This window comes from Vicia villosa, unplaced genomic scaffold (assembly GCF_029867415.1).
Source record: "Vicia villosa cultivar HV-30 ecotype Madison, WI unplaced genomic scaffold, Vvil1.0 ctg.002310F_1_1, whole genome shotgun sequence".
Classification (NCBI taxonomy): Eukaryota; Viridiplantae; Streptophyta; class Magnoliopsida; order Fabales; family Fabaceae; genus Vicia; species Vicia villosa.
The window spans coordinates 176273-320451 of record NW_026705890.1 but is presented as its reverse complement, the minus strand read 5'-3'; the positions used below and the strand labels follow the sequence as shown (position 1 = coordinate 320451).

The 144179-nt window shown below is 35.5% G+C and overlaps 4 protein-coding genes across 9 annotated transcripts; 2 read left to right on the top strand and 2 right to left on the bottom strand.

Moving 5' to 3' along the window:
- Positions 1-44880: 44880 nt before the first annotated feature.
- On the bottom strand, positions 44881-58361 carry LOC131638401 (uncharacterized). Its single transcript, XM_058908962.1, has 2 exons — positions 49325-58361; positions 44881-45373 (listed from the first exon to the last, which is right to left on the bottom strand). The coding sequence occupies exon 1, from the start codon at positions 58354-58356 to the stop codon at positions 54883-54885; it is 3474 nt and encodes a 1157-aa protein (XP_058764945.1). The 5' UTR covers positions 58357-58361; the 3' UTR covers positions 44881-45373; positions 49325-54882.
- Positions 58362-58685: 324 nt separating this feature from the next.
- LOC131638400 (uncharacterized) lies at positions 58686-99572 on the bottom strand. 6 transcript variants are annotated; one of them, XR_009294663.1, is made up of 4 exons: positions 99187-99571; positions 98361-98417; positions 71183-77172; positions 62725-70773 (listed from the first exon to the last, which is right to left on the bottom strand). XR_009294663.1 is itself a non-coding variant. In XM_058908961.1 (3 exons), the coding sequence occupies exon 3, from the start codon at positions 62723-62725 to the stop codon at positions 58706-58708; it is 4020 nt and encodes a 1339-aa protein (XP_058764944.1). In that variant the 5' UTR covers positions 62726-70773; positions 98361-98417; positions 99187-99572; the 3' UTR covers positions 58686-58705. The 6 variants fall into 6 exon arrangements, 2 of the variants coding, with proteins under 2 accessions (XP_058764944.1, XP_058764942.1); XR_009294665.1 differs by lacking the exons at positions 62725-70773; positions 71183-77172 and adding exons at positions 77179-78246; positions 78391-84473 and having other exon boundaries at positions 99187-99570; XM_058908961.1 differs by lacking the exon at positions 71183-77172 and having other exon boundaries at positions 58686-70773; positions 99187-99572.
- LOC131638402 (probable flavin-containing monooxygenase 1) lies at positions 94911-98242 on the top strand. The gene is made up of 5 exons (XM_058908963.1): positions 94911-95603; positions 95834-96074; positions 97014-97192; positions 97288-97637; positions 97744-98242. The coding sequence occupies exons 1-5, from the start codon at positions 95145-95147 to the stop codon at positions 98081-98083; spliced, it is 1569 nt and encodes a 522-aa protein (XP_058764946.1). The 5' UTR covers positions 94911-95144; the 3' UTR covers positions 98084-98242.
- A 4177-nt stretch (positions 99573-103749) lies between the features above and the next one.
- LOC131638403 (protein INAPERTURATE POLLEN1-like) lies at positions 103750-104667 on the top strand. The gene has a single exon (XM_058908964.1). The coding sequence runs from the start codon at positions 103778-103780 to the stop codon at positions 104618-104620; it is 843 nt and encodes a 280-aa protein (XP_058764947.1). The 5' UTR covers positions 103750-103777; the 3' UTR covers positions 104621-104667.
- The last annotated feature ends 39512 nt before the right edge of the window (positions 104668-144179 follow it).

Genomic DNA, 144179 nt, shown 5'->3' with positions numbered 1-144179 from the left:
TTCAAGCTAGGAGTTGACTTTTCTGAACCAGAGGATGATTCAACATCTTTAGATAATTTTAAAACTTTTTCCTTTAGTTCAGAATTTTCTACTTCAAGCTTCTTAGTTTCAGATTCAAATAGCTTTTTCAGCTTTTTGTATTTGATACTAAGCTGAGCCTTGAGTTCTAGAATTTCAGTTAGACTGGAAACTAACTCTTCTCTAGATAGTTCAGAAAATACCTCTTCAGAATCTGATTCTGATGTAGATTCTGATCCATCATCAACAGTGGCCATGAGCGCAATGTTTGCCTGCTCATTTTCAGAGTCTGATTCTGATTTTGATGAATCTGAATCATCCCAAGTTGCCATAAGACCTTTCTTTTTTTGGAACTTATTCTTGGGCTTTTCCCTCTGAAGCTTTGGACACTCACTCTTGTAGTGACCTGGCTCCTTGCATTTAAAGCACGTGACCTTCTTTTTATCAGATCTTCTGATTCCAGAAGATTCTCCTCTTTCAGGCTTCTTGGAACTTCTAAAATTCTTGAACTTCCTTTGTTTGCTCTACCTCGAGCCTTGCTTTTACTGCTTCTACTGACTTTGCCTTTTGTAGCTTCTAACGTTCCTTTTGTCAGTCAGCGTAGCCTGTCATCTTGTACTTGCTTCTGATCTGATGTTTGTAGATACAATGTTTGAATAATCAGAGTTAAACAGCTTGGTGCAGAGCATCTTCTTGTCTTCTGACTTTGAAGTACTTTAGCGTGATACCATAAGAACTCCAGTGCTTCTGCTTCTGATCTCATGTTCTTCTGATGCTTCATAGACCATGTTCTGATTCTACTTGACCATCTTCTGATGTCTTGCGAGAGCATGTTCTGATGTTGCATTCTTGAACCTTCTGAGTCAGTGCTTCTAGCGCTGAATTGTGCATACTCTTAATATATTTCCTGAAATGGAAAAAGCATAGGATTAGAGTACCACATTGTCTTATACAAAATTCATATATAATGTTATCATCAAAACTAAGAATATTGATCAGAACAAATCTTGTTCTAACACACATGTCCCAACCACTTGTTCCACTTTCTTGTTACTAGTAAAACAAGCCAAGGCATAGAGAGAGAAGAATAGAAACATTGAAGAGAAAAGAAGAAGCAAAACTGAAATTGAAATAAAGGAAGAAAGAAATAAGAAGAAGGAAACCATAGAAAAGTCATCATCAGTATCATCATCTCCTTTATCAAACTTGTCCAAGTTTCATCATCTTCATCTTCAAGAGGTGGGTTCTACTTAGATGCTTACTAGATGAAAAGCTAGGGTTTGTATGTTGGTGGGATTATGAACATAGAACTAGTAAGTATTCCATGATTTTGTGATGAACACCATGGTTGTGTTATTATTGAGTCCATGATGATAATATGGTGGTTGTTATTGATACTTGAAATCATGCTTGTTAACTTCATTTATTCATGTGGTAAATATTTGCCTTGATTGTGTTGTCGTGATGTGGTAAATTAGTGTAAGTGTAGTGAAACAAGAACATGGAAAAAGATTTGAGAAAACCAATGACTGGGTTGAAATTTTAGAGAAGGTATGGCTTTTGTACAAGTGAGAATCGATTGGCCTGGAGCCATCAATCGATTGGTTCTTCCAATTTTTAGAAATATTGTAATGGAATAACTTGGTCAATATATTTCTACTACCAAGCAATCAATTGGTTTTACTTAGATTTTGGAAATGACAGCATGACAATCAGACCACGCCAATCTATTGGTCCTTTTTAAATTTTGTAAACACCTTAAAAATCAAAATGTGCACCTAGTGCAAGTTGACCCCAAGACTTTCCCCTCACGGAACAAGTACCTTACCACTAAGCCATATTATTTTGTTAAATACTCTTGCAATGTTAGATTAATAACATATCATGCTTTATTTCATATTTACTCATTTGGAATATGGAGGTATGAAAGCTATACCGCAATAGCCCGAAAACGATTAAACTTCTTAATCGACCGAATTGCATGAGATTGAATAGTTTTAACCTATAATCTTGATTAGGTTAAAACGATTGTAGAATTATTTTCTTAACTCCATTTTGAACGTGGTCCGAAGCGTTAGGAATGTAGCTTAAAATGCTATGATATAGAGAGGTGTAGATGAGCATTCCACTAATTTTTTCCTTTGAGTCCGATTAACCCCACCATAGAATGATCCGACGAACGCTTGCCTTTTTGGAGTTAAAGTGGAATAGGTTATGATGAGGCTAGTTGTGTAATATTTTTGTCTAGGAATTGGTTACTCATTGTGTTACCATGTGTGTTCTTGCATATGTATGCTATCATATGTTTTCCGTGTATGACATATTATATGATATTATGTATTCCATGATTTAATTAAATATGTTGATTGTGAATTAACATGATTAAAATCTTATGAAAATAAGTGAGGAAAACCTATGAGTATACATAGGTGAAAAAATTAGGAAAATAACTTAGGTTATGAAACTAACTTAGGTAGTATGCCTTGGACATAATGATACCTCAGTGTGTATCATAATCAGGTAATCGTTGGATTATGAATCAATAGGCTTTGTATGGAACATGTGCAAACAATATGAGACCATGTTATGAGAACTGGTAGTGTGACTACCTAGTGTATTAGTGAAAGATATCACCTAGTGATTGATGAGAGCAATCATGATGTTTGATATACTAATCACGTATTCAGATGGTTAACCTTGTTTGTGCACATACCAATCGAGATACTTATGTAAAGTAAAGATTGGGGATGTGGCACCTTGATTCGAGCCTCAAATGGGTTTGAGCCCAAACGGTGAAAGATACTCAAAGTGGGTTCGAGTCCCATACGAGTTACAGTTTCTGAAGTGGGTTCGAGTCCTATGGGAAACACGATATCCACACAAAAGTCGAATCATACGAGCATGCATGAACTGAGCCTTGCCCTAGACGTAGGTCCGGTTGGTACTAATGTTTCGTGAATCCAAATAGTGATTTATAGAGTTATGTGCACTCAAGTGACATGTTTCCATACAAAGCAAATATCCTGTAGATTCTTTAGTCTTTGTTACATCGTGTGAGTGATACACAAGTAAAGAAATATAAATACTTGAGTTAGAATTGATTAGAATCCCTATAGAACTGAGTGAACTCATAGCATAGGGAAATTCATCGAGATTGTTATCTCATCCCACTATTATTGTTGTTTACAAGTTTCAATGCAGATTAAGGGTCCAAGCAAGTCTTTGAGGATGTTTTGAAGGTTTAGATTATCATGATCTTCCCCTGTGGATTCTATACAATGAAGATATTGTATATAGATCTTAGATTTTATTTATTTAGGCACTATTGAATGACATGTGCCATATGTTGTATTTTACTTCTTATGAACATGTATATAATGATGTCGTTAGGTACTTATGTTGTATCAGTACCCAATAAATATTGTGTATAATATATATTCTAGGTGTACCAAATATGATTCTTTGTAGGTTAATCCATATTTCAACTTGGTAAAATTCCAACTTTTGTAACTTGATTGCCTAATAAAAAATTGTCTTGTATATATTGAGAATGTTTCCATAGCCAACACTTCTTATTCATTATAGTCTAAATGTAGTTTTGGTTACCCTTTAAAAAGATAAAAGTAACTATAGTGATATAGAATTATCTTTGATATATTTTATTTATTAAAATTAAAATTATTTGTTATAATGAGTTCTACTTAAAATTATAATTTTTAATTTTTAATATATATAACATGGTGGAGATGCCTAGGCATGTAAGCGGATCAGAAAAAATCAATTAAATCGGTAATTCAAATCAAACTAAATTGGAAAAAAACTAATTATATTAGGTTTGTTTCAAAATTGAACCAAATCGATGAAAACAGAGGTGGTTCGGTTCTTGGTTTTAATTTTTAAAAATCGCTAAACCAATGAACATAGCCGATGACTATATTTACCCGTATAATCTTTTATCAAACTCATTTTTTTGAATCAAATTACTTATATATTAATTCAAAAAAACAGTTCTTACAAAGCGACCATACGGTCCAGCTAATCAAAACACGACTATAACATCAAAGTGGCCATATGAGCTCTAAGCCTAGGTTTAGTCCAACCTCTATACACAATCATGTCAAGAATACTTAAAAGAACATTATTAGAATCGACCACTTTTCCAAAGCTAACAGCATTCCTATATTGCCATATCCCATATACAGCTTCAACTATAGCCAACTTCAACATACTTGCTCCTGTTGATTTGCCTCTGCATTTTTGGATCATCCATTGAACCTCTGTTGTCCAATTCTGAGGGGTTCTATCAATACCCAACCACTTCAATACACGCTGCCATATCATTTTAGTTTTATTGCACTCAAAAAAGAGATGATGTTGAGTCTCTTCCTGCAGACAAAAACAACAATGAACATAATCAACAAACCCAAATCTGTGTAATCTACTTCTAGTTGCCATTTTCTCATGACAGGTTAACCACAATGTGAGGAAAGCTCTAGGCCTTGCATTATTGCCACAGAAAATCCTGAACCAAGGCACTTGGATCTCAGTAGCCCTCAATTGTTTGTATATCTGTCTAGTATTGAACTGCCCCATAGTAGACCAACTTGGCATATTTACAATTGCTTGTCTCTGCCTCAGAATAGCCTTAAAAATCCAAGAGTATTGACCTCTATCCTCAAGCTGTATAATATCTTTGTCCTTCAGATAATAGCAATTCATCCATTTCACCCACAAGTTATCCTTTTTTTTACTAAGGTTCCATAATAGTCTCAGCATAGCCAAGTTATTCCAGATCTGCATGTCTATGATGTTAAGGCCTCCAAACTTCGTGGGTTTACAAACATCTTTCCATGCAACAGGGCTTTTTTTACTAATCACAGCATTACCTGTCCACACAAAGGATCTACAGATGGCATCTATATGCTGAATGACATTTTTAGGGAGAGGTAAGCATTGAAGCCAGTAATTTGCAGTAGAAAAACACACACTTTTCACTAGCTGAACTTTCCCAGCATAGCTTAACAGCCTACTACTCCAGTGTGTAATTCTGGCTGTAATCTTATCAATTAAGGGACAAAATTGATGTATTTCTAACCTTTTACTTGACATAGGAATGCCCAGGTACTTAAAGGGTAGAGTGCCCTCTTGGAAGGTAGTCAAATCTTTAATTCTGAGACAAGTATCAGCATCAGCACCTCCAAGATAGACTTTGCATTTCCTTGGATTAATCACCAGACCTGTTGAAGAAGAGAACTCCTGAATCACTTGCAACAGCATCCTGACAGAATTTGTATCAGCCCTAGCAAACATAAGAACATCATCAGCAAATGTTATATTGGTAAGTTGCAGCTCCTTACATTTGTGATGGTGTTTAAATTCAGGATGTCTTTGCATTTTATGGAGGAGTCTGTGTAAGTACTCCATCATAAAGACAAAGAGCAAAGGGGATAGGGGGTCCCCTTGCCTTATCCCACGTTTAGCTTGTATGTGACTTGTATAGACACCATTTACATTAAACCTGTATGAGACAGATTTCACTGTGAGCATGATCCAGTGTATAAACTAATTAGGCAGACCTAGCTCCTTCATTATCATCTCTAGAGCACCCCAATCTGCCATATCATAGGCCTTTTGTAGGTCTAGCTGTAGCATACATCTAGGAACTCCCCCCTTAGTAGTGTAACCTCTCAATAGCTCATAGGTAAGGAGGATGTGATTGTGTATTTGTTGTCCAGGTACAAAAGCTGCCTGATTGTGATTGATGATGGATCCAATCACTTTTGCCAACCTACTAGTGAGAATCCTTGAGATTAGCTTGTACAGAGTTGTACAACCTGCTATGGGTCTGTAGTCCCTTATAGTCCTTGCTTCAGCACTTTTTGGTATCAATGTCACTATAGTACAATTCACTGCCTTGTACAAATCACATTTTTCAAAAAACCCCTCACAGCTTTCATCACATCATGTTTGATAGTCTGCCAGCTAGCTTTGAAAAACTTTGCCCCAAACCCATCAATCCCTGGCGCTTTTAGGTCACCTATACCCTTCAAAGCCAAAGTCACCTCTTCCTCACTAACAGGACATATTAAACTCTGCCTTTGATCAAAAGTGAGTTGTGGGTCTTCTCTCATAGCATTAATATCCACCTGTTTGATTTCTCTAGCCGCTTATCAAACTCATTATTAAGCTTAAATTTTGTATAGGTCTAACTTTTCTCCATCTTTATTTACGCTTTCTTTCTTTCACCAAAAGGTGCAACAAGCACCAACTCCAAACATAGAAATTAGAATCTATAAGTCACAAAATCATGCTCTTGCCAAACTCCTGATCTTGTCGGGTGCCACCATTATTGCTCTTGCTACTGCTGTTCTGATATGACGTGGTATCTTTTTTCGTGTTCTAATTCTCTTAGTTAGTTTTCATTTTTTTTATACTTTTATTTTTATTTCTTCTTCAACGAAGTTTCTTCTAATTTTGTTACAAAATTGTTTTGATATGTATTTGAGATGTGTAACATGTTAATTTATGCGTATTGAAACTCTTCGTTATGTTATTGTTGTATTTTTTTATTATTTAAGTTTTTAAATTCTTTCCCAACCTTAATTCTGATTGTGTATTTGATAGTTAATTTATTTCATGAAGCAATGGAAACCACTTCAGTACTTTGTATGAGTTAAGAACAACTTGTAAGCATGAAATAGATTGTATGAAATGTATTAGTTGAAAATATAATAACATAAAATACATCAAAAAATAGGATAGCGAAGAATACATAGATGAGTATAATATTTAAAAAAAACTTTGTAAATCGATCAACCAAATCGAAACAAACCGACTCAAACCGGTTTGTTTTAGTTTGATTCCGTTTTTTAAAATCTCTAAAAAATGAACAAAATCAAACCGATGAAGATATCATCGATTCAGACATATTTTTGATCAAAAACTGGTCCAAACCGAGCTAATTACACCCAAATATTTTATTAATTTTTTACACGTACAAAAATAAAATAGATTGTATCTTAAAATGATATTTTATTTATAAAATTGCCACCAAATTTTTTATTTACATCCGTTTTTAATATATTAGAGGTAAATTTTAAAATTATATTGTTTTTTGCACTAATGAACTAGAGTAAAATGCATTTCTTGTCTGAGACTAAAAATATTTCTTATTTTTTTATAGTAACTATGATATAGAAAAATGTATATTTAGACATGAACCATATATTAAAATTTGTAGATAGGATTTATATATTAAAGTTTGTAGATAGGATTGATTTTTAGTTTAGAGAATCTAGAACGTTTTTTGAAATAATTGTCTCGTGGACATGTGTCAAGAGATCTTTTACATATATTTTTTTCATTTCACAGTCTTTTTATGTCGACCAGTTTTAATCTAGCAAGCCTCCCATTCTATGGTTCTTTTACATACTTTTGTGTTGGGTAATCTAGGTATAGATATTATTAATCTTTGACCCAATCTGAAACACATATAAAGTAGAAAATTGTTCAATAATATTAGTGAGAATATCATAAAAGATTTTGTCTATCGTTAAAATTCTGGATTCAAGTAAATTAGATATCCAAAATATATACTAAGGTATTTTTTATTTTCTTTTGTTTTTTCACCATCGATTTAGTCCTGTTCAGAGTCAATTCTAATATTTAGTGGTTTCAGTCAATTCTAAATCACAATTGCGAGAGATCGAACTCTAATTCTCTATAACAAATCCAGCATCAATCACCCGTGACCTTCATTTAAGATCAAAATCGGATCCTTGTTTTTACCATTTAGCAACTCCATAATGACCTCGTGATTTCCAGGCTAACCGTTACTCTCTGTGTTATTGCAATAATTGGAAAAAGAAACAAGTAGGGTCTTTTAATAGTTGAGCAGCCCATGCTTTCATTTTTTATAATCATGTGGAACACGGGGGGTTGGATGCAATTACCAAACTCATGCAACACCTATCTCTCTCACGTATATTATAGTTGCATGTTTTTGTCAGGACATATGTGAGACACATACAATTATTAATTTTACGTACTAAACTATATTTTATACGTATGAAAAATCTGTTTGAGGGATCAGGATATCTTCAACACCTTTTATTTTATATAATTAATATTTTAGATGTATAATTGAGCTATTTCAAAGTATATGCAATCAAACTCTTTTTCTTTCTTTGGGTTAATATATTTTTAAGTATTATTATTTTTAAACTAAACGACAATTTATAGGTATGAAAAATCTGTTTGAGGGATCATCAAATCAAATCTTTGTCACTTTTTATTATATTTAATTAATATTTTAGATGTATAATTGCGCTGTTTCAAATTTTAAAATAACAATAATTATTTTTTTAATTATATCATTTGATTATTTATATTAATCAAGTGGTCGATAAATCTCAAAAAAAGATTCACTTAATTATAAATTTAAAATATGACAAAAATTAAGCATAAAATATTTGTTGATAAAAGTATTATAATACATAATAATAATAATAATAATAATAATAATAATAATAATAATAATAATAATAATAATAATAATAATAATAATCATAATAATAATAATACTTTAATTAATAAAAATAATACTCCCATTTTTTTTGTTTATACAATACTTTGATTTAAACAAACCAATCATCTACACTAGTTAAATTTAAAACGAAAAATAACCATTTAAAATGTTTTTAAAATGACTTGACTATCATCTCAGATAACTATAAACTCAGTTAGATTACATGAATAAGAGTTGGTGGTCTTTGATTAAATTATATAATTGATAATTGACTTGAATAAAATTGCATAAGTATTAAGTCTGGTTGAATCGAATGATCCAATTTTTAAAATGTTTTAAAATTATCATAACATTTAAAAAATATCAAAATATCATAGTCTAATTCGACTTTTACATATTTATTAAACATTTTTTAACAGAGATGAAGATCGGAATAATAAGATTTATAATTTTTTATTATTTTATAACTTTAAAGTTTTAAAATTTATTTTCTATTTTGAAATTTTGTTAGATTTCTTAAAATTAATTATAAATGACATTGTTTTAATTTTTTTTAAAGAAAAAACACGAATCTCCCTATTTTACAAAAATTTATGATTCATTGATTTTTTCTTTTAACCGATTTGTGTTAATTTCTACTGATTTGAACTTGGTTACAATAATAATTGATGATAGATCAAACAGTCATTTCATACAAGTTATCTTTTGTATCCTGGCAGTTTGACCGATTCTATGAATCTACCCATATTAGTTTCTATCCATAATAATTTAAACGACAATAACATTTGTGTGTAGCTTAGTGATGAAGGCTTGAATCATGTGTTTCTTTCAAAATCTTAGATTCGAATTTTGTTATGTATAAATTGCTTATAAAATAAATAAAAAAATCACAATAACATTATTACTACTTCATTTTCAAATTAGAATAACAATATGATATACATTCCCTACCCTAAATATCTTCTTGGGAAACCACCGCACCAAACATACTCCCCCACTAGTAATGTTGAAACCGGGACAACTCTCATGCACTCCTTATAATAATTTAAATTTTATAATTTAAAGAGATTGTGATTCTTATCCTATCAAATATTTTAAAAGCTCCATGCTTCATGATTTATAGTGTCCAGATACTTATTTCAGACATGCAGATATGATAACATTTTCTAAAATTTCAGATATTTTATAGCTTATATGTGTTAAAAACAAAATTTATAAAATTATTGTTTTGTTCACAAATGATTGTTTCGATTTCTTTTTTTCGGATCAAGAGAACAACAAGCGTTACCATTAAAAAAACCATTCTTACTATCTACGAGGCAACCTCCTATTACACAATCAACTTACACAAGTTAGAATTCTACTATAGTAGAAATGTGGATCAATTTATGAAGGCTCGGATAGTTAGTATTGTGGGGCTTGAGATAATTCAAAGTACAAATAAATGATATTGGTTGAATATAAATTTTTTTAAGAAGTCTTGCATTGCCCAACACAATAAAATAAAACAAGAATGAGTTTAATATATATATATTTATATAAGGGTTAAATATACAAACCCCCTTTAAAGTTAGCGAGATTTGATTTTAGTCCTTAGTAAAGTTTTTTTTTATCACCCCCTAACTTGGGTAGATTCCATGTGAAAACACCCCCAGCTACCACTTGTTCAGTCAGATTTTATTTAATTAAATGAAAATGTATATGTGAAATTAGGAATTGTAATATGTGGCATGGATTGTAAAAATGAGATGACACGTTGGCAACATAGGTTAAATTCATTCATTTTTATCCCCTTGTAAAAATTAGGGTTAGTTTTTCAGAATCCATTGTTAGTAAGGAACGAAGTGGACGACGGCAGCTGTTGCAAGTGGACGACGTCTCTGTGTAAGGGATGACGGCGCAACGAAGGCAACGACGGCAACGATGTCTGAGGTAAGTGAAAATTAAGTTCTTCTTCTTTTTCGTGAATGACTTCATCTTCTTCATCACCGCCATCTTCTTCGCTTTTCTTCTATTAGGGTTTTTTTGATTTGAATGTTTAAACGTGGGATATGCAACACTTTAACATGACTTTTCACCATGGGGGTGAGTTTATTAGGTTAAACAATGATGAGATAATTTATAGAGGGGGTTGATTCAACTGTGTCTGGGTTACACATAGAAAATTGGACAATGGACAATGTTGAGAAGTTAGTGAATACGTGGGGGTACAAGAAAGGGAGCTATAGGGTACGGAAAAGATTTTGGAAATACAAGAGGGTTTTTTTTCGATTAGAAATGATGATTGCTGCTATAATTTTGCTTCATATTTTTGTGCAATAGGTATTGATGGAGACTTATTACTGTTTAAGAAGCCAATTACAGGTCCAGGTTCAGTTGACCAACCAATTACAATAACAGAGCCTGCAAAAACATCAAGTGCTCATGACTCTAACTTGGGAGTGTCCAGTAGGTCTTTGAAGAAATGGAAGAACAGATCAGGAATTGATTAAGTAGTGCTCATGTGTTTTATTTTGTGTAATTGTCAGAAACTTCTTGTTTTGTGTTTTTGTAACTTATTTGTGGCAACCTCTTATTTTGTGAAGACCTATAACATGTAATGGCATCTCTATGTAATGGTATCTTATGTCTTTCACTTGATTATGTTGGAACAGACCTATAACATGTAGTGGAATGGTATCTTATGTAACAGACCTATAATATTTAGTGAAATGTTATCTTTGTTTCCTCCATTTGATGTTGTTTGAACTTATATAGCTGCATAATCCAATAATTTCAGTTGAATATGAAGAAATTTAAATAATAGACTTTCTATTGAACCAAAACAAGAAATACTTTCCATTCAAAATGATCAAGCAAGATACACTTTCTCTTAATCTAAATTACACAAACCGATTCAAGTACAAACAAGATACACCTAAATTACACAAACTGATTCAAGTACACACAAGATACAATTCCTTAACCTAAATTACATATACTTATAAATTAGTGAAAAAAACATCCAAGATATAGCAAGTGCAACCATCATGTTATAACTCCTCTTCTTCTCCATTACAAGTTTTTTCTTCAATCTCATTGTCTTCTCATAACTTGTGTGTACTCCCCAATTATCATTAACGATCTCCTTCAAAATTTCCTTCAGAACATCTTTCGTCATTTTAGAGCATCTGCATTGAATCAACTCAGTCCTCTTGAATTCACCCAGCTCATCATCCCACAAGAACATACCACATCCATTATGCATAAATTGTTATCACATAAATTTGAATAAAACAAATGAAGAAATAACTACAAAAAATAAGTTGATACAAACACTTACCAAGGAGTTTCTGCATTTCCAGAATTTTTGTTTAGGGTTATCAATGGTGTTTGATACCCACATCTTCATTGCCTCGTTACAACCACAAGTGGGCAGAAATCGTCCAATTGAGTTTCCAAAAGATGATGATTTGCTATCCATGATGATGATTTGCATTTATGTGTTAAAACTAGGCGACAAAAAGGGTAGGTAGCGAAGGGGGACGATGAGGTACGGGCGAAGGAAAGGGAAAGGGAAAGAGGAACCCTAAAAATGGAGGCTTTAACGTGATGAGGTTATGTCTCAACAAGGATCCACGTTGGAAATGCCATGGTGTTCAAATTTGGAACAAATATTCCACATTGGAAAATAAGGGAGAATCTTGGAGGAATCTGGATGCACAAATGGCAAATAGGGTGTCTGATGAAGGAATCTACATAAGTTAAGGGGGGATCAAAAAACAATTACAGGGGATAAAACCTAATCTCGCTATATTTAACCCTTTATATAATAGATCTAAACATAAATGGTTATTTATTCTCAAAGAATATGTTTGAAAAATAAAACATTTAAACATTAAAATAATATTCTTGCTCAATCAATGATCACACGTAAATAAGTAAAAAATGTCATCTCTATTCTTAACTTCAATACAGATAAGTTTAAATAATTCCTTTCAATTTCAAATAAACTCAACTAATTTTCTTACTTTCAACTCTTTTCGCTCAACTTATTTTTTCTTGTATCACAACAATTATTTAACTACACAATTATTTCCTACCATGCTGAGACAAAGATTTTAATCTTTCCCTCTTCGGATAGAAGAAATTTAAATAGAGGCAGTTGTTGTACGCCAAATTTTGATCCTGAGATCCCACCTCATTTTGCATTAAGCATCAAAAGTGTCATCATCATCACCATCATTATCATCATTGTCATTAGTCATTCATGCATCATTTACTAACCAAAACTATACAAAAAGATTGTGTTTGCTTGTTGCTTGTTTCCTAAAGTAGGTGACTAATCAAAAGGCTCAAGCAAATTAGGGTTTTGAGACTCACAAAGGAACTCAAGCATTCTCATATTCTCAAGTAATTTTCCTCATCAATATTCAAGCCCAAGTATGGTTCAATTCAAGATCAACAACTTTCAAATTCATCTGGTACACAATTAGGGGTTTTGACCTAATTCTCTAGGAAGTTGGCTTTTGGTCAAAGCATGGTTCCATGGATCTAATCATGATTCAAGGATCTCCAATTCCCCATTATAATTCACCTATAACATTCATTTGGTTGGAAGAGCTTGATTCCATTGATGCTTAGAAGAAATCAATTCATCTAGAAAAAATCAACTATTCAAGAACACCTTTGACTTTTGAGGAATTTGGTCAAACATGGACTTTTGAAGATTGAAATCATGAATGTATGATTATTGAAGTCATTTTATCAATAAAAATCAAGAAAATCAAGAAAATCAATCAAGAATCAAAAGGTCAACAATTAGAGTTTTGACTTTTGCATGAAGAAATACATGTTTTTTACTCAACTTTCAAAGGCCATAACCTCTTCATTACCTGGCCAAATTTTTTGCTCCAAAGCTCATTTTGAAGAAAAAGTCAAGATCTACAACTTTTTCAATATGAACAACATTTCAAAGATGATTTTTTCTTAAGTTATGAAGCTTTAAAGTTGACTACTTTTTTAACACTTAGAAAAATTCTTGAAAAGGCATATTTTTCCCTTGAAAGTAACCATCTTTGAGGCCACTTTTCATCAAGAGTCCTTGAGAATTTGAGAAAACACCAAACATTAAACTTTTAGAGGATGGTTAGGGATTTCCAAAAAGCACTAGACTCTTCCATAGCATTTTTGAGCTAGGAGATTCGAAGGGATGAAGATGGTGGTCCATTCTTGAATTACAAGTCCATTTCCATGAAGAAACAAGTTGCAAACTCATTCAAATCTGCAAGATCTTTGGGTTACATGTCCAATTACTTATAAATCTCCCTTTAATCAGAAGATTACACAAACTTTTGAGCCATTGTTCAAGTGTTTTGACCAATATCCATTGAATCATATCATTTCAAGACTAAAGCCACCATTGCCATTTTAGGAAATAAGCTTTAATCACACAAAGTTAGTCTTGAGCCTCTACAATGTTTGCTCTGCACTAAAAGCATTCCAAAACCAACAAGCAACCGCCTAATCTGCAGAAGAGCCACCCTAAGTCATTTATGTGTCAAACAACCTTTCAAACACCTTCCATACAAGTCATAGAAGTTATAGCAACATTCACATTGCATCTGTAACAACTTGATCATCATCCTCCATTTTCACTTTTTCCATTTGCAAGTGGATTCGAGTAGAGAAATCCAGAGCAAAACAAGGTGAAGTGAGCATTCAAATAGCTTCACCAAGGTCCAAGGAACCTGTCCAAATTATCCATTTACTCTGGGAAGTCCATTAAAACACACTTCAATCTCCACTGGCAGATGTAACTTTTTAAAACTTGAACTCTATCATTTAGGTATCATTTTCAGTAAAACTCGATTCTATCTTGTTTAGAATCATGTGAGGGTCAAAATCCTTCTGCTTGTGTTTATTTATACTTTGTATATACAATTTAATTTTGTTTGGAAAAATTAGGGTTCATATAGTTTTCTGAGAATGGGCTACACTTCAGATAAATTAATGAATGATACATGGTTAGAATCGTGATTAAATTCTAAGCAACTTTCATGTTTACACCTTCTAAAATGATTGAGTTTTGAGCATGATGCATTTATAAAAAATCATGAGCTAGAGGTTGAAGATGAAGATCAATCTGGCTTTAGAACATGTTTTTTATTATACATTATTATGTGTATTTGGTTAATAGTTAAAGCGCGTTGGCTCAATGGTTAAGTTTTGAGCTGCTAATCATAGTGGTGTGGGTTCAAGACCTACCAAGTGCATTTTTATCACTATTTTTATTGTTTTTCCTTACAACTTTGATTAATAATTTAACCAATCAAATCAACTCATTTTTGTCTAATTTTTTGTACACACCTTGTTTATGTGACATATTTTTAGGCCATATCTTAAAATCCCAAAAAATATTTTTATTTGATCATGTTTTAATCAATTCAAAAATGATACCTTTTAAGCTTCTTTGAAGGTCTTCAATTTAAATCTTTTCAAATGATCTTCACTAAGTAACTTGTTGATACTTTTGTGAATTAATTAGAATTAGGGTAAGCTTACCTTTGAAGAGATTAACATGCTCCATTAGTTAATTAACCTAGGGTTTTGTTTTAATTAACTTTTAAATGATTAGGTTTGGGTGTACATGACTAAAACCCTAAAACCCTAATCTTTGATCTTTTTAATCTTTAGATCTTTTAATCAATACCATGTTGATATTAACTTGTTGCTATAATGTCTCCTTGTTTATACACTTGTACATATACTTGTTGGTTTACATCTTTGTACATTTATACTTTGGTTATTTTATTATACTTGTATATATATACATTTTTGAACTAACTCCACATGCATGAGATATTTATCAATCCATCATCACATCATATTCATACATATATGAAATGATTTTAAGGTATGTCCTCCCTTTTATGCATAACTTTTACACTTGAGTTTATACGTTGATATTTTGTTTATCTTAAACTCACCCTTGATTGTATTCATGATACACATGTTATATCACACACACCACTTGAGATATTCACCATGAATGATTGCTTAAGATGTTGCCTAAAAATCCAAAGGAATATGAATGGTATTGACTAAAATTGTCAAGGTACCCACTCTCTTTTCCAAATCTTTTTACTTTGTGCTTAATATTGTTAAAGCTTAGCACTTTATCCCTGTTTTAAAAATGGTTTTGTATTGTTAAATCTCAACCTTTTTAAACTCAACCTTTGGTTTTGTATTGTTAAATCTCAACCAACCTCTTTTAAAATCAACCCTTGCCTTGTATTTTTAAAACTTGGCTCTTTTTATTAAAATTGTTAAGTATTGTTAATGCTTAACATTCTAAGAACCCATTGTGTATTGTTAAGGCTCTACACCCTAAAATATTTTTCCACTTGGCTCCTTATTTTCGTTTTAAGGGGAACTACAAAAGCTCTGATTTCCCTATTGTTAAAGGGGTATGTAGGCCTAAGATGCGATTTCTTACTGAGCACACTTTTAAAATCTTCTTTTCTCATCCACCCACTCTATTTAAACACAAAAACAGTTTATAATAATAACAATAATGATATATATATATATATATATATATATATATATATATATATATATATATTTCAAAGAGGTTCCTATGGAGTACCGTAGATGTTATGGGTGCTAATACCTTCCTCTTGCATAACCAACCCCCGAACTAAAGGTCTCTGATAAGTTTATTAGTTTTGATTTTAAAAATTTTGGTGTGTTTTATTTCGCTCTTTTTCCCATTTTCTTTGGAAACAATAAAACGCAGTGGCGACTCTACTAAATATGTGTTAGCTAAGTCAATTAATGGCTTAGTTTCTATTTTTCACCACTACATGTGTGTGTAGCAAAAACCTGTTGTATAACTGTATTTTTTGGTGTTATTCGTCATCCTTCAATATCATGGTATTGGTTTATTTATACCCATTCATGAGTCCTTAACTAGTCGAGCCAAGTCTCCCTAGATTATAGTAACCATTCTTAAGCATGGGCGTTTGGTTATATGAATTTCAGGAGGTGTGGTTAACTACCATGACTTCCTAAGTAACCTATATTGACCAAATATACGCTCTTTACTCGATCGGAGATTACAAACAAAAAAATTGGAGACTCAGGCGATACATATGGCCAAGGGGGGACTTAGTTGAGTCCCTCAAGCAAGACTTAGTTAAGTCCCTCAAGTGAGAGTTAGTTGAGTCCTTCTGAAAAGAGTTAGTTGAGTTTCTCAAGATAGATTTAGTTGAGTCCCTCAGATGATACTTAGTTGAGTCCCTTAGGAAACTTTATAAGTCTCAGTGTGATGCGTGTCAGTCAAAGCCTCTAAGTGTCTACTAGAGGGAAAGCGTGTGTGGCATTTAATGTTAACAATGATGATTTACCCTAGGGACACCCAATTGGCCTTTTTCCATTTGGACGTAATAAAATGCGTGAAACCTTCACATATGATTTGAGACCTAAAGACCTCTAATAACCCCTTATTTCCCTCCCTATTTAAGAAGACGAGAAATAGATTTTTCCTTCTTCATAAACTTTCTTGTCTAAGGTTCACAAATCATTTCTCCTACCGTGGATACTCTTTCCCTCTTCACGAGCTCGATTTCATGTTCTATGCATGTACTTCTCCCTTTTTCCCTTTTAATTATGGCGATTATAAGGGATTTATAAGAGGATAGCAACCTGGTTAAACCTTTTACTCGTGATAAGCGTATATCCTAGTGGAACTATTGTTATAGAAATGCTAGTTGTCTTAATGAGACTATTGATTGTAGATTACTTGAACTAGGCATGTTAGAAAGTTGCGAGAGTTCTCTTAATTTTGAGAGCGATAGCAATGGTGGTAGTGATAGTGACTCCGCTTTTCCTTCTATTTTCCTAAATATGTGAGGGAAGTTGGCTTCGCCTACACCGTTGATGACGACATAGCCTCCCTTCGTTAGCATCTTACTTTTTCTTCTTTTGATGATGAAAAATAGGTTGTTATAGAGGCGTGATGTCATGAGGAGGGGGCACATATGGCCTCTTCTAGTGCCTCTTCTACTTCCTCCTTTTACATTATTTTCCTACCATCTATGAGATTGTGGTTCACCTTCATTCTTTTTTCCTTTGCTACAAAGTTTCCTATGGCGCTCAATGTGGCTCTATGCCAGATCACGCATAATGGTTGAAATCTGATCATAGCCTTCGAGATCATATGTTAACGGTTAGGGATTGACCTAATCATCATAATATTCTTCTCCTTTTATTGTAATAAGGCTCATGTGTCTTAGGGTTGGGTAACTCTGGCCGACTTTCTTGGGAGAGCTTTATTTTAATCTCACCTCAACCACATTAAAGGTTGAAGGGAGAAGTTTGTGCAAATAAGGGGGAAAGATATCTCCTTGTTAATCACTATTGGGGCGAATGGTGTCCCAAGGCTTCCCCTCACCTAAACTGAGAACCTCGCGAAGATCAACATGTACGACTATGATTGCATTACTGATTATGAGGCAAAAAATGGTGTGTATTTTTTATAGTTTAAGGTTATGGAATCTCCCCTCCTAAAATGATGTCATCCTTTATTATAGTTGAGATAAATTTTACTAATGTTTTCCCTTTATTTCATAAAAAATTTCTAAAATATCGATGAAGAGATGTGGGAGCGTCTCGCCAAACAGAAAGCTCAACGTGCAGGCCCAAAGAACCCATGGAATCTCTTTAAAGGCGTCATCCATAGAGGTTTAAGCATCGACCTAAGGGCAAGCTCTCAACAAGGCCTCCAACCTCGAAGGTCCAAAGGTGGAAGTTTCAATCCTCCTTTAAGAGCAAGGCGGCTCAAGTGACTGCTATGGGCGACCCAACATCTCCTTTGAAAAAGTCCACACCAACTAACAACTAATTATGGTGTGATGACACCTTTGATTCCACTAAGTTCACGGGCGCTCGCCTCTATTTTTCTAAAGATTTTCCAATAGACTACAAGGAAATCTCCGACCATCCTTCCCCGATGTGGTCCAACCTTAAGAAGTTCAATCTATTAAGGGTTATCCAAATGGAGCAAATTGATAGGAAGGAGCACACCAAGGCAGATAAGGACTAGAAAGCAAAGCTCTCCAAGTACAAAGGAGATTTGACTAAAAGGAAAACTCTAATTGAGACTTTGCAAGCCGAGAAAGTGATCCTATCAGGAAAACTACATAAGGAAGATTCAAAATCCAAGGAGTTTGCCACCAAAGAGCAAGAGTTGCAGGAATTGTAACACCCCAACTTTAGTTATTTATTTTTAATTGAATTTATATCAATTTATTTTAACTATTTGATTGATATATATGTTTTATTAGAATTAATGTTATTTAATTATAATTAGTTTATATTAAAAAAAATAGAATTATTAATTTAATTTTGACAATTGAGTTTATTAGAATAATTAGATAATTGTGTTACTTTAATTTAATTGAAGTTTTGAATTAAAATAAAATAGTAGAAATAGAATAGAAAATAGAATTAAGTGAGGGTGTGAAGAGTGTAACCCCCATTTGATTTTAATTAATTATTTTATAATGTGTTTTGTGAGTTATTTGATTATTATGGGATTATTTAGTATTTTTCCATTTTATTGAGAAATTAGTAGTAATAATATAATGAGATTATTAGCATTAGGTCTAACTTAGAGTTAGCAGTAGCATTTGGGAGGTGTTAGTTTAAGCCCATTAGTAATATTAAGAAGTTAGTAAGAATATCAAAACAAGAGAAAAATTTGAAAAAGAAAATTAGAAGTGTCATTTTGTGAAAGAAGGAAGAAGAGGAGAGAAAGTTAGGGAAAATCCCATTGGAGGCTTATAGTGTCTTCAATCCAAACCAAGTAAGGGTGGGATTCTTGCATTATAAGGGTTTGTATTATGATAGGTTATGGCGGGGATTTGATTCTATGATTTAATATCAATGTTTGTGTAACAATTGCAATTTTGATGTTGTTGATGAATGTTGAAATTGATGAATGTTGAAATTGATGAATGATTTGTTGAGTATTTGATGCAATTGGTGTGTGTTCTTGAATAACTATTTGATACTAATGTTAGACCTGAAAAATCATGATTTAAAATGAGGTTTTGATATGTGAGAATGGAGTTTTTGAGGTTGTATTGTGCTTTCATTGTTTGATTAATTGTCTAAATGTTTATTTTATTTATACTTGAATGACTGTGACTATTAGACTTAGAAAATGATCTATTACTCTTTTAAGGAGAGTGATCGGAAAAATAGCAAGTGTACTATTTTTGCCTATGTAGTAGTAATGGGAAAATCCCAAGTATCGAATCTCAAGGACTGCTTGACGATATAGAGTTTTATTAGTATTTCAATTAAACAAAAAGTTCAAAAGGGGTTTTGGTTGGTTTTGCAAATAAAGTAAATATACAGAATAATAGAACGATGAACAGAGATGAGTAGATTGCTAGGGACGGTGAATGATTCTTCATGCAACGAATTTCCTGTCTCAATGCAACAACATTCTTTTCATAGTTAATTACCGGTTCTTTAGAGTATCTAATCCTAAGGCCTTAGTGAAAAGATCTTTGACCTCACAACCTAATTACTATGTCCATAGATAATTACGGTTATGATCAAGCATTCCAATAGCAAGAATTTCCGGTTACAATATGATATCCCTAGTCCTAGGTGATATAGATACTATATGTTCTTAATCATGTCCACAAATAATATGCCGTCCAGCTACACTATTCATTCATATTCAGAATCCGTTTTTCCGACGGATAAAGCATTATTAACGGATGAAGAACAAATTAACAAATACGAAAAGTAAAATAGTTATTGCATCAATTGAATAAATTCATCACAATCAGAATCAGGGTCACCCCCCTAGCAATGGGGGGTTTAGCTACTCATAAAAATAACGGAAAACATAGTGTTAATTGTAGACATTATAGATAAATGAAGGAAATCCAATCTTCAAAGGCAAAAGCTCATAGAATTCTTCAATCCTTGCAGCAAATCTGAGTTCTCCAGCCTTTCACAGTGTATTTTCGCACCCAAAACTGTCCAACCCTTATCCAAACGCAATCTGGTTCTTTTATTACTGTCATTCTGGGCTTTTCAGCAAAACAGGCCCAAAAATCACGTGCACACGCGTGTGGGCACGCGTCTGGTGCTGTGACACGCGTCCTGGCAGGGGGGAAGTTTTCTTTGCAATTCTGGCAGCTGGGACGCGTGTGGGCACGCGTCTGGTAGTCTGGGACGCGTCTGGGCACGCGTTTGGGGGTCTGGGACGCGTCTGGGAACGCGTTTGCTCAGCAGACCTCAAAATTTCACTTCCACACGCGTTTGGGGACGCATTTGAGCAGCCAGATGTCCTTTTACAGGCTCCACACGCGTCTGGGGACGCGTTTGGCCAGACCATGTGCTTTTTCATCAGTTTCCTCACGTTTCACACTGATTTTCTCCACTTCATTCATCTGAGTCTGCAAACACTTAAAACACAACTAAAACGTAAAATGCGGAATAAAGAAATAAAACATAAAATAAAATACTTCAAAGACAACTAAAAATAACAGTAAAAACATGTGTAAAAACCACTGATCAGAGAGGAACAACAACATAGTTAGATATTAAGTGTTAGATTCCCAATAACATAAGGAAAGTTAGATACATTGAGAAGTTGTATACGGTTGGGTTCTGGCTAAGGAAAGACTTGATCGACTATATCCTTTATGGTCCACCTCTCTTACCTAGGAAGCCAACCATACAATATTCATTATACTAACTCAACTGATGGTATGGAGATAAGGATCATGCTTAGAAGAAATGAAGAAATACAATAAGACATTTGATGTATTTGCCACTCAATCTAAGTATCTAGATAATAAGTATAACCTAAAAGATTGATACGATAATTCCCGAGCATTAAATTAATACTTATGGTTGAGAGTTGCCACAAGATGATTGGGTGATCATATATACTTGCATTGAGGAATATGAAAGTCCACTGCCGTGTAGTATGAGACGTATGAGGTTAATTGGTCGCCTACAATCCCGAATGGGATTCTTATTTGTGCATGCTAGGCAAGAGGAGGTTCTTGGCCTGATTTCTCAGGCATGATCGAATTATAACACCTGGAATCTACGTGAAGTTAGGTGGCATAGCTCTTGGTAATTAGGAATATGTTGGTGGCGTGTGGTCTTGTGATATATGATCTTGGTAAATGGGATACACGTCCTTGATAGTGTTTAGTGGCCTGAGTGAGCATATAGTTTAGGGATGAATTAGAATAAACATACATTGAGTAGAGAAAATAGGGGATAAGGATACGTTTGTTTGATTGGTTGTGTTTGTCATTAATATTAGAATTTTACACCTCATTTCCACTTTTAAACTTGTACGTAAATCTTAGCCCTGTGTCTTTCTTGTCTTGGATTTTTGGATTGATCTATCACGATTAGACGGCGAGCTCGACTTCTTCTTACATCCCGGAAGTTCAGGAGGGAAGGCTATGGCGTGACGTGGAGATCGATTTCAATGACGTCAATATTAGAGGTTGTTAGGATTTTGTCAAACGCCGATCACATCTTACTATTACTTAATATTATCCACAGTTAGTATAAGTGTCAATTCTGTTGGATTTAGGAGGTCCTTTGTATTATGCTTTCATTTGGTTTTTTTTATGTAATTTTCCATTTAGGTTTTATCTACCCGGAAGTGCCACTGGTCTTAGATGCGTCTAAACTCTATGTAAAATATGTTGGAAGCATATATATGTGAAACAATATGTTTTTATTTGTCCAGTCTTATTATTTAAAAGTTTCAAAATTTCTATATATTTTTATAAAAGTTTATAGGTCTTAAGAAGAATTTCACTAATGGGACATAGGCCGTCTCAGGTAGAGTTTTGTGAGATTGTGAAATTGTAAAAATTGGTAAAAGAGGCTGAAGTTGAGAAAAACACAAGAAGAGGGGTCGAATTGTGTAGCTTTTTCTTTCTTTTCTGAAACTCTCTTATCAAATCCTGAACCAAAAATTTAGAATCTGATTCAGGGTAAGTTGTTTTTAGTGTGTCATACCCCAAAATTTGCCCACACATTTTGAGATAATTTATTTCAAGATCTTCTTAAGCTCACAAGTTTATTGGTGGCTCAAGACTACACATGAATTGGGCACACTTGCTTTTCTCCTAAACAAGGACCTCTGAGTTAGGGTTTCGTTTCTCATTAAGGATATGCAACTTCTAAGATCTCAAGTGGACTTCTTGGCTGTAACGCCCGTAAATATGTTTTTCTAATTAATTGTGATGTTTGCTACATTTTCCTAAATTTTACCGTTTTTGAGTCGTGTTAGTCCGTAAATATTAATTATGTTAATATTTTACTTATTACTTTCCATGTGTGTAATTATTATGTTTTGGTGTTAATTGGTTAGAATTAATGTTTAGTAACATTTGGGCCAAAATTGGAATTTATGAGAGTTGAGTGGGTGAAAATGAGAAGTAGAGAAATAGAAAGAGTTATAGAGAGGTAAAATATATGATGTCTTAGAATAGAAGAGAAAAAGAGATATTTTAGAGAGAAAAGAGAGAAAACTTGTGAAGAGATGAGAAAGAAGAGAAAAACAAGGAGAAGAAGAGAATTGTAGAAATCCAAACCAAGATAGAACCAAGAATCTAACCAAAGTTGGCTGTTTATGTTGCATGATCACACTTTTATGTTGTGTTTGTGATATGTGGATGTTTAAAATGATGTATATGTGTTAGAGTAAGGTTTATAAGAGTCTGGGTGTTGAAAATGGTGATTTTTAGGTTTCTACGAAGCTTAGGTCGACCTACACAGAGGTTTGCATCGACCTGTGCAACCTAAAAGGCAAAAATCTGGGTTTTCTGCTGAATGCGTCGACCTATTGGGTCAGCGTGCGCATACCCGAGGGTGGCAAGAGTTCAATGCGTCGACCTATGATTCCATGCGTCGACCTACTGCTTTTTCCAATTTTTGACAGATTTTGTAACGATCATAACTTTTGATCCGTAACTCCGTTTTTGACGTCGTTTGAAGCGTTATGAAGCTTATTGAGTATACTTTATGATAAAGAGGAGTGTGTTGGTGGTTGGATGATTTTTCATAAATGTATTTTGTGAAATGATATTTGCTAATCAAGTATGTTTTGACGGTATATGTGTGCTGTGTGAATATGAACGCCTGAGTCTCAATTTTGGTGATGTATCCGTGTGGATTAATATAACCGGTGTGATGTGGATATGTGACCGAGTTATATTATTGTTGTTGTTGTTATGTAATCGAGTCGTTTGTATGCACAGCATGACATTTCATTACGTTAATGGCGGAATGCTATTAACAGGTGGCCTGAATTGGCAATTATTACCAGTGGGAGCTTAATGCTCGGTAAAAAGGTGTATTTGCCCGAGTGGCAAGAGGTCATTAGTGGGGGCTAAATGCTCGATGACGGTTAGTCGTAGCTTACTGCTCGACAAAGGTGTATTTTCCTGAGGGAAAGAAGTCCCAGCATAATGCTCGGCAAGGTGTATTTGTCATAATGACAAGGAGGAGTTTACTCCGGATTTGGTACCACATGCATATGCATAGTCGAGTCTCATTCATCACCATCTGTATTTACCATTATGTTCTCACTCATTTATCGCCTTACTTATATATTGATTGTGGCTGACTTAGTGGATTACTTTGTTGTATGATTCTTGATGATACTTGTTGGCATTACTATATTTATCATGCTTTTCATTATAAATTATATTCTAACCCTTCTGCCTTAATGTTACCTACTCGTGGGTAATGTGCAGGTGATCCACAAGTGTAGGTGCTCTTTTAGTAGTCGTCCGTTTTGGTGTCGTCCGCTCGTGATACGTAACACCTAGGGGGGATCGAACACTTATTTTGTAGATGATGCTTATAGGATCCTTTTGATGTATATTTGATCCTTTGGATGTATTCATATTATGTATTTTCGATACCCTCTCGTACGATGTATTTTGGAGGAATACGGTGGATATTATGATTATCGATATATATATATATATATATATATATATATATATATATGAATACTGTCAAGTGTTTATGAGAATCTTTCCTCTTTGATTATTTGTGTTACGCATCTTTTGCGAGTATGTTATGTTTGGTGATGAGGTTACTTAAGTGTAATACCCTAATTGTTTTTATGAATTTAATTTTTATACTCTGATATTTGTACCTATATGCTTGGGTAGAATTGGGGTGTTACATTGGCTTCCTATATTCTTCAAAGAATCCCCATACCAATTTTCAAGCCTTGATTCACAAGATTGTTCAGTCAATTGCTCAAAAGGTCAATAGTCGACTATGCTAGGTTAAAAGTCAACTATGGTCAACCTATAGTCAAAACTCCTGATTTTTGGTCAACATCAACATTTTGAAGTTACATTCATCATTTGATCAAGGGTTGATCATGATTCATCAGGAAAAGCTCCAAAAATCATCAAAAGATGAAGTTTCTAAATTAGGGTTTATGGGGGAAGTCAACTGAACTTTGACTGTGCATAAATCTCACATGGTTCATCATATATTGTCCAACCAAGTCTCATTCTCAATGAAATTCATTTCTCTACAACTTTGATGTTGGGCCCAAGACATAAAAATGTATCATTTGAGAGATATGAACCAAAACATTACAGGTCCTTCTATAAGTTCACAAAAAGCTGTTTTTTGTCAAATCAAATATCATCAAGATAAAATCTTCAAATACAAAGAAGGTTCCAAAGTGGCTTTTAGAGGACATCTTGAGCTTTCCAAAGAGTCCTAGAACACCTTCATAGGATAAATACTGAGTGAGTTATGACTGTCAGATGTTGGGAAAATTTGAGGAAAAGCATGAAACCCTAAGTGAAGAAGTTTGTATTTTCAAGTAATGGGACATTGGTGTTGGACCATCCACGTGATGTTAAGCTCATTAAAGGCCCAAAGATTATTTGATATTTATTTTATGGTTTTATTATATTTATTTTTGGATTTATTTACTTAAATTCAATTTAAATTAAATAAAATCAAAAAATAAATCAAATTAAATCACACAAAATGTTTCATTCATTGAATCAAGTCCAAGTTCATCTAATAAGGCCAATAAATCGTGAAAAGGTATGGAAATAGATTGAAGCCAAAAAAAGAAGGTTTCCATGCATAATTAAAAACAAATATTTTCCAATCAAATCTCATGCTCTCTCTCTAATATTTCTTACCTAAATTCATCTCATATATATATATATACACAACACTGCAGCCCCATGAGACAACAAATCCACAGCCTCCTAAACATGTTTGAGAAGCTACAATTATTCACAAACCTAGGGCACGAGAAAGAAAGAATTTCAGGAGGCTCCAAGGCCAACAAACCCTTCCATTACGTTCCTGAGGTATCAAAGAGCATGTTGGGATCATTTACCCTGCCTAAAGATGGCTGAAACATAACACATGATGATAACATTCTTCGTTCATTTTATTTTGTTCCCGCCGTTAATTAGTACAGGTTAGAATCATCAGGTTGGAGTTTTAAGGTCCGTAGCATGAGACGCCATAGTTAGGGCTCACGAAAGCTTGGCTTTCGTTTTCATAGTTACAATTGGATTCGGACCAAATAAACTACACCATTGAATTCTCCATGGTCTAAATATGCGATATGGGTTGTTAGTTTGAATTATTTGATCTTTTTTTGCAGGTTTTGAATTATCAATATACGCTACGAAAAGTTGTAGCAAAACTGTGGCAGAAACATGGCAAATCCGTAGCAAAAATCCATGCCCAATTGGTGAAGACGATGAACAGTATTAAAGACTTGTTGACCACCACGCGGGAGAATCTAATTGTCCGGTCAAAGCATATGTCTCCTCTCTTCACTCACGATTGGTCCATCCAAGAACCGGGGGTCCCACGTTTGACTGAGCATTGATTTGCACGCGTTTTCATTTTTATTTATTTCCATGCACTTGATTTACAGATGACGATCGTAGTGCAGGTGGTATGACAGAGTGGCCAGTAACGTGAAGGACCTGGGTTCGATCCCAGCATCCCACAATTTGTTTTCTCTCCCTTTTTTACCTTTTCCCTTCCTTTTTTGTCCTTTAGTTAACAAATTTCTTCCTTTTTTTTGCTTTTTTAACAAAATAAAAATCACTAAAATTAGTTTTTTTAAATCAAGCAACTAACCTTTTATTTTTCTCTTATAATTCACTTGGACAGATTTAAATTTTTGTTAGGTTGTATAATTAAATTTTTCACTTAAAACTCTTATAAAACACAAAAAATTTAGATTTATGAATTAATTAATTAATTTACCTTTTTTTAGGATTTAATTAATTTTTAGGCTTAATAATTAAAATCATTTAGATTTAATTAGACGTAAAATGATTTAATTGGTAGATTAATCCCTTTAATTAATTAGATTTAGGCTAATTTTCACAATTAGGTAATTAATTTAGATTGAGAATTTTTTTTTAATTACATCTTTTCCAAGCCTAACTCCTCCTGATTTTCTTCCCCGATCTAAATTTTCTGTGATTGTCGCATGCATGATTGCTTACTATTTTTTATTTTAAATTCTAGAGAATCTGTATAGGTTGCAAAGTTTTTGTTGTAATAGCTCTTAGGATTTATTCTTTCCGCAAATCCCCCATTTTGGATTATGTTCTCCCCTCCATGAAGCCCTGTAATAGTTAGGTTTTATTTCCGCTTTTATTTTCTGCATGTATGATTAACTGTTAGTAATTAGGTGTGTATGGCAAGATAACGAAATCAAACGCTAGCTAACCTAAACACAAGATTAAATACTCGAATCTAACACACTCGCACCCACTCACCTCTAGGGTACGCCCCTATTGGTTGCCTTACGAATAAATAGCGGTCGTGTCCCGCGAATATAGAGCTACCAATAGCAAATGTCCCTTGATTCAAAAATCATCAAAGATCATGGTCCCTCAATGTTGCCTACAAATGCATGATCTTGTCCCTCGATTGCCGCCTACGAAAAAGAGATGATTTGTCCCTTCGAATTTGCTAAAGATACCTCTACCATGTTGCCTTCAACGACCATAAATGACCCTTCGATGACCCGTATACATCCAATCGATAGGACTACCTACCCACAAATGGTATGGTTAGTCCTATCCCTTAAAAGAAAGTAGAAAGTATAGGAAAGACCAAACATAGGGTAAGTAGCTCTTAAATTGTTTGCACAACAAAAAAAATTGTTTTTCTCACCACTTGCTTTTTCCAAACAAATTTCAAAATACTTTGCATACATCCTTGAGGACCGACACAAGGATCAATGCGAGGTCTTGCCTTATTATTGGCATCTTTTCTCAAAACACACACACACCCGATGTTTTTTTCAAGCTTTTCAAACAAAACAAAACGAGCTAAGCAAACTAAGAGCCCGTAGATAACTACGGATGAAAAGGGTGCTAACACCTTCCCTTTTCATAACTTACCCCCCGAACTCAAACTCTTTTCTTAAAGGTCTTTCCTGTACTTTTATACCTTTCCTAATAATTGGACAAAATAAAAGCCGGTGGAGACTCTTTCTCACCGCAACATTGTTTGCGAAATATAAAGTCAGTTCTCCCACCGTATTACAGAACTGACGAATCTGCTGGGGATACTTAAAAAAGAGAGGTTACCTTAGAGTTTTAGCTCACTTATATTTTTGTAAATTGTTTGATTTGCTTGATTTATTTTTAAGGGTACTGCTTGGGAATGTTCTTGTGTGAAAGATTCTAACCCGAATCTCGAGATACCTTAGTATGTGGCAATTGATCAAGGAGACTGTACGGCTCGTCTCGATGTGGTTGATCTGGTGGCCACCGGTAGTGCGACGCTTTGGTTTGTTCTGATGGCCCTTGAACATGATCGAGGAGACATTAGGCTACCATGTAGTGTCATTAAGCACTAATTTTCCCTTAGAACCCTAGTTGAACCTGACTTTGGCCTATTAGAAAATAGCGAGATGGCTGGCTTTGAATTCTTGACCGAAGCTGGTTGATACTCGAAGCTACACTCATTTAGATCAATCTTTCAAGATGTTTCGGTCAGCCACCCGAGTGTTGACTGAGATAATGCTTTCGAGATAGATCAGTGATATGAGCTCCCTAGAACCCAGTTACTATTTTATGACAGGTTGAACCAACTAAACTTCAGTGGGGAGGGTACTTACCTGTGGACTTCATACAAATCTCTAAACCTAAGGACTCTTGTGTGACTTGTTTGTTATCTAACCATTTGGTTTTCTTGCAGTTTTTGTTTGTATGACTTACTAGGTCCATACAAGCTTATGCTTTTACATAACATGTTGACTAACCTTTTTCAAGGATCTTAGGGATTTATGGCGCATAATTCCCAGGTACTGTTATGGAATGACTATCAAGAGCCTAAGTTTCTATCAAGGGGCAAGAGGATTTATTTTCCTCTAGCCATATGCTTTTCAAACTCGAAAGTACAATAAAATTCTGTCAAGGGGCAAGAGGATTTATTTTCCTCTAGCCAGATGCCTTCAAACTCAAAGATACAGGTTCTATCAAGGGGAAAGAGGATTTATTTTCCTTTAGCCATATTCCTTTAAAATCAAAAGTATCGTATCCCGAATCAGAGGCTATGACCCACTGGATATGGTGAGCTTGATTCTTACAGAAGGATGTTCGAAGACGAAAGTCAAAGGTCTTCAGACTAAGCTGCAACCAAATTCAGTTCTAATGTTGCGAACTAGACAACGGGTTTCTCATCTTCTTCCTCAAATCCCTTAAGCTGGACATTTACAACTCTTGTGTGACTTCGTCGGAATCTTCTTCCTATAAGTAGTCTAAAGTGTTCTGCAGGTTCAGACACTAATGCTCGGTTAGTTTTCCACTCTGGGGAACTTAGCTATTCGATTGATGATTGTTAGCCATTCTGAGACAAGGTTCAAGACTTGATTAATGCACAGGCTGTCATCATTCATACCTGAAGGCCAATTTTGAAGTTCTCTTTTGACTCAACGGATCTTCTTAAGAAATAAGTCCATACGGAGAAGATCTCCTCAACGTTGGCAATTCATAATTCCACATGCATTTTCATGCGTAATCTTTCTTGTTTTTGCTCAATACTGTTTATATGCAATACTTGTTTGTTTTTTTAACTATAACAAAAATGCATTGTTATTGCTTGTCTTGAAAATTCATTCTCTCTCGCTCTAATATGTTTTTTTCTGATGCCAAACTCTCAGTGATAAAGCATGATAACTCCGAATGGAGAATGAAGAACACATAATACCAATAACCTCGATTGGTGTGCTTTCGTGTAAAACCCTGTTGATGATGTACATGCATTGTTTCGAATCCCTAAACACTGGAGATATAAGGATGTTATTCCCTAGTCAACCCCTTTGAGCCTTGAAGTAGGAGTTTTTTTTTCTCTATATGAAAAAACCCTCACATTTAATCCAGGGGCAGGGTAGTGTTTAGTTAACCTGATTGAGCGTTCAAAATTCATCAAGAGCTTGCATCTAAGGATACAACAATGGTTATCTTTCAAAAGTTTGAGGAAAGTGAATACCACAATGGTTATCCCTCCTCGCCAACCAAGAAATAAGGCATTCACAATCTTTCCAACGAATCGAAGACGTCTCAGGAGCATACGACTTGTTCAAAGAAGAAAAGTAAAAAAGAGAAAAGAAAGCCCGCTAAGTCAACGAACTTGAAAAAGTGACTTAGGCAAAAATTAGGTCATCCTGCTGGACTGCAAACCTGAAACTCAAAAGAAGTTGTCCAGGAAAAGTGAAAAACCTGAAATGAAAGGATTTCGAAACAAAAAGATCCTTAACAAAAGAACAAAGTCGTGTGACCAGACACCAAATACTAAAGGTAGAGTGACTACCACCTCATCGATTCCACAATCGTCTCAAACTCCCATTGAAGGATGAATGCTCACATCAAGTTAACTGAACTTAGGTTGGAGAACATCACGAAGGGGGTGGGCACCAATAAAATTTTGAGCCTAAAAAATCCTTTTTTATAAAAACTGTGAACCTGGCCATGTTACAACCCTCAAAAGTCCTAATTGAATCATGGTTAATTCAAAAGCATACTGTAACGAGAAATACGGTAAACTGAATCCTAGGAGTTTTGATAAAAGCTTGAGTTGGTATCACACCACCTTTCACAAAAAAATTGATGCTTTGACATCCTTTCAAAACAAATTTCTTTTTTAAACTTTAAGACAAACATGAACTTTGCATTAGAATCATATTTCTCATAATAAACATTCTTTGCATATGAACAAGTACTTGACATCAGGAAAGCTTCCATCATGAACTGCAGATGAAAAGTTTAATCCTCTCAAGGGACAAGTTGTCTTTAGAACTCCGTTGAGTTCAAGCGAGAATGTCTCAAATTCTGATCACTCTCAGGGGCACAAAAGCAGTTGGATACTCTGGTGAGTAATAGTTCAGTTAATCTGGGGCAATTAGGTCAAGATTTAAAGAATCTCTCAGAAGTGTTGAACAATCAGGAGAATTCACCCAAGCGTAGTCGAAACTACCGTCAACCTTGACCAATCTGGGGCATTATTCCTAAGTTCATAATACTGGGGCATGTTTCTTATGATAGCACAAATCTCAGAAAGCCCTCCCGGTAGACAAAGTTGCTTTAGAAGTGCACCAAAAAGCATAAATATTTCCTACGATTGACTCAGTTGGCTAAACGCCAATATATAATGAGTGCGTGACATGTTATTGTCTGATTCATCTGGGGCAGTCAAGTCAAGATTCAAAGAATATCTCAAAAGGCGCTGAACGACCAGAGGGGAAAGTTTATCACTTAGGGCATGTTGTATTAATCACAAATCTCAACAAAAGCCACTTAGTTACTAGTATCAAATGGTGACAGTATCACTCTCTCATCAAAAGTTCACAATAACTTCAAGCATCAGATATACCTGACTACCGATCCCAGGGGCAGATAAGCTCCCATATGGGAAGGTCCACATATGGTCAAGAAAATGTTTTCCAATAATAAGTGACGAAATACTTGAAGACATAGTGTAACACCCCATATTTTCTAATTTTAATTTAATCGGAAATTAAATTATTATTTAGAATTATTTGGTATTTTGTTGAATTATTGGAAAATTATGGATTAAGGGCCATTGGGCTAGAATGGTGAGATTAGTAGTATGGGGGTGCTAAGGGAGTAAGCCCATTACTAATTATTTTATGTTTTCATAAAATAAAAGAAATAAGGAAAATTGGGAAAAAGGAAAAAAGAACGTGAAAAGCAGAGCAGAGGAGATGAGAGATTGGAAAGCTGATACGTGAAAGAGGAACAAAAGAGGAAGAGGGCTAATCAAGATATTTGGCTAAGGTAAGGGGGGACTCTTCCGGTTAATATCTTTTATCATATTATAGATAATAGGACTGATTTAGATGCATTGTTTGTGTCAATTGGTTGTATGATGGATTGGGGTTTTGGGATGATTTTGAGGGGAATTGTATGATTTGATGAATTGTATGATTATAGGATTGTTATGATGATTAAACGATCCTCCTTGGATGTTATATTTGTGTTATAACATGTACGTGGCTGATATGGTGGTATTTGAGGTTCATAACATAACTTGGTTTGGTTTTGGGGATTTTGGGGTAAATCCCGTAATGCTGTCAAATGCGATGAAAGCTCTGACTTTTGCCAGTTCGCGCCGCGAAGGTAGGTGCGCGCCGCGAAGGCGTACTTGTTTTCTTGCATCGCGCCGCGTGCATAGGTTGGCGCCGCGAACGTGTTTGTATGCTTCAGGTTGCGCCGCGAACTCTGGTTGCGCCGCGTGCTGTAGCGATAACTGTTTTCTTGTAAAAAGTTAAAGATGTGTAACTTTCAAACCGTAAGTCCGTTTTAGACGCTGTTTTGGACGTTGTTCCTTAAATTGAATGTTCTACCATATGAAATGAATAAAACAATAACAACTTAATTTTATTTTAAAAAGTATCATTTTCTTCGAATGTGGTTTATTCTGGTTTTGCATAGCTGATGAGGTGCAATGGTTGTTGTGTGCATAATTGAATATGTGCAATGATGTATGTTGTGATAATGTGGTTGCTTCTGTTAATTGTGCAAATGGGTGTTGTTAATGGTAAATATGGTTATCATGTGTTTTGAGGAATGATGAGGTAAATACTTTGTCGTTGATGAATTGCTTCGTTGTACTTGGTACACGATTGTGAAGGGTGTTATCGTTGTTGCACTGTATAATGAATGATTTACCTGTTATGATGTTGTGGGTGTAATTGGTGTTTGTTATACATATATTGTTGATGTAAAATATGTATTTTATTGTGGTTGAGAAATAGCATAACTGTGTATGGCTATTGATTATTGTGGTGGTTGATGATTATGACATTTGGTTGATTTATGTGGGCGATAAGCATGTTATGGTTGATACATGCATTCATAATCATTATGTGGCTGATCCTTGACGATGGCGGATCAGTGGTAGCTAATTCCCATTGTGTGGAATTAGTGAGTGGGTGTTGCCGTATCCTTGACGATGGTGGATCGGTGAGTTGGGTTATCCCAGATTTTGGTACCACATGCATATAGTTGCATTTGCATTAGGTTACTTGTGTTATTATAACATGAATGGAAGATTGTCCAATGTTATAATATGTGATGATTGTGTAATGGTTATGATTTGTTTGGATGAATTATGGTGTTGCCTCTTGGTAATGTATTCTATTTGTGTTGTGTGTTGATGAGTACTTCCTGACAATCTGAATATAACGAAATTGGATGAATAATGTGACTATGATGTGTTATTGTTTATGATTCGATAACATTTGTTAATTGTGAGTGAGACTCACCCTTACTTTGATAATTTCAGATTGGCGAGTAGCGGCTTTTGGCTCGGTGAGGATTAGCTCATGAGTCAGTTTATTGGTATAGCGTCGGTGTCATGCTCTGATATTGTAACACTGGGGGAACGTTAGTTTAGAGTTTATGATGATACTCTATTTTGTTGTTATTGGAGTAATTTTGTGAGATATTGCATAGATGATGTTATGCTTATCTGTTGATTAATGTTCCGCTGTATAGAAACATGATTTTGTTAAATGGATGATTTTCCCCTAAGTGAAGCATGACAATTGATTTATGATAATTTGTTTTAAATTGAATTGTGGCACCCTTGTTTTCATGTTTTATTCTGAATTATTTTATTAATTTCCGCGGGGTTTAAAAGGGTGTTACAATAGTGGTATCAGAGCAGGTCGGTCCGTCCGGCCAATTGTTGAGTCAGTTGAGTTGCGCGACAGTTGTATGTTGTCGGCATTTTATTCCTTGGTACGCGACATGTGAGTGAATCACTGTCGGTACTTGGTTGTTTGTTGCAGGTGTTGGATTGAAACAAGTGGGGGAGAAGCTTCGCTTCTCGGTTATGTTTCAGTTGCAAGAAGATTGATTCAGTAGGCTGTTGTTGGCAACAGTGCGAGCGTTGTCGGAGTTTGTTGTTTTCCGAATTGAAGGTGACTTGGAATTAAGACTTCACTGGGAATTGAGTTGGAACATCTTGAAGGAATATGATTAGAGGTAATTGACAGTTATTGTAAGAGAAGGAAATTGGAAAGTTGCAATGTGTCAGCTCTGCTGGTGTGCTGCGAAGCTGTCAGTTGAGTAGCCTTACGACTCAGAAGAGGTTCAGCTGCAAGTTTGCGAAGAGGATTGATGTAGTAATGTTCCAGAAATTGCGCTTCGGCGATGGGAAGTGTTGCTCAAGTTATAATGATGTTTGGAATTAAAGAGATATGATAAGGGGCTGTTTGGAATGTGATAGAGTTGAAGAGAATGAGTTTTGGAGAGAGATTTTCGTAAGCAAAACGCAGGAAAATTGCTTAATAGCTGCGGAACTTCGAAAATTCATAACTGGAGTTTTGGACATCCGAATTGAGTTCCGTTTGAAGCGTCGGAAAGCTAACAAGATGAACTTTGTTATAAAAATGGTTGCAGCAGCTGTAACATAATTAATTGTGACAGGATGACGTTGGAAGGAGGCGAAGTTACGGTTACTCTTGCTCTTATAACTAGACTTGTTTATTGGTACTGCACGGGATGTCAGTGTCAGTGTTGAATGGATCGAAGGAATACTTGGAAGGTTTTTTGAGAAGTAATTTTAAGAATTGAATTTACCAATTGAGGAGTTTTGGATATATCGTATAGAGTGTCGCTGCATGATGTCAGTGTTGCATTTTCGGACAATGATTGGAAAATTCATATCTTGGGTTCCGAGTGTCGGATTATTGTGCCGTTTGAACCTACAAGGAGGAGGGATTGTGTTCTAATTTATGGAAGAGTTATAAATACGGTAGAGTGACCCTATGAGGAGAGGTTCTGAAGTCGGTTATAGAAGCGTGAAACTTGTTGAATAAGAATGCCTACTACCGCGATTGTTTGAAACGACGTGGAGTAGAACATGTTGTTGATGAATAAGTCGATGAGATGTTCGGTCACAAAGATGATTTGAATACCGATGGATTTTAGTGAATGAGTAAATTAGTAGTAAAGATGGGACAAACTTTAGAACCCTTGGAATCGTATTTGTGATGGCAAGGTAACGATAAGTATAAAAGAAGGATTGTAGGGAATTTCTAATATTGTTGACGTGAGGGAGACTTTGTTGAGATTCCGAGTGGGATGATAATTGGACGTGAAGGATGTAATAGAATTTGGATTAAAACCACGAGTTATGAATGTTGTGCTATTGTGTTGCGTAGGAAGTCTTTAAATATGTCGGTGCTAAGGATGAATGAGTTGGATTTAATTGGACAATTTAGAGACTTGAGTTGGTATGTGAAGGTGATCCTAATAGTGTTAGATTGAGTATGCTAGAAGATGACTAGTGGTATTCTTAACGAGATTAGAGAAAGTCAGAAAGATGATGTTGAGTTGATCGATAGGTTGACTTTGAATTACCAAGGTAAAGGCGGTGAATTCAGAATCGACGGGAATAATATAATGAGGTTGAGTGATTGGATTTGTGTAACTGATGTTTTGAGCTTCGGAAGAATATTCTAGAAGAAGGACACCGTAGTGGATTATTGAACTATGACAATGTTAATGAGTTTGGGTGCAAACTCGGAAATGGACACTATTATGTAGTAACGACGGTTTATGCTTAAATATGATTTTCAACTAATATTGACAAATTTAGGACTTGATCACCCTAAATCTCTTGTTGGTAGTATATGGAATCATATAGAAGAGATAAGCTTGTTTTGTTACCTTAATGGTTTAAGATGTGATGAATACTAAGCCGTGAGAATAATCACTCACTATGTTGTGTGAACTTATGAAGAAGTGAATATGAAAGAGTGCAACATGGTGGATGATGACTTAAGACGGGTAATCAGAGTCGCGCAGCGAAAGTGTGATGTGGAGTAGTGTTATGAGTACTACTCGCGGGAAGTAAGGAATTAATATGTCGGAAGCCTACATAGAGAATATGTATTGATCTATATGTTGGATTTAGAATCCAGTGGATGTAAGGATGTCGTGTCGAAGAATTATAACTCTTTTGAATAATTTCCGAGATGATGAATATGTCATTACGGTTGTACGTAGTTAACGAGTATGTATTCGGCGAAATTAAAACGAAGGATTGATAATATATGATGCTGTAATAATTTTGTGCTGTTATTGAGGTGATATTGTAAATTCCATATATAATGAGGAATTACACTCTGTGAAGGACGGAGTTGATTTGATTCTTAGTAGAGAGCGTGACTTAGTTGAGCTTTTTTTGTAAGCGATGGTATACTGAGGCTGATGAGTGTGTACTTGTTCTGATGGTTAGGATGTTTAAATAGAGGAAGTAAATCAGGAATTGGTTCGTTGGATGCGAGTAAGGATTGCTAAATGGTAGATTAGTACCATGAATGATGAAGAATGATTCTTGAAACGAATGAGTAAAGAGAGTCGGAATCGGGTAAAACTCAGAAATCTATTTGGTATAGATGATTGTGATGAGTAGTCAGAGTAGTGCGGAAAAAGCGGAATGTAACGTGTTGGATAATTACTGGTGTGATTTAAGAGGAGTCAGATAATTGGAATTCAATGGTATAGGAATATGAGTATTGAGTTTCTTGAAGGAAGCGGTTGGTGAAAAGTGTAAGTATTACCTTATCGCTCAGATGGAAAAGCGTGTCTAAGGTTGGTATGTTTGGTAGAAGGGATCCATTACTGTATTGTTGATCAAGTGTGATCATACTATAAATTGTGTAATTGTATTACTCGTTTGTTGAGCGTATTGTATAGGTTGTACCTCAATGTTCTGTTGTTGTTAACCTTTTTGGAGATAAAGCGAGTGGTATACTTTTGGATAGTCAAATGCGACGTGAGAACTGGGATTTGAATGTATGAAACATGTTTCCTGTTGGTTATGTCAGATGGATTTTTGGGGATTGACTGATGGTAATGTTAATTGAGAGCTGGAGACTCAGGTGAAGGACTCTTATACGAGCTGGTTACTTGAGGTATGTTTTCGAGGACGAAAACTCTTTTAGTGGGGGAGAGTTGTAACACCCCATATTTTCTAATTTTAATTTAATCGGAAATTAAATTATTATTTAGAATTATTTGGTATTTTGTTGAATTATTGGAAAATTGTGGATTAAGGGCCATTGGGCTAGAATGGTGAGATTAGTAGTATGGGGGTGCTAAGGGAGTAAGCCCATTACTAATTATTTTATGTTTTCATAAAATAAAGGAAATAAGGAAAATTGGGAAAAAGGAAAAAAGAACGTGAAAAGCAGAGCAGAGGAGATGAGAGATTGGAAAGCTGATACGTGAAAGAGGAACAAAAGAGGAAGAGGGCTAATCAAGATCTTTGGCTAAGGTAAGGGGGGACTCTTCCGGTTAATATCTTTTATCGTATTATAGATAATAGGACTGATTTAGATGCATTATTTGTGTCAATTGGTTGTATGATGGATTGGGGTTTTGGGATGATTTTGAGGGGAATTGTATGATTTGATGAATTGTATGATTTGATGAATTGTATGATTATAGGATTGTTATGATGATTAAATGATCCTCCTTGGATGTTATATTTGTGTTATAACATGTATGTGGCTGATATGGTGGTATTTGAGGTTCATAACATAAATTGGTTTGGTTTTGGGGATTTTGGGGTAAATCCCGTAATGCTGTCAAATGCGATGAAAGCTCTGACTTTTGCCAGTTCGCGCCGCGAAGGTAGGTGCGCGCCGCGAAGGCGTACTTGTTTTCTCGCATCGCGCCGCGTGCATAGGTTGGCGCCGCGAACGTGTTTGTATGCTTCAGGTCGCGCCGCGAACTCTGGTTGCGCCGCGTGCTGTAGCGATAACTATTTTCTTGTAAAAAGTTAAAGATGTGTAACTTTCAAACCGTAAGTCCGTTTTAGACGCTATTTTGGACGTTGTTCCTTAAATTGAATGTTCTACCATATGAAACGAATAAAACAATAACAACTTGATTTTATTTTAAAAAGTATCATTTTCTTCGAATGTGGTTTATTCTGGTTTTGCATAGCTGATGAGGTGCAATGGTTGTTGTGTGCATAATTGAATATGTGCAATGATGTATGTTGTGATAATGTGGTTGCTTCTGTTAATTGTGCAAATGGGTGTTGTTAATGGTAAATATGGTTATCATGTGTTTTGAGGAATGATGAGGTAAATACTTTGTCGTTGATGAGTTGCTTTGTTGTACTTGGTACACGATTGTGAGGGGTGTTATCGTTGTTGCATTGTATAATGAATGATTTACCTGTTATGATGTTGTGGGTGTAATTGGTGTTTGTTATACATATATTGTTGATGTAAAATATGTATTTTATTGTGGTTGAGAAATAGCATAACTGTGTATGGCTATTGATTATTGTGGTGGTTGATGATTATGACATTTGGTTGATTTATGTGGGCGATAAGCATGTTATGGTTGATACATGCATTCATAATCATTATGTGGCTGATCCTTGACGATGGCGGATCAGTGGTAGCTAATTCCCATTGTGTGGAATTAGTGAGTGGGTGTTGCCGTATCCTTGACGATGGTGGATCGGTGAGTTGGGTTATCCCAGATTTTGGTACCACATGCATATAGTTGCATTTGCATTAGGTTACTTGTGTTATTATAACATGAATGGAAGATTGTCCAATGTTATAATATGTGATGATTGTGTAATGGTTATGATTTGTTTGGATGAATTATGGTGTTGCCTCTTGGTAATGTATTCTATTTGTGTTGTGTGTTGATGAGTACTTCCTGACAATCTGAATATAACGAAATTGGATGAATAATGTGACTATGATGTGTTATTGTTTATGATTCGATAACATTTGTTAATTGTGAGTGAGACTCACCCTTACTTTGATAATTTTAGATTGGCGAGTAGCGGCTTTTGGCTCGGTGAGGATTAGCTCATGAGTCAGTTTATTGGTATAGCGTCGGTGTCATGCTCTGATATTGTAACACTGGGGGAACGTTAGTTTAGAGTTTATGATGATACTCTATTTTGTTGTTATTGGAGTAATTTTGTGAGATATTGCATAGATGATGTTATGCTTATCTGTTGATTAATGTTCCGCTGTATAGAAACATGATTTTGTTAAATGGATGATTTTCCCCTAAGTGAAGCATGACAATTGATTTGTGATAATTTGTTTTAAATTGAATTGTGGCACCCTTGTTTTCATGTTTTACTCTGAATTATTTTATTAATTTCCGCGGGGTTTAGAAGGGTGTTACACATAGGGGCATTGAAAATTGAAATCTCAGGGAATCTTCCCCATATAGTGGTTTTCACCAGGAGGTTATCTTTAAATGATCTCTTTCCCAACAGAGACTTGATTCCCCAATGGAGTATACGTCTCAAACACTACAAGTTCTCCGATACAATTCTCTTCTCCAGCATGGTTTATTCAAACTCACTATTCCCGGTAAGGTTGACACTCTTAGTTGAAACTTGGTCAGATAGTGCATCAGATGATTATTCATCTCTTTTATCCCCTGTCAAGGTACATCAAGATCAGATCCTTCAAGTTACTTTCATCCCCAGGCGACAATAAAAATCCTTGGCTGAGTATTCTTGAACATGAGGAAGGAATCCCCAACAAGGTCATTCTAAGATCAGGGTGAAGAAACATTGTCATCACCTCCTGCAGGGATTTATTTTCCCAATCGGAATTTGCTATATGGAGTCGTCAACATGCTCCAATTGCATGGTTACATTCATACATCATTCATAACATATCATAACAAATACATACATATAGCATTCTCATTTTGTTTTGAGAACATCATCACAGTATATTCCATGCATCATAACATTGCATGAAACTAATATGGTTTTTCAGGTTAATTCCCGAGCAGACGAATGTTATTAACAACTTATTCGTCATCAGATACAGTTAAGACGATGGTTCATTCTGATAAGCACTGTCCTTCCAGTTCCCATCCAGATTAACATTTCTCTCAAATATAATCAAAACGAAGGTTCATTCTGACGAACATTTTCCTTCAAGTTTCCCATCCTGCAAAACATTATTTTGTCAGTCTTTATTCGAAAAAGCCTTATTACCAGATACAGTCTAGCGTAAGACTTATTCTGTGGGTACATTTTTAGATATAGTCTAGTGTACGAATCATCCTGACCCCTCTTCCAATTACTCATCCAAAATATCACTCATTCAAAGGTAGTCTAATGTACGACTTACTCCTTCAGATATAGCCTAATATACGACTCGTTCTGATATAGTCAAATGTACGACTCCCATCTCCCGACATAATCTAATGTATGACTCGTTCTAATATTCATATAGTCTAATGTATGACTCCCTCCTTCAGATATAGTCTAGTGAACGAATTTTTATGATATACACGGATACAGTCTAGTGTACGACTTATTCCAATATTCTCATCATCCCTTCTGAGATAGCCTAATGTATGGCTCGCCTAATGTATGCCCCCTTATGAGATAGCCTAATGAATGGCTCGCCTAATGTATGACCTCTTCCGATATAGCCTAATGTATGGCTCATTCCAATATAGCCTAATGAATGGCTCGTCTAATGTATGACCTCTTCCGATATAGCCTAATGTATGGCTCATTCCAGTATAGCCTGATGGATGGCTCACTCCGATATATCCTAATGTATGGCTCATTTCAATATAGCCTGATGGATGGCTCACTCCGATATAGCCTAATGTATGGTTCACTCCGATATAACCTAATGTATGGCTCATTCCAATATAGCCTGATGGATGGTTCACTCCGATATAGCCTAATGTATGGCTCACTCCGATATAGCATGATGGATGGCTCACTCTGATATAGCCTGATGTATGGCTCATCACAATACAGCCCGATGGATGGCTGGCTCTTTCTATAGCCTAATGGATGACTCTTTCTAATACAGCCTAACAGATGGCTGACTCTTTCTATAGCCTAATGGATGGCTCACTCTGATATAGCCTAATGGATGGCACTCCCTAATATAGCCTAATGGACGACTCGTTCTAATACTCTTGAACATGTACATGGCCTAGTGTATGACTCATCCTGACACCCTTTAGTATACCTATCAGATACAATCCAGACAGAGATTCATTCCAACAACATTCTGTCAACACCTGGATGGCATCTTTAAGCCCATCTCTAAAAGAACTGCTTCCGGCACCGGCGAGTTCAAATTTTGTGGTACTCAAGTGTTCAATCATCTTCCACCTTCAGATCAAGATAGGCAAACAAGTCAATCTACCTCTTCAGGTTTAAGAAGATTGAACAGTTGCAGGTGTCATACCCCGAAATTTTCCCACACATTTTGAGATAACTTATTTCAAGATCTTCTCAAGCTCATAAGTTTATTGGTGGCTCAAGACTACACATGAATTAGGCACACTTGCTTTTCTCCTAAACAAGTTCCTATGAGTTAGGATTTCGTTTCTCATCAAGGATATGCAACTTCTAAGATCTCAAGTTGACTTCTTGGCTTCCTATATGCTTCAAAGAATCCTTATACCAATTTTCAAGCCTTGATTCACAAGATTGTTCAGTTAATTGCTCAAAAGATCAACAGTCGCCTATGCTAGGTATAATGTCAACTATGGTCAACCTACAATCAAAACTCCAGATTTTTGGTTAACATCAACATATTGAAGTTAAATTCATCATTTGATCAAGGATTGATCATGATTCATCAAGAAAAGCTCCAAAAATCATCTAAAGATAAAGTTTCTAAATTAGGGTTTTTGAAGAAAGTCAACTAAACTTTGACTGGACATAACTCTCACATGGCTCATCAGATATTGTCTAACCAAAGCTCATCCTCAATGAAAATTAACTCTATACAACTTTGATGTTGGGACCAAGACCAAGAAATGCATAATTTGAGAGATATGAGCCAAAACATTACAGGTTCTTCTAGAAGTTCACAGAATGCTGTTTTTTGTCAAGGCAAATATCATCAAGATAAAATCTTCAAATACAAAGAAGGTTCCAAAGTGACTCGAGAGGACATCTTGAGCTTTCCAAAGAGTCCTAGAACACCTTCATAAGATAAGTATTGAATGAGTTATGATTGTCAGAAGTTGGGAAAATTTGAGAAAAAGCATGAAACGCTAAGTGAAGAAGTTTGTATTTTCAAATAATGGGCCATTGGTGTTGGACCATCCACGTGATGTTAAGCTCATTAAAGGCTCAAATATTATTTGATATTTATTTTATGGTTTTATTATATTTATTTTTGGACTTATGTACTTAAATTCAATTTAAATCAAATTAAATCACACAAAATATTCCATTCATTGAATCAAGTCCAAGTTCATCTAATAAGGCCAATAAATCGTGACAAGGTATGGAAATAGATTGAAGCCAAAAAAAGAAGGTTTCCATGCATAATTAAAAACAAATATTTTCCAATCAAATATCATGCTCTCTCTCTCTCTAACATTTTTGACCTAAATTCATCTCATATATATACACAACATTGCAGCCCCGTGAGACGACGAATCCACAGTCACCTAAACACGTTTGAGAAGCTCCAAATATTCACAAACCTAGGGCACGAGAAAGAAAGATTTTCAGGAGGTTCCTAGGCCAAAAAACCCTTCCATTACGTTCCTGAGGTATCAAAGAGCATGTTGGGATCATTTACCATGCCTAAAGATGGTTGAAACATAACACATCATGATAAAATTCTTCGTTTATTTTATTTTGTTTTCGTGTTTTAACTGTTGTTGTGTTTTAACAGAATCTATCACTTCTAATGTGTACCCGTCGTTGATTAGTACAGGTTAGAATCATCAGGTTGGAGTTTTAAGGTCCGTAGCATGAGACGCCATAACTAGGGCTCACGAAAGCTTGGCTTTCGTTTTCATAGTTACAATTGGATTCAGACCAAATAAACTACACCATTGAATTCTCCATGGTCTAAATATGCGATCTGGTTTGTTAGTTCGAATTATTTGATGTTTTTTTTTGCAGGTTTTGAATTATCATTATTCGCTACGAAAAGTTGTAGCAAAACTGTGGCAGAAACATGGCAAATCCGTAGCAAAAATCCATGCCCAATCGGTGAAGACGATGAACAGTATTAAAGACTTGTAGGCCACCAAGCGAGACAATCTAATTGGCCGGTCAAAGCATATGTCTCCTCTCTACACTCACAATTGGTCCATCCAAGGACCGGGGGTCCCACGTTTGACTGAGCATTGATTTGCACGCGTTTTCATTTTTAGTTATTTCCATGCACTTGATTTATAGATGACGATCGCAGCGCAGGTGGTATGAGAGAGTGGCCAGTAATGTGAAGGACCTGGGTTCGATCCTAGCGTCCCACACTTTGTTTTCTCTCCCTTTTTTACCTTTTCCCTTCCTTTTTTCCTTTAGTTAACAAATTTCTTCCTTTTTTTCTTTTCTAACAAAATAAAAATCACTAAAATTAGTTTTTTTAAATCAAGCAACTAAACTTTTTTTCTCTTATAATTCACTTAGACAGATTTAAATTTTAGTTAGGATGTATACTTAATTTTATCACTTAAAACTCTTATAAAACCAAAAAAATTAGATTTATGAATTAATTAATTATTTTACTTTTTTTTTAGGATTTAACTAATTTTTAGGCTTATTAATTAAAATCATTTAGATTTAATTAGACGTAAAATGATTTAATTGGTAGATTAATCCCTTTAATTAATTAGATTTAGGTTAATTTTTACAATTAGGTAATTAATTTAGATTGAGAATTTTTTTCTTAATTACATCTTTTCCAAGCCTAACTCCTCCCGATTTTCTTCCTCGATCTAAATTTTCTGTGATTGTCGCATGCATGATTGCTTACTATTTTTTATTTTAAATTCTAGAGAATCTGTATAGGTTGCAAAGTTTTTGTTGTAATAGCTCTTAGGATTTATTCTTTCCTTAAATCCCCCATTTTGGAATATGTACTCCCCTCCCCGAAGCCCCGTAATAGTTAGGTTTTATTTCCGCTTTTATTTTCCGCATGTATGATTAACTGTTAGTAATTAGGTGTGTATGGCAAGATAACGAAATCAAATGCTAGCTAACCTAAACATAAGATTAAATACTTGAATCTAACACACTCGCACCCACTCACCTCTAGGGTACACCCCTCTTGGTTGCCTTACGAATGAATAATGGTTGTGCCTCGAACATAGAGGTACCAATTGCAAACGTCCCTCGATTCAAAAATCATAAAAGATCATGGTCCCTGGATGACCCTCGATGTTGCCTACGAATGCATGATCTTGTCCCCTGTTGAAAGAGTATGCTTGAGTACTTTTCGTTTATATCGTATCCATAGGGATTATTGTGATACCACCGCCGTTCTATAGCCTTTTTGTCTTGAGTTAATGTTACTTTGGTTTTGAGTTTGAAAAGATCATTCAATACTTTAGTAGCAAAGAGTAAATTAATGAATGTTCTAAGTTTAAGAAAATGTATCAAGATTCGATTTCATCGACCTAACTTTGTATGTCTCCTTTTAAATATATGTATATGAACTCGTTAACGATCAATATAATTACGTATCGACGTCTATACCGTCCGTGTCCGCAACGATATAGCTGGATTTACCGTATTGTTTAACCGCCGATTTCTCCACCGTTTAAACAATACAAATAACGTTTTAAAACCGATACAAAGTAAACATCAAACACTAAATCCATGTCTGCAACTTATAGTTTGATAGATGATAAAGTTAGGTCTAGATACAAACATTGATGTCTCAAACATTTATACCATAGAAAAGCTTTAATAAACAAACTAAACCATCTATATTGATCATCATTTGTTCATACATAACATATTCACAAGAAAAACATACCCAAGTCAAGGAGGATTACATCTTATCTTGATACAAAAGAGATTTAGCTATCCATAGAAATGGTTGCTTGCTCAATAAGGTAAGGATGAAGAATGACAAGCATCTACGGCGATTAGTCGACGATCAAGGCTTTGATTCTCCAATTCTTCAGTTGCTACAGTGGTTTGTGGTTCTTTGAGCTCTCAAGAAGATCAAGAAGATGGAAAAATATCTGATTTGCTCCTTAAATAGCAATTCTGTTTTCTGTCCAGGGCGCGTCGCGCCCTCTAGCGCGCATCGCGCCATTACACTTGAATGTTAAACCGCCCAAGCACGCCACGCGCGCTTCTCTCTGCTTGAAGCTTCAAGAAAATAACTGGCCCAGGGCGCGACACGCGCTATGCTCTGCCCACCAGTCTTCAAACATGGCCAAAACAAGCTCAAAACTTCCCAAAATTAGCTAAGACCTACAAAATCATAACTAAAACACATATTAACATAAAATAAAAGCTAAAAATTATAAACTACAAATAATTATCTAAAACCACAGGGAATTGTACGAATACTCGATAAAAGCGGTCGAAAGGTGCCACTAATTAAACTAAATATTAACACAATTTGGCACCTAACAACTCTCCCCAACTTAAACTCTTGTTTGTCCTCAAACAAAACAATGATAAATTGCCGGGAACACAAAATATCAACAATGAAACAACCAAGCAGAAACAAGAACAATTGAATGGTTCAAATTCCAAAAGTACACAAAGATCAATCCTTAGCAATTTCAATCAAAGTACCATGATAAAGATGCTAATCCTATATGCAAATTCTATGTCAGAAATTCCACAAGCAACAGAAGTTCAAGAATGAATCACACCTACGCACTTCTTTATTGAGAGAACAAAAATGGAGGATCCTAACACTCACCAGACAATGACGCAAACATCCAGAATTGATTATGAACTCATCTAAACAAAAGATATATAAAAAGCGTAAAAGCATGAATCACAAAGGACTTTAGGGTTGTAGCTTGGCTTGGTTAACAAGGAAGTGTCATTTCTCACGGCCATTGAAACGAAAGTGTCAAAACCTAAGAGAGCATTCAATTACAATTCAATCCTCACAACCACACCAACCAAGTTTACCACATTATTCTATCCATCTTTTCCTTTCTTCTACTTGCTCAAGGGTCACAAAAAAATTTCTTCTCTTTTTTTTTCTCTTTTATTTACTATATATATATATATATATATATATATATATATATATATATATATATATATACACACCCCTTGAGCAACATCTTTTTTTTTTATCCCCACCAATGTACACCTTTATTTCATTCTCCCCAACTTGTATATTACCATCACATAATTAAGAATGCTCCCTATTCTAAGGCAAAAAGGAATCAATCCTAACCATCTTTCATGGCAACAGTTCAAGGTAAAAAGGAAATCATCAAGATTCTATCAAAAATCGGTAGAGAGATCAATATACAACACAAGCTTAACCGATAAGAATCTTGGCAAACGGCTCAAAGTGGTTAGCAAATACTCACACACTCACCGGGTAGGTTACATTTGGATAGGAAGTTATTCTCATAGTGCGGAACAAAACGCCTTGATCACTTTCATGCTTAACACAATTTAATAAAAATGCAAGATTAATCATAAGGAAAACGAGTTAAAACGCACATTGCTGGTATCCAACTCAATTATATATACAGTGGAAAGTCTCCTCACAACTAAATCTGGGCTAAAGTGATTCACAATTGAACTAATTTTACCAACAGAAATTACTGACAACTAATTTGTACAATTAAAAGCATCAGAATCAAAGGTACTTGATAAATAAAACGATAAAGGATGTACCTTGCACGTACAGTTTTCAACTTATATCATCACCACTCAAATTGTATTGCATCACCCACATTCATCGTGACAACAAAAATTCGTGTTCCAGCTAATTAATCATCAGGACAACTATCAAAAACCATTATTTCTTCAACATAAACACTAAAATAAAACTACTTAAAAATAAATGCGATAATAAAATAAACTGAACTTTTATATATATATATATATATATATATATATATATATATATATATATATATATATATATATATATATATATATATAAATATAAACCACACCAAATGGTGTTAACTATCCAAAGGCGTAAACTTAGCCTTTCAAAGTACCTCATCCAAAAGGATGGAACAAAATTAAAAACAAAGCAACAAAAAAATTTGTTCTAACATGCTAACATAAAAAACTAAAAACAGCAAAACATAAAAAAAAATCTACTCCTCATCGGAAGTCTCCTGATCATCCTGCTCCATCCCCTCCTCAGGATCTGGCCTGCCCTCAGGCCATGAAGCATAAGCAAAAAGATCATCCCTGGAACCTACAGGCTGCTGGAGAGATAACTGCCGGATAGAATCCTGTAAAAACATAAAGGCTCTCTGATGCGCCATGTGCATCTGATAGTTCCAGTCACTTGCATCACCATACTGAGAACCAGCAGGCGGTGTAGCAGCGACCGGAACAGCTCAAGCAGCATCAGGAAGGTCAGGTGCATTAGCAGCAACACCATGAGGACAGCCTCCAGGCAGACAGTACCTATTAGCAAAAATATCATCTATAACGCCATCCATGGGAATCATTCCCCCAGGTGGAAACCGGACTCCAGCTTTCCTGCACAAACCCATAATAAGTCCAGGAAAAATCAATCTACATTTTACCCCATCACCATGACGAGTCCCATTCAGGGCGACTCTCTTCAACTCATTCGCCACAATCCTCGATACATCCACATTATCGCCATTCAAGATACACTGAACCAGGCCTGCAATATCAATGGTGATGGAGGAAGTGTGACTTCGTGGCCTTATGTTGTAAAGGACTACCGAGGTCACCAACTGAGCCTCCTCCGTCAACTGACTACGAGTAAATGTCTTCGGTAGCCCAGCCCTAGTCAGAGTATAAGTAAAACCAGGACGACAAATCTTCTCCCTAATACTCTCCACATCCTGTCGCGGGCGAAAAATCGTTTTGTTCCTCTTTTTTGTGGGATGAGACACCTGATGCCTTCTTTGGGCTCAAGTGCTCATAAAAATGATTTTTCTTTTATTTCGACCAAACTTTTTATTATTTCCAAAGGAGGAAAAGGAAAAAAGCTGCAATAACCTAAAAGTGGGGGGAGAGATCTTGGGTAAGAGGGTTGGTTATACGAAGGGAAGGTATTAGCACCCAACGTATCTGTAGTACTCTACAGGGTTCTTTACTTTGTTTTTCATTCCATTCTTGTTGAGAGGTTCTTGTTGAAATAGGTGGGACCTAAGGTGTTTGTTTGATTATGCTCGCAAAGATCATCGCGATCCTCTGCATACATATCCCTTAAAGGGAATCAGAGCATCTGTAGCTCGGGGTCTACGGGTGCTAAGGTTTGAATGGTTTTTTTTGTTTTGTTTTGCTCGCCAAGGATCGACCTTGTGCCTACGTATTCTCAAAGGGATGTTGAGAAAGTCAGAGCAATCGTAGTTCCCACTTATGCTAGTGGAAGCAAAGGAAAATAGACAAATGTCGTCTAAATGCTAGATGTATCTAATCTATATCATCACATACATCTGTTTGATTTTTTGTTTGTCTAACCAGCCTTGTGGCAAAAACTTTCAATGAAGTCAGCCTTGTGACAAAAAGTTTTGATTAATCAGCCAGCCTCGTGGCAAAAGTTTCAATGAAGTCAGCCTTGTGACAAAAACTTTGATTAATCATCCAGTACGGTGGTAAAACGGTTTGATTGATTAGCCAGCCTTGTGGCAAAAAGAAGATTGATTGATTAGCCAGACTTGTGGCAAAAAAGTTTGATTGATTGATTGTTTGTGATGATATATAAGAGATACTCCTAGCATAGAGATGAAAAATGTCTAATCTCCTAGGGTATTTGGTTTTGGATATTGGGGATGCTTATAAGAAGCCCGTGGGTCCTTGTACGAAGCCCAAGAGGAGGCTATCCGAGGGTCCTTGCATTGTAAGCCCAAGAGGAGGCTATGGGAGGGATAATCCAGGGTCCTTGCATTGTAAGCCCAAGAGGAGGCTATGGGAGGGTCACTCGTTTGTACAAAGCCCAAGGGGAGGCGTGGTATAGTTGGTTTGAGCTATTAGAGCGATTTCACCGGGAAACCATACTCTATGTCCTAACCTAAACTAGTGGAGATTCTTTGCACGAAGCCCAATAGGAGGCTATGGGGAACCTAGTGTTGTACTAAGTTGAACAAGCATATATAACACAATCACAAGTATGAACAAGTACAAACAAATATGCACAAGTACATGAACAAATATGAACAGTTATATGAACAGTTATATATGACAAAGTGTGTGTATATAATGGAGTTTATGAAGGAAATATACCTGTAAGCATGATCCATTTGTATACACAGGGCTCGGGACTTATACTCGAGGAGAGGTCCACTTGAGTTTATTCAAAGCTATGTAAACAGGTATTCACAAAAGGGCTTGGGACTTATACCTACATGGAGGCCCATGGTATATTTTTTGGGAAGATTTAAAGAAAACCTTCATTTTTGGTTTGTTATTCAAAGTTAAAAACAAATTGATTGAGATATGTACAAAAAGGAGTATGTACAAAAAGTGTATGTACAAAAAATGTATGTACAGAAAGGCGTACAATGAAATACCTAATTTCATGTACTGGAATGGGTATGTACAAAAGGGGCTTGGGACTTATACCTACGTGGAGGCCCATGGTATATTTGAAAAGTTTTGAATAATTTGAAGTTTGGTTGTTTTGAAAATGATTTGAAAATTGTTTGAAAAGATTTTGTTTTGAAAGAGTTTTCTGTACAAAGAAAAACTGTATAAAAGAAAAAAGAGTGGGTCTTATACTCTCTAATATTCGAGAGGCCCCACATCGTTTTGAAAACCAATTAATCAATTAAAAGATTTAATCAAAAGTTTCAAAAAGAAATGGTTCATTGTTTTTGAAAAGAACCGCGATCGTTCGTTTTAAAACGATTTGAATTTGACAAAAGTCAACTTAATTAAGTTAAAACAAATTTTAATGCTTAATTAAGACCTAAATGATTAGGGTTTGATCACAAAAAATATTTACAAGTGATTAGGTTAAAAATTAAATGAAAAACGATATTTAAAGTAATTAAAAACACTTAAAAATGTATCATTTTAAACCTAATTAAAAACATATTAAATAAATCTTTTTTTGTGATTTTTTTTGGATATTCATAAAATACATATATTAAATGAGAAGTGTTTAAAAAATGAATAAAAAATGAGTTAATTTGATTGGTTAAAACAAATGGTGAAGTTGTGAAGAAAAATAAGAAAAAAAATGATAAAAAAGAGGTTTTGGCCCCTAAGGGTGTTGAACCCACGACCTGGAGGTTATTTCTCAAAACAAAAGCCAACTGAGCCACGCTCGTGGCTTGTAACATACACGCGTCCATTTAGTTATATTGGAAAACAAGAATTTGAATTTTCTGAACAAAAAACGCGCCAAGAACACCATCCCCATTTGATTTTTGAAAATCTTTGAAACTGGATTGTTTTGATCAAGTAGATAGTCTATCTCACTCGTTTTTTCATAAGGAACATGATGGTGATCTTTAATTTCATTTATTTTCACTCTAAGGCTATCAATTTTCTGATGAACACGAAGAACCCTAGAACTGAAATTCAATGTGAAATCGTGTATGATCATGTTATGATGCAATTGATTGAGGGTTAATGATCCTCATAGGTGCAGAAACAAGATGGTATGTTCATTTTTCATTTATGATGCATGTATGATGGAGTTTGAAGTTCATGAGCACTTACCTCAAAAACGGCCAAACTGGAAATTGAAATCGTGCCTGGAGGTGTTACAGATGCTTTGTGATGATCTGGATAGCTTCAATGGACCTTATGTGATGTGTTTGAATGCCTGGAATGAACTGGAAACCTCTTGATCACCTTGTGGTACCCGAACTGCAGTTTAGCTTAAGTGAGGATCAAGTTAGTTGATTTTGAGGTTTCAGATCATGTATGATGGTTGGAACAGTTCATGTAAAGTATATGGAGTGTGTTTAGATGATTAACTTGGACAGATATGGCCTGGTATGAGAATTGATATGTTAAGGCTCATTTTATGCAAATATGGTGGTTGAAGAGTGATTCTGAGATTTAGGGTGATTTGGGGTGTATGGATGGATCAAACACATCCCATATGATGTTTGTGGTTTGTGGGAAGCATCACTTTGGTCAGAACTTGCAAGAGATGGAGGTTGAGTTTTCTACCTCACTTTGAAACACATGACTTGTAATTCAAGAAAGAAGAGAGAAAACCTATAATTGTGAGGTTTTGGTGTGATTTGCAATGAAGTTTGGACCTCTATTTATAGGCCAAGGTTTCTGAATACAAAGCTTTGCAAGTTGATCAAGAATTGGTGATTTGGCATTTGAAGATAAAATGGAATCTTTACATTTAATGCACATGGTTAAAAGTTACTAAACCATGGTTAAATCCCAAGCTTCTTATCCTCTTCCATTCTGATCTTATATCAGAAAATATCTCTTCAATTATTGCCTCTTTGCATCATTGCTTGGATTATAGGTCATGTAGTCTTGAAACTTAGTGAAAAATGGTGAAAATTCAAGTGAAAATGATCACTAAATGCATAATTCAAAACCATACCTACACTCCATATTTTTTCATGCTCTTTGACATTTTGGAAAGCTCATATTACATACTTCAAAAGCCTAGTTGAAAGTTTCCTCAAGTCTCTTAAGGAAATGGGTGAAAAAGTTCCATGAACTTTGAAGAAAATGAAGTTTTAAGTGAAGTTTTCAAAAAGTACCAACTTTGAAGCACCATATCTCTTAAATGGTTGATCTTATGGAAAAAATTTATATGTGTCAAAGTTGTTTATTGGATCAAAATCTACAACTTTCATGTTGGAAGTTTTTTTCAGTTTGTAGGTGAAATTTTGAGAAATTCCCTTTCAAAGTTTGGAAAAAACCATTGAAAAACACTTAGAAATTTTTCTAAGTATGAAAGTCAAACTTTTGACTTTTTGATTCTTGATTGATTTTCTTGATTTTTCTTGATCAAATGACTTCTCATATCATATATTGATGATAAAAAACTTCAAAAGTCATGGTTGACCAAAATTCCCCAAAAGTCAATGGTGATCTTGTATAGTTGACTTTTTCAGACGAATCGCGTTTCTGGAGTTTTCAATGAAACAGGCTATCCTCATCAAATGAATGGTGTGAATGGATCATATTGAAGCATTAGAGGATATTGATCCATGGTTTGAGTTGTGGCACCATGTCCTGATTAAAAAGTCAGTTATTCAGTGAATCAGGTCAAAACCCTAATTGTCGACCAGATGAAATTGATGACTGTGGATCTTGAATTGAGATGTAATTTCCATTGGATGTTGTCATAGGGATTATTTGAAGATGATTGAAACCTTTGATTGACTCCCTGGGGGTTTTTAGGGTTTCCCAAATGTGATCCCTGATTTTGGTCCCTAATAGTTCAAAACCCTGATCTGAGGATTTGCCAGATCAATCTTTGTGTAGGAGATGTTATGAGCCAATGGATTAGGTCAAAATGATGCACTTGAGGTCTTGATATCATGTCCCAAGCCATTAGGTCAAATTCTGAGCAAAAGTCAGGAGTGTGCTGTCTTCAGTCAAAACCCTAATTCAGTCGATTCAAAGCTGTTGAGCTTGTTGAAATGAATCTCTGAGGACCAAATGTTGATTATTGATGAAGATGATTCATTTGAGATGAAGGGAGAACAAAACCCTAATTGATTGTTACTTGTACTGATGGGTGATTTCCTGATTAAATCCTGCTGAGTCACAAGTAACAAACACAAGCTATGCAATTTGTTAGAGATGTAAATGATGCATATGCAAATGATAGGAGATGGTATCAGAAGACGCGAATTTTGGACCTAAGATACCAAAATTGCGAATGATGCAAGGATGTCTTTACCGAGGGAATATCAAAACTGACTCCGCTGGGGAAAAGAGGTTGGGGAGGATGTCTCAATCCGTTTTTAGGAAGAGAATCCGTTTTGTCTTTTCGGGAAAGCAAGTGTATGCTTCTCCGGGGAATGATAGCTTTGTAAGAAAAGCTTACCTATCGACATTATCGACTATCAGCATGGGGATAGACTTGTTTAATAATGCGAAGGTGAAAGGTATGAAACTGTATTACCGACTACCAGCATTGTGATAGACTTGACAAGGTAAAAAGAGTTTCAAAGGTTCGGTTAATATTATCGACTATCAGCCCTGTGATAGACATGTTTAATAATATAACCAGAACAAAAAGTTACTGACTACCAGCCTCGTGATAGTGGTTTTGAAGACATGATCAATTATCAGCCGAGTGATAAAATGATTCTGGAGACTTTGCTTGGGAAATTACTGGTTGTTCAGCCTTGTGAACAGTAATAAGGCCCTGATTGTCAAATGGTCTTCATGAATGATTTCCTTGAGAGGAAATTTTTTGAAAGAAACATAAACTGCTCAGATGATGAGGCTATCGTTTATGGTTCTATTTTTTTCACGACTCTGTTTGAGGAATCGGAATTTGAATTTTTGGTAAAGACAAGGTTCTAACCAAGAATGAATTGGAAAGAGACAGTCAAACAAGACTTTGTACCCACGAGGAATGAACTCGAATGGGAATTTTCTCCTTTGTTTTGAGAGGAGAAACTAAAGCAACCTTCTTCCACGAGGAATGATCTCAGTGGGGAACTGGAGAAAGAAGATGTTCTTTCTGCTTATGGGTGACGACCTACTTGGAGAGATGACACACCCATACCTGTTTCTTTTTTTCTTTTTGAGGATAGATATATCCTAAACAAGTGATTATTGAAAAATGCAAGAATGCATAAATGATGCAAATATGTATGAATGATAAATGTCATGAATGTAGCATGCATACTGACGATACTTGACAAACAATGAAGTATATACTGGAGAAGGACCGACGTCGCAATACAACCAGATACTTGGCAAATGTTCTTCAACACGGTGTAAATAACACAGGTGATGAATGGCGCTGCGTGCTTTAAACTTCTCTGGGGAAGATGAGCATCTTTTCTCATCGAGATGGAAGATCTTCTTCACAGGAGATGGAAAATCTTCGTCACTGGGGATAAAAGACCTTCTTCAATGGGGATAGAAGAGCTTCTTCACTGGGGATAGAAGAGCTTCTTTACCTCGAGGGATAATTGCTTTAAGAATTCTTTTCTGGGACAAGAATACCGTTGTCTCAACAATTTTTCCGGGAGAATCCTTTTGTTCATCCTATGGAGACGACTGCTGATGTTCCTTCCGTTGTTCACAACTCAAAGGAAAGTTTCGCTTTTATTTTGAAAAAGGGAAGTAAATTCATTTAAAACTTTTTTTCTTTTTTTGTTTCAAAAGTGAATAACACAATTAAAGCGTTATTTTGCAAGCTGAAAGAAATTAAAGATTGCAAACAAATGGGCACAAGGCTCAAATTTATTTAATAGGATGGTAATCAGCTAAAGGCATGATTCCACGGAGTATTTACAAAAGTTGGAAATGGTAATTATGCGGAAAAGGCTACATTGAAAGCAATAACCACTATTCCCTTAACAACTTTGAGTTCCAACTGTGCTTGTTGCTTCAGATTGGCGATGATTTGTTTGAAGATCTTTTGATGAAGAAGACTCCTCAGGTGACGAAGTACGGACTGATGCAGTTACTTTGTCATAAATCCCTAATTTTTGCCTAGATTGCCCTTTCAGATTTTCAATCTACCAGGATAATAATTTTTCTGTTTATTGTCTCTAATTTCTGCCTGGACCGCCCTTTCAGGTTTTCAGTCCACCGAGACGCTCATTTTTGCCTAAGTCGCCCTTTGCGGGTTTTCGACTTACCGAGCTGTTCTTTTGTATTTTTTAGACAAAGTATTTCTTGACTGCATCAGCATTCACAGGATATGGGAGTTCATCACCATCCATGGTTGCAAGAGTCATGGCGCCGCCAGAAAATGTTCTTTTGACAACATACGGGCCTTCGTAATTAGGAGACCATTTGCCCCTAGAGTCTGGTTGAAAAGACAAGATCTTTTTAAGCACGAGGTCGCCTTCTTGAAATTCACGAGGTCGAACCTTTTTGTTGAAAGCTTGTTTCATCCTTGCTTGGTATAACTGTCCATGGCATAGAGCAGTCATACGTTTTTCTTCGATTAAGTTCAACTGATCGTATCTGCTTTGACACCATTCAGCCTCTGATAACTTGGTCTCCATAAGGACTCTCATTGATGGTATTTCAACTTCTACGGGGAGCACAGCTTCCATGCCGTATACTAGAGAAAAGGGAGTTGCCCCTGTTGAAGTACGCACTGAAGTACGGTACCCATGTAAAGCAAATGGCAGCATTTCGTGCCAGTCTTTGTAAGTGACGACCATTTTCTGGACGATCTTCTTAATGTTCTTGTTGGCGGCTTCAACAGCGCCGTTCATTTTTGGTCTGTAAGGAGAAGAATTATGATGCTCAATCTTGAAATCCTCACACAGTTCTTTCATCATTTTGTTATTCAAGTTTGAACCATTGTCAGTAATGATCTTGCTGGGAATACCATATCGGCAAATGATGTTGTTCTTGATAAACCTCACAACCACTTGTCTTGTAACATTGGCGTAAGATGCTGCTTCGACCCATTTGGTGAAGTAATCAATGGCTACCAAGATGAAACGATGACCGTTTGAAGCTTTCGGTTCGATCATTCCAATCATGTCAATACCCCACATGGAGAAAGGCCATGGAGATGAGAGAACGTTGAGTAGAGTCGGCGGCACATGGATCTTATCTGCGTAGATCTGGCACTTGTGACATCTCTTCACGTGTTTATAACAATCAGATTCCATTGTCAACCAATAGTATCCTGCTCTTAAGATCTTTTTGGACATCGCATGCCCGTTTGAATGAGTTCCAAAGGACCCTTCATGCACTTCATGCATTAACATGTCTGCTTCGTGTCTGTCCACGCATCTGAGCAAAACCATGTCGAAGTTTCTTTTGTATAGCACATCCCCGTTCAGGAAGAAACTGCCAGAAAGTCTTCTTAGAGTTTTCTTATCTTTGTTTGATGCCCCAAGCGGGTACTCTTGAGTTTGAAGGAAGCGTTTGATGTCGTGGAACCACGGTTTATCATCGATGACTGCTTCAGTTGCAAACACATAGGCAGGTCTTTCAAGGCGCGTGATTCTTACTTTAGGCACATCATTCCAGTGACTGACTTTGAACATGGAAGATAGAGTAGCCAAGGCGTCTGCCATTCGATTCTGATCTCGAGGTATATGATGCAATTCCACCTTGTTGAAGAAAGTCAACAGACGTCTTGCATAATCTCTGTAAGGAATCAAGCCAGGGTGGTAAGTTTCCCATTTGTCTTTGATTTGGTTGATCACAAGGGCTGAATCTCCATATATGTCTAGGATCTTGATCCTTAAGTCAATGGCTTCTTCGAGACCCATGATACAAGCTTCATATTCTGCGATGTTGTTGGTGCAATCAAATAGCAGTCTGGCGGAGAACGGGATATGAGTACCCTTGGGAGTGATGATGATTGCCCCAATTCCATTGCCAAAAGCGTTTACTGCTCCATCAAAAATTAGGCCCCATCTTGATCCAGGCTCAGGACCTTCTTCCGGTAACGGTTCGTCACAATCTTTCATCTTCAAGTACAAGACATCTTCATCAGGAAAGTCAAACTTGAGAGATTGATATTCATTAATTGGTTGATGCGCCAAGTGATCGGCGAGAATGCTTCCTTTGACTGCTTTTTGAGCACGGTACTCAATGTCATATTCGGATAACAGCATTTGCCATCGGGCAATCCTTCCTGTTAAGGCAGGCTTTTCAAAGACATACTTGATCGGATCCATTTTGGAGATTAACCAAGTAGTATTGTTGATCATGTACTGGCGGAGACGTTTTGAAGCCCATGCCAAAGCACAACATGTTTTTTCGAGCATGGAGTAACGAGACTCACAGTCTGTGAATTTCTTACTCAAGTAATAGATGGCATGCTCCTTCTTACCGGTTTCATCTTGCTGTCCAAGCATACAACCCATGGATTCTTCTAACACAGTAAGGTACATGATTAGTGGTCTTCCTTCAACTGGAGGAATCAATATTGGTGGTTCTAACAGGTACTCTTTGATACTGTCAAACGCTTTCTGGCAATCTTCAGTCCATACAACCCCTTGATCTTTGCGGAGAAGCTTGAAAATTGGCCCACAAGTAGCAGTCATCTGAGAGATAAATCTGGAGATATAGTTCAATCGTCCGAGAAATCCTCTTACTTGTTTTTCAGTCTTTGGTGCAGGCATCTCTTGAATAGCTCTGACTTTGTCGGGATCCACTTCAATACCTCTTTGGCTGACAATGAAACCCAAGAGTTTTCCAGATCTAACCCCAAAAGTACATTTGTTAGGATTCAAGCGAAGCTGATATTTCCTTAACCGTTGAAACAACTTCAAAAGGTATTCAATATGTTCTTCTTCTGTGCTGGACTTGGCTATCATGTCGTCCACATACACTTCGATTTCTTTATGCATCATGTCATGAAAGAGAGTAGTCATTGCCCTTTGGTAAGTTGCGCCGGCATTTTTCAATCCAAACGGCATCACTTTGTAGCAAAATGTCCCCCATGGGGTGATGAAAGATGTCTTCTCCATGTCTTCGGGAGCCATCTTGATCTGATTATAACCAGAGAACCCGTCCATGAAGGAAAAGACGTTGAACTTAGCAGTGTTATCGACCAACATGTCGATATGTGGTAATGGAAAGTCATCTTTTGGACTGGCCTTGTTTAAGTCACGGTAGTCAACACACATTCTAACTTTACCATCTTTTTTCGGAACTGGCACTATGTTAGCCAACCATTGAGGATACTCGGAGGTGACAAGAAAACCTGCGTCGAGCTGTTTTTGAACTTCCACTTTGATCTTGTTAGCCATATCAGGGTGAGTCCTTCGCAATTTCTGCTTAACTGGCGGACATTCTGGCTTCAATGGCAAGTAATGCTGAATAATATTGGTATCCAACCCAGGCATGTCTTGGTAGGACCAGGCAAACACGTCAACATATTCTTTGAGAAGGTCTGTCAACTTACTCTTGACATCAGTATCAAGCAGCGATCCAATGGTCACTTCTTTTTTGTCTTCTTCAGAACCCAAATTGATCTTTTCTAAAGGCTCTTTGTGAGGCAGAATGGCTCTTTCCTCGTGCTTAAGTAATCGAGAGATCTCGTCCGGGATCTCCTCTTCTTCCTCTTCTTCGGCTTCGAACACAGGAAATTCAAAGTTGGGAGAGGGCATAGGGTTATTGCATTCAATGGGTTTATCAACAGTAAATCTGCACATGTGATTTATATTTATTTCAGAAAATTTATGAATGCAAGAGTGTATGCAGATTTTTTTTGAAAAATTTTTTTTTTTTTATTTTATTTTGGTTTTTTAGGATTACCATTTCCAGAAAAAAGCAAAAATAAAACATATAGTATAGGGAATTCAAAATGACGCTTTATTTATGATTCATTTTTGAAACAAAGCCCTAAACACAAACTCATTTGTCTTGGGCAGGACAAAGAGGGAAACTTTTAAAACAAAGCCCTATACACAAAGTTATTTGGGCGGAATATTTAAAAGCAAAGCCCTATAAAACATCTCTCTGCTTTGGGCAAGGCAGGAGGTCAAAATAACAACGAGGTGATTACTTTGAGCGGCGAACAACATTCGGAACGTCGACAGCTTTCCAGTAGCAACGAACTCCTCTGTGTATTATGTATTCAGGAAAAATCTCCCCAGAATTGTCTTCAGTATTGACATCGACTGCTGGTCGAGCAGGATTTGAAGGTCCTGGTTTGTCAACCTTGTTCTTTGTAGAGTTGAAACGGTCTTTTTCTACTTCTTGAAGAGCATAAGACGAGTCACAATCTTCAGAATTTTCAGGGTGTTCTTCCCAGTCTTCAGGATGAAGAGACTCATTGTCAGCGACACTTTCTGAGTCAGTTGCGGGACCATCTTCCCCTTCATCTTCAAAAATGGCATTTATGTGATAATAACCATCTTCAGGATTGTTAACCTTGGCAGATGCATTGAAGTCAGTAATTTCAGGCTGCTGAGAAAATTGACAGTATTGGTAAGCCTCTTCTGGTTGACTATTATGTTCAAAGGAATCTCCCCATCCAGTTGGTTGGATATCCTCAATCGCAATCTTGTAACTTTCAGGTGCAGTATATTTCACCATATAATCAAATTTCCCACTTGGTTGTCCCAAGGTGTCCCAGATTTCTGCAGGAACAGGCTCAGTTTCTTTGCCTTTGGGTTTCTCTGACGGAGGATATGGTTCTTCCTGAGATATGTATCCCGAGTCATTGAGATAACATTTCCATTCTTCTTCAGGATCAGGTAGACCTTCTTCGATGCATTCTTCGATAAGGACATTAACCTCTTGAGGAATTGGGTTAAGGAATCCTCCACTAATGAATGTTTCTTTGATCGGACGAAGGGTTTCATCCTTCTTGGTGCAGTTTGAGAATGTTGGTGAACATCCGAGACCTGCTCTGGTTTCGTTCTTGGTAGGGATCACAACTTGCCCCCAGCCAGTGGTAGTTCCATCTTTCACTACTTTTACCGCCTCTTTGTAAGAAGAGATTGATGCTTTCTTCTTGGAAGATTCGTCTTCTAAAGAGAGACCTTGGAACTGAGTTCCTTCCACATCATCAGCACTTATGAAAGAGAAATTGGATAAATGGCTCACCATCAGGGCTTGTTCCCCACTTATTGTTACCAATTTTCCATTTGTTACAAACTTTAACTTCTGATGGAGCGTCGAAGTTACTGCCCCTGCTTCATGGATCCATGGTCGTCCTAACAGGCAGCTATAAGCAGCTTGAATGTCCATGACCTGGAAGGTGATTTGAAATGTATGTGGACCAATTGTCATGGGAAGGTTGACTTCGCCGATAACAGATTTTCGCGATCCATCAAATGCTTTGACAACTACACCACTGAATTTCATAGGCATTCCTTGGTAAGACAAGCGAGCAAGAGTCGTTTTTGGCATCACATTCAAGGAAGATCTGGTGTCTACCAACACATTGGACAAAGAGTCTGACTGACAGTTCATAGAAATGTGCAAAGCAAGATTGTGATTTCTGCCCTCCTCGGGGAGTTCTTCATCACAGAAGCTTAAATTGTTACAAGCTGTTATGTTGGCTATTATCCCATCAAAATGATCAACAGTCACATCATGATCTACAAAAGCTTGATCTAAGACCTTCATCAGGGCTTCCCTGTGGGCTTCTGAATTCAATAGCAATGAAAGTATTGAGATTTTTGAAGGAGTCTGCATAAGCTGATCCACAATCTTGTATTCACTTCTTTTGATAAGCTTCAAAATTTCATCAAAGTCAGGATTGACATTGGTTCCACTGGATTGACCAACATCAGCGTTTGTATTACTGACAGGAGTTTCCACAGGATTCCCCACTGGAACATTGACAGGTTTTTGTCCAGTTGTAGGAGCAACAGGCTGTTTTGAAGGTAGTGGAGTATACACACGTCCACTTCTTGTTACTCGACTCACATCAGCGATGTTTTCGACAGAGGAGAGAGTAGGCAAAGGAACTTCTTGTCCGTTCTTTATCATTGTTGCACTGTAATTGTATGGAACTGCCTTGTCAGAGTCATAAGGAACAGGTCCAGGTAGACAGATGATCAAAGGAGCAATAGGAACCTTCGGCTTGTTGTAAGTAACTTCCATGCGCTCAGGCATGTTGAAATGAGGAATGATGACGTTAACTGTAGGCATTTCCGAGTTGATATCTGAGACTAAAAGCTCATGCGGATAACATCCTATCATGTTAACTTCATTTTCATCCCTATTTCTGTAGATCTCAATAGTACCATTATCTAGCAAAACTTGGAGATCTCTTCTCACAATCGAACATCCATGAGGATCTACACAACATATTCTACAGGAACCGTATTGATGCTGGCGAAAATTCTGCCCCCGACAAAGAGTGGCGTGCATTTGTACCAAATCTGCTCTTGAGAAGTTGATATTATAGACTCGGTATTGGCCAGGACATCCATATACCATGTTTACAACATGCCCTCCATGATTGGGCAGCGGATTTGCTTGCACATTAGGATTCAAATTTCTGAAAGAGAGGAGATTAGACCTAACCAACCTCTGGACTTCATATTTCAAAGCTATGCAATGCTCAAGATCATGGCCAGGTGCTCCTTGATGATAAGGGCATGAGACCTCAGCTTTGTACCACCATGGGAGTTTCTCAGGTACTGGTGGTGGTGCTTTAGTTTGAACGAGACCTTTTTCAATCAAAGCAGGGTACAATTCTGTATAGGTCATTGGAATTGGATCAAACTGTGGAGCTCTTTGTACACGATTCTGATTATTGTTAAGCTGCTGAACCTGTGGTCGAGGCTGTTGTTGTTGAAATTGCGGAGTAAACCCCGGATTCGGTGTTGTGTTAACGACTGGTGTGATAGAAGCAACCTGTCGCTGACGATTGACATTTCCTCTTGGCCTCCCTTGGGATACCATGTCAACACTTTGTTCTTTCTTCTTTGGGAAACCACTTCCGAACTTTTTGGTTCCACTTGAAGATCCACCTTCTTTAGTCAAACGTCCTGTTCGGACTCCTTCTTCTAAACGCATACCCATGTTTACCATTTCGGTGAAATCACTTGGAGCACTAGCAATCATGCGTTCATAATAAAACGGACTGAGAGTATTCAAGAAAATCTTTGTCATCTCTTTCTCTTTTAACGGTGGATTAATCTGAGCAGCAGTTTCTCTCCATCGTTGGGCATACTCTTTGAAAGCTTCATGATCTTTCTGAGCCATGGATCGGAGCTGATCTCTGTCTGGAGCCATATCCGAGTTATACTTGTATTGTCGGACAAAGGCCTCACCTAGGTCATTGAATGTTCGAATATTAGTGCTATCCAAGCCTGTGTACCACTTCAGTGCGGCACCAGTCAAACTGTCTTGAAAGTAATGGATAAGCAACTGATGATTATCTGCATAAGTAGACATCTTTCTGGCATAAATCACAAGATGACTTTGTGGACAAGAACTACCTTTGTACTTCTCAAAGTCTGGGACCTTGAACTTAGCAGGTATTTGTACACTGGGAACCAAACATAGCTCCTGGGCATTCTTTCCAAACAAATCTTTCCCACGGATAGCCTTAACTTCCAATTGCATCTTGTTGAACTGTTCTTGGAGATCTTCCACAAGATTACGCTGATTTATGCTATCATCCTGATCATGATAAATCTCATTGCCACCATAAGGAACTGTGTGAACCGTAGGGGTCGGAACTGTCATAGTGGGTTGAGAAAGTGTCATAGTGATTTGGGAAAAAGTTACCCCTGAATGTGGAATAAACGCCGAACCCTGTGCAGCAGGTGCTTCAGTTGTGGATGTTTGAACCCCAGAAAAATTATGGCGGAAACCTGTACCAAAGCTGAAAGGCGGGCCCCAACCTTCGGGCATGGAGAAAGATGGAATACCGAATGCCACTGTAGAAACTGGAGTAGTGACTTCAGATGTTACTGTTGCTTGACTGTTGGGTGGCGGCGGCTGATTCTGTGCGGCCATTAAGGAGTCAACCAGAGTAGTGAGACTTTCCAACTTTTCCTGAAGAGTGGTCACTGTACCACGGAGCTCAACATTCTCTTGTTCAGAGTGTTCCATTACTCTTCTTCTGCTTGAACGAGTATTGTATCTGTGATCGGATTGCGAGCGCGGTCGAGAAACTTTGAGACGCGACAGCTTGACGATCTAATGGAGAAAGATCCAAAAGATGAGACTCTATACAACAGACTCGATATGCAGAATGATGTATGCAAAAAGAAATTTATGATTTTTCCAAATATTTTAAAGATTATTTTCTTGCAAACACAAATAAATCTTTTATTGAATAAATGGGAAATGTTACAACATTGGAGCATAGCTCCTTACAAAAGCAAATGATAAATAAAAAAGCTAAACAAATCCTAAGCATCTTCATCAGATGAAGAACCAAATGCATTGTGCAGCTTGAGCTTCATGATTTCTTTCCCATAGTGAGCTTTCAATTCGGCCTTTTCAGCTCTCAGCTTGTCAACAACCTTCTTCCAATCATCAGGAGTCGGAGCGTTGCTTGTCGAGCCTTCCAGATTTTTCTTGCTTTCTCTGATGTACCTCTTGATTGCAGCGTCTTTCTGGCGAATCTTCTCATCTTTGCTCATGAGCCATCCATCTTGACAGTAGAGAGTTTCTTCGTGATCTTTCACTCTTTTCTTCAACTTTCTATTTTCCACCTCAGTGCTACGAAACTTTTCTTCCCAAGCATCTTTTTCTGTCCTCATCTTAGCCAAAGTGCGTTGGTATTCCTCCATAGCTGGAATGTTGGGTCGTTGAGACACTGCAGGAAACATGGGTTTTTCATAAGCATAAGGCATTTGGAACTCCTTGGCTCTTTTCTTTACCCAGCAGGTGTAGGCGTCCATGGCAATGCAATTTCTTTCCTCACCTTTTTCTTTCCATCGGACGTCGTACCAAGCTCTCATCATTCTTGCTTTCAACTTTTTAGGATTATCCCCTTCTCGGTAAAAGTAACCTTCCACTGAGGGACCAGCAGGTTTAACTGAATTTGCATACCCGAGTTGTCGTCGGGCCAGGACCGGATTGTAGTTAATTCCTCCTTGTGTACCAATGAGGGGTACGTTGGCGAACTCTCCACAACTTTCAATGGTTTCTGTACCACAGCGAGCCAAGGTATACCAACGAATATCATTATTAGTAAGAGACATAAGTCTTCGAGGCCAACGCAAGCCTTCTCGGTTTTCCGTGAAAATAGGAGACTCAGGTAAGTGTGAAACAATCCACTTGAACAACAAAGGTGCACAACATACAATGATTCCACCGCCTTGGCGATTCCTATGATGAACAGAGAAATACATGTCACCAAGTAAAGTCGGAACAGGATTTCCAATTAGAAAGATCTTTATGGCATTGATATCAACAAAGTTGTCGACATTGGGAAACAGAACCAACCCATAGATGAGCAAGGCTAGTACAGCTTCAAAGGCTATCATGCTACCAGTTTCGATGAAATCAAAGGCTTTCTTTATTAGGAAGTGTGAGGTTAAACCCGGGAGGTTTCCTTTGGTAGTCCAATTACTCTCTACTTCAGACTTTTTCAAATGGGTACTTGCTGCAATGACGTGTGACTTAGGAATGGCTTCCAAACCATTGAAGGGTATTTTGTCAGACACAGGGATACCTAAAAGATTGGCATATTCTTCCAAGGTCGGTACCAACTGGTAGTCTGGAAAGGTAAAACACCGGTAGACGGGATCATAGAACTGAACCAGAGTTTTGAGAAGTCCTTCATCAACATGAGTGTTCAGGATAGGCAAAAGCTTTCCATAACTTTTCCTAAAATTAGAAGGATCTTGTACGAAAGATGCTAACTCTATCAGTCTTTCTACATCAGGCGCTTTGAAACCGTACTTTTTGGTATACCTTTTTTCCATAACTTAATCCTATAATGTTTGCAAAGAAAATTCTCTAAAATTTTTGGAAAAATCATGTTTTTTATGGAAAAAGATGGGTTTTTTTAATGAATGTATGAATGCATGGATGCATGGATGCCATATATTCAAACATGGTTAAGCAAACATGGTAGTTCAAACATGGTAACACTAACATGGTATTACAAACATGGTACACAAACATGGTAACGCATAAGTTCAAAGGTCCAAAGTCACGAGCATGAGGTCAGAGAACCAAAAATGGGATAGATCTAGTTAATCACCTGCATGACATGTTCTACTGATACGTCAGAGTCTACATTTTTCTTTCGGATATTACCGGCCTTCCACAATTAAACTCATGAGCCAGTAATATTCTCAAGAAAAACTCGTCTGAGTGTGGTTCTCCGCATGACAACTAATCCAAGTCTTCACCTGAATAGTTTCTGCACCACAACCTAATAAGGCCAGGATGGGTTGGGGTTCTACGGTCTCTCAGCTTCTACAGTTCAATGAAAGTAATAATGTCTTCGCTACGAAACATGCTAAACATATATTACCAACAAGGAACCTCCACTGAGCGGAAGGATTCTCACGTGCGCCTGCACATGACTATACCCTCCACCTAATTTCTTATGTGTACTTAATCCGGGTTAGGATTTGTCCATAATGTATCACTTGTAACAGAACCACACAAGTAACAGAACCAGAACCACACATATAACAAAAAAATGAAATAAAAAATAAAGCAAATAGAATTAACCCTTCCTTTGGAAACAATAAAAAGATGGTCCCCAGTGAAGTCGCCATTTTTCTGTCGCGGGCGAAAAATCGTTTTGTTCCTCTTTTTTGTGGGATGAGACACCTGATGCCTTCTTTGGGCTCAAGTGCTCATAAAAATGATTTTTCTTTTATTTCGACCAAACTTTTTATTATTTCCAAAGGAGGAAAAGGAAAAAAGCTGCAATAACCTAAAAGTGGGGGGAGAGATCTTGGGTAAGAGGGTTGGTTATACGAAGGGAAGGTATTAGCACCCAACGTATCTGTAGTACTCTACAGGGTTCTTTACTTTGTTTTTCATTCCATTCTTGTTGAGAGGTTCTTGTTGAAATAGGTGGGACCTAAGGTGTTTGTTTGATTATGCTCACAAAGATCATCGCGATCCTCTGCATACATATCCCTTAAAGGGAATCAGAGCATCTGTAGCTCGGGGTCTACGGGTGCTAAGGTTTGAATGGTTTTTTTTGTTTTGTTTTGCTCGCCAAGGATCGACCTTGTGCCTACGTATTCTCAAAGGGATGTTGAGAAAGTCAGAGCAATCGTAGTTCCCACTTATGCTAGTGGAAGCAAAGGAAAATAGACAAATGTCGTCTAAATGCTAGATGTATCTAATCTATATCATCACATACATCTGTTTGATTTTTTGTTTGTCTAACCAGCCTTGTGGCAAAAACTTTCAATGAAGTCAGCCTTGTGACAAAAAGTTTTGATTAATCAGCCAGCCTCGTGGCAAAAGTTTCAATGAAGTCAGCCTTGTGACAAAAACTTTGATTAATCATCCAGTACGGTGGTAAAACGGTTTGATTGATTAGCCAGCCTTGTGGCAAAAAGAAGATTGATTGATTAGCCAGACTTGTGGCAAAAAAGTTTGATTGATTGATTGTTTGTGATGATATATAAGAGATACTCCTAGCATAGAGATGAAAAATGTCTAATCTCCTAGGGTATTTGGTTTTGGATATTGGGGATGCTTATAAGAAGCCCGTGGGTCCTTGTACGAAGCCCAAGAGGAGGCTATCCGAGGGTCCTTGCATTGTAAGCCCAAGAGGAGGCTATGGGAGGGATAATCCAGGGTCCTTGCATTGTAAGCCCAAGAGGAGGCTATGGGAGGGTCACTCGTTTGTACAAAGCCCAAGGGGAGGCGTGGTATAGTTGGTTTGAGCTATTAGAGCGATTTCACCGGGAAACCATACTCTATGTCCTAACCTAAACTAGTGGAGATTCTTTGCACGAAGCCCAATAGGAGGCTATGGGGAACCTAGTGTTGTACTAAGTTGAACAAGCATATATAACACAATCACAAGTATGAACAAGTACAAACAAATATGCACAAGTACATGAACAAATATGAACAGTTATATGAACAGTTATATATGACAAAGTGTGTGTATATAATGGAGTTTATGAAGGAAATATACCTGTAAGCATGATCCATTTGTATACACAGGGCTCGGGACTTATACTCGAGGAGAGGTCCACTTGAGTTTATTCAAAGCTATGTAAACAGGTATTCACAAAAGGGCTTGGGACTTATACCTACATGGAGGCCCATGGTATATTTTTTGGGAAGATTTAAAGAAAACCTTCATTTTTGGTTTGTTATTCAAAGTTAAAAACAAATTGATTGAGATATGTACAAAAAGGAGTATGTACAAAAAGTGTATGTACAAAAAATGTATGTACAGAAAGGCGTACAATGAAATACCTAATTTCATGTACTGGAATGGGTATGTACAAAAGGGGCTTGGGACTTATACCTACGTGGAGGCCCATGGTATATTTGAAAAGTTTTGAATAATTTGAAGTTTGGTTGTTTTGAAAATGATTTGAAAATTGTTTGAAAAGATTTTGTTTTGAAAGAGTTTTCTGTACAAAGAAAAACTGTATAAAAGAAAAAAGAGTGGGTCTTATACTCTCTAATATTCGAGAGGCCCCACATCGTTTTGAAAACCAATTGATCAATTAAAAGATTTAATCAAAAGTTTCAAAAAGAAATGGTTCATTGTTTTTGAAAAGAACCGCGATCGTTCGTTTTAAAACGATTTGAATTTGACAAAAGTCAATTTAATTAAGTTAAAACAAATTTTAATGCTTAATTAAGACCTAAATGATTAGGGTTTGATCACAAAAAATATTTACAAGTGATTAGGTTAAAAATTAAATGAAAAACGATATTTAAAGTAATTAAAAACACTTAAAAATGTATCATTTTAAACCTAATTAAAAACATATTAAATAAATCTTTTTTTGTGATTTTTTTTGGATATTCATAAAATACATATATTAAATGAGAAGTGTTTAAAAAATGAATAAAAAATGAGTTAATTTGATTGGTTAAAACAAATGGTGAAGTTGTGAAGAAAAATAAGAAAAAAAATGATAAAAAAGAGGTTTTGGCCCCTAAGGGTGTTGAACCCACGACCTGGAGGTTATTTCTCAAAACAAAAGCCAACTGAGCCACGCTTGTGGCTTGTAACATACACGCGTCCATTTAGTTATATTGGAAAACAAGAATTTGAATTTTCTGAACAAAAAACGCGCCAAGAACACCATCCCCATTTGATTTTTGAAAATCTTTGAAACTGGATTGTTTTGATCAAGTAGATAGTCTATCTCACTCGTTTTTTCATAAGGAACATGATGGTGATCTTTAATTTCATTTATTTTCACTCTAAGGCTATCAATTTTCTGATGAACACGAAGAACCCTAGAACTGAAATTCAATGTGAAATCGTGTATGATCATGTTATGATGCAATTGATTGAGGGTTAATGATCCTCATAGGTGCAGAAACAAGATGGTATGTTCATTTTTCATTTATGATGCATGTATGATGGAGTTTGAAGTTCATGAGCACTTACCTCAAAAACGGCCAAACTGGAAATTGAAATCGTGCCTGGAGGTGTTACAGATGCTTTGTGATGATCTGGATAGCTTCAATGGACCTTATGTGATGTGTTTGAATGCCTGGAATGAACTGGAAACCTCTTGATCACCTTGTGGTACCCGAACTGCAGTTTAGCTTAAGTGAGGATCAAGTTAGTTGATTTTGATGTTTCAGATCATGTATGATGGTTGGAACAGTTCATGTAAAGTATATGGAGTGTGTTTAGATGATTAACTTGGACAGATATGGCCTGGTATGAGAATTGATATGTTAAGGCTCATTTTATGCAAATATGGTGGTTGAAGAGTGATTCTGAGATTTAGGGTGATTTGGGGTGTATGGATGGATCAAACACATCCCATATGATGTTTGTGGTTTGTGGGAAGCATCACTTTGGTCAGAACTTGCAAGAGATGGAGGTTGAGTTTTCTACCTCACTTTGAAACACATGACTTGTAATTCAAGAAAGAAGAGAGAAAACCTATAATTGTGAGGTTTTGGTGTGATTTGCAATGAAGTTTGGACCTCTATTTATAGGCCAAGGTTTCTGAATACAAAGCTTTGCAAGTTGATCAAGAATTGGTGATTTGGCATTTGAAGATAAAATGGAATCTTTACATTTAATGCACATGGTTAAAAGTTACTAAACCATGGTTAAATCCCAAGCTTCTTATCCTCTTCCATTCTGATCTTATATCAGAAAATATCTCTTCAATTATTGCCTCTTTGCATCATTGCTTGGATTATAGGTCATGTAGTCTTGAAACTTAGTGAAAAATGGTGAAAATTCAAGTGAAAATGATCACTAAATGCATAATTCAAAACCATACCTACACTCCATATTTTTTCATGCTCTTTGACATTTTGGAAAGCTCATATTACATACTTCAAAAGCCTAGTTGAAAGTTTCCTCAAGTCTCTTAAGGAAATGGGTGAAAAAGTTCCATGAACTTTGAAGAAAATGAAGTTTTAAGTGAAGTTTTCAAAAAGTACCAACTTTGAAGCACCATATCTCTTAAATGGTTGATCTTATGGAAAAAATTTATATGTGTCAAAGTTGTTTATTGGATCAAAATCTACAACTTTCATGTTGGAAGTTTTTTTCAGTTTGTAGGTGAAATTTTGAGAAATTCCCTTTCAAAGTTTGGAAAAAACCATTGAAAAACACTTAGAAATTTTTCTAAGTATGAAAGTCAAACTTTTGACTTTTTGATTCTTGATTGATTTTCTTGATTTTTCTTGATCAAATGACTTCTCATATCATATATTGATGATAAAAAACTTCAAAAGTCATGGTTGACCAAAATTCCCCAAAAGTCAATGGTGATCTTGTATAGTTGACTTTTTCAGACGAATCGCGTTTCTGGAGTTTTCAATGAAACAGGCTATCCTCATCAAATGAATGGTGTGAATGGATCATATTGAAGCATTAGAGGATATTGATCCATGGTTTGAGTTGTGGCACCATGTCCTGATTAAAAAGTCAGTTATTCAGTGAATCAGGTCAAAACCCTAATTGTCGACCAGATGAAATTGATGACTGTGGATCTTGAATTGAGATGTAATTTCCATTGGATGTTGTCATAGGGATTATTTGAAGATGATTGAAACCTTTGATTGACTCCCTGGGGGTTTTTAGGGTTTCCCAAATGTGATCCCTGATTTTGGTCCCTGATAGTTCAAAACCCTGATCTGAGGATTTGCCAGATCAATCTTTGTGTAGGAGATGTTATGAGCCAATGGATTAGGTCAAAATGATGCACTTGAGGTCTTGATATCATGTCCCAAGCCATTAGGTCAAATTCTGAGCAAAAGTCAGGAGTGTGCTGTCTTCAGTCAAAACCCTAATTCAGTCGATTCAAAGCTGTTGAGCTTGTTGAAATGAATCTCTGAGGACCAAATGTTGATTATTGATGAAGATGATTCATTTGAGATGAAGGGAGAACAAAACCCTAATTGATTGTTACTTGTACTGATGGGTGATTTCCTGATTAAATCCTGCTGAGTCACAAGTAACAAACACAAGCTATGCAATTTGTTAGAGATGTAAATGATGCATATGCAAATGATAGGAGATGGTATCTTAGGTCAAAAATTGGGGTATGACACATCCCAATTGTCTATATTCAACTTGGGATGGTACTCACATTCTTCCACCAAAGCCAGAGGATTGTCAAGATAATCGAATATTGCATCTTTGCTAAAGTCAATGACCTTACCTCTTACCCATGTTGTAAACGGGTATGCTTCAGTGCCTACCCAATTGCTCGGAGGCAAAGCGTTTGCATAGAACTCTCTAACAATCTCCACCTGATAGAATTTCCCTGGAGTGAACAATTTGTCCCAGTAAGTGTCAGACAAAGCAGTCCACGCCCTTTGGAAGTGGTCGTGGTCCACAGGAACTACCGTGCGCTCGCTCCACACGACACGGCTTTCAAGATCATGGTACCTAGCCTCCTGATCCGGTCCTTGAAATTTTGACCGATTAAATCTAGCAGCCTGTGAGGAAGATCCCTCACCAAAACCAGCCTTTTTTCTTTTCAACAGAGGTTCCATATCTGCACAATTTAAACAAACGAAACACACACGAATTGAAACAAAGTTAGCACTCTTAAGCAAATCCTCACAATAGAAGCACACATCTTTCCACATTCATCATCAAACTACTAAACATGCCTTAATACACACTTAGGGCAAAATAAAAAAAAATCATCAGCATACAGGGCGCGGCGCGCGCTTAACAGGGCGCGACGCGCGCTCTGCGAAACCCAGAAAAAAAACTTCATTTTTTTGGAAAACAGAAGAGGAGAACATGCTTCTCCTCCCTTCTAAGGGTCTCAGCAAGCATTATATACAAAAATTACATGGTTTCTACCCTAGTTTTTCAAAATTATCAAGAAATTCCTAAATCTAAAAACCTAACTTCTAAAACTATATTAATGGAAAGAGAAGGGAGCAAGAATAAACCTTTGTTGATGATGACAATGGAGAGATGAAAATTAGTGAGGAAATTTGCACGAGAAACTAAGAGCTTTGTGTGTGTTTTGTTTTTTCTTTCTTGAAACAAAGAGGAAAAGGGTGAATGATGGAGGCAACAGACCTCCAAAACCCAAACTTCCTTTCTAAACTCGGTTTGGGTCGGGCCCAGCATGGGTGGGCCCAAACAAAAATTATTTTTTTTCAAAAATACGTACATCGTGCGACGTGCGCAAAATCGGCGCGACGCGCCCTCATCTCTGCCTAGAAGGGGTAATTGAAGTCACTAAGCGCGCGACGCGCGCTTTTGGGGGCGGCGCGCGCTACACCAGAAACAGCAGAAAAATTACTTTTATCAGCACACCCTAAAATACCGGTAAATCAGTTCTGGCTCGACGACAACACAAAAATCCCACCTGCAAAAATAACACAAACACAAGTGAATATATACAACTTGGGGTGCCTCCCAAGAGCACTTTGTTTAACGTCGGTCAGCTCGACGGTTAAAGGCAATCAAGGATCACCAAACGATAAAACACATGTTTCACGATTAAAATCACTCCGTCGATAAACCTTTAACCTATGACCGTTAACAACTCACTCTTGCTTAGTTTTATGGTCCTCTATCACTACAGCCCCTTGGCTTCTAACTTCTTTGACCAGAAACAGTCCTGACCATTTCGATTTCAACTTTCCCGGAAAAAGTCTTAACCGGGAATTGAAAAGTAACACCAGTTGTCCTACCTTAAAGTCCTTCATTCTAATCTTACTATCATGATAGAATTTGGTCTTTTCTTTGTAGATTGAATTAGACTTGTAGGCATGCAATCTCATCTCTTCCAACTCATGAAGTTGGATTTTTCTTCTCTCATCACACAACTTGTGGTCAAAATTTAAAAGCTTCAAGGCCCAATACGCCTTATGTTCTAGTTCTACGGGAAGATGTCAACTTTTACCATACACCATTTGAAATGGTGTAAGGCCGATCGGGGCTTTGAAAGCAGTCCGATACGCCCATAAGGTTTCATCCAGTTTCAACGACCAATCTTTCCTAGAGCTAGACACGGTTTTCTCAAGAATTCTCTTTATCTCTCTATTGGTCCTCTCAACTTGCCCATTAGTTTGTGGATGATATGGAGTAGCTATCTTGTGCTTTACTCCATATTGCTCCAACACATTCTCAAGCGGGGCATTCCAGAAATGAGATCCGCCATCACTAATCAACACTCTTGGCGTGCCAAACCGTGAAAATATATTTCTCTTCAAAAATTTGATCACGGTCTTACCATCCGCTTTGGGTGAAGCAATCGCTTCAACCCACTTCGACACGTAATCTACACCTACCAAGATGTATTCATTTGACATAGAGGAAGGGAATGGTCCAACAAAGTCAATGCCCCAACAATCAAATACTTCTACCTCCAAAACACTTTGGAGGGGCATTTCCTCTCTTTTCCCAATTCCACCCGTTCTTTGACAACTGTCGCAAGATGCAACATGGTGGTAAGCATCTTTGAACAAAGTAGGCCACCAAAATCCCAATTGCAGGACTTTTGTGGCCGTACGCAAACCATTATAATGACCACCATACGGCGAGTTGTGACAATGCCAAAAAATGCTTTTTGTTTCCTCATCAGCGACACATCTTGTCAAAAGATTATCACTACTTAACTTAAACAAGTGAGGCTCATCCCAGACATAAAAATTTGCATCATTCAAAAACTTTTTTCTTTGATTCCAAGTTAGATCCTCGGGTATCCAGCCGGATGCTTTTTGGTTAGCCATATCCGCGAACCAGGGTCTAACTTTTTGAACCATGAACAGTTTTTCATCCGGGAATTCATCCCTCACTTCTTTTTCATGTTTTGTTACCTCGGTATTCACTAACCGAGATAAATGATCCGCAATCAAATTTTCTGTCCCTTTTTTATCTCTCACTTCAAGATCAAATTCTTGAAGCAGAAGAATCCACCTTATAAGCCTCTGTTTTGAATCAGGCTTGGTGAGAAGATATTTGATTGCGGCATGATCAGTATAACACACTACTTTCGAACCAATAAGGTAAGAACGAAACTTTTCCAATGCAAATACAATTGCGAGCAACTCTTTTTCAGTAGTGGCATAGTTAACATGTGCCTCGTTTAAAACTTTGCTCGCATAATGTATAGCATGGAAATTTTTGTTCTTCCTTTGGCCTAAGACCGCACCAACCGCATAATCGCTTGCATCACACATGCGTTCAAATTCAAGCGACCAATTAGGAGCGACAATTATGGGTGTGGTGGTTAATTTTTCTTTGAGTTCTAGGAAAGCTTTTAAACATGATTCATCAAAAATAAATTCCGTATCTTTGTTGAGCAAATTACTCAAAGGCTTTGCGACCTTGGAGAAATCCTTGATGAATCTTCTATAGAACCCAGCATGTCCCAGAAAACTCCTTATGCCTTTCACATTCACCGGAGAGGGAAGCTTCTCAATAACTTCTATTTTTGCAGGATCGACCTCAAGTCCTTTTGAAGAAACCTTGTGGCCAAGAACCCTCCCATTCGTTACCATGAAAGTACACTTCTCCCAGTTTAGAACCAAATTTGTTTCAATACACCGCTCCATCACCACATCAAGATTCTTCAAGCACAAGTCAAAAGACGACCCGTACACAAAAAAATCATCCATGAATACCTCGATGCTCTTCTCGATCAAATCTGAGAAAATAGCTTGCATGCACCTTTGAAATGTTGCAGGAGCATTACATAGTCCAAATGGCATTCTGCGGTAAGCAAAAATGCCAAAGGGGCATGTAAAAGCAGTTTTCTCATGGTCCGCCGGATTCACGGTTATTTGATTGTATCCTGAATAACCATCCAGGAAACAATAGAAATTTCTTCCGGCTAGCCTCTCTAACATTTGATCCATAAATGGTAATGGAAAATGGTCCTTTCTTGTAGCTTGGTTCAACCTCCGATAATCAATACACATACGCCACCCGGTCACCATTCTCGAAATGATCAATTCGTTCTTTTCATTTCTCACAACCGTCAATCCACCTTTCTTCGGAACTACATGTACCAGACGCACCCATTCGCTATCGGAGATAGGATAAATCATCCCCGCCTCTAATAACTTCACAACCTCTTTTCTAACCATTTCTTTCATGGTTGGATTCAATCGCCTTTGAGGTTGTGCCACGGGCCGAAAATCATCTTCTAACATAATCTTATGCATACAATAGGCCGGACTAATACCCTTCAAATCGGATAAAACCCATCCTATTGCTTCTTGATTCTTTATCAATATTTCCTTCAATCGATGCTCTTCCTTGCTAGACAAACCACTATTAATGATAATTGGCTTAGTGAAATTGTCACCGAGAAACACGTATTTCAAGTGAGACGGTAACACATTCAACTCCACCTTTGGCTCTTCAACTTTAGGCTCATCTCTCAATTCTTCAATTTGAGTTTCAAATGGATTTATCTCATCACAAGCCTCAAGATTTCTCAAGCAATCTTCAATTTCTTTCTCTTGATCTTTGGTGAGCACTTCAAGAGCTTCCATCAAAGTTTTCTCAAGAGGATTAGACAAGTGCATTTGGTTCTCCACTTTCATAATAGCTTTTTCTGTAGCATCGATTCTAAAACAATCATCATCATCACTCGGATGCTTGATGGCTTCAAAGAGATCAAGATATAATTCCTCGTCTTGGTACCGTAATTTCATTAAGCCATCATCAATGTCTATCATCATTCGGGACGTCTTCATAAAAGGCCTTCCTAAGATCAATGGTATATTAGGATCTTCTTCCATGTCTATGACGATAAAATCAACAGGAAACCAAAATTTGTCAACCTTGAAAAGCAAGTCTTCCGCAACTCCATGAGGATGAGTTGTGGACTTATCCGCTAATGATAACGTCATTCGACTTGGCTTCAAGTCATTAATTCCTAACCTTCTCACCATAGACAATGGGATCAAATTAATGCTAGAACCGGTATCTACCAAACCTTTGCCTATATGAACATTTCTAATAGACACCGGCAAGGTTACCCGTCCAGGATCATTTGATTTAATCGGTGTAGTGCGTTGAATTAACGCATTACAACAAGAGCTAACCGTTACTACTTCCGAATCCAAGAATCTTCTCTTTTTGGTAATGATGTCTTTGATAAATTTCGAATACATCGGCATTTGCTCTAATGCCTCGGAAAAAGGAACATTTATTTGCAACTTACTAAAAATGTCCAAGAATCGAGCATAATGCTTTGCATCTTCTTTCTTTGACGGACCGGGAGGGTAAGGTAATTTTTTCACATGAATTGAGTTCTCTTTCATCTTCGCCTTTTCACTCACACTCAATTTTTTTCTTTCTTTTTCCACTTCTATTTCCGGATTTTCTTTTTCCACTAATTCTTTCTCTTTCTCATTTTCAACTAAATCACCCTCAACATTTTTTTCTACTTCAATCACTCCATCTTTTTCACTTTCAACAATTTCTTCCTCAACTATTTCTCCTACACCCATATCAATATTTCTACCGCTACGAGTTAGAATGGACTTACAATGCTCGCGAGGATTCTCTTGAGTAGTGGCCGGAAAAGGTCCTTTGTTTTGATCGGCAAGTTGTTTTGACAATTGCCCGACTTGAGTTTCAAGATTCTTTATGGCCGCATCCGTACTCTTTTGGCTTGCAATTTGCAATTGCATGAATTGGCTAAGAGTGTCCTCTATTGAAAGCTTTGTTTGTTGAGGTTGTTGATTGTAACCACCTTGATAGGGATTTTGACGATTCGATGGACCCGCATCCGACCTCCATCCTTGTTGATAACCTTGATTACCTCTTTGTTGGTAACCTTGGTTATTGTTGTAAGGCTGTTGTTGTCGCCCCACATATCCTTGATTAGGATTTGAAACATAATTCACTTCTTCATCAGGTGGAGGACAAAAACCAGTTTGATGGTCACCCCTACACAATTCACAACACATTACTTGTTGATTTTTAGTAGGGATCCCATTTATCACTTTGATTTGTTTAGGGAGTTTTGACATTTGTTGAGTAAGCAATTCTACTTGTTGAGTCAATAACTTGTTTTGAGCAAGTATTGCATCACTAGTATTCAACTCAAGAACTCCCAACTTTCTTTGCGATGTACTACGATTGTGTTGTCCTTGATGATCATTCAAAGCCATTCTATCAATGATAGCAATTGCTTCCTCAGCAGTTTTTGACATCAAAGATCCACCCGCGGTAGCATCTAAAAGTGTTTTCGGTTGTGGTTGAAGTCCATTTCTAAAGATATGGATTTGAGTCAATTCATCAAATCCATGCCCTTTGCATTTTCTAACCATAGACTTGAACCTCTCCCACGCTTCATTGAGAGCTTCATTCGGACCTTGAGAGAACACCGCAATAGAAGTTTTCGCTTCCATGAACCTATTGTGCGGAAAGAACCGATCCAGAAATTTCTCTTCTAACTCGTTCCAATTAATCATGACATTGTTTGGTTGATCAAGGTACCATTCCTTAGCTTTTCCTATCAAGGAATGAGGAAATAGTCTCCTAAAAAACCTGTTCTTCTTCGGCCTCTGGAGCACTGATGGTTCCGGCGATCTCATAGAACTTTGTTAGATGAGTAAAAGGATCCTCGTGATCTGCTCCTGTGAAAGGATTCTGGTATAATAATTGAAGTAACCCCGTTTTCATTTCGGAGTTCCTTCCATTGGCTTGATCACGAGCAAATTGTGCATTCAGACGAGGGCTATTAACACAAGGCCCTCGAGGTGGACCATTAGGATCCGCAGCCATTTCTTCCTCAACTAAGTTTTCAACCGGGGTTGAAGAAGAAGATGCTTCTTGTTGTTGTCTTCTTTCCCTGGCTAGTTGTCTCCGTCTACGAGTTTTGTTATTCTCTCTACGCGCAGTCCTTTCAATCTCAGGATCAAAAAGGAGTTGATCTGCAGGTACACGTCCTCGCATAAACTGTAATCTGAAAAACTAACCAAGCAAATTAACAAACACAAGGAATAAACTTTTAGACACAAGAGATTAATTATAAGACTCAATACAAAACAAACTATTGCAATGCTTGCAATATCTAAACAACCATCCCCGGCAACGGCGCCATTTTATTGAAAAAGTATACTGGAGTACTTTTCGTTTATATCGTATCCACAGGGATTATTGCGATACCACCGCCGTTCTATAGCCTATTTTTTCTTGAGTTAATGTTACTTTGGTTTTGAGTTTGCAAAAGATCATTCAATACTTTAGTAACAGAGAGTAAATTAATGAAAGTTTTAAGTTTAAGAAAATGTATCAAGATTCGATTTCATCGACCTAACTTTGTATGTCTCCTTATAAATATATGTATATGAACTCGTTAACGATCAATATAATTACGTATCGACGTCTATACCGTCCGTGTCCGCAACGATATAGCTGGATTTACCGTATTATTTAACCGCCGATTTCTCCACCGTTTAAACAATACAAATAACGTTTTAAAACCGATACAAAGTAAACATCAAAAACTAAATCCATGTCTGCATTGATCATCATTTGTTCATACATAACATATTCACAAGAAAAACATACAAAAGTCAAGGAGGATTACATCTTATCCTGATACAAAAGAGGTTTAGCTATCCATAGAAATGGTTGCTTGCTCAATAAGGTAAGGATGAAGAATGACAAGCATCTACGGCGATTAATCGACGATCAAGGCTTTGATTCTCCAATTCTTCAGTTGCTACAGTGGTTTGTGGTTTTTTGAGCTCTCAAGAAGATCAAGAAGAAGGAAAAATATCTGATTTTCTCCTTAAATAGCAATTCTGTTTTCTGTCCAGGCCGCGTCGCGCCCTCTAGCGCGCATCGCGCCATTACACTTGAATGTTAAACCGCCCAAGCACGCCACGCGCTCTTCTCTCTGCTGGAAGCTTCAAGAAAATAACTGGCCCAGGGCGCGACGCGCCCTATTACCGCGCGACGCGCGCTATGCTCTGCCCACCAGTCTTCAAACATGGCTAAAACAAGCTCAAAACTTCCCAAAATTAGCTAAGACCTACAAAATCATAACTAAAACACATATTAACATAAAATAAAAGCTTAGGGTTTTAGTTAACTTCTATTTTTGTAAATTCTTTGATATGCTTGATTTATTTTTAAGGGTACTGCTTGGGAATGTTCTTGTGTGAATGATTCTAACCTGAATCTCGAGATACCTTAGGTATGTGGCAATAGGTCAAGGAGACTGTACGGCTCGTCCCAATATGGTTGATCTGGTGGCCACCGTTAGTGCGACGCTTTGGTTTGTTCTGATGGCCCTTGAACATGATCGAGGAGACATTAGGCTACCATGTAGTGTCATTAAGCACTAAATTTCCCTTAGAACCCTAGTTGAACCTGACTTTGGCCTATTAGAAAATAGCGAGATGGCTGGCTTTGAATTCTTGACCGAAGCTGGTTGATACTCGAAGCTACACTCATTGAGATCAATCTTTCAAGATGTTTTCGGTCAGCCACCCGAGTGTTGACTGAGATAATGCTTTCGAGAAAGATCAGTGATATGAGCTCCCTAGAACCCAGTTACTATTTTAAGACAGGTTGAACCAACTAAACTTCAGTGGGGAGGGTACTTACCTGTGGACTTCATACAAGTCTCTAAACCTAAGGACTCCTGCGCGACTTGTTTGTTATCTAACCATTTGGTTTCCTTGCAGGTTTTGTTTGTATGACTTACTAGGTCCATACTACCTTATGCTTTTACATAACATGTTGACTAACCTTTTTCAAGGATCTTAGGGATTTATGGCGCATAATTCCCAGGTACTGTTATGGAATGACTATCAAGAGCCTAAGTTTCTATCAAGGGGCAAGAGGATTTATTTTCCTCTAGCCATATGCTTTTCAAACTCGAAAGTACAATAAACTTCTGTCAAGGGGCAAGAGGATTTATTTTCCTCTAGCCAGATGCCTTCAAACTCAAAGATACAGGTTCTATCAAGGGGCAAGAGGATTTATTTTCCTTTAGCCATATTCCTTTAAAATCAAAAGTATCGTATCCTGAATCAGAGGCTATGACCCACTAGATATGGTGAGCTTGACTCTTACAGAAGGACGTTCGAAGACGAAAGTCAAAGGTCTTCAGACAAAGCTGCAACCAAATTCAGTTCTAATGTTGCGAACTAGACAACGAGTTTCTCATCTTCTTCCTCAAATCCCTTAAGCTGGACATTTACAACTCTTGTGTGACTTCGTCGGAATCTTCTTCCTATAAGTAGTCTAAAGTGTTCTGCAGGTTCAGACACTAACGCTCGGTTAGTTTTCCACTCTGGGGAACTTGGCCATTCGATTGATGATTGTCAGCCATTCTGAGACAAGGTTCAAGACTTGATTAATGCACCGGTTGTCATCATTCATACTTGAAGGCCAAATTTGAAGTTCTCTTTTGACTCAACGGATCTTCTGAAGCAATAAGTCCATACGGAGAAGATCTCCTCAACGTTGGCAATTCATAATTCCTCATGCATTTTCATGCGTAATCTTTCTTGTTTTTGCTCAATACTGTTTATATGCAATACTTGTTTGTTTTTTTAACTATAACAATAATGAATTGTTATTGTTTGTCTTCAAAAGTCATTCGCTCTCGCTCTAATATGTTTTTTTATGATGCCAAACTCTCAGTGATAAAGCATGATAACTCCAAAGGGAGAGTGAAGAACACATAATACCAATAACCTCGATTGGTGTGCTTTCGTGTAAAACCCTGTTGATGATGTACATACATTGTTTCGAATCCCTAAACACTAGAGATATAAGGATGTTAATCCCTAGTCAACCCCTTTGAGCCTTGAAGTAGGAATTTTTTTTTCTCTATATGAAAAAACCCTCACATTTAATCCAGGGGCAGGGTAGTGTTTAGTTAACCTGATTGAGCGTTCAAAATACATCAGGAGCTTGCATCTAAGGATACAACAATGCTTATCTTTCAAAAGTTTAAGGAAAGTGAATACCACAATGGTTATCCCTCGCCAACCAAGAAATAAGGCAATCACAATCTTTCCAACGAATCGAAGACGTCTCAGGAGCATACGACTTATTCAAAGAAGAAAAGTAAAAAAGAGAAAAGAAAGTCCGCTAAGTCAACGAACTTGAAAAAGTGACTTAGGCAAAAATTAGGTCATCCTGCTGGACTGCAAACCTGAAACTCAAGAAGTTGTCCAGGCAAAAGTGAAAAACCTGAAAAGAAAGGATTGCGAAACAAAAAGATCATTAACAAAAGAACAAAGTCGTGTGACCAGACACCAAATACAAAAGGTAGAGTGACTGCCACCTCATCGATTCCACAATCGTCTCAAACTCCCATTGAAGGATGAATGCTCACATCAAGTTAATTGAACTTAGGTTGGAGAACATCACGAAGGGGGTGGGCACCAATAAAATTTTGAGCCTAAAAAATCCTTTTTTCTAAAAACCGTGAACCTGGCCATGTTACAACCCTCAAAAGTCCTAATTGAATCATGGTTAATTCAAAAGCATACTGTAACGAGAAATACGGTAAACTGAATCCTAGGAGTTTTGATAAAAGCTTGAGTTGGTATCACACCACCTTTCACAAAAAAATTGATGCTTTGACATCCTTTCAAAACAAATTTCTTTTTTAAACGTTAAGACAAACATGAACTTTGCATTAGAATCATATTTCTCATAATAAACATTCTTTGCATATGAACAAGTACTTGACATCAGGAAAGCTTCCATCATGAACTGCAGATGAAAAGTTTAATCCTCTCAAGGGACAAGTTGTCTTCAGAACTCCGTTGAGTTCAAGCGAGAATGTCTCAAATTCTGATCACCCTCAGGGGCACAAAAGCAGTTGGATACTCTGGTGAGTAATAGTTCAGTCAATCTGGGGCAATTAGGTCAAGATTCAAAGAATCTCTCAGAAGTGTTGAACAATCAGGGGCATTCACTCAAGCGTAGTCGAAACTACCGTCAACCTTGACCAATCTGGGGCATTATTCCTAAGTTCATAATACTGGGGCATGTTTTTTATGATAGCACAAATCTCAGAAAGCCCTCCCGATAGACAAAGTTGCTTTAGAAGTGCACCAAAAAGCATAAATATTTCCTACGATTGACTCAGTTGGCTAAACACCAATATATACTAAGGGCGTGACATTTTATTGTCTGATTCATCTGGGGCAGTCAAGTCAAGATTCAAAGAATATCTCAAAAGGCGCTGAACGACCAGAGGGGAAAGTCTATCACTTAGGGCATGCTGTATTAATCACAAATCTCAACAAAAGCCACTTAGTTACTAGTATCAAATGGTGACAGTATCACTCTCTCATCAAAAGTTTACAATAACTTCAAGCATCAGATATACCTGACTACCGATCCCAAGGGCAGATAGGCTCCCATATGGGAAGGTCCACATATGGTCAAGAAAATGTTTTCCAACAATAAGTGACGAAATACTTGAAGACATAGGGGCATTGAAAATTGAAATCTCAGGGAATCTTTCCCATATAGTGGTTTTCACCAGGAGGTTATCCTTAAATGATCTCTTTCCCAACAGAGACTTGATTCCCCAATGGAGTATACGTCTCAAACGCTACAAGTTCTCCGATACAATTCTCTTCTCCAGCATGGTTTATTCAAACTTACTATTTCTAGTAAGGTTGACACTCATAGTTGAAACTTGGTCAGATAGTGCATCAGATGATTATTCATCTCTTTTATCCCCTGTCAAGGTACATCAAGATCAGATCCTTCAAGTTACTTTCATCCCCAGGCGACAATAAAAATCCTTGGCTGAGTATTCTTGCACATGAGGAAGGAATCCCCAACAAGGTCATTCTAAGATCAGGGTGAAGAAACATTGTCATCACCTCCCGCAGGGATTTATTTTCCCAAACATAATTAGCTATATGGAGTCGTCAACATGCTCCAATTGCATGGTTACATTCATACATCATTCATAGCATATCATGACAAATACATACATATAGCATTCTCATTTTGTTTTGAGAACATCATCACAGTATATTCCATGCATCATAACATTGCATGAAACTAACTTGGTTTTTCAGGTTAATTCCCGAGCAGACAATGTTATTAACAACTTATTCGTCATCAGATACAGTTAAGACGAAGGTTCATTCTGATAAGCACTGTCCTTCCAGTTCCCATCCAGATTAACATTTCTCTCAGATATAATCAAAACGAAGGTTCATCCTGACGAACATTTCCCTTCAAGTTTCCCATCCTGCAAAACATTATTTTGCCGGTCTTCATTCGGAAAAGCCTTATTACCAGATACAGTCTAGCGTATGACTTATTCTGTGGGCACATTTTCAGATATAGTCTAGTGTACGACTCATCCTGACCCCTCTTCCAATTACTCATCCAAAATATCACTCGTTCAAAGGTAGTCTAATGTACGACTTACTCCTTCAGATATAGTCTAATATACGACTCTTTCTGATATAGTCAAATGTACGACTCCCATCTTCAGACTTAGTCTAATGTATGACTCGTTATGATATTCATATAGTCTAATGTATGACTCCCTCCTTCAGATATAGTCTAGTGAACGACTTTTTATGATATACACGGATACAGTCTAGTGTACGACTTATTCCAATATTCTCATCATCCCTTCTGAGATAGCCAAAGGTATGGCTCGCATAATGTATGCCCCCTTATGAGATAGCCTAATGAATGGCTCGCCTAATGTATGACCTCTTCCGATATAGCCTAATGTATGGCTCATTCCAATATAGCCTAATGAATGGCTCGCCTAATGTATGACCTCTTCCGATATAGCCTAATGTATGGCTCATTCCAGTATAGCCTGATGGATGGCTCACTCCGATATAGCCTAATGTATGGCTCATTTCAATATAGCCTGATGAATGGCTCACTCCGATATAGCCTAATGTATGGTTCACTCCGATATAACCTAATGTATGGCTCAATCCAATATAGCCTAAAGGATGGCTCACTCTGATATAGCCTAATGTATGGCTCACTCCGATATAGCATGATGGATGGCTCACTCCGATATAGCTTGATGTATGGCTCATCACAATACAGCCCGATGGATGGCTGGCTCTTTCTATAGCCTAATGGACGACTCTATCCAATACAGCCTAATGGATGGCTGACTCTTTCTATAGCCTAATGGATGGCTCACTCTGATATAGCCTAATGGATGGCACTCCCTAATATAGCCTAATGGACGACTCATTCTAATACTCTTGAACATGTACATGGCCTAGTGTATGACTCATCCTGACACCCTTCAGTATACCTATCAGATTCAATCCAGACAGAGATTCATTCCGACAACATTCTGTCAACACCTGGATGGCATCTTTAAGCCCATCTCCAAAAGCACTGCTTCCGGCAACGCCGAATTCAAATTTTGTGGTACTCAAGTGTTCAATCATCTTCCACCTTCAGATCAAGATAGGCAAACAAGTCAGTCTACCTCTTCAGATTTAAGAAGATTGAACATGGGGCAGGTGTCATACCCCGAAATTTGCCCACACATTTTGAGATGACTTATTTCAAGATCTTCTCAAGCTCACAAGTTTATCGGTGGCTCAAGACTACACATGAATTAGGCACACTTGCTTTTCTCCTAAACAAGTTCCTATGAGTTAGGATTTCGTTTCTCATCAAGGATATGCAACTTCTAAGATCTCAGGTGGACTTCTTGGCTTCCTATATGCTTCAAAGAATCCTTATACCAATTTTCAAGCCTTGATTCACAAGATTGTTCAGTCAATTGCTCAAAAGATCAACAGTCGACTATGCTAGGTTAAAAGTCAACTATGGTCAACCTACAGTCAAAACTCCTGATTTTTGGTTAACATCAACATATTGAAGTTAAATTCATCATTTGATCAAAGGTTGATCATGATTTATCAAGAAAAGCTCCAAAAATCATCAAAAGATAAAGTTTTTAAATTAGGGTTTTTGGGAGAAAGTCAACTAAACTTTGACTGGACATAACTCTCACATGGCTCATCAGATATTGTCCAACCAAAGCTCATCCTCAATGAAAATCAATTCTATACTACTTTGATGTTGGGCCCAAGACCAAGAAATGCATAATTTGAGAGATATGAGCCAAAATATTACAGGTTCTTCTAGAAGTTCATTGAAAGCTGTTTTTTGTCAAGGCAAATATCATCAAGATAAAATCTTCAAATACAAAGAAGGTTCCAAAGTGGCTTGTAGAGGACATCTTGAGCTTTCTAAAGAGTCCTAGAACACCTTCATAAAATAAGTATTGAGTGAGTTATGATTGTCAGAAGTTGGGAAAATTTGAGAAAAGACATGAAACCCTAAGTGAAGAAGTTTGTATTTTCAAATAATGGGCCATTGGTGTTGGACCATCCATGTGATGTTAAGCTCATTAAAGGCTCAAATATTATTTGATATTTATTTTATGGTTTTATTATATTTATTTTTGGATTTATGTACTTAAATTCAATTTAAATCAAATAAAATCAAATTAAATCACACAAAATGTTCCATTCATTGAATCAAGTCCAAGTTCATCTAATAAGGCCAATAAATCGTGAAAAGGTATGGAAATAGATTGAATCCAAAAAAAGAAGGTTTCCATGCATAATTAAAAACAAATATTTTCCAATCAAATCTCATGCTCTCTCTCTCTCTCTAATATTTTTTACCTAAATTCATCTCATATATATACACAACAGTGCAGCCCCATGAGACGACGAATCCACCTTCACCTAAACACGTTTGAGAAGCTCCAAATATTCACAAACCTAGGGCACGAGAAAGAAAGATTTTCAGGAGGTTCCAAGGCCAACAAACCCTTCCATTACGTTCCTGAGGTATCAAAGAGCATGTTGGGATCATTTACCATGCCTAAAGATGGTTGAAACATAACACATCATGATAACATTCTTCGTTTATTTTATTTTGTTTTCGTGTTTTAATTGTTGTTGTGTTTTAACAGAAACTAACGCTTCTAATGTGTTCCTGGCGTTGATTAGTACAGGTTAGAATCATCAGGTTGGAGTTTTAAGGTCCGTAGCAAGAGACGCCATAGTTAGGGCTCACGAAAGCTTGGCATTCATTTTCATGGTTACAATTGGATTCAGACCAAATAAACTACACCATTGAATTCTCCATGGTCTAAATATGCGATCTGGTTTGTTAGTTCGAATTATTTGGTGTTTTTATTTTGCAGGTTTTGAATTATCATTATTCGCTACGAAAAGTTGTAGCAAAACTGTGGCAGAAACATGCCAAATCCGTAGCAAAAATCCACGCCCAATTAGTGAAGACGATAAACAGTATTAAAGACTTGTTGACCACCACGCGAGACAATCTAATTGGCCGGTCAAAGCATATATCTCCTCTCTCCACTCGCGATTGGTCCATCCAAGGACCGGGGTCCCACGTTTGACTGAGCATTGATTTGCACGCGTTTTCATTTTTATTTATTTCCATGCACTTGATTTATAGATGACTATCGCAGCGCAGGTGGTATGAGAGAGTGGCCAGTAACGTGAAGGACTTGGGTTCGATCCTAGCGTCCCACACTTTGTTTTCTCTCCCTTTTTTACCTATTCCCTTCCTTTTTTCCTTTAGTTAACAAATTTCTTCCTTTTTTCTTTTCTAATTCTCTTATAATTCACTTAGACAGATTTAAATTTTAGTTAGGATGTATAATTAATTTTATCACTTAAAACTCTTATAAAACAAAAAAAAAATTAGATTTATGAATTAATTACTTAATTTACTTTTTTTTAAGGATTTAACTAATTTTTAGGCTTGTTAATTAAAATCATTTAGATTTAATTAGACGTAAAATGATTTAATTGGTAGATTAATCCCTTTAATTAATTAGATTTAGGTTAATTTTTACAATTAGGTAATTAATTTAGATTGAGAATTTTTTCTTAATTACATCTTTTCCAAGCCTAACTCCTCCCGATTTTCTTCCTCGATCTAAATTTTCTGTGATTGTCGCATGCATGATTGCTTACTATTTTTTATTTTAAATTCTAGAGAATCTGTATAGGTTGCAAAGTTTTTGTTGTAATAGCTCTTAGGATTTATTCTTTCCTTAAATCCCCCATTTTGGAATATGTACTCCCCTCCCCGAAGCCCCGTAATAGTTAGGTTTATTTCCGCTTTTATTTTTCGCATGTATGATTAACTGTTAGTAATTAGGTGTGTATGGCAAGATAACGAAATCAAACGCAAGCTAACCTAAACACAAGATTAAATACTCGAATCTAACACACTCGCACCCACTCACCTCTAGGGTACACCCCTCTTGGTTGCCTTACGAATAGTCTAACCTAAACATAAGTTTTCTTAAACAAATAGTCTCCTAGAACTTATGCTAATAGATAAGTTAAAATAAGTTAGTTTATTTAAATATTATTTTAATTGCTTATTTACATATGTCTAAAACAAATAGGCTTTTATGTAGGCTAACAGGTTAATCAGGCCTTCGAAAAGGCTAGACTCAAGCCTAAAAAATAAGCCTACGACAGGCTACAGGCAAGGCTTAGGCTTCGATTTTTTTAATAGGTCAGGCTTAGGCTTGACAAAGCCTAGCTCGGCCCAGCCTATTTTCACCTCTATTTCTCATAAATAGTAAATCAAATTTCAATGGGCCTCCTTGAGTATAAGTCCCAACTCTTCTTCTCATCTCATCATTCATCTCTTCAACTGTTTTTCATAAACAGTAAATTATTTTCAAACACCTTTCTCTGTACATACAGTTTTAAAATCCTTTTTAAACAAAAAATTCTCCTGCTGTTTTCAAAACTTTCTTCTCGGTATTGAAGGGCATTATTCCCGGTGAAACTCTTCATATACCTATGTGACCTAGTGTCCATCTTCACTTCTTTTGTTTTCAAAAACATTTCAAAACTGTTTTCAATAAACAAATCAACTGTTTTCAAAACAACTTTAACTTCAAATCAATTTCACATGGGCCTCTCCTTGAGTCTAAGTCCCAACCCCTTTTGTACATACATCTTTCAAAGGCCTCCTCTTCATCAAGGTTAGTTTTTACTGCTTTCAATTTACAGCTTTCATTTAAATACCTGTCAGATATAAACTGTATATACGTTTTTTAGAACTCCCTCTAAGAAAAACCTTAGGACAAATAAACTGTATATATATATTATAGGATTATGGCCTAGGATTGAGAATGTCTTCCCGGTGAAGGCTCTTTCCTAATTAGAATTCTTTAGTTCAACCTCAAGATGAATTATTCCCGGTGAAACATCTTGAAAAAAGCCTTAGAACAAAAATAGGGCACATCCATCCAAGAGGAATTATTCCCGGTAAAACCTCTTACCCATTTGCTTAGAGCCAAACTAAGTTCAAAGCCAACATAGCTTTCTCTTGTGCTATAACAATGACCCTCGATTAGCCTCCTCTTGGGGTTACAATACAAGAACCCACAGGCTTCTTAAAAGCATATTCACAACTTTCTCTTGAGCTTGTATACAAGGACTCATCAGGTTTCTTATAAACATAGGAACAGGTCTTTAGTCACCTTTTAGCCTACCCTGGTGAGATTCTTCTATTCTTCAAACCAGACTTCAAATAAGCTAAGAATGTCTCAATCTCAGTATTGAGTTCACCTTTTGGAATGAGAGACATGGACAGTCTCTGTCACCCATATCTTCAATCTTAAGTAAGTCTTCTCCTTAGTAGAGCTAGATTCCACATCTGGAATTTCCTTAGCAAGGTCAGCCTTAATATTGGGCTTTAAACAAGAAGTCATTCTCATAAAATCCCCTGGAAAGGGTTAGCTTCCAAATCAATCTTTCATAGTCAAAAATCCCCTAGAAAGGGTTAGCCTCCAATCAATCTTTCATTTCACAAAATCCCCTGGAAAGGGTTAGCCTCCAATCAATCTTTCATTTCACAAAATCCCCTTGAAAGGGTTAGCCTCCAATCAATCTTTCATTTCACAAAATTCCCTGGAAAGGGTTAGCTTCCAAATCAATCTTTCATAAGTTAAAATCCCCTGGAAAGGGTCAGCCTCCAAAATCATTCATTCATTTCATAAAATCCCCTGGAAAGGGTCAACCTCCAAAATCATTCCTTCATTTCATAAAATTCCCAGGAAATGGTTAGCTTCCAAATCAATCTTTCATAAGTCAAAATCCCCTGAAAAGGGTTAGCCTCCATCATCCATCATTCAAACCTTCAAAACTCCCCAGTAGAGTTAACTCTGGGTCAGTCTCAATCATTCAACAGAATAAATTCTCCAATAAGGTCAACCTTCAAAGTTGGGCTTTCATTCATCAATCCCTGTTTAATAAAAGCAAATTCCTCAATAGGGTCAACATTCAATCTCTGCACAACAGAGTAACCCTCAGTAAAGTTAGCCACAACCTTGGGCTTTATACAAGGCAGATATTTTCCTTTGAGTCAAAAGATCCCAAACTATTGGTTCTTTCCCCATCTAGAGTATGCCACAACCTTGGGCTTTGTACAAGGCAGATAATAGAGTCTCCACAGTGAGTTTTTTCCTCACTGAGTCTGCCACAACTTTGGGCTTTGTACAAGGCAGAAAATAATGTCTCTTTAGCTAGAGTCAGCCACAATTATAGGCTTTGTACAGAACACCAAATAAATCTTTCAATCAAATAAAACAAACACTCCTCAATTAGAGTCAGCCACAACTCTGGGCTTCATACAGAACACAAATTCCTTTAGTCAAAGTCAATCTCCAGTGGAGTCATCTCCCAGGGTCAATCAAAACTCTTTTAAGCCTCAAGCTTGGGCCTCATACAAGCCAGTCAAATTCAGATCTTTCATACAATAGATAGACATGATTCATCTCTACAAAGAGATATTCATCCTATTTCACCACATTCAAAAATACAAACATTTTCATTTCTATTTCAAAACATTCTCCCATTTAAGATTTTGAAAGGCATGCTCTGAGGAACACACACCCAGACTTGTTTCCTTTCCCTAAACTGGTTGAGAATCTTTCTTTCATTTAAGAGACTATGACTGGCATACTTGCACACACACAAGTAAGATCCTTCTCTTATGAAACGAACCCCGCTTTTCTGTCACTTCAAATGTTTGTGGTGGAATAGTAGAAATGCCTCTCTGTAAAGATGGCTTCATGTCTCTTTCCTGTAAACAGAGATTTAATTCAAACTTCAACCTTGAGTTCAAACAAGGCACCCAAAGTCAATTCATTTCCGTAATTAGTTCCTCGAACTACAAAAAGCTCTGACTTCCATTAGGGATATGTAGGCATGAGATTCACAAGGAATCTCAGCGAGCTAATCAAAAACCAAAAACAGTCAGTTTATCTGTCTTTCAATTCAATTCTCTCTCCTAACACAAAGGAGAAACTTTTCCAATTAAGCAGCAACACAAACACATAGACACATAGAAGGTTCCCATAGAGTACTACGGATATGTAGGGTGCTTAAAATCTTTCCTATGTATAACCGACCTCCCGAACTCCAGAACATCTGATTAGGTGAAATCCTCACACCTAGAAAACTCCTAGACCTAAAGGATTTGGTAAAAGTACAAACATTCTGGCCTTGACCTATTGGGGTGACTCGTGACCACCAGACAGCGTCGATTCAAGGGTTGTTTTTAGTCGTAACAACCGATCTCAGCCTATTTGGTAGAAGTGAAAATAAAGAGACAAAGCAAATGTTGATTAAAGAACACAACATAAGTGAAAGCTTCGAAACATGCAATTAAAAAGTAAAGGGTTTGCATTGAAAATAAAGATGGTGATTCACATACTACAAGACCCTCAACAACTCTTTTTTCCTTAAGGGCGGAAATTGGGCAGAGTATAAGCAGGCAATTGATTGTAATAGTGAACACGCCTTTTCTACATTATTGTGACCTATTTATAGGATTTACACGAAATAACTACCTAACATAATCTACGGCTAAGATTTGAATTGAAAACAACTGCTTCGTAAGATCCTTTGCTGCATTTGGCGCTCTTGGCACACGATTCTAGCTTGGTAACCACCCACTAACATTTCAAACCTTTGCATTTCACGCTTAGCCACCTATGATAATTGTTTCCAATTTTGACGTGTCCTTTACAATCGGAGGCTCGGTCCAATAATTCTCTAAGTATGGAATTGTTACGTTCGACTTTCGCCCTTTGCTTCGACTTCAGACGACTTCAACACTCTTCTACTTCGACTTTTACTTCACTCCTGGCTTGTGAAATTTTCTTGTCAAAAAGGAAGGGTCATTTACTGAGGATACGTGTCCTGCTTTGTTTCCAAAGTTTTTTCAGGGTAACAAACGACCATATTAAAGATAATACTACATGCATCACTCAATTGAAAGATAGCTACATTAAAGGAGACTGGACATGCATCGCCCTAGTAAGGTTTTAACGAGACATATCCTAAATGGACATCCAAGGGAAAGTGTTATGAATAAAGATAAAAGTGGATGTTCATCCTTATTCTTCTTTTTCATCTTATTCCCTATTAATAGTTGTGATTTTCCATCTCAATTAGGTTCTATAAATAAGATCCACATTGCAATGTAAAGTGTACTTTTGAAGAAGATAATACAATATTATTTTCTCTCTTCTCTTCCTCTCTTTGATCTCTATATTGTTTTATTTAGCTTTATAACAAAAATAAAATAGATTGATTTTAAGAATAGGTGTTTTAAAAAGAGAATAAAAAAAAATAAAGAGATCAGAGATCAAATTTTATCCTACTTTGACTTAATACCATGATACATATGTCTAGTCTCCAAGATCACCTTGAGGTTTTCACTATTATAAAGCTTTTAACACAGGTTTAATTTCACAACCTTTATTTCAGGTTTAATTTACAACTTTTATATTATATCAAAGTTCATGAGAACAATCTTCTCTTGTTTAACGATTTCAGATCTGCAAAGATTTACACAAGACAACTCTAATTCTACTTAAGTGTTTTGCTCTCTATTTGTCAAAAAAAAAGTGTTTTGCTCTCTAACACTACACTAATATTTATAAATGTATGTGAAAATTCTTAAAGCAAGACAACGGAGTAAAAGTGATTAAATATTCATATTTTTTCTGTTTTTTCAAATGATTACAGTGTTTCATACTCCACAATAATAATTATACGAGCAAGGAAATTTTCTTATATTTTTTCAAATGATCGCAATGTTATTCAAATTTTTTGTGTTTTTTCAAATGATTACAACAAAAATTTATATAGCTAAATTTCATACTACATTTTGAAGTAACAGTGCGTGTTGAAAAACTTATGAGTATACATGTCAATCATCAACCGTATATATGTAACTCATGAGTTATTTACACTATGTTTGTTTGCGATGAATGTAGAAGAGAAAGATAAAGAAGAAAACAAAGCCCAACATACGAGATCCTTCCACCGTTTGGGACTTTATAAATAGTAAAGAGGATGGCAAATTGTAGCTGGGACCCACCTCTATTTTGTTTCCTCGCTAGATTGAAAGGAAAGTGGAAAAAGAGAAAACATTTTGCTTATAAAGACATTGATAACCCTATATTTTGCTCACAAAAAGACAAAAATGTTTCTAATTAATTGATTGTTTTTAAAACAAATATGAAAGACTTCACTCTTTTTTTATTTGCGTAAATTATATTTTATATATAGTTTATTTATATATAAAAAATAAATGCATTTATGCATGTTATATTTATATATTATTTTACATGTTTTAAAATATTTTATATATGTTAAATAGGGATATTTATGTCATTTACTAAATATATAATTTTTCTTTTATCACTTGTTTATCTTTCTTTCCTTTCACTTTCATTTATTTATATCAATCAACTAAAAAAGCATCTCACTTTCCTTTCACTTTCATTCCTACAACTTTCCTTCCTTTCACTTTTTTTCCTTTTACTTTCATTTCTAATCCAAACAAAGCATCAACCTTTAAAAGTTCAATTTTAATCGTAAATATTCTCTTTAAAGTATTTAATGAATTTTCAAGTATTCAAGAAATGAAAAATTTTAAAATAAATTTAAATGTTACAAAATTGAGATGATAGTTATAAACATTATATATAGAAGTATGTATTCAAATTTATGAGGCTCACTTCTCTACATTTAAAGTGTATGAGTCTAGTCCTTTGATTATTTGAAACAAAAAAATGTCTTTAACAAATGGTTAAGGCCTCTAAAATAAATGTCTTTAGACAAATAGTTAAGGCCTCTAGTTTTAATTAATATTGTTGGTTTCTCAATCCTTAAGGCAATTGTAATGTTAAATTATACTATCCCATCAAAAAAATGTTAAATTATATTAGACTTTACTTCAGGCCGCTTCATACTACTTTGTCCCATTACTCCTGTTAGACGCTGGCCTAAGGATCTAGAGGGGGGTGAATAGATCTCTCAGAGTTTTTCAGAATTATTTGAACTTTAAACGAAAGCGGTTCTGAATCGACTCGCGTCTATTCCGGACCGCTATTGAAACGATTGTATATGTGTTAAAAACCACAAAACAGTTTGAGATTAGCGATGAAAGGATACCCTATAGAATCAATACGTCGCTCTAGTGAGAATCGATTAACTTCTTAATTTGATATACGTTGTTTGCAATGCTTTGATAACAGTTGAAGCAAAACGACAAACACTTGGTGATAATCTCAATTGATGGTGATTCAATGTGTGGTGAATTGTGATGTTTAAACAAACTCTTAATGCACAATTTTAACACCTGAATCGTTTATCAAATTGCAATTATAACCAAGTATGAACAAAACATAAACAAAAATATAAAGGCGATAAGAACACGATATTTGATGAGGCAGTTCGTCGATCGTCCTCGCTACGACTACATCTGCCCCCAATTCCAAACGGGAATTGGGAAGTTTTCCATTACTATGAAAACAGTTTATACAAAGAAGATTAACAAAGCGATAAACGATAAACCAATTATGTCGATCCTTTGAATCTTCTTTCCCCTTAATCTTGAGCCAGATCAAGGTGTTCCAAGAGCTTCACTTTGATCCTTTCTGCAGTGTCTTGAATTGCTTGAACCTTAGTTCCTCAATCTTCACACTCAGCTTGATCCTCGATGAAACCTCTTGATAAAAACCCCCAAGAAATACCTATCTTGGAGGACAAAACCCGCGGATTTTATTCACCAAAAACCCCACAAATCTTCACCCACTAGGAATCTTCAATTCCGTTCCATGGACGTTATCGAACTCGATCACTAACCCTCAACGCAAGAATGATTATGTGTAATTGTGTTGGAGATGATGAAGAACGAAGATGAAAAGCCTTTGTGTATCTTTCAGTTGTTGGTGTACCTTGAATAATTAACATGGAATGATATATATAGTTGCTGGTATGTTGGAGCAGAGTGAACACATGATTTGGGAAGTTTTCAGCAGATAGGTCGACCTACCTTAGTGCTTAGGTCGACCTAACAGAAGTAAAATGAGCCAAATTGAATTTGTTGCCAGTTGGGTCGACCCATTGGTAGGTTAGGTCGACCTAGAATCAGTTAATTCAGCTTTTTGGAGATTTCTTCATATTAGGTCGACATGTGGATGTGAGTGGGTCGACCTAACAGTAATATGAGAAAAACTCTTCAGTTTAGGTCGACCTGGGAGTGTGGGTAGGTCGACCTAACAGTGACCTTGTCAGTTTTGCTAAGTTTGCTCTGGTTTTGAGTCGACCTAGGGCTTTGCTTGGTCGACCTAACAGATGCAATACCATTTTCTGAGTGATTTGAGCTCCATAATCTTCCATTGTCTTGTGTCATTCATTTATGCTTTTGTATTTGGTTGCTTATGATGTTTGCCATGAATCAAAAACTCATTTGTGAGTGTATGCTTGTTCTTACAACTCCCTCCGTCACATATTATAAGAGAAATTCACGTGTTATAGATTCATTGCTCTGTCTCATATTACAAGAGAAATTCACTTTTTAGATTTGTTGAATAATTAATATATGGATAATGCTAACATGTGCCCTAACCATTTGTCTAAAGACATGTTAAGAGCTAAATGTAAAAATTTTTTATTGGAAATTGTGTAATATTTTTGTAAAAATTTATAATTAATGTTTTCATTGTTTTGTTTCAAGACAAACTTTCTATTAATGTGTTTTTTAACATGTGCCCTTTTGTTTATATATAGACCAGATAAATTAATTATTCAATAAATTAAAAAATAAATTTCTCTTATAATATGATCGGAGGGAGTAAGTATTAGAATAATTTATACTTTATTCCTCGATTGATATTTTATTTAGATTTCAATGTGTTGTTGGGCTGACTCTAAGTGCTAGAAACACTCATTTCAACTTTCTTTTAATTTTTTTTTCTTTTTGGGTATAAAAATTTAGAACATTTTATTAATTTAAATATACTCAATACAACAAGGTACTTCTATAATTAGAAACTAATTAGAAATGTGGCCTTATCGGCAACTTTATTTTTCTTTTATTAGCTAAAATTTTGTATGCCACATGCCACATTATTATTATATGATATGCATATTAAAATGGTGAGATTTTTATCGATAAAAAAGGTGTCCAAAAATGTCAGTGGCTTTCTGTTTGCACTCCTTAAAAAATGTGATGTGGATATACCCTAGTTTGTGAGATATGATTAATTAAAGTTTCGATAATTATATATATAGTATACGGATCCCCTTTCCATACCCACACAAAAAACACATGGCCACCCAAGAGAACCCACCAGTAATAAAAGAATGTGATAAATTATTGTGATATGTGATTTCTCTTCAATATAAATAGCAATAAGAAAACACTTTCATTCCTCACACTGCCCATAGTCTCTTCAATATAAATAGCAATAAGAAAACACTTTCATTCCTCACACTGCCCATAGTCACACATTTTGCAATACAAATTACAAAATAATAAAGTCCTTTTTTTCCACTACACAGCCCTATGGCTACCCAAGACAACCCACCAGTTATGGTGTCTAAAATTGGAATCATAGGTGCTGGAGTGAGTGGTTTAGCCGTAGCGAAACAACTATCAAACTACAACCCTGTTGTTTTTGAAGCCACTGGTTCAATTGGTGGTGTTTGGAGACATTGTTCCTATAGGTGTACTAAGCTTCAATCACAAACATGGAACTATGAGTTCAGTGATTTCCCTTGGCCTCAGAGAGAAAGCTCTGATTACCCTACATATGCTGAGATTTTGGAATACTTGCATACTTATGCAGTTCATTTTGATTTGTTTAAGTATGTTAAGTTCAATTCCAAGGTCGTGGAAATCAAATTTATTGGTGATAAAGAAGGTTTTGATTTCGGACGACTACATCGGGACAGTGGAAATCCACTTTCTGGTCGTCCTATGTGGGAATTCTCTGTTCAGAGTAATGAATCAGACACCATTCAGGTCTTTATTCCCTATCAACTCATAAACTAGCTTCAAACTTATCACCTATAATATTAACCAATTTATGGAAAAATAATAAAAACAAATTATGTTTTATGACCGTGATGTGGTTGGCAGTTAAAAACTTAAGACTAACTTAACCACATTTTGACTGCGACACTGACAACTTAAGAATTGTGATGAAATTCTGAGAAAACTAGTAATTTTACTTTGCCTATTTGATTTTTCAGCGGTACCACTTCGAGTTTGTAGTGATTTGCACTGGAAAATATGGTGACATACCATTGATGCCAACATTTCCACGGAACAAGGGACCTGAGGTGTTTAATGGTAAGGTTCTGCATAGCATTGATTATTGTAAGCTTGACAAAGAAGGTACAAGTGATCTTGTTAAAGGAAAAAAGGTTGTTGTGGTTGGTTATAAAAAATCAGCTATTGATCTGGCTCTAGAGTGTGCACAGGCAAACCAAGGTAATAACAAATGATCTAACATGGTTTTTATATTTTATTTTATTTTATATATAATATAGGCATGTTGTTCTAAACTACAATTACAGTCATACTTATGGTTCTGCTGGAATTCACCAAATCATTGTAATGCGGTAACAATTACAATTGTGATATGGCAGCAAGATCTCAGAACTCTAAAACTTTTATATTATAGTTGCAATTGCAGTTAAGGACCATAATTTAAATATATAATGTGCATAATATAATGGTACATAAAAATAAAAATCACAACATTCAACCTTGATATAACTAATATTGGTAAAATCTCTTTTTTTTAATTTCTTTTATTAATATTTTATAACAATTATTTGTAAGATTTTATATACATTCTATCCAAACTTCAAATTATCAAAGTCATTTTTCTTAAAACCAAAGATCAAACAAAAATATATATTTACTGTTATAACATAGGAATGATAATTAAATGTTTACTGAATTATTACAAGCATGGCAACATGCGCTAATTGATTGGTTACTTTAATCTTTATTAACTTTTTTAAGGGGGGTTGATTCTTTAATTTAGATTATCTTACTTTGTCTTTTATTGTGACACTCTTTCTTTAACTTCAATAATTATAACTTTGTAAGTTTATGCATTTTAGATATTTTGTTGGTGTCTTCTCAGGTCTTTTTCTTAGTATTTTATTTTTAACTGACCAGGTCATTTATTTTTAATTGATTAGTTTATGTATCTAATAGTTAGTAAAATAATTAGATTTGATCAAAATTATAATAATTGTTTCTGTCACTAGACTATTAGACCAAAAAAATACATGCTTAGCTTATTTTTGTGTTTTTAATTATTTTTTTATAAGTCATTTTATTTCCTCTTTTACACTGTTAAATTAAATTTCAAACATGAGTAACTAATAAGAAGGGTTGTTGTAACTTGTTATGAAGGACCTGAAGGGAAACCATGCACAATGATAATAAGAAGTTTGCATTGGACACTTCCCCATTATCAAATGTGGGGAGTACCATTTTTCTTGTTCTACGCAACAAGGTCTGCACAGTTCCTCCATCAAACACCAAATCAAAGCTTACTCAAATCCCTTTTATGCCTCCTATTATCTCCAATGGTAAATTAGAGATGTATTTTGATTATGAATTTTTTTAGTGATTACCAAAGCTTTATTTACTTAATTTGTTTTATTGAATTAATGACATTAAACAGAGGCGTGGGATTTCAAAATTCATAGAGTCCTACTTGCTTTGGAAGCAACCAATGGAGAAGTATGGATTGAAACCAGATCACCCTTTTGAGGAAGATTTTGCATCGTGCCAAATAGCTATAACACCGGAAATTTTTTTCAAAGAGGCTGATAAGGGAAAAATAATCTTCAAAAGAGCATCAAAGTGGTGGTTTTCAAATGATGGAGTTGAATTTGATGACAACAGTAAAACAGATGCTGATGTGGTTATTTTGGCAACTGGTTATGATGGGAAAAAGAAACTCCAAGCCATTTTGCCAGAACCTTTCAATAACTTATTGGAATACCCTTCTGGTATGATGCCATTGTACAGGTAAAGACAGTTTTGGATTTTTGAAATAAAGTAACTTTTTTTTAACTTCTTTAGCTTTCTAAGCATAGGTGAGAATGAAGTGAACTAATAGTCAAGTTTGTGACAGGGGAACGGTTCATCCATTGATTCCAAACATGGCCTTTGTGGGTTATGTTGAGAGTGTTTCAAATCTATACACATCGGAGATACGTTCCATGTGGCTATCTGGTCTACTAGCTAACAAATTTAAGCTCCCGAGTGCTGATAAGATGCTTTCCCAGACAATTAAGGACATGGAAACAATGAAAAAGTCTACTAGGTTTTATAAAAGAAACTGCATCACAACTTTTGGTATCAACCATAATGATGAAATTTGTGAAGATTTGGGTTGGAATACTTGGAGGAAGAAGAGCTTGATTAAAGAGGCATTCACTCCTTACACGGCTTTTGACTATAAGGAAGACTGAGATTTTTATATGGTTCTTAACGATATCCTACTCCTATATATTTACTGTTGCGTTAATATTATGATTTTGTTTAAGCATAATAAGTGTATGTTCTCTGACTGCAATATTTAAGATGTGTATTTGGTGCCTTTTAAAATGAAAATAATTAATGTTCTTATTTTTCACAAGATTCAACTGGGTTTTTAGAGGGTAATCAAAAACTAAATATTACAATTCATATGAACAAACAACAATACAGTGAATGCAATACAAAAATACTAAAGGAAGGATTGCTTACAGGTTGCTTCAGTTGCATTGCAGGTAAATTTCCAGTAAAAGAGTTGGAGGTAAGATCCTACAATAACATTGAAACTGAAATTAGGGTTTGATATTGATATTCTCTGCAGAGTGGTTGCACTTTATTGAGTAAAAAATTTGAATGAATAAAATCACATTGTGTGTTTGATCATGCGGTGAGGAAAATTGATTTTGGCTAAATGTGTGTTTGGATTGGCAGTAAACAGAATTAAATGTGTGTTTGGATACATCTATGTAAAAGTGAGTTGAATGACAAACTTCAGTATAAAAATCACGTTTAAATTCAAAAGCTACAAATTATATCTTTAAGTAGAATCAATTTTGGAGACATAATCAATTCTACGTTAGAAGAACCAAACACCTCAAAATCACTCCATAATCAATTCTACACCTCTAGAATTGTTTTTGCCTCTTTCAAAAGTCAAACCAAACATGCTATAAAAGTAAGTTGAAAATAAAGTGATTTATGTTTGGATTAGTTGCTGCAAAAGTGAGCATTACATTTAAATTTCAGCTTAAAAATCGTGTTTAGACTTAAAAGCTACAAATTCAAGCTTAAGTAAGAATCAATTTTAAAAAGCATAATCAATTCTATTCGAGAGCAATCAAACATGTTAAAATCAATTCTACGAATCCAGAATCAATTCAGAGTATTTCAAACGCGAAAGCATACAAACACTTATTTTCTATATGTAACAATCTATGAATTTGGAAACACTAATCAGCAATACGGTTATCTAGTCACTTGAAAGAATCCTAATCAAATGCATAATAGAGATTGAAGCCACCGTAACCAATGTGCTTACCGGTGAGTTTTCCCTCCTTCAAAGTGTTGATTCCGGTAAATCTCGTTTCGTGACTTCATCATCACCCTCTCTTGTTGGAAAGCGCTTCATTTCGGTTTTGCAACCGTTGCTTCAACGGCATCGTCGGGGATCATCGTGGCTGTTTTCTAGGCGCTAGAAATGGGTTTTTGAATGGAAAAGCTCTTATGGAAGGAAGGGTTAGGGTTTGCTCGGAATTTCTGTTGCCCCAATTTGAGAGTGGAATCGGCCATTATAGGTTTCTTACGGCAACGGAAGTTTTGCAGGATATGTGGTTTTTCTCTCTATGGGATTTTTTGTAAACAGAAAATGGAACAAATATGAAACAAATATATGGTACAAGAAAATTAAGCGTTTTTAAAAACCCCTAATCATCCATATTATTCCATAATAATCATTGGATTTAGCCACGTCTAATCATAATTTTTATATTAATTAAAAAATAAAAACAAATTTGTCTCTCTCCTCTTTTATCATAATTCACAACCACTCTCATTATGTCAATTAAAAACGAAATTAAATATTAAATAAATTTGATTTTTCTCTATTTTTATTGATGGTTCTTAAAAGTATGGATTTAGATTCGTATCCATTCAAGTATTTTTCTGGATATAGGTGTAGTAGGCACGTTTTTATTTTCAAAATATAATAAAAATATAAATAAGAAAATAAAATTGTTTAGCTAAAATAATTTATTATTTGTAAAAAAAAAGATATTTTTAAAATAAAAATAAAATTGTTTTACATCAATAATATATATTTCAATTTTTCATATATTATCTTAAAAATAATTTGTATCTTAATTAAAAATAATTTCAAAAATAATTTTTTCCCGTATTTAAATTAATACATTATTTTAATTTTTATTTTCTTTAATTGTGAAAAAAATTTATAACCCGTGTGTTTGTGCGTTTACACGGTACTGGTGTGTTACCCGTGCGTTTGTATAGGTACTGGTATGATACGCCCGATTTTGTTTTCAAAATGTAATAAATATGAAAAGATAGAAATAGAAAATTGTTTAATCAAAAAATTTATTATTTTAAAAATAAAAAAGACATATTTTAATTTATATATGGATCATAAATATACTTATTCCGTATAGAAAAAATAAATATTTGGATGAACGGTATATTTTTTATATATTTCTTAATATGTAATATAATATTTGTTTTGAGATTATTTTTTAAAATATCTGGATAAAAAAATTGTTCTTCTTTAAAAGAAAATAAGATTCACTCATTAATTTAAGAGTGAAGACTTATTTTAGTCTCTGAGGAAAATTAGAGAGTCTAAATTAATCTCTAAAAAAAAGTCTCTATTTAATTCTTTACAAATTTTTTAGCTGAGTCATATTAATCCTTCTGTTAATATTTATATTAATCCGATTCTTTTTTTTAATTTTAAACCATAACTAGATTGTCTCATGTGTATTATTTTTGCCATGTGTATTATAATTTTTTCTTTTACAAAATAGAAAAAGAGAGAACTAGGGTTGTCAGTTAAGTCTCTCTTCAATCTCCAATCTCACGCTTCCATATTTTTTTAGTTTTTGGTTTTTCTCCTCCTACATTACCACACCCATTCGTTTTCAACAAGAATAATTTTTTTACACTGACGGTGATGACAAATAATTTAACTAGAGAAGATGACATACGGCATACCAGAGACCGAGACAAAGGTAAGTTTTTTTTTATTGACCGGAATATAAATCTTCACCAACTTCGGTATCTAAAAACTAAAATTGACCGAAACAATATGAGTCGATTTCGTCAATCAATCAACGATCACCCAAATCGCGTCATAACCTCTAGGAATACTAGGCAGCCCCGTCACAAAGTCCATCAATATACTATCTCATTTCCATTCCGGGACATCTAACGGTTGCATCAACCCTGCAGGTCTTTGATGTTCAACTTTCGACTTCTAACAAGTCAAACACGCATACACAAACTGTGCTACATCACGCTTCAGTCTAGACCACCAAATAACTTCTTCAAATTTTGATACATTTTAGCAGCCTCGAGATGAATACTCAAACTACTTCGATGACCTTCTTTAAGAATCATCTTCTTCACCTTTTCATCATCTGGAATACAAATTCTACCGCGAAACCTCAGTACACCTTGCTCATCCATCTTAAAGTCACCATATTTTGATTGATTACTTCCAACCATCATATCTACCAATTTCACATCCAACTTCTGAGATTCTTTGATTCTAGTCAAGAAATCACTATTAATTTTCAACATTCCCAACATAACACTTTGTTGTGTCTTCTCGCAAACCAAACTCAAGTCTCTGAATTGTTCAATCAATTTCAATTCCTTAACCATCATCGTTGACATATGCAATGCCTTCCGACTCAAAGCATCGGCTACAACATTAGCTTTACTCGCATGATAATTCAAGCCAAATTCATAGTCTTTCAACAATTCTAACCACCTGCATTGCCTCATATTTAATTCCTTCTGATCAAACAAATACTTCAAACTCTTATGTCCACTGAATACTTCAAATCTAGAACCATAGAGATAATGTCTCCAAATTTTTAACATGAATACCACTACGGCTAATTCTAAATCATGTGTAGGATAACTTCTTCCATGAATCCTCAACTGCCTTGACATATAAACTACTACTTTATCATTCTGCATAAGCACACCACCTAAGCCCAATTTAGAATCATCACAATACATAATAAAAGATTCTCCAGGATTAGGCAATATCAAAATTGGAGCCGTCGTCAATCTCTTCTTCAGTTCAGTAAAACTGTCTTCACACTGAACATCCCACACAAATGCCTTACCTTTACAAGTCAGTTGCGTTAACGAAAGTGCTAACTTAGAAAAGCCTTCGATAAATCTCCTATAGTAACTAGCCAAACCCAAAAAGCTTCTAATATCTGTAACTGTCTTCGGAGCCTCCCATTGCTACGCTGCATCTACCTTGGATGGATTTATATCTTCTCTATAATTCCTTGTTTGTTGAATCAATAAACAACTTTATTCACACATTTTATTACTCTTATTTCCCCCTCTCTCACTCTCTAGTACGAGCATTTGATAAACATGATCTAGCTATTAAAATTGATGTTTGAGATTGTTCCAATACGGAACTGGAAATACTTGGTGAAATAATAAAGGAGAGTCTTGATGTGGTGGAACAATTCTCCAATGTGAAGGCGCAGAGGTAGGTCTGCATGGTTAGCACTCTAAAGTCCAAGTCTGTAAAAAAATGAAAAGTATAGTGAATTATGATACAGAGAATACCTTAGATATCACGTGGGATGCCTCATATATAAAGGGAGGTTATGGACGTCCCTTGCTTTTCGGCGTAGAATCCAAGAGCTTGTCTGATGGCAACTAACTATAAGCATCAATTATGATGTAAATCCAGTGTGTGATTCTCAAATAAAGTTACATTGTACCTTTAATGCCTTGATAGATTAACTTTGGACGAATAATTGAGGCTATCTCTTTTTGGATCCATGGCCGGCCCAAATCAGATATAAAATCATTCGCAAAAAAGTTGGGAGAGAAGTAAGCAAATGAGTTTATTTCAGAAGCAGCTTATTTCACGATGATTATATAGATGGTTATTTAGATAACCCAAAAATGCAAGAAAACTACAATCCTACACCATATGTTGGGATTGTGATTGGTAACCTTTACTCAAGCTATTTAAAATAACTTTAATTGATACCTTAGTATAAATAATAATGGGCCCGTTGTTTTTTTAAAAAAAGAATTTTTATATTATATAACTTTTTTAAAGAAAAATTTATAAAAACTTCAATTGAAACTTTAACTAAAATAATTATTTTTAAAATATTATTTTAAATATTTTATTGAAAATTTTATTGAATATTAAAATTTCAAAAAAAAAAAACTTAATTTTAAAACTATTTCAAATAATTTTTTATGAAAAATATTTTTGAAATACAATTTTTGAAAAAAATTGTCAGACCATATTTTAATCTTCAATAATGTATGTTTATGTTATAAGATATCAAAATTACTCTTTTAATTTAAAATATATATAAAAATTTGTAATATTTTAAAAAACTTTATAAAAGTCATTTTTGAAATTAAATAAAAAATCTATTTTTTAAAGCTAAAACGTACATGCCTAATATGTATTATAGTTGAAGAAGATATAGTTTTACAAACCTAAGTATGCAGAGTTATCTTAAACTAACTAAAGCTCATTAAGTTAAAGTTTTCCATGATATAATAACAATTTAATAAAACTCATATAAAACTGCCAAAAGGGTTTTTAAAACTCTAAAAAAATATATCATTTTCAAAAAAATTTCTAAAACTCTCAAGAGGGTTTTTATGCCTTATACCTTAGAGTTAATTAACATATCTATCTACATTTAAGGTGATTAGATGTTAACTATAACAACTGCTAATTGTGTTTAACCATAGTTAAGCTTTTCTGTTAGTTCACTTTCAAATTTCTGTTATAACCAACTTTGGTTCCCATTCTCCAAAACAAAACAGTTAGCATTCCATTCTGCAAAACAAGATTCAACTCCAAGAAAAGAAGAAGAACCAGAATCACAAAAATGCTGAAATCAGTATTCACCAGACAGAAGCAACACACATCACCACGTCCATTCAAAGAGTACTACACAGAATGGTTCAACACCCTCAAAAACAACCACCTCCCGTTGCTCCGTCGCTCGATCTCCGGCGACTCATTAACCCTTCTCTCAACCCACGTTGAGCTTCTCCACCAGCATTTCCAATCTTACTACCAAGCCCTCGACGCGGCCGCTACAACCGATGCTTCGCAGATTCTCAACCAAGACTGGCGTAACTCCTTGGAAAAGCCTCTCCTTTGGATCTCCGACATCCACCCTTTCGTCTTCACAAACCTCGCTCGGTCTTTTCTTGAGGACGAAGAAATGGAATCAGACGAAAACATGTCTGGTTCGATCTCTTCTGATCGTCCGTGGCAGATATCCATGGCGTGGAGGAACCCGTCGGAGACTTTGATAACGCGCATGGAACAGATCGAATGCGGGCTGAAATCCATCGTCCCAACGCTGAACGAAAGGATAGCACGCGCGGAAGGAGGATTCCTTGACCGTGTTGTCGGAGACTGGTTTTCGTGTAGGGATCGCAGCGATAATAAAGGGAAAGTTGCTGTGGGAAATGATGTGAAGGCTTACATGGAAGAGTTTGTAAGTGTTTTTCTCTATGCAAACAGATTGAGGAGAAGTGTTCTTGTTGATATTATTAGTGCTGCTTCTGTTTATCAATCTGCTTTGTTTCTTGAAGGGTTGTCCAAGTTTCTTATTGGGTTGAAAGATCATGATTTGGTTAATTCTGTTGAACATTCCAAGAGTTTTTGCTTTGATCATGGTAAGGATCATAAAGAGTTTTGTGGTTCAAGGTGTCACTGATTGGTTCAAGAATCATGTTTTGAGGGTGTGTATGTCATGTATGATAGTTTGAGTTCATGTTAAGTCTTTTCTTTTTGCTATTGATTTGTAGTGTTGAATATTGAGATGGCACAGTTTTTGTGTTCAGTGATTAGGAAATTATGATGTAGCAGAAGAGATAATTTCTGATATGATAATTGAAGAAATTGCAGTTACTGTATTTGATTTTGGTTTGTGATCTCCAAATTCTGTATGAAAACAAAATAATGCGGCTACAATTGCGGTCAGGGACCGCGTTTTAGAGCTATGATCGTAATATCAAAGTTCATGGCATAAGTGCGATTTGCAATCGCAATTTAAAACCGCGATAAGGGTAACATATAATGAATTTCACAAGTTTATTTAGTTCTAGGACCACTCAACTTATTTATAGGCCTAAATGAAATACTAATGTTACAAGTTTTTTAAACTATAAAGATTGTAAATCATCAAGCTTAGATTTAGAAACTGCAGTACAACAGCATTCTCCAAAGGTTTATATTTTTAACATGTTTTAGTTAAAAGTCTTAAGCTCTACCAATTACACTTAAACAGCATTCTCCAATTACATAGGTCTAGTTACAACATTAAGCCTAACAAACACTCCCTTAATCTAAACATTTGCTAGCATAAACACACTAACAACAAACAAAATACCAAACAATGACTAATTAATCTCAATTAGATCAAACACACCAAGCCTAGCCTTCAGTTTGCAGAATGAATTCAGTCTAAAAGGCGTATCACATCAACAAGCTGCTCTTCAGAGTTGTAATAAGACAATTTTATCTTATCATCTTTTGTGAGATCCCTAAGGAAGTAGAATTTAATGTGGATATGCTTGCATCTGCCATGTATTATAGGATTGAGAGGTTAATCGTTGAGCGGTTATCACGGAGTAACAATGTGCTTGTGACTGCCCTAACTACTACAGGATTTTCTTGAGCCGAATTCCCATACAGGGACAATATGATGCTGCTACAAACTCCATGCTTCTTTTGAAGTGATATCAAGAAAGAGAAGGACTCCTATTGAGCGCATATGTAGCACATTTAGTTGCTTCCACCTAGAATATCATTGGCACACTTCTTCCGGTCAAAATGCTTCTAATCATATTCATTAGAGTCCTATTATTTCGTTCTGACACCCCATTTTGTTGTGGAGTGTAGAATGCAGTCAGTGGCCTTTATTTGATCCCATGGAAGTTGCACAAATCATTTAGATGCAGTAGATGTAAATTCAGCTCTATTCTTTTTCCACTAAGGCCTTGAATATTTTGAAAATATCAAATGAATAAGTCTTTTCATGCATAATATTAATACAAGTCCAAATCTTTGCACTGAAGTCATCAGTGAAGGTTATGAAGTATCTGCGGCTTGATAGATCTTCATATTGACTCTCCATAATGCTTTATTAGGAATATCTTATCTAAGTTGTGTGTTATCTTCTATTTCACCTTTCAGGCAAATGGGAATCATCATAAGAGTAAATATGACAAACATTCAATTACATGACATTTGAGTAAACATAAACATTCCCTTGTCCGCATGATAAATCTTGCAGGTACCATTTTTGAATACTATGGTCAGTTTCTTCTGTTACAATTGTCCAATATTTAATAGATTGTTCTTCAAGCCGGGTAGGTAATACACATTTGACTTGAGTAATTCAACTTCTGTATAGCTTCAAGTTTCCTTTACCCATAACAGACATTTTTTAACCATATCCTAACCAACCTGACTGGTGAAGTTGCATTGTGTTTGCCTTCTGCGTTTATGTTTTGATTGCTTGTCTTTTAACTTTTTGTTTTATTTACATCGTTACTGCGTCTCCACTGATTGCACATCTTAAGGTTGATTTTTAAATTCGTTTTTACGCATGGGAAAATCAATGTGTTTGGTTATAGTTTAAACAATATGCTTCAATTCAATTTGTTGAGTCCTCGGATCAAGAGCTATATTTGAGAATGGTTCATATTATAACAATGTTAGAATCTCAAAAACACTTTACATTTTGCAAAAATTGAGATTCTAAAAGTGTGACTTGAATCACACTATTACATGACTCGAATCAAAATTACAGAATATTTAAGGATTGCTTTCATGTTTCCATGATTTAACTCACAGACTGCCTGGTTTGGATTGCATTTCCTTGGTTTTAATTTTGTAACTCTCATTTGAATCACACATGTTTTTATAAATCCAATCATGCGATTCAAATCAAAGAATTTGTGACTCGAATTACACAAATAAGTTTTGATATTTTTTTAGCTCTTGATTCAAATCACCTGATCTTTTGACTCGAATCATGCTCCTTATTTATGACTCGAATCATACACCATTTTCATTCATTTTTTGTGTTGGATCTCCAGCCCATATAAGAGAATTTTTACTCAAAATCTTTCACAATGTTGGAAAACATAAACTTGCACTATTAATTTGAAATTTCACAACACATTCATTCTCTAATTTTCAAAAGGATTTTGAATCTGTTTTGAGTGTTTTACAAACAAATTCTTTCATCTTCTACATCATTATTATTTTTTATTTTCTTGTGGATCTAAATCTCATCTTTTGAGATGTGTGATTTTTTTGGAGATTCTTTTATTTTGATTAACATTTCTTTGAATATTTCTTAAGATTTTAGAGGTTTGTAAAGCGTGTGTGGTTGTGGTTGGTTTTCACAAGTCCGCCAGAAAAGGTGGAGATTCTTCTCTCTGTAATTACTTTAGTAGTGATGTCTGGAAGCCTACCTACAAAGTGAGAGTTCTTCTCAATCTTCAGGCAAGCTAAGGCTCAAGATACTTGTAGGTTCGAGGAAAGATCACTACAGAACAGAGACTTTGCAGCAACGTTTTTGGTGCTGAAAATTTCAATACGATTTCTAGTAAAGATTTCGTGAGGATTCAGTTTGGATACTGTGTACAATAAAACGGGAATTCAGATAGGAGATTTAATATTTTTAGTATTATTCGAATAGTGAATGTACTGATTATATTGTCACAAACTATAGTGGAAGACCAAAAACATCAATGAAAAACCATTGGAAAGTGGAGTAGGCTTATCAAGGACGGTAGCAGAAGCACTATAAATGTGACGTAGTATCTTCTCTGTGTGTGTAGAGAGAGTAGACCAGATGGAGAGAAGGGAAATAATTCGAGTAAGAGGAAAGACCCAGAAACACTATAAGAGAAGTTATTAAGAAATATTTTGAGATTAATGATTTGGATAAATGCATGATTCTTGATAGAACATTATGGGGAAAGTTGATCAATGTAGCCAACCCCACCTAGTGAGATAAGACTTTGTTGTTGTTGTTTTTGTTGTGTGTGAGTGTGTGTGTGGGTGTGTGTGAGTGTGTGTGTGTATGAAGAGAGAGAGAGAGAGAGAGAGAGAGAGAGAGAGAGAGAGAGAGAGAGAGAGAGAGAGAGAGAGAGAGAGAGAGAGAGAGATATCAAATTACACCTGAAGAGTTACACCACGAGATACACTCGTTCATAACTTTATTTTGAGTAAATATTTTTTAAAATCAATCGTTGGATTGAAGCATAATATCATATAGATCATACCTATAAAGTTTGAGATTAATCTATAATGATTTACTATACCATCAAGATATCCAAAGATTAACGTCAAAATGAACTTTCATATAACGTTAATTTTGTTTAAAATTTTTCAAAAATCATTTATAGAAATAATTGGGAGATTTTTTTAAGATTTTAATAAATGTAAAATATGTTTAAATGACATTCAAGTTTGTTATGAGAGAATGATTATGATTGCTATTATTGATATCACAATGGTCCTTATATAATCTTATTACAATAGGCATATTATAATAGGGAAGTCAATACTTGTAATTGAAGTAACTAGCATAGGTCTAGTTACAACATTAATCTTAATAAACACTCTCCTAATCTAAAATCTAAACATACGCTAGAAGATTCAGATTAAACATAGTAACAACAAACAAAATATTAAACAAGGACTAATTAATCTCTAACTAGATCAAAATCACCAATCCTTATCTTCAATTTGTCTTAAGTTTGCAAAACGAATCTAGTTTCAAAGGTGTGCTCATCACATCAGCAAGTTGTTCTTCAGAGTTGCAATAAGACGTTTTATCACGCCATCTTTTGTGAGATCCATAAGGAAGTAGAATCTAACATCGATATGCTTGCATTTACATGTATTATAGGATTATTTGAGATCTTAATGGTTAAGCTATTATCATAGAGTATCATTATTCAATTATTGTGTTTGCCCAAAAAGTTGCACAATTTCCTAAGCTTAATTTCCAAACAAGAAATATGATGATTTTACAAACTCTGATTCAGTAGTAGATAGGTTAACAATAGGTTATTTTTAGATGACTATGAGATAGTTCCCAGGCCAAGCACGAAGAGATAAACTAAGGTACTTTTCCTGTCAACAACATAATCTAAATTTGACCATCCTTGAAGCTCTTGCGTCACACCTAGGCTCAATGTTTCTTTGAGATATTTGAGAATTATTTTAGCTACAGCAAAATGATTTCTTCCCCCCATCCTAATGCAGATGAAATACAACGGAAACCACAATTTTCATCCGATTCAACATCAACAATGTCATCGATGTATGGATGAAAGAAGGCAGGAAACTGTTACAAGTACTTGGCTTTTGTAGAATTGATAGAAGGTTGCTTACCAATATGCATGGTTGACGATTGACTCCCACTTGGTTGTGTGCATGATCTCTTTGTAGTCTTACCCCCCTGCGAAGCATCAGCATATTCCCACTGACTTGGATCATGATGCACATCATTCTTCCCCCTTTGTACTTTTATTAACTCCTCTCTTTGGTATGTATTTGACCGGCGGTGGACACATTGAAGATGTGGATGAATAGGCAATATCACGAAATTTTTTCTTCAACGCCTTTTGACCCACAATATCCATAGTACTAAATTGTCGCTTCAACTCTTCGCACTCCTCTTCTAAATCCCACTTCCCCTCGTCATGACTCACCTCATATTCATAAATTTTCAATTTTGTCCAAAATATATGAATAGATTCCAAAGGTATAGGTATGCCTAGAATCTGGTAGCCGACAATCTGACACGCAGACGGTAACCCATGTGTTGTTCTAATGTAAGAACCACACATCTGCTTGCTCGCACTAATAAATTTGACTATTTCTAGTTCCTTTCCAATGATTTTGATACATTGTCTTGAAACAAAACTATGCAATTTAGAATAGAATGGAGTGTTATACCGATGCTCAATATTGACGATACTTTTTTGAAATAACACTCTTATGGAACCTAACTGCAACTTCAACATTGTGTTGACAGCCTACCAACTTGCACATAAATCACCACGACTTGTCGTCAACATGTTCTTCAGTCTCCAATGTGCAGACTCCACCCTACAAATCATAGACACATTAAATAAACAACTCAAAAATATAAATCATACAAATCATAGACACATGTTCTTTTAGAATGTACCTGTTTGTTGTTGTGTTCCCTAAATGAGTGACTCTGTTAGTCCATGCAGCAACAAATCTTTCTTGATATGGTGTTAACCATGTTTCTTTCACATACTTGACAAATGATGGAATATCACCACATACACTTTCGAAGTGGTTGAGATGTACATCAAATTCGTCTTCTGTATTCGAATACATCATGTTATTCCATTGATCCATGACATGTTCTTGTCTTTCTGATTTGACATACTCTTTACATTTCATGCTAACATTTTTTTGAAATATGAAACATACACAACGGATGAGACACATTTGGATACACAGAATCAATGACATTCATTAATGCAAGTTCTCGGTCCGTCACCATGACATCTGGTAGCAACTTCTCAGAATAGAACAACTCCTTGAGCCTCTCTAGCGCCCATGTGAAGTTCTCCCCCCTTTCGTGCTCCAAATATGCAAAAGCAACTGAAAACGTCAATTTTGTTGATGTAACACCAACAATCTCAAGCAGCGGTAGCCGGTACCTGCACGATAAAAAAATCATCAATAAACTAGATCACTCTAAATATTTTTAAGATGGGAGAAATTAATATTAATATTCTGACCTGTTTGTCTTGTATGTGCAATCAAAAATCAACACCAGAGGTAACATATTCAACAACTTGACCGAGTCAGGGTGTGTCCAGAAGATATCAGCCACAATATATGAATTCTCCTTATTTCTAGACCATCACATGTATTTCTCTTGGTGAATAAGGCTCAATAACATTTGCATTTCTGTCAGTGCACCTATCTTGCCCAGTCTGTATGTTGCTTTAGCTTTGTAAATATGGGTAATACTCGTAAAATATTCTGGATCTTTGTCTTTCAAAGCAGACGCGGTGTACCTTGGTGCCATATTGTACTTCGTCATGTCATTCACAAACTTTCTTTCATCATCTTATAGACGCCCCAAGATGTCATGACCTAACATATTCTTATCTAGTCTATGATTATGCATCCCATATTTAACCACCACCTTCCAACCAATACCACTCGAAGCAGATCTCAGCCTAAATGGGCATCTAAGCCTCATAGTATAATTGCCATCAGAAGGGGCCACAACTTCATTTTTATTTTTGTAATTTCCTCCTTGGTCATAGCCCATAATCAATTTATCCTTCCTCCCTCGCATTCCATTAGCAGAATCAGATCGGATTGTAACAACAGCAACACAATGAGTTCTTCCAATAGCACGTGCCCATTCTAGAACCTTATATCGTGATTCAAAAATCTCACAATCACAAAAATGTACAATGACATAATTGCATTAAATTATATAAAAAAAATAGTGTGTATGACATGAGGTAAATATACCGTATCTGTCACGAAGTACTGTGTAAGATCACTGCAAGAATCTGTAGAAGAAGTTGAAGCTGCCGGTTCAGGACCGCAAAGATATAAAACTTCATCTGCCATACCGGAAATTTCAGTTTTAACGAAATTTCTAGTACACACCAGAAATTTGAAATTTCCGGTAACGGTTATACCGGAAATTTGGGAAATTTCCTGTACGGGGTACTGAGTTTCGTAAAAGTATCGAAATTTTAAAATATCCGATAAATCGCACCGAAAATTTGGAATTTCTGGTAAACAGATACCAGAAATTTGTGAAAATCAAATAATTTTCGGTATCGCACACAAAAGGTACCGGAAAGTTGCTAAGGGTACCGAAAATTTATTTTTTGGCTTATTTTTCCAACAGTAATTTTTTTCAAAATTGGTATAAATTTTGAGTTAATAGTATTAGAGATCTTTTGGAAATGTTAAGAAATGTGGTTGGGCCTAACTCAACCCTACAAAACCGACTTGTAGGGTGATGATTGCCCCCACTTATAAGGACATGTCCAGGCCATATATTGTCTGATGTGGGACGCTTAACACACCCCCTCACGCCCAAGACTAGACAACTAGTGCTTGGAAATAAATGGTGGGTGGCCCGATAGCGGAAACCATAGAAGGTGACCCACCGAATCTTAAACGAGACTCTTGATACCATATTAAGAAATGTGGTTGGGTCTAACTCAACCCTACAAAACCGGCTTGTAGGGTGAGGATTGCCCCACTTATAAAAACATGTCCAGACCATATATTATCAGATGTGGGACTCTTAACAAAAGATATCATAAATAAATTGGAGAATGTCAAATATAAAAAAAGGTGGCAAAGTAAATTCTCACGAACAAGGCTAAAAAATTAATAATACTAAAATATTTTTTCTTCTCTTTTCTTACTTAAAATTTTAGAAAATTTCTTTAGCCACCTCCCTATGGGGTCACCCCCAGCGAAAAACTCAAATTACCCCTGCTTCGGAAATGAACTTCCGGAGCATTTTTTTAAAAAAAAATTTCCACAATTCGGAAGTGCATCTCCGAAAACACCTCATGGGGGGTGTTTTCGGAGATGAACTTCCGAAAACACCTTTGTTCAGATTTTGGGGGGTTTCGGAATTGAACTTCCGAATTATGCAGAAATTGTGTTTTTTTTTATGTTTTTCTTAACAGTCTCGTATTTTTAATTAAAGGAAACCGGGAAATAAAATAAGCGACATATAAACAGAAAAAACTAATATGATAAAAAAAAGTAATATATACAAGCCGATCCAAATCCAAATAAAAATAGTGTGCTAAAGATACAATCCGAAAACAAAAAATAAATAAATCCGACCACTACTGGGTGTGCCTAACCCGTCATGCAGAGCCCGCTAAGCCCTGAACCTCGCTCCGCGTCGTTAAACCACTCAGCTGTTGGTTTAAACAGACTGAAAATCTTCCGGGCGTGGTTCACCATTTTCAAAGGATCTCTCTCCTGTTACAAAAAAAAATAAAAGCATATGTTAAATAGACCGTTAAGAAAATATCGAATAAACGTCTAAATTATAAACGGTTAAATTAAAAAAATACCTCTCCCTCCCAGATACGCCGAGCGACGTGATCGCGGTAGGATATCAGCACGGAAGTGTCAAAGGGCCCTCCCGGGTAGCTGTCCTCCTGCTCATCCTCCTCCCCGGATGGAGGGTCAACATCCGGTACCCCCTCCGGCTCGTGGTATGGCACTGCCACCTCCTCCTCCTGCTGCTCCTCCACCTCCTCTCGCTGGCGGGAAGAAAATACCCGAGCCATCCGACTCCTAGATCCAGATGAAGAGGTACCCTCTCCCACGTCCACGGGAACTCGCACACGTCGTCCCCGGCCCTGCCCCCGTCCCTGTGTCGACGCCAGCTGCGCCGCCGCCCGCTCGCGTCTAGCCGACGCAGTCTGGGTCTCTCTACCCTGTCTGATGTGTGCTGGTTGGTTGCCTGACATGTTCCTGTAAACAATTGAAATCGATTAATATGCGAGACAAAAGAAAAAACTAAAAAAATTGCACTTCTGATACAATTCGGAAGTTCATTTCCGAAACTGGGATGAAGATGTTTTCGGAAATGAACTTCCGAAACACCCCTGCGCAGAACTTCTCTGCAACCTCCAATGGCAGACCCCAGAATCAAACTTCAAAACAACCCATAATGCTTCTAAATAACCTAAATACTACTAACAACCTACCCCTATATCATTTATGCAATTGAAAACAACCCTAACATGCATTTGAAATATGGATCTAACAAATATAAAACTTACAAATTGAGTGATTGGAGGGCTTTTGAATGTAGTATAGCAAGGTGATTGGAGCCTTTGATGCAGCCTTGGAAGTGGGTTTGCAGAAAATCTCATAGGAGTTGAGTTTGATATTGGTTTAGGGTAAATGATTTGGGGGGAGGGGGGCTGTTTTGCTTAATCTGCAAAACGCGCAGTATTTTGGAAATGAACTTCCGAAATAAGACAATTTTTTTAAAAAAAAAGGCGCTTTCGGAGATGCATCTCCGAAAACACCTTTTTCTTGCATTTCGAAAATGCATTTCCGAAGTCAGGGTAGTTTGGGTTTTTCACCAGAGGTGGACTAGAAGGTTGGGAGGTGGCCAAAGAAATTTCTAAATTTTAAGACACATTACAATAATTTGACTAATACAAATTGACTGTTCCACTATACGTTTTGTATTCAAGTATTAGTATATTAATAAAATAAATACTATTTTCATCCTAATATTTTTTTGGGTTAATGAACTTTTTGGTCCCTCTAAATATTGCAGATTTCGTTTCTAGTCCCTCCAAAATTTTCCTTTAAGAAATTGTCCCTTCAAAATTTTTCGTCTAAACTATTGGTCCCTAGCGTCAAATTTGCTAGAGATTAGCTACGACTTTAGCCACTGATTAGCTACGAAATTTGATGTTAGGGACCAATAGTTCGGAAGAAAAATTTTGAAGGGACGATTTCTTGAAGGAAAATTTTGGAGGGACTAAAAACGAAATTTGAAATATTTAAAGGGATGAAAAAGTTCATTAACCCTATTTTTTTTTAGTTTAAATCAATTAATAAATGGTGTTAAATTGATAAGTCTTTTATATATTTTTAAGGATTTAGGAGAGGTTGGTATACATATCAAATACTACATTTTCATATCATATACATTTTCTTATCATATATAATTTTTGCTTGAGGCCTTTTTTGTCAAAATTTGAACGGCTAATACAAAACAACAACTTGGGTCACTGATATATCTGTCTAACATTAATTTGATGGATTCCTGAAATCCATCTCACCTATTATTCGAATTTTAATGAAGAAATGTATTTAGTATAATATTGTGATTGGGTCGAATAAAAACATATATAGAGAAGTAATGAAGAAAAATCAATAGTATCATAATAATTATACTTCCTTGATAAGAAGTATTGATGGAGAGAATTTGATCTGAATCCAAAGCATATGAACCCGTCATTTTCTCCTACATGATTCCACTTTTAACATTCAACTTTCTCTTCAACTTTTCAAATTCCAAATGATCTTGAATTGTACATCAAAAAAATGAATTTTAATTCTTTTAAGTCAAATAATCGTTTTCTATTCTATTCAAATAAAAAAACCTCATTGATTACATGCACATAATTTTCAATTCTAAGCCAAACAATTTGGTAGTACTCAATTTCAATTCCTCTTGTGTACATGTATTTTCATGCACATGTAGAGGAGACAAAGACAAAAAGACATAAAGACTTTCTAAGAGGCTTCACATCATTGAGTTTGAGTGAGAGTTATCCAAACTCTTGAAAGGAAAGGTTAGATGTTGCTTTCACATGAAATTGTGGGGTGAAACTGGAATCATATGCGATGGGATTTGCTTGAATGACAACGTCCTAAATCCTATATAGTTAAAGATATCATGATATTAAATTATATTTCACCAAAAGTTAGTTATATGACTCTCTTCCAAATACTTAGAGTAGGGTTAAAGGTGTTTTTACCTTCTATCATTTAGTGTGTTTTAATATTTTTTCTAAAATTTTTTATTTTATGATTTTAATATTGTAATATAATAGGGTATATACACGAAATAATAATAATCACTAAACACTCATACATATAACTATGAGTATGAGTATCGAAAAAAATATGTTATATATATATATATATATATATATATATATATATATATATATATATATATATATATATATATATATATATATATATATATATATATATATATATATATATATATATATAATTTTAATATTTAAATTATTAATTCTAATAGTTAGAATATTAAAATAATAAAAAATATTTTAATATTTTAATATTTAAAAAATAGTTTAATATCCCATAATAATTTATTTAATATTTAAACTATTAATGATTAATTAATCTATTTAAGATTAAATTAATTATTTTAATATTTTAACTATTCAATATTTTAATTATTAATATTTTTACTATTTAATATTTTAATTATTAAAATTATAATTATCTAGTTAATTAAAAAGTTATTTTAATAAATATTTCAATTATTTATTAAATATTTTAATTTTAAATAGTATAATTAATCTGTAATTGAAATGTTTTTATGTAATATATTTAATTATGGTTGAAATATTAAATAGTTGATATATTTAATAAATTAAATAGTTTAGTTTATTTTAACTATTTAGTTTATTAAATGATTAATTATTTAAATATTTTAATTATTTATTTTACTAAATAATTAATTTTAAATATTTCAACAAATTAGTATATAAACTACTACTAATATTTTAAATATTATTAGTTGAAATATCCTATCACATTTTAATAACATATTTAAATATTTTAAAATTTTCTCGTCAAATAAATTCACCATAATTAATAATATATTTATGTAATATATACATGTACTTGTATTCATTTCAAGTATTACAAATATTTATTTTACAATAAATAATATGGTTATGTAATATATACATGTATAGTGCAATTATTAAATATAAAAGTGAAGTAGCTTAGTGGATAAGTATTAAAACTATGATCACAAGGTCTTGGATTCAAAAACCCCTGGCATCAATTTTTAAAAATTTTATAATTATAAATCAGACTCTGTGGAATTTAATAAAAACTAAAAAACTAAAAATTCTTATGGTGTTGGGTCTAAAATAAGCATGTGATTTTTCTACTTAAATCAAGTAATAACAATGTTAATGGAAAGTAAACTTGAAAAAAAGAAAAAGAAGAAGACACTCACATCCCTTCATTCTTTACTAAATTTAGAAAATGAAGGGTGTGGAAAAAAATTGAAGAAGCATGCATTAAAAAATCTTGATCCATTTATCCAATGAAAAATCTTGAACCAAAAACCATAATGAAGTAATGTGGTTATATTCTTATGCGTCAACTTACAAAGAATAAACAGTTATGATTTTGGATAGAACTTCGTTTAAACGGAATCCAATTACGAATTAGATTCTTTCATTAATATATTATTTTTCTTTATAAAAAAAGAAAAAGATAAATAAGCTTTTTGGGTTAGAAAACTATCGTTTCACCCCCATAATTTCCACTTTTTTACGCTAAAAATTCATGCAATATTTAACCTGATATACCTATTCCTAAAAATTGGGTAGGGGACTATTAGACCTAATATCCGTTATGTTTTTTTGTTCAAGCATGATATCCATTTTAAAATTTGAAATGATCACATATCCTTCTCCTAAAAATCAAAAAGTTCAAGTCAATTATAGTTGTTGTTAAATTCACAATGAAACAATAAATTGATTTAGCTTCGGATGAATTATCACTCATGGCAAATAGAGATGTATGTCGTGTAAGACTCGTATGGTAAAAGCCAATAAAAATAGAAGAAGACGAGTATAGGAGAAGACGGACTAAAAACTATGGCTCGCCCCACACCTAAAATATTGGAATGGAAAGAATATAGCAAAGAGTACTAGATATGTTAATTGTTCTCCCAAATACATAACGGAGTGGAACAGAATGAACTCGGCCGCACCTTAAAATCATGCCGTTAAAGCATACACATGCCAAAGCTTACCAAAAAAAAAAGTTGGCGAAACATAATGAATGATGGGGACTTAAAATGTTGATTTGTTATGTCAAAAATTACTGACAAAACGGACATACACGGTGGATCGTATTAGTTAAAAATAAAGTTTATAAAGAGTTTATGGGCCTGTTTGTTTTGACTTTTTTTAAAAATGATTTTTATAGTGGTACAAAATTTTGTGAAAAAAAATTTTACACAGAAATTTTTTATAAAAGTTTCAAATTAAAATTTTGTTTAAATACTTATTCTTAAAATGTGATTTTAGGTATTTCATCTATCTATAAAAAAAAATTTGGATATCAAAATTTCAAAAAATCATTTAATTTTAAAGCTATTTCAAATAGATTTTCATAAAAATCATTTTTGAAATACAACTTTTTGAAAAAATTGTGATTTTGACTAAGTTTGGTCTTCATTAATCTATGTTTATGTTATAGGATGTCAAGATTAGTGTTTTATTTTAGAAAAAACGAATATAACAAAATTTATAATATTTTGAAAAACGGTTTTAAAAAATCTATTATAAAAAATACAAAGAAAAAATCTATATAAAGTGACATTCTTCATCTTACAAGTCGGTTTAATAAGAATAAGTTATTAGGTCAAACTCTACTTCTAACATAATATTACGAACCTATTAATTCGGGTCAACCATGGTTTATATGCGCAGTAAGTCTAATACTATTATGTGCAAGGGAGTGTACACGTATTAATAATTTGAGTCCCCCACCGTTTATGTCTACGTATCTGGTTCAAATGAGAAGGTGTATTAATTAAAAATAAAACTCATAAAAAAGTTATATAAGTAACAATCTTCACTTTATAAATTTTATAAAAATGAGTTAGGTGATGTCAGACCCCTTTTTACCTAGAACTACTATTACTAGAAAGTGGAAACTGAATTTGGGGTAATTGCTAAAGCTAACTAGTGTGTTAGGCAACGCTTTGAGCCTAAGAAAAGTCATTTTCCAAAACCAACAAATGATATTCGATATATCTTTGTCCCAGTAAACTAAACCATCCACAAAATAAAATTAAAAATTCTTTAACAAATTTATCATTTTCTTGGTAGTCAACGACCTCAGGTGTTAATTAACACAGTCCTCTGCTTGAGAAATATAGTTCAATTTTTTTAAATAGGTCTATTATGTGTTTTTATTCATGCAATATTTCTCTGACTTAAAAGCTCGTGTTTGATTCAAATAAATTTTTTAATTAATAATATTAATATTTATTTATTGGTTGAATTATTTTTTAAAATAAAAAATATTTCTTTTATTAAACTATATCTTTCTGTTTTCAAAATTGTATGCAAAAATACTATTTTTTATTTATTAAAAAGAGCAAATTTCATAAGAAGGCTATATATGTGGAAAAAAATTAATATTTAATTGAAAAAGTATTAAAAAGATTAAATAGAAAATCTTTAAAATTATATTATGAATTTGAATGTTTGATTTTGGTAAAAAAAAAGTTCGAAGAATTGATTGATTTATTTTATAAGAAAAGATTTTTAATATTTGCAAAAATTGTACTATGCAACCTAATTTCAAAAATTGTCTCTTAATATTAGCTCACCTGAATTAATACAAACTTATCAAAACTATATATTTTAGAATTAAACTAGTAAGAAGCTCGTGCGTATGCACGAGATACGTTTTAGGACAGAATATAGTTTTGGACGCACAATTTTTATGCATTTCTCCAATGAAGTATATGTAAAAATCACAAGGCCTGACACTTACCTAATAGCCCAAGTAAATTGGATAATGGTTTCAATCCTTGGTCCTCTATTATTATCGCATAATATGATTTGACACTGCAACCATTTGATTTATCTAGTTTAACACTATAGTTTCTCTATTGAGACACCTTCATTAAAATAATAGACATCAAATAACATAAGTTGATCAACTATTACTTGGACAAATTAATAGTAAACTCAAAGTCAATTAAACAATTACCTTAGCTCGTCGTTGAAACCACAAAATGTCATCCTATAAAACTCAAATGATAAACTTAAATCTCAGATTTAAATTAATACAGTCTTCAGAGGGATCAAACATTGGATTTCCTGAGTTCCGACTAACTTCTTTCATCATCATCATCATTATTCATTCCCCATAATTGATTATTTCCCGAGTCCTCAAGATTTGTTGTTGAGTTGCAAAGTCAACATAAATAACAAACATCTGTTAACCAAAAAATATTTAATGTTTCGCTACAATAACTAATACTGTCAGGGGGAAAACAACTTTTTTACATGGATTGGATACTCCACAACCATCAACCATGTCGAAATATAATACCACAATCTCCATCTTATGACATTATTTATTTTAAGCAACCATGTTGAAAGATGATACCACAACCTAAGAAAAGAAAATGAGGAAAACAATATTTTTCATTATTTAAACTAGACAACCACAAACTAATATTAGAAGCACAAACAAAAATAAACAAAACCAATTTTATTCTCATATTCAAATTCATCACTTAAAATCATCAAACTCAATTTCTATTCTAAAAACCCTAACCACAAATTATCCCCTTTTATTCTCATATTCAATGCTCAAAACAGAAAAACACAATAACACTTTGAAATTGACAGCATTCACATAACTAAGCAATAACAACAACAAAGGAAAAAAGGAGCCATCAACCAAAAAAATAACATTTTATAAAACTATATGTGGAAAACCATCAAAAATCATCTGCTTCGTGAATCTCCATCTGATTCACCTTTTCATCACCATTTCTATAATAACCAACCTTTATCTTCCATAATGTTCATCATCATCCATAATACCTCACCACCTTCAAATATAAACAACATGAACCACATCAACAACAAAAACATACTCAACGCAACACTAACAACATAAATGGCCTGACGAATCAAATACATAAGAATGAAATAAATCAAGGAGGAGAAGAAAAAATGGTAAGGAACTGAGAAAAGCATGGTGTACTTGCGTCGGAAACCACCATGTCTTACTAAGTCCAACCGCCGCACCACCACAAATGGAATCGCACACCTCTGTTGTTTTTGGTTCCCTTTTTCGACGGTGAAAGCTTTGTCATCTTCAATTGTGCCGCCCCCATCATCAGCGCACACAGTCACCATGAATACACACGCAAAACCATAACGCCATCGCCAGTTTACACTTCAGATCCGCCTTCTCCAATGCAATCTCACAGTTTTGACATAAACGCAGTTAGGTACAAAGATGAGATAATGAATAAAGTTGAGATAAAGAAGATAAAATGCAAAGAGATTAGGGTTCATAGAGAACCTATTTTAGTTAGTTAGAAAATAGAGAAAGAATAGTATAAAATGAAGAGGAAAGTAAGAAAAAGTAATATTAAACAAAAGAAGGAAATTGCAATTGATCCATATGACATCATTAGTTGAATCAAACTTAGCAAGTAAAGGAATTATACAATAAGCATGTAGTTTGAATTTAACAATGTAACATTATTAGTTGCAAAAAGTAATTTTTAGACCAAAATTACCCTTATTTTGGTGAAGTGGCGGATTTAGAGGAAAGGACAAAAGGAAGTTTTCCACAACATCTAATTTTCTTATACTATAGATATATTTTTAATTCTTATAAAAATGTGATCTTTTAAGTTTAGTTCATATTTAATAATATTAATTATTTTAGTCCATATAAAAACGAACGTTAGTCGTTTTTGGTCGATATTATAAATTAAAACTTTATTTACATGAAGATCAAGTACAGTGGTCAGTCAAATAAAACATTTTTGGGGGTGTGAATTTTAAGAACTGATCAGTTACTACATAAATATGAGAGGCCTTTGGAGAGAAAAAAAAGGGACGACAAAAGGAAGATGTTTGCAAAAATTTATTTGGATCTTTGATATTATGATATTTACCGTACTCTAATTTCTATAAGAAATAATAAGAACCTACCCGAATCCATAATGAAGATTATTGTTCTATTCTTAGTTTTTTATTCGAATTCTTCTCTCATTTCTTGCTTCTTCTTTTATGTGTATCTTTGATGGTTAAGATACTATTTTATTTCTATAAAAAATTAGTGCAACAATGTCAGACTTACTCGTGCGATAATCTTATACCATAATTATGCATCGTTCATTGAAAGCACTAAAACATTATCTTTAATAGACTGAAATAATCAGATCATGGCGGTCACAAATTATTTATCAACTTATCTAATTCTATATGTTTTCTCTCAAACAAAATAAAATAGTATTTTCTTTATCAAAGATACACATAAAAGAACAAGAAAGAGAGGAGAGAAGAATTGGAATAAAGAAATCTAGGACCGAACAACCCCATTGGCTTTGTTACACAATCAAACCCGAACAATCATCATATTTAGGCATATTTTATTTAAGGGTCTTGCTAACCAATGCCCTCGGGGTAATGGTTAAGCATTCCAAAAAAAAAGAAAATATTTTCTAGAAAATTTAATATTTCAATTTTCAAGACATTAAATACGCAGATTACCGAGATAAATTTACTATTTTTAAAGTCTTAACAATTGCCCTGAGGGCACTGGTTAGCATTTTCCTTTATTTAAAATTAAATTTTGTTTACATGAGTCATATTTGATGGACTAATAAATTAATTCAACAGTCTCCCACTTGACTCATGTTACAACTTGATGTTTCAATCTTATACCATAATTGTGCATCATTCATTGAAATACCAAGATTACAGCATTGAAGAATGTGCATGGCAAGAAGTCAAGAATCGAAGATCAAGGAGGCTTTCAGACTATTAGAGCAAAAAAAGCCAGAAGACTAATATCATAACATCTGATCTTGGAAGGAAGAACGAGAATTTCTCAACATATTTGTTCACTATGATACCATATAATTTTAGAGCCCAAGCAATGTTGGACGATTTTCAAAAATTTGATAAGGCTATCGAAGTAGTCATTCCATCACGAAGAGAGAAGAATGAGTGTAGATTCAGGTTTGTCATATTTATTAAAGTGGAAGATGAGAGAAGATTAGCTGCATACCTAGATACCATTATCGTTGGGAGGACGAAGAATTATGTAAACCTACCAAGGTTTGAAAAGAGAGGTGGGGAAGAGTATAGCAGAATGTCAGAAAAGGTTGTTTGTCAAAATGCAAGAACCCAAAAAGAATATCAGGAGCTGAAACAAAACCACCACAACCCACAAACCAAGGAAACCTGCACTCAGAAGTCGGACGGAGGCAAACCCATAAGAAAACCAGACTTACCAACTTTTCCATTCAAACATGATCTCTGTTTTTCATACATTTGAAGAAGAAACTCAAGAATAAAAAAAACTTATGTCAGAGAAATGGAGTAACCAGGGATGACATATAATATTCAAGAAATTTTCCACATGCAAGGTTATTTTTTAGTCAAGGTAACCCCATTAGGGGCTAATTTGGTACTTCTACAAAAATAAGAAGAGAAAGAAGAATTGAAGGCTCTTGCAATTGAAGCTAATGATTTGTTGGGGAAATGGTTTAGAGAAATCTGACCATGGAGTCTTTCGGAAGTGGACAATGAAAGGGAGGTCTAGATTAGATGTTTTGGCATCCCGAGGCACGTGTGAAATTATAGGTTCTTTTCAATATTAACTGCCACATTTGCAACATACATTAGTATGGATGAAAACATCTTGAAGAGAAACACAATGTATGTTACTAGGATCTTGATAAGAGTAAAATAGAACCAAGATTATGGGTGCCAAATACGACCTCTTCAAATTAGAATGGTGGGGATAAAATAATCAGTTAAATCAGATTTAGAAAATGATGATGAGGAAAACTCTAAGTAATTCCTACATTGAACATGGATAAAGTGGAAGAGTCGTTGGAAGTTGAAGAGACGGTTTTTGGAAAACACGACATGAAATTAGTGATAATTAATGCACAGACTATGGAAGACAAAAAAATCTCCATTAATGGAATTGGTGGCTCATAAGAGTCTTGAAGCGAATAATTTCTATAATATTAGTGGGATTGAAAGGAATAATAATGAAAATTTACTATTGAACCTTGGTAATTAAGGAAATATCTCAAATAGTAATAAGCTCCAAAATAGCAACGTTGATTCAAGGTCAAATCTATAGGAGAATAGCAATGGGTTGGGATCTGTCGCCTCAGTTTTTTTGTGGGATGCGAACTGACTCTTCTTTTATTTTTTGAGTTGTGAAAATCAGAGAGTCGCGACTGACTTTTATTTTATCCAATTAAGGAAAGGTTTATAAAAGAAACAGAAAAAGACCTTAAAGAGATTTTGGGTTCGGGGGTAGGTTATACAAAGGGAAGGTGTTAGCACCCTTTGTATCCATGGTTATCCATGGGCTCTTAATTGCTTAGCTCACTTGTTTTAATCGTTTGTTTTGCTTGAAATGCTTGTATGTGGTTTTAAATATTTTGTAAAGAGTTAACTTTGTAATGATCCTTGTGCGGATGTATACAAAGTGTTTATCTTTCGAAAGATATTTTGATGGTTTGAAAAAAGATTTTTAACTTCGTAATGATCCTTGTTTGGATATATACAAAGTGTAGTCTTTTGAAAATTTGTTTTGAAAAAAACAGTGATGTGTAAGAACTTTTGTTGTTTTTGATTGAGCAAGCAATTAGGAGGTATACCCTAAGTTTATAAGGTTCTTTCCTATTTCTTTAGAAAATTTTCCTTGACTGGATACAGAAGAAAAATTTGAATTGTATTTGAAACAGTAAGATTTGATTTTGAAAAGAGTAACAGAGGGATTACCCTAAGAGGTGCAAGTGTGATTGTGATTTATTTTCAGATATGTTATCTTTGAGATTAGTGATCTAGCGCTTCAGTTTTATTCTTGTCATACACGCAGTTTTATATGTACAGGAATTAAAGTGCGGGAATGTAAAATGTGGAAAGTAAATCTACGCTATTACATCGATTGTGCGAGAAATGTAAACTACGCTATTTACATGAATTTGACAACCTATACACTAATCTATGAATTTAAATTGCAATAAGATAAAGGGAAAATATTTTTGGATATTTGGATGGTTGATTTTAATTAAAATTAATGCATAATTAATTTAATTAAAAGGTTAAGAATTAGAAATAAAATTTAAACCTAAAAAGTTAAGTCTAAAATATGTTCAAATTGTTTTTTAATTAATTTTAAAATTAAATTAAATTTTTTGTGATTTTTGAAATTGTTTTGGAGATTATTAAGTTAATTAATATATAATTATACAAATAATTATACACATAAATTAAAATTAAAAATAAAAAATATTCTAATCATGTACAAAATTATTTTATAATATATAAACTTAATTTAATAAAAAGAAAATATTTTTTTTCTGATTTTTTGATAGGTTAGAAATAATTAAAAGATAAATATGTAAGTATTATCTAATTAATTAAAAAAAATATTTTAATTATTAAGAAAAATAAAATATTTTTGTGTCAAAAATTAATACAATATTTTATCACCCTAAAAATATTTTTTGCATATTTTTCTGATTTTTTAAATAATTTTGCAAAAGAAAATTAAATAAAATAGAAAATATAAAATATTTGATCAGGTGTGGTTGGCTGGTGTGTCCATGGTATGGACAAGCAAAGCGTGTGCGTTGGATGAAGTGATCAGATGCATCTGATGGTGACCAGAGCGAGGGAGTATGCCACGTACGTACGCTGCAAAACACAGAATCAAAAATTTTAAAAATAATAAAACGCGCGCGCCCTCTGACCAATGGGAGGGAGCCACGTCTCATCTTCTTCCTCAGAAACACTTATTACACCGCTCATTTGCAGGGAGCTGTAAAAAGCTTCAATCTTTTACACCTGTGCAACACGAATAGGGGTTAGATGCAAAAGAAATTTGGCGCGAGGTCATGGCCTTAGTTTGGTCTAATTTTGCCTTAAACGAAAAACCCCAAAATAGAGCTCAAGAACCCTAAAATGGTAACTTCGTGAATACGTGACCAAACCTTAATTAACTATCCAGAAACGATCAGAACAACAAACCAAACTCAAATATATGATTACATCGTGTTAAATATGCATGTACAATTATATTTTTGTAGGTTTTTGTTTGAACAAACCGTGGGCTTTTAGTGCTTGGTTCAAGGTGTTTTGATTGCTGGAAATGATTGGAATAGTTTCAGAATTACTTGAGGATTGTGTTTGGATGATTATTTGCACTTGAATCTAGCTTAAACTCAAAATTCGAATTTTAAATTTCTTTGAAATTTTCAAGTGTGATACAAGTATGTTTCTGGTTCAAAATTCATGTGTGTTTGATGCTGATGAACTCAAGCTACTTATAGGCAATATTTGAGTGCTGCAAACTTAAGCAACCATGCTTTTCTTCCATACTTGAGTGCCTTTGAATCTTTGAATTTTTTATGAATAAAAGCTTTGAAAATCTTGGCCATGGCTTCAATTTTCTTCACCCCTCTTGCCATAGGTCTTCTGTACCTCTATGCTTCAGAATTTGGATCAAACTTGGTGACTCATGCTAGAGACAAAGCATTGGATCATTATCTTGGATCATTTCTTTTTTAATTTAACTTTAAATGAAGTAAAATTAAATTAAAAAAGAAATAAAAATGTCATGGGCCTAATGTTGGTCCTGAGAGGCCTTAGACATTATTAGGAACATGTTTGGATCACAAATGCTTGGGCCCTTTTGAAAAAAAAAAACAAATTTGATCAATGTTGGTTTCATGCATTTTCCCAAAAAATGACCAACTTCAACAAGGCATAATTCCCTCAATTTTGATCATATGAAGGAGTTCTTATACTTTTTAGAAACCTCAAGATGTCCTCTACAAGCTACTTTGGAAGCTTTTTTGCATTTGGATAAGTTATCTTAATGTTATGGGCTTTGACAAAAAACTGCTTTTTGTTGACTTTGAAAATGACCTGTAATGTCTTGGCTCATATTTTCCAAATGGTAAATCCAATGACCATGGGACCAATTTCATTTGAAATATAATTGAATTTCCTTCAAAATAAGCTTTGGTTGGAATTTTTCGGATGAACGAGGAGAGAGTTATGACCGGTCAAAGTTCAGTTGACTTTTTAGGAGAAAACCCTAATTTTGAAACTTAGAGTATTGTCGATTTCTGAACTTTTCTTGATGAATTATGATCAACCATTGATCAAATGATAAATCTTTTGACAAAATATGGATGTTGACAAAAAATTTCATTTTTTGATTGTCTGTTGACTTTTCGGTCAAACTGGTCGTCTGTTGACTGTTTGAGCTGTTGACTGTGCGTCCGAGCGAATCGAAGTTTGAAAATTTGTCTGGTGATACTTTGAGACATATGAGGATCCATGAAATCCATTTGAGGTCTCAAAAAACTTGTTCTCCTGAAAAAAAAACAAAAACCCTAGTTAGGGACTATTTGTGTAGGAGACAGTTAAGCGTACCTGATTTTTGTGCAGTATTGAGTCTCTGCTGATCATGTTATTATCAGAAGACTTCTAGAACAAAAATCTTGGAATTTTGAAATGCAAAAGATTGACTTGACTGATGGTACAAACACGGAGAATCGTGTTGTCAGCGGGTTTGACTGTTAACTGGCTGTCCGGGCATTAACGTAACAGTTAAAGTGAAAACTTTAACAGTTAAAGTTAATTTTTTCTTTTTGTTTTTGTTGTGTTAATGGTGAAAAATTATTTACATGAGTTGTTAGAAAAACACAAACATAATAAGTAAATAAAATATACTGTACGCGAACGAAATTACCGATAATAAAATTGAAAAGGATTTAGTGCACAGAAATAAATATTTAACTAGCAATAAACACACATAATATTATCTTGATAGTTAAACGACGGTACAACAGATAGTACAATATTTAATACTGACAGTACAAATATTATATAAAAATATAGCGAAAAGTACGACAAATATAATGAACGGTACGTTATTTGAAAGCGAAAGATACGACAAACTTTAAGTATGACGATTAAAAACCCATGCTATAAACAACAATATATAGATGTACGGGAGTGCAAGCATCCCAGGTCCGCATTTTTCAGGACTATGTAGACAGAAAAAGGACATGATCACCACAAAAACAGTGATGACAGCAAGAAAAAACGTATCCACCCACTTTGCCATTTTTGCCGGGGAAGAAGAGAAAATAATTATGAGATAGTATGATAGAAATTTGGGAGATGAGTGAAATTTGATGTGAGATTTTATGGAAAAAATGAGGGGTATCTATAGAGTGAAAAGAGGGATGGAGACGTTGGGGAATGAAATGGTACCGTACAAAAAAGGAAAGTTTGAGTGGTAGTAGGATTTGAAAGAAAGTGTATGGTAGGGTTTGAAAAGAAAGATGTATAGAATAAAGTTAGGGTTTGATTTGAAAGAAAAAGATTTGAAAAGAAAGAAAGAGATTTGAAAACAATAATATAGTACAAAAATTAGTGGGGAACAAAACCAATAATAATTTAATTGTTACCAGTACAGTCTGAATCCCTGGACTATGCGCCTGCAAAATTTGATTTTGTACCAATTGCGTCAGTATTATTTATCTGAAAATAAATCTCAAATAAACAGCGTGTGAAGTGATAAACAGTATTTGGCGTTTGTGTAAGAATGAATTCAACAGCGAACCAAAATACCGTATAAAAATATTCTAAAAACTGAGTATTCATAAAATCAGGATATTTATGAAATAAAATCCAAGATTATATAAAACTCCAAGTTTTTAGACAGAGGTCTGTTGTCCTCTCCTTGAAAAAAGATGCGGGCAAATTTTGGGGTATAACAGGATCACTCTCTTGATTTCCCCAAAAAAGTAACAAGTCATGTGAACAGAACCCACATAGGGTGGTAGGTTTAGGAAAAATTTGCCCAAAGAAGATGGGCCAAGTAAGCAATCTCATTGCTCCAAAAAAACACATATGTATCAAAAAGGAAATCATTATCAAAGAACTTAGGTTTCTATCCTATCTAAAAACCCATACGTTCTCGATCAAGAATCTCAAAGAGTTATAAACCTAAATCACTGTGCAAAGAGAAATACCCAACCGACACACGGCCTTTTGACTCATCCCAATCAATCTTATCAAACCATTCTTGCTCAAGTTTTTCAAGAGGTAAAATATTGTGATTTGAATCAATCAATTTGTCTGATATAGCTAAAGGAAATTCAAGGTTCTGGGCTAAAAAGGAGATGGAAGTTGCAAAGAGAATATGGAATGAAGCCAAATTGTTGGGAATCAAGGGTGTCATACCCCAAATTTTGACCCTAAGATACCACTTCATTGTCATCATTTATTCCATATAAAAATCATTCATGCATCAATTACTAACCTCAAATATACCAAAATGTGTTTGCTTGTTTGCTTGTTTCACAAGATATGTGACTGGCCAAGAAAGCTCAGGCAATTAGGGTTTTGTGACTCACAAAGAGACGCAAGCTTCTCATATGCTCAAGTTATTCTCATAATCAATATTCAAGCTCGAGGATGCTTCAAGTCAAGATCAACAACTTTCAAATTCACCTGGTACACCAATTAGGATTTTGACCTAATTCTCTGAGGTAGTTAACTTTTGGTCAAAGCATGGTCTTATGGCTCAAAACATGATTAAAGAACCTCAAGTACTTAATTATATCCCACTCATATCATTCATTTGGCTAGAAGAACTTGATTCAATTATTATTGGAGAGAATGCAATTTAAATGGCAAAAGTCAACTGTTCAAAATTCACCTTTGACTTTTAGGAATTTTGGTCAACTATGGACTTCCAAGGCCAAAGATCATGAAAATTTGATTATTGAAGTCATTTGATCAAGTTTAATAACAAATATCAGTCAAAAGTTTCAAAAGTCAAGATTAGGGTTTTGAAGATTTTTCTAAGTTATGAAGTTTTTACATGATTAAATAATCGACTTTGGAAGCTTGTAACTTCTTCACCAAGTCACCATTTTTCATGCTCCAAATATCAGATTGAATATCTCATTTCATACAAAAACTTTATCCTTGAAGGTGAAGTCCTAAAAGATGCAATAATTTTGAGTTATGAAGCCAAATTTGGTTCTTAAAAGTGCTTGACTTTGAGGCCATTTTCAACAATTATCCCTTGTGAATTCAAGAAAACACCAAACATGAAAGTTGTAGAGGATGTTTTAGGCTTTCCAAAAAGCACATGAACTCATTCATAGCATACTTGAGCTGCAAGATTCGAAGAGATGAAGTTGAGGTCTCAAACTTAAATTGTAGGTCATTTTCAAGACATGAACTTGAACAAATTTTGAACCAAATATGCATATCTCTTGATTACATACCACATTACCTACAAATCTCACTCTAATCAGAAGATTACACAAACTTTTGAGCCATTATCCAAGTGATCAAGCTTTTGTTCATAAGATTATTCCATTTTTGGCATAAAGATGGCACTTCCATTTCTAAAAAGAGGCTTTAATCACAACAACTTTGATCTTGAGCCCCTACAATGTTTGTTCTAATCACACTCCAATATTAAAGTAACAAGAAATCTCCTACAACTTAGAAGAGCCTCCCTAATGTTCACAAAGCATGCATGCTAAGCTCTTGGAACTATAATTTTCACATTGCTTTAACATGAAGCAAACTATAATACGGTGGGAGAACTGACTTTTTCAATGTTGCGGATGGCAAGAGTCGCCACCGACTTTTATTTTATCCAATTAGGAAAGACAAAAAGAACAGGAAAGACCTTTTAAAAAGACTTGAGTTCGGGGGGTAGGTTATACAAAGGGAAGGTGTAAGCACTGTAATACGGTGGGAGAACTAACTTTAAAGAAATGTTGCGGATAGCAAGATTCGCCACCGATTTTTATTTTATCCAATATACAGAAAGGCTAAAAGAACAGGAAAAGACCTTTAAAAATATTTTGAGTTCGGGGGGTAGGTTATACAAAGGGAAGGTTTAAAGCACCCTTTGTATCCATGGTTATCCATGGGCTCTTAATTGCTTAGCTCACTTTGTTTTCAAAAATGTTTGAAGTGTGGAAAAAGAATTTTGTTTAAGGACTTTAGCTTGTAAATAAGCATAGTCTTTTGGAATTTGATTTGAAAAGAAGTGGGAAAAGCATTTGAAATTTGAATTTGAATGGAGCAAGCAATTAAAAAAAATTACCCTTAAGTTTAAAATTTCTGTTCTTTTAGACTTTAATGGGAAAGGGCTATCCATACCATAAAGTGGGCAAGTAGTCCTTTCATTGGATTTGAAAAGGGTCATCGAGGCTAATCGTTCGCCATAAAACTGTCCCTGCCATAAAGAGGGCAGACAGTCTAAGGGAAGGATATAACAGTCATTTAATCCTTAGGCAACAGGCGAGGATACCTTAGTAATTGGGACAAATCATCATTTACCGAGCAACATCGAGGGACGGAATTGATGATGAATGAACTGAGGGCAACATTTTCTTTAGGTATCCTCGGAATCGAGGGACTTGGCTATTATAATAATAATAAGGCAACAAGGCAACAAATAATAAGGCAACAGGCAACAAGAGAGGTTACCCTAAAGGTGTGTGTGTGTGTGGCACAATCACGTGATTAAATTCAGTTATTTTATCTTGTAATTAATTATTCTAGGTTAATTCAAGGCTTGCACTCCCTAGGATTACTAACCATGCAGTATAAGGCAGAAAAATAGAAACCCTAATTAACTATTACAACCTGTGAGCAGTTACATAATAAGGCAAAAATAATTTGTGGGCAAACCACAAGAAATAATTAAGTAGATGATACCCTGCAATGATAAGGCAAAAAATAAATTCGTGGGCAAACCACAAGAAAATAATATTATAACCCTGCAAGGCAATTAAGCAATAAAGAGGCAAAAACAATTGGCAGGCAATAAATCAAGGTCAGCGAGCAAGGTTAATAGAAAAAACAATTTAAAAACAAATTAATGGCTAAAAATGTTTATGGGCAAGAAACCTAGACCCACAGTTAATGGACGATTCCTACCTAAAACCCCTATGGCTACTAGGGTTTCTAAAATAATCGAGGCTAGACAAACCCTAAAAATTAATTATTGGTTTTTAACCTAATTAATTTTAATTCGACTAATTCTGATTAAATTAACCCCGATTATTTATCCTAAATTAATTTTAATTATTTAACCTAATTAATTCAGTTAATTCTAATTGTCTAAGTTAATTACCTAATTAAACAAAATTAACCTAAGCTAATTATCTAATTAATTAACCTAATTTAAATTAATTTACTAAATTATCTAATTATCTGATTAATTAAAACTGAATTAACCTAATTATTAATTAAACTAAATATCTAAATTAAATTAATATATAAAAAAAATTTATTATTTTTTGTGGAAGAAAAAAAAAGGAAAAAGTTGAATTGAAAAGAAAAAAAATATATAATATAAGAAATAAAAGGTTTTTTATGAAACTAAACAAAATAAAACAAAATATATAAAAAAATAAAGAAAAACCTGGCGACGATCTGGTGCGGCGCTTCCTTGAGAGACCATGGTGCGTCTGCGCTTCTTGGAGCGTTGGATCTAATGAGAGCTTGATCGGATGGCTGGAACGTGGGAGGAGCATCAAGTGCGCGTGGACGAGAGTACACCGAATCCGTCCAGACCTTCAAGTGAGGACGCGCGCGTTTTGTTTGAATCTGGCCAATCAGGTGACGCCACGCATCATCTTCTTCCTTGCAACCGTAGCTAAAACCTTTACCAACAGACAAAGCGTAGCGAAAGCCTATACCCACGGTTTCCTACCATCGCTACAACACCTGTAAACACAAAAACACTATACACACAATATAAATCACAGTTAAGGCCATGGATCGATCCCTTTGTATCTCCTGAGCATGATGGCGCTCCCTATTCAGTCTAATTTTGCCTATTTCGAGAATCCCTAAATTCGATTTCTAAAACCCTAGTAATGGTGGATTTTGATACCTGCACTTAAACTCAAATCAAACCATCCAGAAAGCTTCCATACATCATTGTGAACACAAATATGCAATTGGTTTATGTTAAATGTGCATGAATCAATGTAATCGAAAAAGTTTGAAAGGGTGCAAACCGTGAGTCCTTTGGTCGTGAATTTGAACGCGAATTGGCTTCAGGAGTGTCTAAATAGCTTCAGAGGACACTCAGGGAGCTTGTCCAATCCTTCAAACACCTTGAATTGATCTGAATCTTTGGTTGCCACTCCCATTTTTTCTCACGATTTTTGTTATAAGAATAGGGTTTTTGATGTGGCCAAATCCTTATCAATTCCCCCCTTTTCATCTAAATATCTTAGGTACTTATAATAGATGGAATTAGGTTAACAAGTTTGGCTTAAATCTTCTTGGATCAAGGATTGGAGATTTGATTGAAATATGATTTTTCAATCTTTCTAAATTTGACCAAATTGCTTCAATCTCTTCCAATTACCATATGCACGAATTTGAATTGAAAATATGACATAAATGATGATTGGATTTGATTCCTATAGTATCTCTAACCAAATATTTGATTTTCTATAATTTATATGAATTATTTATCACTTTTAATTGACTAATAATTCATAAAAAAATCAAATAAAAATAAAAAATTCGTGGCAATCATGTTTGGGGCCTTGGATACCTTGGGGATCAAGCTTGGGCCAAAAAATATTGGGTCCCTTTGCAAAAAGATTCATTTTGGAGCCATTTATTTCACATTTTTCCTCTTAAAATTGTCCAACTTTGACAAGGCATATCTCCTTAAATTTTAAGATATGGATGAGTTCTAGGACTTTTTGGAAACCTCAAGATGTCCTCTACAATCCACTTTGGAAACATTTTTCCATTTGAATATTTTATCTTGATGATATGGGCTTTGACAAAAAACTGCTTTTGGTTGACTTTAAAAAAGGACCTATAATCGTTTGATCCATATCTCTCAAATGAAGCATTTTTAGACTTGGCATCTGGAAGACAAAGTTGTAGATGATTCAATTTCCTTCAAAATGAGCTTTGGATGGGAAATTTCTGATACTCCATGTGAAAGTTACGGCCAGTCAAAGTTGAGTTAACTTTCTCCTATAAAACCCTAATTTAGAAACTATGAGTTTTGTTGATTTCTGATCTCTCCTTGATGAATCATGATCATCCTTTGATAAAATGATGAATATAACATAAAAATATTGATGTTGACCAAAAATTAGGAGTTTTGACTGTACTTTGACCACAGTTGACTTTTATGTCAACCTAGTCGACTGTTGATCATTTGAGCAATTGAATGAGCAATTCTTGGAATTGAAGCTTGATTTTTGACATGGAGATAGTTTGAAACCTAATAAACCATATGAAACCCATTGGAGCCCTTGATACATCCTTTCTCCTTGGCAAAATCCAAAACCCTAACTTGAGGACCCTTTGATCAGGAGAATGCCTTAGATTAACCCTTGAGCCTTGAATATTCAAATGAGCTTGAGTATGTGTGGTGGGCAAATTTTGGGGTATGACAAGCACCCTTTGCATCCATGGTTATCCATGGGCTCTTAATTGCTTAACTCACTTGTTTTTGTTTGAATTGTTTGAAGAGTGTCGTGTGTGTTTAGAAAAACAGTTTGGAAAAGGACTTTAACTTTGTAAGTAAAGTGTAGCCCTTTGAAATTTTTTTGAAAAGAGGTGTATGAAGTAATTTGAAACTTTGATTTGAGCAAGCAATTAAGAGTAACATACCCTAAGTTTGTAAGGTCTATTTTGCTCTTTTCCTTTCATTAAGGGAAAGAGACTATCCACAACATTAGTTAGTGGGAAGTCTTTTCATTGGATGTGCGGGTCATCGAAGGGTCATCGTTTTTCCATAGGACTATCCATACCATAAGGAGGGTAGGAAGTCCTACGAGTTGATGAGAATAGTCATTAAGGCAACAAGTAAAGATACCTTGGCAATCGAAAGGGACTATCATCAAGATCATTTATCGTAGGCAACATCGAAGGGACTATGATCTTTATGATGATTTTTGAATCGAAGGCAACAGGCTAAGGTATCCCTACATCTGAGGGACTTGACTATTTAATCAAAAGGCAGCATAAGAGGAGTTACCCTAAAGGTGAGTGTGTGAAGCAAGGTGATTGATTTATTTTAATCCTGAAAATTAGGGTTATTCTATGTTTTTTTTAGTCTTGCCAAAGAATCCTATTATCCATACATCTAAGCAGTTAATATCACAGTTAATAGCAGCAGGAAATTAAAAGTAGAAAATAAAACCTACGCTATTACAAGGCTTCGGGGAGGGGGAATTACAAAGCCAAAAAAACCCGAGAAGGCAGAAAATAAAAGGCAGAAATATAAACCTATGCTATTACATGGCTTTGGGGAAGTTACAACAATAGTGAAGAATTGAGCGCGAAAATAAAAAAACTAAACTATTACAAAAAACCTTGCGACCTATTGTTTACGGTGATTTCCGGTAAACAACCGCTAGTCCTCCAAACTATAAAGTATACTTTGGTTACTCGCAGGATCGACTAGATTGATCCTAGGACATAGTCAAACAATTGTCTTTCGATATGATTTGATTCATGCTTGTTTGTTCTGGCTTCGAGAAAACTTGTTTATGATATGATCATGTGAATGTTTTACTTAAAAAAACAACACTTGTTACACACATAAGTATGTCTTTCGACGAAGAAATATAAATAAAAGCGTATAAACTGCAAAAATGTAAAGTGCAGGAATGTAACGTGCAAGAATGTAAAAATGCAGAAATATAAAGTGCTTCGAAATGAAAGTTAGACGAAATAAAAAAGTGCAGAAATATAAATAACAGGAAGTCAACGAAAGTAGTAATAATGAAAAGATGCTTGAATAAAGAAAAATACAAATGTATTAAACTGGTGTTGGTGTCATACGTACATTTCTCAGCGAACTTGTTCTCTAAACACTTGATACTTGAGTGGTTTGTGAGTGATTTGTACAAAATGAACACCCGGAATCCTAACATTAAGACCCTTATTTATACTAAATTCGACCCTAACGGTCCTACACTAATCTGATGCCACGTTGCCCACGGGAATCCCTGGGATGCCATCTGTCTTTGTGCAGTTACACAAACTACTTCGAAATTCAAATCCTCCCGCCTGAATCCTCTTTCGACACGTGGCAACGTGATCAGAATTGAGAATACCACGAAAACACGTTGAGCTTCAGTACTTTACGTATTTCGCAAAAAAAACGTTTAAGTCGTTAAAGATAATCTTCTTCGAATTAGCTCCAAGTTTAACCATCTTTACTCCAACTCAAACCAACATTCCCGAAACATGGCCATCAGTAGCCATTTTTAAACTCAGAAATGGTCATCAGTAACCATCTTCCTTCGAATTGTAACTCTTCAAAGGATATTCTTTCTAAAAGAAATCTTCAGCTAACAAATTGCCCCCAATAAATGCCTGTTTCGAAAACAAGAGAAATAGGCGTTTCTTGTCATGATGAGATTTCGTTTTACTCACTTCTTAGAGTTCCAAGACAACTGACTAACGTCATAATCATTTATGACTCCACTTTCAAAACGTCTTGTCATTTTCAAAGATGTCCTCTCAGAACTTACGTTCCCACGTTCTGGCATTACTTCATGATTATTACTCCTATATACTAGGAATAAGGCTAATAAATATTCGACCGCCGTTGGATTAAATCAACACCTGCCGCGTGTCTTTTGACTTTTACCCAAAAGATTTGAAAAGGTTTCCGTTAAACCTTTAAATACTTGAACTTCTACCCTCACATAACTTCCACTTCTATTTTCTTTACCCTCAACACAGAAAAGAAAAATTCTCTTTGGCCTCGTTTAACCTATTCCTCAAATCAAATTCACCCATGGCGTCTTCTTCAAATGCTCTTCAACCCATTCAGCAACTTCAAAATCCTACACAGATAAAGAATCAAGCACATATTCCAGACCCAAATGACGTAGAGGCGCGCGCTATCTACGCTTCTCAGGTAATCATCCCTTTTGAACTTTCTGAAAAAACTCATGCTTTCATGGGTCCTTTACCAGGAGGAAACAACCCCTCTTTGAGTAAATTCTTCCCTGCTTATTATAAGACTAGACCTTTAGTTAGCAAAATTAAGATAGATGAAGAAGGTCATTCCGTCCTAGCTGATCCTGATAACACAACAGAAACCTCAACTGAAACTTCTTTGGTTTTGGAGAAAATTAGGTTAAACTATGTAACCAACTTTGTGAAAGTCTTTAGGTCAATCCCTTTAGCAAAAGATCCTGAACTATATTACTCTTGGCTAGCGAAGGTGGAAAAACAAAAGGCTTCTTTCTGGAAACAATTAGGGATTTATGACCTAATCCAGTTATCCAAAACAGGCCTAGAATATAACCAAACCATGTTAGTAGCGTCAGTTTATTTCTGGGATGCTTCTCATAATACTTTCCACCTTCCATGTGGAATGGTTACCCCTACCCTCTTCGATGTAGCTGCCATTACAGGGCTTCGACCAACTGGGGAAACCTTCGACCCCAATTTCATGGATACTGACACCATCAATTTTATTGAAGCAACAATCACCTATACTGCCTTCATTCAACAATACCACAACGAAACGAACCCAGACGTCTTAGATGAAGACCATATAGCATTTCTAGCACTCTGGCTTTCGAGGTGCGTCTTTTGCTCTAGGTCCATACAAGTAGCAAAGAGATACCTTTGCATGGCCAACCAACTAAATGCTGGGAAAAAGTTAAACCTAAGCCAGTTAATTCTAGGATTTCTCCATGAGAATCTTGGTGAAGCAACAGACCTTGTTAAGAACTACAAAATAGGATCTCTTCTTTTTGCTGGTCCTTTCTGGTTGTTGCAACTATGGCTTAATGCCACTTTTGAGGCTCACCTCCCATATAAAGGTGTTGTGGATGAAGAAAGTGCAGTTATAAAGAATCGAACAGTAGAAGGGACCAGATTAGCTTACCTAACTCCAAAGGAAGAAACTGGAAAACTTCGTGAAACCTTCCTGGCATACATAATGATGTTTGCCAAACGTTATCAATTCACTCCCTCGATGGCTCCATTCGTACAACGTAAGGTGGGTCCCGAATGGTTTACTCGAGCATTTCCAGCAACTTCTACTGATCAACAAGCTGAATCCATGGCTATCTGGGAAGCCTTCCTCACACCAAAGTTGTTATATCACCGACTTCAATCTTCCAAAAGTCACTGTTGCCTCCTTTGTTATCAACCAAATCTGGTTTCGAGACAATTTGGGTTGGTTCAACTCAAACCAAAGTGCTTGTATGACAAAAGGAATCACATGTGTCTACATACTTCGCATCTGGCAGAAGATGAATATGAGTAAAAAATCTCCAAATATGTTGGCATCACCACTTTGTCTCCCGTTTCTTTCGAACCTGCTTTTTACTCTACCATAGATTTTCATCAATGGTGGACAGAATATTATTCTACGCAAATCTTCGATGCTGAAAACCTTACTCGGGAACTAACTGAAGCTTTTGCTGATGTGCAGGAGAATTTCCATAAAGGTACTTCGACTCATATTAAAGAAATCCAAGCATTTCAAAAGTTCTTTGAAACTATCGACATGCCTGATGACCTTAGTCGGACCGTTCGTGAAGCTGCGGTCACTTTACGTGAAAAGTTTTCTGCTAAACTGGATAAGTTGAAATTGCCTACGTCTGTTCGACCTGAACTACGTTATAAAGTGGCTTTCGAACTTTATCCTCCAAAATTTCCTCCACTTCCTAGTGCTGATTTTGGGGTGGTCTTAAGCCCTCCTTTTCCATACTGGTTTGTGTGTGGGAATCTCATAAAAATTCTTCAGGAAGAATCTAAAAAACACGTTGAACGAGTAGTCCCGACTAAGCATACCTTGGATACTTTCAAAGGACATCTTCATATAGGTCTTGAGCACGTTCGCGTCTTGACTCCAGTACCCGAAGGTTGGGGTTTAGACAATCTTTCGACTAACTTTTCCTTTTTCATTGAAATACTGATTTATATTTTGTTCACACCTGTTACTCGAAAGAGACAAATCAAGGAAGCCCCTGTACAGAAGGGTTCTGGAACTTCGAGGAATACCAAGGCGAGTGGGAGTGATTCTGTCGCCACTGACAAGAAACCCACGGTACATGGATACCTTATATTTTAGCTTGTGAAATTTAATGAATATTACTCACTTGGTTTTAATATGTACTTCAGAGCTCGAAACCTCCAGCGTCTTCGAAGCGAAAAGTTCCTCAAACAGCTGCTTCAGATGACGAAGATAAATCTCCTCCTCGTACTAGACAAGCAATAAAGAAAAGACAAAAAGCTGCCACCCCTTCAGCCAAAGGAAAGGGATCTGGGACTTCGAAGCTCACTTCATCGAGTGACAAGGTATCTTCTGAGGACTCACCCGTGAAGGCTGCTAGTACTATCCCCATTATGGAGAGTCATAACTCTAGCCCAGACAACATTCCAACCAAGGTATTTGGATTTCCCAATTTAATCATTTTCAAACTCTAATTCCAATGATTAAGTTCAGATCTTACCTTGTAAATGTAGGATGATGCTGGCACAACAACTTCTGATCTCAAAACTTCAAGTTTAAACATTGATCTTGACAATCTTTGAGGTAAATGTCTGCCTTTTCGAATGACAGATGAATTTCTTGCAACCTTCCATTTTTATCAATTCTAACTGTTTAACACAGGTGTTTCTCGACACAAATCTCCTGTGCTTTCTCCAGTTCTCGAAGACACTCAGCCCCTTGCAACTATCATTCCAACTATGCCTGCTGAAGAAAGCCATTCAAATGATGAATCTCCACCTATTCATCAAGATGAAAACATGGAGGAGAACCCTCAATGTTCGAATAGTGATAATGCAGCCGGACAACCAACTGGCAGCGAAGATACTATATCAGAGCAAGATGCTACAGAGGAAACTTTAAAACAGCCTACACCTGGTCTTCATGAAACTTCAACCTTCGGAACTATAGTCACTCCTGAGACTACTTCGAAGCAGGCTTCCGCAATACTTACTCCTTCAGAGCTGGAGCAGCTCAAGAAAACTGATCCCGTAAGCTTCCTCAAGACCATGATGAATGTTGATAACGTTTCGCCCATTGGACTTGGAACTTCTTCTGATGCCCTGGTGGGTACTAATGACAAGGATGATATTCCTAATCTCCTTCGTCAAATAAGAGAAAAGTTCTTTGAAACCAACCTGGTTGAAGCTCTAAGCAAAGATTCCACCAAATGTTATGGTCTAAACAACCTTTTGAAGAAGGTGGACTTACTTCTTGTCTCAGTGGAAGTCTCAGAAGTGATTGTTTTACTGAGCTCTCTGATTGATCAACTCCAATCTAATCTTCTTCGAAAACGAAATATTGACGAGCAACTCACAACGAAGGTGACTTCTCATAGTTCTTCTTGGAAAGTTGCAAATGATGCAACAACAAAGGCTGACGCTCTTAAGCTTGAACGTTCGAAGAAACAACAGGAATATGAAGATTATGAAACGAATATCAAATCCTGGAAGCAAGAAATGGAACTCCTCGAGGAGAAGATAAAGAATTCCCGATCTCGTCAAGTAGAAATCCAACAAATCAATCAGAAAGAATTGACTGAGGTGGCGCAGTTAGGGATCCGACACTTCGAGACGACCCAAAAGCGAGCACCAGAGATCGAATACTTGAAAAGACAGCGGGCATTAATCGAACGCCATATGTCCTTATGGGAAACTCACTACTCGAAGATGAAAGATAATCTTCCCAAGGATTTTAATTAGCCACTTTGGCCCTTGTATTATTTTTTGTATTCCGTACTTAGTTTATTTTGTAATCGAACTCCCTTCAGAATACATATGTAATTTTATCTTTCAATCTTCCATACATCTGATTTTGCAATTGTCATAAGTAACGTTTTAGCAATTCCTAACAATTGCCAAAATTATTTTATTATCATAATGATTTTAATGATGCACCCACGTGACATGATTACCCTTCGCAGCCTCTCAAGCCTAGACTTGACGTTTCCACTTCCCTTAGCCGTAACCATCATTAAATGATGACATCACCTTTTTCAAAACGTTTACTTGAGACGTGCGTGTATCATTTTTCAATCATGATTACACTTCAACTTCCAAGGCGGGAAACGGCGGAGGCCATAACTTCTCTTGGGGATACCAAACGCAGTCCAATCAACACTAAAAAATGAACCGTTCTTTTTGCCAACATAGTCTATATAAGGCGTTAGCGTTCTACTCCTTTCTTCACCATTTCACCAAACTCTTATCAAACTTCCTTCTTCCCCTCACACTCTTTCAAATACAGAGTTTGACAAACCTCTTTGTATTCTTTCCCTCAAAAATGGCGCAACCCTTGACCTACAATACCATCAGAGCCTGTATCAAAAAAGAGTTCAAACTTTCTGAGGAAGAGTTTGAAGGAAGTCACATCAGCCCCAGCGCACTCTTTGCTAATCAACAACTCCAGTTCTATCATGAAATCCTTGAGGGGTCTGTTTATCCCAATATGTTAGCAGATTTCTGGATGTTTGCATCCTTACGCATAGATCCAGAAGGGAGAACCACCATCGTGTCTGAGGTTCGAAGGGCTCATATTACCATCACTCCCTTAACCATCTCTGAACTGCTGAGATGTGAAAATTTTGGAGAAGCTTTTGATGACAACACCATCAACATGACCACCTACCGTATGTTGAGGACCCTCATGGAAAAGGACCCCTTTAGTGCAAAAGTCATTAGGATTTGGCACCAGCTTTTGGTGGGCAAGTTCCGCCCACGAAGCCATAACCTAGACAGCATCATGATGGAGGATCTGGAGTTTATACTCTGTGCCCTCCGGGGAAAGAAGATAAACTTTCCATTGCTGATCTTCAAAGGGCTTGTCGAAGCTGTTTCCATGGCTGCTTCTCGTCAAGGTGTGGTGACGTGCCTTCCCTATGGAAGGTTCTTGTCCTATATGTTCCTCAAAAAGGGCATAGTGAGAAGAATGTGCAATTCGGGGTCTCTAGACATGTTTGAAGCAGAAAGCTTGCCCCTGCTATCCTTGGAGGGTTTAGAACAAAGGATCAATTAGAGGGTGCTTTGTTTGAAGCTTTACTGGAGGTGTTATAGGCCTTAGTTTTTATTATCCAAAATCTTTTGAATGCCTCTTCTGTTAGCTTCTAGTATGTTTTTAAATTCTGTAGTTGATGGTAACAACAACCCCCAAATAGATGTATTCATCTACTTTTAATGAAAAATATTTTGGCATCGCTTTGTCTTTTTGCTTTATTTGCCAAATATCTTGCTTGAACACGAAGCCATTTTGGTGCTATTTTTACCATTTTGGCCTACGTAGCATACTTCGAATATCTACGTTTTTGCAATCTTTACTTCGTGCATGCTTGGTTTGTATCTTTTCAGATATTTTCCATTTACCCTTAAGATCCTACGATCTTCTGCCAATTCTTCTATCTCATAAGCGTTATTTGAGAATATTTTTAAAATTCGAAAGGATCCTTCCCAATGTGGGGACCATTTACCTAGTGATTGATTCTTTCGATCTATAGGCAAAATAACTTTCCAAACTAAGTCATTATTAATAAATGTTTTACCTTTCACCTTTTTATTGTATGCTCTAGACATCCTTTCTTTTTGCCTCTTTATCATCTCCAACGCTCGGAATCTGTCTTCGTCCAAATCTACCAAATCGTTCATCATCAATTCCCAATATATGTTTGGAGGAACTTCTGCCTGTCTTTGGATTCGGACTGATTGCAAGTATATCTCAACTGGAAGCACTGCATCGTGTACAAATGTCAATTGGAAAGGTGTAGTGTTTGTAGCTTCTTTTGGCAACGTTCGACAGGCCCAAAGTGCTTGGTCTAAAGTTTTATGCCAACTCTTGGGTTTTTTCCCTACGTGTTTCTTTATGAGACCAATTATTATTTTATTTGCTGCTTCGACTTGCCCATTTTCCTGAGCGTAGTAAGGTGTAGAGGTAAACAACTTAAACCCCATTTCTTTGGCGAAGTCTTGCATCTTTCGCCCAGTAAACACTGATCCTTGATCTGTGGTTATACTCTCTGGGATTCCGAATCTATATATAATGTGTCTTTGAATAAACTCAATCACAGCCTCCTGATCCACATTTGCAAGTGGTATCGCTTCGACCCATTTTGTGAAGTAGTCTATTCCCACCAAGATGTATCTTTGACCTTTAGAAGATTTGGGGTGAATTTCCCCAATTAAATCTAGTGCCCAACCTCTGAAAGGCCATGGATTTATTATTGAACTTAATTCATTTGCAGGAGCATGCTGAATACCTGCATGTTCTTGACACTCTTGACATCCTTTAGCGAATTCTATGCAATCTTTTAACATAGAGGGCCAATACATTCCGTACCTAAACAAAAGCCATTTCATTTTGTGCCCCGCTTGGTGCGCACCAAATGCTCCACTATGTACATTCGAAAGAGCCAAATATGCTTCAGCTTCACCCAGACACTTTAGCAAAACTCCCTCAGGAGTCTTCTTAAACAATTCATTTCCCATCAAGAAATATGATAAGGCTCGATACTTTACCTTTCTATCCGTGTTTGTCGAAGGATCTTTTAAATAATTTACAATTGGACTCCTCCAATCTGTGTCTGTTAAAGAGTCTATATTTAAAACTTCGAACTCCTCTTTGTTAGCAAAACCTAATTGTGAATTCTCCAGATCACTTGGGGAGAGCTTGGTGGCCATTGCTTTGCCTCTTACTTCGATCAGCTCTTCTAGTTTTTCTTTTGATACTCTGTATCCTGAGGCTAACTGTGCCAAATCATTTGCTTCTTGATTATTCAATCTTGAAACGTGACTTAAATCCACATACTCGAATTTTTTAAGCAGCCTGTTTGCTATGACATAATACATGATCAAATTTTCTTTGATACATTTGTATTCTTTCGTCAATTGCTTAATCACTAGTTCAGAGTCTCCTTTAATTTTGACTCTAGTTGTCCCCAATTCTAACAAAGCTTCAAGTCCAGCGATCAGGGCTTCGTATTCAGCTTCGTTGTTGGAGCATAAGGGACCTTCAATCTTGTACTTGAGCTTTGTTGGAATTCCATCAGGAGAAATTGTCAGTATTCCAACACCGGTTCCTTCTTTATGAGTCAAACCATCAAAGTATAACTTCCAAGGCTTCAAGTCTACATATTGCTGAGGGTGCTCAACCACTGCATGGTCAACAATGAAATCTGATACGATCTGCCCTTTCATTGCTTTAAGTGGTTGAAATATCAAAGAGTACTCCGTAAGGGCTAAAGCCCATTTGGCAATTCGACTATGCAATATTGGCTTTGATAGCATATGTTTAATAACATCACAATGAGACGAAACATAAACTGGCTTTATATAATACTTGAGTTTAATACAAGAGAAATATAAACAAAGGCAGAGTTTTTCTATTGCGCTATACCTAGTCTCTGCATCATTGAGTACTCTACTTAAATAATAAATAGCTCTTTCAACACCATTGTCATCTTCTTGTGCTAGCATGCTGCCTATTGTATTATCTGAAGCTGAGATATACAGGCGCATATGCTTCTTCCCATCTGGGGGAGACAATATTGGTGGATGCATAAAGTATTGCTTGATTTTTTCAAAAGC

Excerpts from the sequence above, each read along its gene's own strand:
- LOC131638401 (XM_058908962.1), bottom strand. The coding sequence starts at position 58,356 with ATGTGCAGATTTACTGTTGATAAACCCATTGAATGCAATAACCCTATG.
- LOC131638400 (XM_058908959.1), bottom strand. The coding sequence starts at position 76,801 with ATGAGATCGCCGGAACCATCAGTGCTCCAGAGGCCGAAGAAGAACAGG.
- LOC131638402 (XM_058908963.1), top strand. The coding sequence starts at position 95,145 with ATGGCTACCCAAGACAACCCACCAGTTATGGTGTCTAAAATTGGAATC. Across the intron at positions 96,075-97,013 it reads GTGTGCACAGGCAAACCAAG|GACCTGAAGGGAAACCATGC; the intron begins GTAATAACAAAT and ends CTTGTTATGAAG. Across the intron at positions 97,638-97,743 it reads GGTATGATGCCATTGTACAG|GGGAACGGTTCATCCATTGA; the intron begins GTAAAGACAGTT and ends AGTTTGTGACAG.
- LOC131638403 (XM_058908964.1), top strand. The coding sequence starts at position 103,778 with ATGCTGAAATCAGTATTCACCAGACAGAAGCAACACACATCACCACGT.